The sequence below is a fragment of the Enhydra lutris genome, unplaced genomic scaffold (assembly GCF_002288905.1).
Source record: "Enhydra lutris kenyoni isolate GAN:26980312 unplaced genomic scaffold, ASM228890v2 scaffoldscaffold11, whole genome shotgun sequence".
NCBI classification, from domain to species: Eukaryota; Metazoa; Chordata; class Mammalia; order Carnivora; family Mustelidae; genus Enhydra; species Enhydra lutris.
The window spans coordinates 38,222,197-38,351,511 of NW_019154095.1; the positions used below are offsets into that span (position 1 = coordinate 38,222,197).

General features: G+C 40.8%; 2 protein-coding genes across 9 annotated transcripts; both read left to right on the plus strand.

Annotated features, from left to right (window-relative positions):
- Positions 1–73,989: 73,989 nt before the first annotated feature.
- On the plus strand, positions 73,990–98,761 carry LOC111144588 (golgin A7). 8 transcript variants are annotated; one of them, XM_022498953.1, is made up of 6 exons: positions 73,990–74,062; positions 74,345–74,476; positions 80,013–80,165; positions 86,840–86,941; positions 88,011–88,073; positions 90,420–91,823. In XM_022498953.1, exons 2-5 carry the CDS (start codon positions 74,366–74,368, stop codon positions 88,056–88,058), a joined length of 414 nt encoding a protein of 137 aa, XP_022354661.1. In that variant the 5' UTR covers positions 73,990–74,062; positions 74,345–74,365; the 3' UTR covers positions 88,059–88,073; positions 90,420–91,823. The 8 variants fall into 8 exon arrangements, with proteins under 8 accessions (XP_022354661.1, XP_022354663.1, XP_022354662.1 ...); XM_022498955.1 differs by lacking the exon at positions 90,420–91,823 and adding an exon at positions 98,258–98,757 and having other exon boundaries at positions 74,051–74,113; XM_022498954.1 differs by having other exon boundaries at positions 74,051–74,113; positions 88,761–91,823.
- A 4,313-nt stretch (positions 98,762–103,074) lies between these two features.
- Positions 103,075–115,629, plus strand: LOC111144541 (GINS complex subunit 4). The gene is made up of 8 exons (XM_022498867.1): positions 103,075–103,207; positions 104,035–104,148; positions 108,031–108,117; positions 108,933–109,046; positions 111,538–111,635; positions 111,802–111,890; positions 114,033–114,123; positions 114,222–115,629. The coding sequence occupies exons 2-8, from the start codon at positions 104,053–104,055 to the stop codon at positions 114,316–114,318; spliced, it is 672 nt and encodes a 223-aa protein (XP_022354575.1). The 5' UTR covers positions 103,075–103,207; positions 104,035–104,052; the 3' UTR covers positions 114,319–115,629.
- Positions 115,630–129,315: the final 13,686 nt, after the last annotated feature.

Consider the following 129,315-nt stretch of genomic DNA (forward strand, 5'->3'; position numbering starts at 1 on the left):
TCCTTTCAGCCTGCTCCCTGAAAATAGATCTGGGCCTTTTAAGTTTGTTTTTTTTTTTTTTCCCCCATGACAGTTGGTAGAAAGCACTGGAGAGACATTACAGAAGAAGAGTTTTGCTCTCTGGTTCCAGCGTGCTTGTTGGGCAAGTTCTTGTCCTGAGGGCAGCTTGTCTAGCACCAGGCTCCTAAAACACACATGGCTACTCTAGCACCTTTCTCCAGTGGTGACAGTGGCCAAGCCTCCCCCAGTAACCAGAAGCTTCCTCTACAACATCACTGTCACTCCTCTTCCGACAGCTTGGTAGCAAAATGACTCTAGGGCTGTGTTCACTCACCACTTCTCCAGAACACTTGGCAGTTTGTAGTGAGTAGTGAGAAGTCAATGAGATGCCTTCTAGTGAACAGCTTTCCTGGCTCCCTCAGAGTGGACTTCCAGCATGTTCTACCAACATTGCACTCAGCACATTCTCTGCCATCCAGTGAGCTGAAGATGTGGCCTATCTGGCAAGTTCTGGATCTCTGCCCCAAAGAGGGAGAGGGTCTCTTCTCTGGGTGCTCTGTATCAGGGCATGGAGGCTGCTGCTTGGAACTCTTATTCTTGCGTACTTTAGAATTTTTTTTATCTCTTACTAGCCAATCCCTCATTGTTGTAATCCCTCGTTATAGTTAATAATTCTTTATATTAAACTTTTCCTGTTCAAATTACTGTGCAGTTACTTTCTCCTGATTGGACCCAGACTTATATACTCTGGATATACTTATATACTGTTGACTAACAATTGTATTTTTATATACTAGCATCAATCAATATGAAAATTCTTTAATCTTAAATGTCATTTATAATCACACCAAGAAACACAAAATACTTGGGAATGAGGTTAACAAAAGATGGGCAAGACCTCTTCATCGAAAACTGCACGTTTCTGAGGGAAATTACAGAAGACTTAAGTAAATAAAGAGATATGCGACATTTATACATTAGAAAACCAAATGCTTTGATATTGCAATTCTCCCCTAAATTTATCTATATATTTAATGCAATTCTAAGAACAATTCTAGGAGGCTTTTTTTTTTTTTAAGAAATCAACAAACTAATTCTTAACTTATATGGAAATGTAGCGGCCTAGAATAGCCAAAAAGACCTTACTTAAAAAAAAAAAAAAGTCTTACACAACTTGACTTCAAGACTTATTATAGTTACAGTAATCAAAACAGAGAAGTACTAGCTAAGAATTGACAAATAAATCAATGGGAAGGAATAAAGTTGCCAGAAATAGAACCACGTTTATATAGTAATTTGATTTTCAGCAAAGGTTCCAAAGTAATGAGGAAAGGAAACTCTATTCAATAAATTGTCCTGGGATCACTGGGTATTCATATGAGGAAAAAACAATAAATCTCAGTTCCTACCTCACATTATACCCAGAAATTAATTCCAGATGGATAAGACACCTAAATATAAAAGTTAAAACCATAAAGTTTTTAGAAAAAAGAGAGACAGAATATCTCCAAGACTAGGAAAGAGGCAAAAATTCCTTAAGACACTGAAAGCACTACTTATAAAAGGAAATCCTGTTACGTTGACTTTATCAGAATTTAAAATTTCTACTCGTCAAAGATCAAGTTAAGGAGATAAATAGGCAAGTCACAGACAGGGGAAAAAAAATATTTACAAAATAAACTTCTGAAAGAGGACTGGTATCCAGGCTTATTATTCAACTTGGGTTGCCATAACAAAATACCACCAACTGAGTGGCTTAAGCAGTAGAAATATATTACTCATGATTCTGGAGGCTCCGAAGTCCAAGATCACAGTATTTTCTCATTCAGTTCCCAAGGGAGGGCTCTCCTCCTGGCTTCCTCGCTGTGTCCTCTCAGAGAGCTTTCCGGTGTCTCTTCTATAGGCACTAATCTCACTATGAAGGCCCTGCTTTCATGACTTTATCTAAACCCAATTACCTTCCAAAGGCCCCATCTACAACTATTATCACACTGGGGGACTAGGGGGTTCAATGTATCAGTTTTGAGAGGATACAAGTGAGTCCATAACACCAGGATATATAAAGAGCTATAACTCAACTAAAGACAAACAACCCATCCTAAAACATGGGTAAAAGATCTTAACAGATTTTTTTTATCTGTATGTGAACACATATATGAATGTCAATAAGCCCATGAGAAAAGGCTCAATACCACTAGTCATCAGGGAAAAACAAGTTAAAACCACAGTGAGATATCAATACATGCTAAAATTAAATAGCTAAAATTGAAAAGACTGACAACACTATATGTTGGAGTGGATGTGGAGCAACCGGAACTCTCACATCATTGGTGTGTGTAAAAAGGTAAAACCACTTTGGAAAAATGGCTGGTAGTTTCTTATAAAACTAAACATATGCCTTACCCATGAACCAGCAATGAGAAATGAAAATATGTTCATGCAAATGCTTATATAAGAATGTTCACAACAGCTTTGTTCTTAATAGCCAAACCCTGGAAATAGCCCAGGTATCCATTAATAGAAGAATCTGGAATAAATGACTGATACATGCAACACCATGAATGGATCTCAAAATTGTTATGCTAACAGGAAGAAACCTTGCACAAAAGAGCACATACTGTATGAGTCCATCTGTATAAAATTCTAGAACAGGCCCAACTAACCACAGTGGAAAAAAAATCAAAGCAGTTGTTGCCTCTGAGAGCATAACTAGGGAGGAGCATAGATTTCCCAAGGAACTGAGAATGTTCCATACCCTGGAAGGGTCTGCATTACACAAGAGTATGCATTTGCCAACACGTATACATAAGACTGCACATTTCCTTGTATCTAAATTTTACACTAAAAAACTATAGCTCAATATTGAATCCAAATTACTAACAAGCATGTTGATGTACATAGAGGAATTGTAATGATGTCTCCAGTTAATTTTGAAATGGATGGATATAGAGGAATGGATAGTTGGAATTATATATATATATATATATATATATATATATAAAATTTATTTATTTGACAGAGAGAGAGAGATCACAAGTAGGCAGAGAGACAGACAGTAAGAGAGGAGGAAGCAGGCTCCCTGCTGAGAAGAGAGCCTGATGCAGGGCTTTATCCAAGGACCCTGAGATCATGACCTGAGCCAAAGGCAGAGGCTTAACCCACTGAGCCACACAGGCACCCCAGGAATGAGGTATATTAAAACAAGTGCAGTAAAGTAGTTACAGTGAGATACTGGCAGTGAGTGCATAAGTTCTTGCTGCAAAATTCTTTTAATTTTTCTGCATGCTTAAAAAATTTCATGATAAAATACCAAGGAGAAAAAAAAATACTCTGAAAAGCAAAGTATAAGAAAAAAAGACCTTGAGATGGTGAAAATTTTCTTAAGAGAAAAATATGCAAAAGATAGGTGCATTGGGGCGCCTGGGTGGCTCAGTGGGTTAAGCCGCTGCCTTCGGCTCAGGTCATGATCCCAGGTCCTGGGTTCGAGCCCCGCATCGGGCTTTCTGCTCAGCAGGGAGCCTGCTTCCTCCTCTCTCTCTGCCTACTTGTGATTTCTCTCTGTCAAATAAATAAATAAAATCTTTAAAAAAAAAAAAAAAAAAAAAAAAAAAAAGGTGCATTGACTGAATTCAAAAAAAAAAAAGAAAGAAAGAAAGAAAAGAAAGAAAGAAATGCTGGTCTACAAAAAACTTCGTGAAGAAAGTAAAGAGTGAAAATACATGTTAAAACTGAGGGAGGGTATCTGCCACATATGAAACCCACAAAAGGTTTGCCCAGAATACATAAGAAACAAAAGTTTTGTCCAGAAACATAAGAAACACATATAAGCAAAAGACATAAACAGGGATTTCAAATAGTAGGAAATGCAGGGACCAAAAAATATTAGTATTGGGGAAGGCGTAAATTAAAACAAGAACTAGATAACCACTGGTTTGGTTTAAAAAAAAAAAAACCTTAAAATTGTAATAACACCAAGAGTTGGAGAGAACAGTAGACCTAATAATGGTTCCTCAAGATGTCCACATTCCAATCCTCAGACCTTGTGACTATGTTACTTCATGTGGAAAAAGAGACTGCATATGGATGTGACTCAATTAAGGATCTTCAAGTGGAGAGACGGCCTTGGGTTATCAGATGAAGCCAGAATACATTTAATATAAAATTCTGAAAAAAAATAAAAAGAATAAGCTATAGACCAATCTTATTTGTGAATACGGATGCAAAACATAGTTAGATTAGAAAATAAAATTCTAGGGGCACCTGGATGGCTCAGTTGGTTGAGCGTCTGACTCTTGATTTAGGCTCGCTCAGGTCATGATCTCAGGGCACAGGGTGTGGTGGAGCCTACTTAGGATTCTCTCTCCCTTGACCTCTGCCCCTCCCCGCTTCTTCTCTAAAATAAATGAATAAATAAATAGAATTCTAGCAAGTTATCAAAAGAATACCACACTTTAACCAAACCAAACCAAACAAACCAAAGTTTGTTTTAAGAATATATGGAGCACTTAGGAAGTATGGATCCAAATAATCCATGACAGCAGGATTGGAAAACTTTCTTAAAGGGCCAGCCAGGACAAATTCTAGGCTTTGGGCCACATGGTCTCTGTTGCAACTGTTCAAAACCAGCTTCAGACATTAGTGAAGAACTGGGTGTGGCTGTGCTGCAATAAAATTTTATGGACAAAACAGGCAGCTGGCCCTCAAACTGTGATTTATCCACCTGCATTACATCAAGAAACTAATGGAGAAAATCATATGCATATATCAGTTATCTCTGGTGAGGTTTTACCCTGAGATAAAGATTCAAACAAAAGTCATTTATTAGGGACAAGGTCCAGAAAACACCAATAATGGAATGAGTGCATGAGACAGAAAAGAGAGGAAACAATAATGGGATGCATTACCAGACCAGTTACCACCGCATGAAACATCGGAGAGAAATGACAAAACATGGTTGAGAGTGTTCTCTCTCAAGAGGCAAAGAAACTAGGGAACGATCCACCATCGCCCCCGCCCCCCCGCCATCTGTCATTGGTAGAGAGCTGCTTCAGGGGTGTTCATTCTCAGGCCCTTCAGGCTTGTCCTCTGCTTTCATGATCCAGAAGGAAAACCCTCAGCCAGAGGGTTGTTCGGAGCAAACAATCTTTGGCGTGGAGAGGTGAGCACTGAGGGGTCATGGGCAGATACTGATAAATTTGTTTATTAATAGAGCCTGAAAAAGTAGTTGGTAAAATTCAGCTGCAAATCCTAATAAAGACTGCATATGATAGAAATGGAAGAAAGTTGCTTAAATATAATAAAGACAGTTTGTTAAAACCCACCAGAAAATATTGTCCTAAATGACGAAAGACTAAAACCACCTAGACAGAAATGCCTGCTATCGCCATTAATTTTCTTAAGGTCTCAGAGGTTGCAGATAATATATTAAGATACATAGAAAATAATGCATATAATATTGGAAAAGAAAGATATTTGGATTTTTTTTCTCCCTGGAGATGTTATTGTAAACCTAGATAACCCAAGGATCTTTAACAAAGGAAAAAAATACAGTGAATGGAGCCTGGGTGGCTCAGTCAATTAAGTATCCAACTCTTGATCTCAGTTCAAGTCTTGATCTCAGGGTCGTGAGTTCAAGCCCCTCATTGGGCTCCACACTGGGTGTGGAGCCTATTTTTTAAAAAAAGGTTTTGTTTTGGTTTTTTTTTTTAAGTGATAAGATTTAATATAATTTGGGAAAAAGGATATTAAGGGGCATCTGGGTGGCTCAGTTGGTTAAGCCTCTGCCTTCGGCTCAGGTCATGATCTCAGGGTCCTGGGATCAAGCCCCACATCGGCTCTGCTCAGCAGGGAACCTGCTTCCCCCTCTCTCTCTGCCTCTCTGCCTACTTGTGGTCTCTGTCTGTCAAATAAATAAATAAAATCTTAAAAAAAAAAAGGGGGATATTAAGGACTGAATTGTGTTCACCCAAAATTCATTGGAGCCCTAACCTCCAATGTGATTGCTTTTAGAGATTGGGCTTTTAGGGGGGTAATTAAGGTTAAATAAGGTCAGGAGGGTGGGCCCTAATTTGGTCTTTTTACAAGAAGAAGAAAAAGAAACAGCAGAGATCTCTCTCTCTCCTCTCAAGCATAGAAAGGCCATGTGAAGACATAGCAAAAGGTGCAAGCCAGAAATAGAGGCCTCATCAAAAACTGACTTTGCAGTCACCTTGATCATGGACTTCCAGGCTCCAGAACCGTAAGAAAATAAATATCTATTGTTTACACTGCTCAGCCTGTGGTATTTCTTTATGGCAGCCCACACAGACTAATACAGGGGCAGAATACAAAAGAAATACATTTTTTATAGTTTTCCTGTACTCCAGAAATAAGCACCTAAAAGGAGAAACAGAATGAAATATTCTATTTATAATAGCAACAAAAATTATAAAAATCATTTCTAAGTATACTCAGGAATGAAAAAATACTTAGAGATAATCTTATCAATAAAGATAAAGGATTTACATTTAAAAACTATAAAACTTTATTATAGAACCATAAAAAGATCAAAACAAATACAAAAGTCAACCATATATTTTCATGGGAAGACATAATTATATAAAAATGTCAATTTTCTCTAAATAATATGGAAATTTAATGTAATTCCCAGCAGAACTCAATGGGAAATTAATGTTGGGTTTTCTTTGGTTATTTTTCAGAAACAGATTACCTAACCCACAAAAAAATATTAGAAGAATAAATGCCTGGGGCACATGGGTGGCTCAGTCAGTTGAGCGTCTGACTCTTGGTTTCAGCTTGGGTCATGATCTCAGGGTTGTGAGATGGAGTCCTGCATCGATTCTCCCTCTCCCTTCTGCCCCTGATAAATGCTTGATAGAATCTCAGAAATAAAAAAGAAGGCAGGGTTGTGGGGAGGAGAGCCAAAGTATTAAGAGACTTACCTTACCAGGCATACATAACCACTGTGTTCAAATCAATAAGATCTTGGTATAGGAAGAAAAAGTGTATTGATAAAAACGAATAGAGGGATTCAGAAACAAATCTCAGGAGATTGAAATGTATTTAATTACAACATTGAAAACCTGTAGAAAAGTGTGAATTATTTGATCATTGTGTTGGCACAACTGGATATTCATTTAAGAGGAAAAGTAGCATCCCGTCCCAAACCCATCTCAAAGTCAAAAATTCAAAAAGGATTAAAATTTTACATTTTAAAATAAATAAATGACTTTCATGTAAAATTATTCCAATGTGTTAGGAATCAGCATAAAGGTTACCGTCAGGGGAAGGTAGTGACCAGAAGGGGACATGAGGCGGACTTCAGGGTCACATCTTGGTCTGGGTTATATGGATGTGCTTCCTTTGGGAGCAGTCATCTAGCTGTCCACTTACATAACTGGTACTTTATATGTATGTGGGTACAGGGATGTTATAATTCAAAAAATATTTATTTAAAGTGAAAAAATTAAAAATCTTGCAAGAACATCTAGAATGCAAGTGGACAAAGTAAGAGAACACCTTCCTAACCTGTAAACTGCAAAATAAGAATAAATGAGCCAACTTTGACTATATAAAACTGTAAAGCATTTGTGTTGCAACTGATACTACAGGTAGTCAATAGACAAATGGTAGGTCAGCCAAAAATTTGTAGAGTATAAATGACAGATAAAGTTTAAATATTTTTCTTATATAAAGAACTCTTAGCAATTGGTAAGAATAAGACAACTCAATTTTTAGATTTGGCCAAGGACTTGGAAAAGAGCAAGTCCAAGTGACCGGTGAACATATTAAAAGATGCTTGAATTTACCAGCAGTCAGGGAAGGACAAATTCAAATGACAATGAGATATATGTTAAAGTCATCAAACTGGGAAATTTAAAAGCACTGTAGCACCTACTGCTAGTGGGGACATCAGGAAAAGGATGTTTTGAAGTGTGAAGAGTTATAGCTTTTTTGGAAAGTAACCTGACAATTAAAAATTTTAATTTAAAAATAACCTTTTAAAAGATTTTATTTATTTATTTGACAGAGAGAGACACAGCGAGAGAGGGTACAGAAGCAGGGGGAGTGGGAGAGAGAAGCAGGCCTCCTGCTGAGCAGGGAGTACGATGTGGGGCTCAATCCCAGGATCCCAGGATCGTGACCTGAGCCGAAGGCAGATGCTTATTGAAAGAGCCACCCAAGCGCCCCTAAAAACAATTTTGAATACCTATCTCTCAGTCCAACAGTCCTGCTCATGAGGGTCGAGTCTATCACCAGTGTGAAGGACCTGCACCAACATTTTCAGGCAGAAAATCATTATGCAGAAAAAGTTTGGAAACAAAGTGACTTCCCTTCAGTAAAGGATGGCACAACCTCACCAGAGAACAATACCCAACCACAAGAATAAATGCAAAAGTGTTTCCAACCTCTTTTTCATTATTATCCCCCCAGCCTTTGGAGACATTGGGATATTTTTCCCTAAATGCTCTTTCATGAAATTTTAATAACGCAGATATACAGTGTATCTGGTTATTTACTGTGTTTGTGCTTTGTACATGAAAAGGGTATGATTTTCTCACTACCCTTCAAGAAACAATTTTCAGCCCCTTGGGGCCACTGTCACCTCCAATGAGAATGAGAATGCATGAACTACACTCATTGACTTAGAGAGATTTGCACAAGATGTATTTTTAAAGATATATTGATTTTAGAGAAAGAGAGCATGAGCAGAAGGGGCAGAGGGAGAGGGAGAGAGACTCAAGAAGACTCCCGCTGAGTGCAGAGCTCACACAGGGCTCTATCTCACCATCCTGAGAGCACAACCTGAGCTGAAACCAAGAGTCAGAAATTTAACCGCTGTGTCACCCAGGTGCCCCTCACGAGACATTTTTAAGTGAGACAAGTTAAATGCAGAAAAGTTGCATATGATTCCTGTATTTGCATGTATGTACATGTATGGTGTGATTATATGAGTAAAGAGAAAAAGATGGAAGGATGTTGTCATGTATAGTTGAGGAGACCTGATGTGATTGGGTCAGGGGTAGGAAGAAAAGAGTCAAGCAAAAGAAAAAGTAGGGGAGACACTTCACTAAAAATGAAAAGTATACTAATATTCACACTTATGTAAATTTATACATGTAGAAAAGCTTTGTTTTGCTTTTAAGACAGAGGTTCCAGGCCTCTAGCCTCATGGGAGTGGAAGGGAAAGAGGGCTCTTTCCCTGCTCAGAAGCAGGGAGCTCAGGGCAGTCTGTCAAGTTTTCAATGAACAGAAAACAACAGAATGCTCTTTCAACACTTTCTTCACTCACCCAAATCTTTCTGATGTATCAAATTCAGCTATGAACGTGAAAATGCTCATCTGAGAGAGGCTTTCCCCGGATCAAGGAGAAAGGGAGGAAGGTCACATTAGCACTTCTTGGACACCCCCGCCCCAAATGATTTGTGGTTCCAGATGGTCAAAATCCAGACAACCATGCAGTCACTACTTCCCTGTGCAGCTCGGGTGAGACATTCGTCCTCATTAGCCTGTTGAGGAGGGCGGAAGTCTACCACACTCTCCTCTGGGGAAGATGCAGCTCAGTCTGCCCCCTCGCACTGCCAACCTCAAGGCTTGGCATGACCTTTTTCCCTGGTGAGAGTCCTTCTGTTTCACACTTACTGTCATCTAACTTCGAAAATAGTCATATTGTGGGTGGCATCAGTTTAATGTCCCAAATATTGTTGACTTCTCAGCACTTGCTAGGGACCCTTAGGAATAAGATGCTTCCTGCATACAGATGACAGTTGAGACAATAGCCTCAGAGCTCCAAGGAGGCAGCAGAGGATAGGATGGGTGTGGGACGGAGCTGAAGGAGAGAATTAACCAGGAGACAAGGTCTGGCCCTTGCCAAGATGGGGTCTGAGTCAGAAGCACCAAGTCCCCGGAGTGTTGTCGACTCTGGTTAGATCTGAGTTGAGCTGATGCCCAAAGTCTGGCTCCCAGAGAGCAGGGCAGATGTTGTGGCAACAGAGCTTCTTGGCATCGGGCAGGAACGTGGAAGCAAAGGCCTGTGGAGTCAAGGCAAAGGGCCAGAATGAGGACCAGGAGCAGCAAGGATCTGGCAGGAAGAAGGTGGTAGGGTGGTGACTTGGATGAGGGGCAGGTAAGACCAGCCTCTACCCCAGGAGGAGAAAAGCAGGAACCAGACAGACCCAGGCAGCCAGTCTGGCCATGACCCTGGAGTTCACATGGGTTCCCAAGGCCCCCAGTGCTCCCCAGACACCAGCTGGAAGGCCACAGACCAGGGTTCTCCTGGGATCTGGGGCAGGATTTCATAAAGATCCCTTCAGTGACAACACTGAAGCAGGGAGGAACTGACACCGGGTCATTTGGGCAGGCAAGACAACTGAGCATGAACCAACTGGAGAATACTCTGAAACACTGGAATTGGGCGCCAGACTCTGGTGCGACCCCTGCTGCCTGCCGTGGGGACGGGAAGGGACCAGTAGATGCCCATTCGTCTGAGAAGGCTGCAAATCGCCCCCCTCTCTCACGGTTTCCATTTCTTGCCTTAGGGAAGAGATATGATTATGGAATTTCTGGGGTCACTGGTGAATAACATTCTTGAAACTACATTTTTGAGGGTTGGCTGTGTTTTTTCAAGACCCGTGTTTTGTTTCTGAGCTCTGCCTCGCCAGGCCCTTGTGGCTGGGGGTTCTTTTGCACCAGTTCCATGGCTTCCTCCCAAAGGAATTCCTTTTCCCTATCCTAGAGAGCAGACGCGGTTGATTTGATGGGCTCCCAGCCAGCTGTCCGAGGAGAAGGAAGGACTCGCTTCCCGAGGTCCTGTCCCCAGCCCCGTAGAGGTCTGCTCAGTGCCCCAGGTGGGCCAGCGCCCCCAGACGAACGCATAAGACAAACCACCTGAGGTTTACTCAACTGAAGCCAGGCGAGCAGTTCTAAAGTGTCTTCTAACCCCGACAACATGAATTAGAAGCCAGGTTTCAAAATCAGTACATACATCTATTGCAAATGCCTTTGAGATCAATAGCTTCTATAAGGGAATGTCCTTCCCTCTCACTTTTATCACCATTTTCTTTTTTTTTTCTTTTATTAAATTTTTTTATTTTTTTATAAACATATAATGTATTTTTATCCCCAGGGGTATCACCATTTTCTTTTAAAACAATTTGGGAATGCACTGTAAATTTAGTAGTCCCTTTTCTCAGAAAGAAGAAGACTGATGAGAAAATGGGAAGCAGACATTGAGGCAGTCCAAAGAGTACCCCTAAATCAGTGGAAAAACTAGCATCTTTCATTCAGGGCTTCATCAGTTCAGCATTTTCTGGAATGCAATGAAATGATTTCTGAGTATGCATGTACAAATAGGCATGACCAGTTTGAATCTTGAATGTGTTCATTTTATACATGTAGTATATATCAATACAGAAATATACATGTGAAAACAGATGGTCAGATAGTCATACACATGTCTGTTTCTTCCACTCACAAGAGTCCTGAGCACCATTGGGCTCAGCCTCCAGACAGTGAAGCCACGGGAGCTCTAGGCAGTAGAAGCTCAAGCTTCTGGGCAGTAGGGTGGCCTTCCGCTCCTAATGGTGTCCGTCATTCCCTCCTCCCCTCCTTCTAACCACCTCTGTCCACTGCTTGGAGGCCCAACAAAGATTTTTCCAAGTGATTACACTTCTTGCAGCCTGCTGTGAAAAAGCCAGGCTTCCGGGACTTCAGAAAATGCCCCAGGGATTGGGCTCACACCACCCTGTCCTCTCTATGGCCGGCAAGTGTCTGCCATGCTTTCAGCCCTCTCTAAAGGTGACAGGCATTCCAAGACTTCCCAATAATCTCTTTCCTGTCCACTTTCTCCCTGCTAAAGCCAGGAAGACCATAGTTTCTCTTGTTTGCTTGGAAGTTCTTAAGCCTAATAGCTCTTGGCTGTCTCCCAGGGGCTTTGTGCACCCCCAAGAAAGTCAAGCCTTTGGGAGCCTGAGTTGACATCCCAGATTTCCTGAGAGGGTATGCAGACCTTCTCTGTGACCAGCACAACACACATGTTTTACACATAAATACATAAGTGGCATATACATGTGCGGGTATATCCATTCATCAAAGATGCATTAAGGGCTTACTAGTAGTGCAGGGTACACAGTTAAAATAAGAATGCTCACACACCCATTTAACAGAAATAGAGGAGAGAGATCTTAACCAAGGCACCAGAAAGGAAACAAAAATTAACCTTCCCACACCACCATAGTGTAGCCGGCTCCTTGGGCTCTGAATTCAGAGAATCCTGATTAGTGCCCTTCCACCTCCCAGGTAGGCCCATTCTACCTCCACCACCTGCCCAAGAAGACTACTTCTTTATCCCCTTCCCCAGAGCTATGCCCAGTTAGCCCCTGTCTGTCCACCCTAAAAGATAAGCTATTCCCCATCCCAGCACAGTTTTCATGAGACTTCAGAGGGACCCAGGGGTCTCTGGCATAAGGGAATCTAAGGAGCTTCTCTGTTCTCTCTTCTCCCCTTCTGGAGAAGCCAGTTCTGTGCCTGTACTCTTCCCCCCTACAGCCCTCCCACCCACATCATCAGATGAAGCTGTCCTTCCCACCACGTGCTTTTGGATGCTTTCTCCCCATCCTTGCCATCCCTAAATGTGAACATGTAAGGACCACATGCTAATCATTCCTAGGAAACAGAACAGCAAAAGTTACAATAGGGGGACAGAACTGTGTTCTCATTCTCAGCACACAGTTCTCATTCAGAACTGTGTGCTGCTTTCGTGCCTCTAGTCCCTGATCTTCATTTTTCCATCACGGAGTGAAGACTCACAGGCTGTCCCTGCCCTTAGTTTGGCTTTACTGCTCTATACTAAGGATTTAGAAAGTGAGCAATTTCATATTAAAAATCTGAATTTTGATCTCCTCTAGAAAAATTGCAATCATTTCCACGCAACAACAATTGGCAGGAGAAATGGCTCTCCCTTTTGTAAATGGAGCATGTCGCTCTCATGTCTTGCCAGAGCTTAGTCTGTAACGGGTCACTTACCATCCAACCAGTTTCCTCCACCCAGTTAGCTCTTGTCCCAGGCCTTTGGGAACATTTCAGCTCACAGTTTCTGGGCCGGAGTCTTGGATCAGCATCTCCTCTCTTCTTAACAGGAGAGTGATTTAGATTCAGTGGAGTTCTCTGGCAATCAGGGCAGAGACCAAGGCATGGGAGCAAAACAGACCTCGATCAGTTATGAGGAGGAATATCTCATCCGTGAGTGAGGCCTGCAGTGGGGTGGGCTGTCTGGGGGGAAAAGTGAATTCTTTTCTCAGCAGAGCTTTCTAGGTCCAGGTGAGGTAGTAGGTCCCTTCTGACCTTAAAGTGCCCATTGCTATGAGACTAATGCTCCAGGAGACCACAGGACACACCACTGTAGACCCCACAGAATGAGGGAACCCCTCTGAGTCTACAACAGTAGATCACAGTTTCTATTTGATCATAGAATCAATTAAGGAAGAATTTGATTGAACTTAATTTTCACAGCTGATGTGCTCCTCTAACTCATTCTGCTTAAACCCAGGTCAGAGCTGCCCAGTGAGGAGGGGCCTGGCCCGCTCAGGTGATGGAAGCCATCAAGTGCTCTCCCCCACCCTCGATGTGGGGCAGCAGATCTAGAGTGAACTCCCTTCCTCCCCCAGAGAGCAACTCCCTGCTACAACTGGAGAATTGGAGGTGCCCTTGGCAAACAGCAGAATCAAAGTGGAAAAAATTACAAGGCAACTTTTCTGGTTTCAACTTGTTCCCTACAGAAAGGAAATAGATTTTAATATAAGATCTAAGAGGCAACATGTTTCATAAACTGCAAAAAAATGTACTTTTGGCTGGATGCTAGCATGATGAGCTTTAGGATAAAAGAAGATTTCTTTTCTTTCTTTCTTTTTTTTTTTTTTCAAAGAAAGTTAGACAGGGATCCAAAAGGGAGTTGGAATCCACCTCCCACCATCCCACTAAAATGCTCTCTAAGCAGTTGGGAGCAATCACCCTAACCCCATCACAGATAACATGCAAAAGGCAAGATTAAAGGCTTTTCCTGCTCCCTTTTCACCCAAATTGAAAAGTTTATTACAGAAATTCTTTGTGCAAGCCAAGCAATATATAGCCTTCTTGTGATGGGACATCACTTAGACACTGACAAATCCCATTCCCCACGTTGTGGGGCCTCTAGCTGACTGTGCAGGGAGTCAGCCCCCAAGGTCAGGAATGAGAATATTTCATTGTGTCCACCCCTACCCCCAAGAAAAGAAATATTTCATTCTCTTTCTCTTTACCCCAGCTGGAATCTACAGTCTAGACAGTTGTCAGATAACAACCATTAGAAACAGCGAAGGAGAATGCATATGCTTCCCAGAGATAAGCGGACGCTGGACTGCTCTCGTGAGTTTTCTGGAAAGCTCTCAGAAGGCCCTAGTGATGAGCAACTGAGGGAAATGTGTCTGGCAATACATTCCTAGATGCTGGGATACATTCTGCTCATCCCTTGAACTTTTGCCTAGTTCTTAGAGACATGTCAGAAAGAGGTCATCTTCTCCCCAAAGCTTGTTCAGGAATCAGCACAAAGACAGTCCATGGGAAAGTAGTACGGTGTACACTGGTGTCCATTTCAATCTCTTATCAATTCTCTCACTTAACAAATATTTATCAAAGGTGTACCTCTCCTCAGGCATTTCAATGGACCCAGAAGACATAACTGAACAAAGCCAATAAAATCCCTGTTCTCATAAAACTGAAATTCCTACTAGAAAGTCTGGCAAACCTTTGTTCAGAGATGGGACAATGTCTAGAATGTGTCAACTTAGAATAAAACGTAGAGATATTGTGAATCCCACGATGTACTGCTTGTACCTTCAAGTAACCAAATCCTCTACCCCCTTTCCCATATCCATTGTGGTCTGGGGGTTCACAATACCACAGTGTCTCCATTCCAGATAGCAAAGACATTCCACTCCAGCAAACCCTGGGGTGTTCAGAGAGCAGAAACCACACCCTCCATTTTCCTCCAGACTTCTTTAGGACCAGGCTTCCTTCCACTAGGCACAAAATGGGTGCCCAGTAAATATTTGCATAGTTACTGATTAAGCAAAGAAACTTACAAGCAATAAAAAGGGTGCCCTTGCCTGTCAGTTCAAGGGCTGTTATAAATGCAAACCTTATCTTTCTGCCTTTGGGGAGAGGAGCGTTTGTGCTCGTCTATCTCTGATCCCTTTAAGACTGACCAGTTGGTTTGGGCTAAGCCATTCACCATTTTTGTGTAACATCAACTCCTAAAAAATCAACCACCAGTTTGACCAGGTTAGATCAGACCCCAAGGCAGCTTTTAAGATGGTTACATTGATGCCACTTTCGTCACAAGCAGAGCTGGAAATTCTATCAACCCTCTAATCTGATACCAGAGTCTAGTTCTAAAAATTCCCTGGGTCAGCAGCCGGGGTATACATAAGCCCTGGGAAAAGGAAAGAATGGCTTATTATTGCATCGTTCTTCCCTGAAGCTGGAAAGAATTATGTGCCTTGATCCCAGTGCTTCTGTGCCTCTGATGAAAAGACTCAACCCTGAATCCCGGAGTGATCGCCTGGAGCAAAGACTTGAGTACGTTTTCACCCCTTCTCTTGCCAAGATGCGGCTTTTAGAGCCTGGGCTGCTGATGAAAATGTCAACAATGCTCACATCAAGAGGAAAATGCTCATTCCACTGGCAAAGAGCATCAGCATTCCATAGATCAGCGGTGGTCTGAGGCACCCTTCACTGGGCAGAGAGAAAGAACACACTTCCCTTCTCAGATCCAGTGTAGGTAGTAAGTGTGCCTGCTCCAAAGAGGTGAACAAGGAGCAAAAGTCAGCGAGGGCTCGCTCTCCCCTTCACTCACCTCCCACAGGGCCCCTTACAGGAGGCAGCTGGTCTTATCCCATATCAGAGTCTCTCCTCTAATAATAGAAATGTGGGATCCAGGGTTGGAAGTGGACCCCCTTCCAAGATCTCACCAACCACTTGCAAACCCAAAGATCCAGACTGTAGCAGTTAACCAGAAGGAGGTTAATGTCCCCGTGGGTCTAGCTAACCCTAAGCCCAAAACTCACAAGTTAAAACAGAAGTGACTCATTTAGGGCCAATGGACCTGATTGCCAAATCTTGATTAAGAATGAGCTCACAAGACTGGGATCCTGAATGTGCTGGAAAATCTGAGGGAAGACTGGGCTTGTTTGTCTCAACCAAGGTGGCCGCCCATTATTAACATTACTAACAAAGGAGAAGACAGTGTTGAAAGGTAGCAATGATACAATAATTGGTTTTACAGTGATTCTAGGAAAGGAGCAGACATTTGGTACAGAATTCGCTGTGTTCTTCCACAGACTCATAGAATCATCTGGTTGAGTGGCTTCCAGACTGTACTGTGAAGAGAACAAGGAGGAGATCTTGAGTTCCATCTCCCAGTTCTGCTTTTAGTATCTCCACTTCCACGTATGAGACACAATTGGGATTCTGAGTAAGATTCTGTTAGAAGAAATGGTTTTGCTTCTTGAATTGATAGGACTCTTTTTAGCCGTAAAAGACAGAGACCCCCATTTACACAACAATACATTTAAACCAAAATAGTGACACACATAACTGAAAAGGCAAAGGCTAAAGGCCTTGAGCACAACCAGAATCAATGGTTTCAACAGTGACAGCAGGTCCGAGGAACTCTGTTTCTTACCCCGCTTCCTTCTAGGTTGGCTTCATTTAGGAAACCCTTTCCATGCAGTAGCGAGTTTCAAACTTCCATTCTATCATCTCGAAGCCCAGTGGCTCTCTTCCCCTTTTGTTCTTTCTGTTAGAATCAGGTTAATCTGCCAAGTAAAAGAAAACTTGAAATGGCAATTGTTTAACCGAAAAGTTCATTCGCTCTTATAAAAAGAAATTCCAGAGATAAGCAATCCAGGACTGAATAGTGCTCCATAATATCAGGAATCCAAGCTTCTTTTTTGTTATTGTATTATTTGCCACAGCTGGATTTCAATTCATAGTCTAAAATGGCTGCTTGAGCTCCAGCCATCTAGTCTATAACTCTACCCAGCATGAAAGAGAAAAAGAAGAGAAAGGGGAAAAAAGGGCTTGCCCCCCTTCCTTTAAGGTCACTTGGAAGAAGTAATACATAATACATCCTCTTATATCCCCTTGGCCAAATTTAATTATATGCCCACACCCAGCTCCAAGGAAGTCTGGAAATGTAATCTTTATTGATTGCACTTTAGAGACTAGCTAAGAATTGTGAGTTCTATTACCAAAAAAGATGGACAAAACTGGTACTGGAAGACTAATAATGTCTGCCTTGTTGGGACTACTAATTCAACTAGTCCAACAAAAGTATATGAGTCTTATAGGTCGGATTTTAGTCATGTGCCCATCCCTGAAAGAAGGGTTGGCCCTGGAGAAGCCAACCAAGCAGGAAAGGGCTCAGAGACAAGAGAAACAAATACGCATCAGCCTACAGGACACCACGTGAAGTCCCTTGTGGCTGGAGCTTGACTGTGAAGACCCCGGAGGGAGATAAGGCAAGGAAAGTGACAGAGTGTTAGATCTGGAAGGTCCTCGTCCACCTGGGAAGGAGACAGCCGGACAGCATCAATACTTACCTAAACCCGAGGAGGGAGAATGGTTTCAGTTATTCATCAACTCAAAATTAAAATTAAAATTGAAGGAAATAAGTACTAAGTCACTGGCCAAGTTCCAAAGAGAAAGAATCCCGTCTATTCTGTGACTCTCTTTCTTAAAATGCTATAAAAAGCATTTGTGTAGAGGTGAAGTGGGAGGACAAGAAAAGTACAGCTGATCCTCCTAATTTACAGATCCCACATTTGCAGATTTGCCTACTCTAGAATTTACTCACAACCCCCAGATCAACAGCGTGGTGCCTACCTGATCCTTTGCAGACACAGGTTTGGGGTGAAAACTGTGAGGCGCCCTGCAGGTACATTCCTAGATGAGGTCAAACAAGGCGACACTCTGCCTTCTGGTTTCATGCGGTAAATCAACGTTTTTTGTGTGATCTATTTAGCGCTGTATTTTTGTGCTTTTTGTTGGTGATTCCCCAGTGGCCTGAAGGTGCTGCCAAAGTTCCAACTAGTGCTCCTAAGCCCAAAAAGGCTATGCTGTGACTTATGAAGAAAAGTAGCCATGTTAGATAACCTCTTTCAGGTATGAATCACAGTGCTTTTAGGTCAGGAGTTCAGCATTAATGAATCAACAATATATATTAAATAAGGTGTCTTTAAATAAAAACACATAAAACTGGGTTATCTATGGATCAATATATCGTTACCAGAGTTTCATGGGAACTGACCCTATATTTCTCCATTGCCATCCCATGCAGGTCAAATCCTAGCCTCTCCCCACCACTGCCTCACCCAGGTCACGTAGATTCTGGTCACAAAGAGATATCCTAAGTGAGGCCACATCCCTCTTCATGGCTGACAGTGGCCCCAGTTTGTCTCCATAGCTGACCACTACAGTTTCCCTTCATTGTACCTCAGAAGGACACACAGCAGCAGAGACTGATGCTGTCCCCTGAGCTCTCATGTTCCCCACTGCAGACCTTGCCTAGAGGTCCCCGTCTGGCCTTGCAGACAAAAGAGATGAGCAGAAAGCCTCGCCAATGGGTCACTCCTATTTCGGGCACCAGGTAGCATCAGACTGGTAAAACAGACAGCAGAAACAAGATTAGCCAAAACAGAAAGGAAGGACAGTCCTGCATTATGCCAGGCATTGGGCAGGCCCTTCCTTGGTGTATCAGATGTCATTTAATACCCACCTGGGGATAATCCTCACTGTACAGATAAGGAAAATGAGACTTAGAAGGGTTCATAACTTATGCAAGATCACAGCTATCAAAGCTAGAAGGAAGATTCAGACCCACATTCACTGAGTGCCAACCCTGGGTTATTTCAACCCTCATCATGTTGCCTCTTCTGTGCTTCCAAAGACAAGTCAGGGCCAATGACTCTGAGTACTTGGTGACAAGGTCTGTGAAAGTGCTCTCTGAATTAAGTTCAGCACAAACATTAGAGGATATTATTGTAAGAAATCCCAAAGAACTGTTCCCATTTTCTCAGTGTCCTAGAATTCTCTGTGTCCTAGATTTGACCTTGGTTTTGGTGGCCAAGGATCCAACTCCTAGGTGTAACATTATTTGGAAGCAGAAAGTGTGAAAAGCCCTGGAGATGAGCATCTTCGCTCTCCATCCTTGCTCAGGACAGGTTCACGGGACCTTCAAAGCGGAGGCTCAGCATTAGCCAGTCCCAATTTCATTCTGACCGAGACTTCCATGGGCCCCAGACTGCAGAGACTGCACAAGTCTTGGTAACTGGTTCCTGGTCCTGCTGTGAGCACCAGGTACCTGTGCACCTTTGGAACAGGAATCTTTTCCTAACGCCAGCATGCATCCAGAGCCTCCAACAGAGGTCTGGCCTGCATGTCGCACTTTGGGCCGCCTAAGTCCTATCTTGAATTCCTTTGTTAAAGAAGCTTAGAAGGCAGCCAGGTATACAGAACAGATTTGTGGATCCACACGTCCAACCTCCAAGAGCAACAGGCCCCCTTGTGGCATTTCCCAAAGATAAACACAGAAGCCTTGTTTGGAATGAAGAGTTACCATCAGAGGGACCAGCAACATCTGAAAACCAAGACCATGTCTTCACCTTCAGAATGCACTAATTTGGGTTAGGATTTGCCACTCACTATGTGACCAGGTGGCACTGTGTCAGCATCTCGCCAACACTTCTGGCTTGTATAGAATTATGTAACAGTGAACTATCACTTGTTGAACTCCTATATTTTATATACACACACTACCTTTCATTGTCTAATACTTTGTTGAGGATGCAGATCAGAGAAATTAATTCTTAAGTAACTTGCTCTAAGACACAAAGCTCAGAAGTGGTAGAATTTGACTCAGAACTCAAGGATTCTGATTCCAAAGACTGTGGTTTTTCCCTAGCTGTGCTGTGTCTTTCCTTTCCATTTGGAATGTGAGTTCTTTAAGGACTGGGAGTGTGTACCCCATTTAGTGACTCAAAGCCAGTGGAAGCCTTTGAAGGAGACGAGGAAGGAAGGTAGGGAGGCCTTCCTAGGAAGCCCATACTTCCTGGGCACGCCTGGGCCTCTGTTTGGCCCTTCTTACTAAGGGCTTTCAAAGAAAAATGCACCCAGACAACGGCTTGCGGTTAAGAGACAGGGGAAAGGAACCACAAGTACCCCTCCTTTCACCAAGCTGCACCTGCCTCCTTCTATTTTTCCTGACATCCTCCCTCATGGTATCTCTGAGCATGATGCAAACATTGGCTGTTTGGAGTTGGGGGGACAGCTCTGAGGCTAAAGTAGGTTTCCTGTAGGTGTTTTGACTGATTTGTTGGGGGTGTCCTAGATAACACAGAGTAGATTTTCATGACTATTAGATTCCCTCACTCCCTCTCTCCTTCTGCCTACCACCTAGGTCTTCCCTTGTGATTAATTCCCAGCTGGTTCTTACCATGTGGCACTGCGGAAACAGTGCCCCAGCTCGTCTCTGTCTTTGGGAGTAAGGTAAGATGAATCTCAGAGTTCAGATGTTTGGGTTAGCGAAAGCAGCACTGAAGGAGATGAACGGCCTCACCATGGAATGTGTCCAGAGCCCTGGATGCCGTCCAGGTGCTTGGGGAGCTAAGCCATTAGTCCCACTGTCTGATTCCCATCTCTCTGCCTGGCCCTGGTGTCAGAAGAGCTTGAATGAACCCATGTCCTCAAGATGGACCAGTGGCATGCAAGCAGGGAGGGAAGGATGTGTCAGACAAACAGGGTGTTGTAAGACTGGCTGACTTGTCTTCACCAAAACAGAATTTGGGAGCCTCTGCTGTATGGCCCTTTCCACAGCAATTACTAGAGAGGTCATGATCCCTCTGATTCCTACATAATTAAACAGATATGCTCGTGGCCAGCACGCCAGACCATTTTCTTCTGCTGGGGCATTAATCCTAAGTGGATCCCAGAATCTCAAGCTGCCAAAGGGAGGTGTCTGCCAGCATCTCAAGCTGTCTCAAGAGAAAGAAAGGAGAATGAAGAATAGGGACACTTTGGGGAGCTCTCCATTTTTCTGATGCAAAATAGAAAGTAAAAACCAAAGATCACGACCAGAAAGTTATCCAAGAAAGCCTTAAGGCACACACACTGCAAAATAATGCAAGTACAGTGTTGAAATACTGGTAATCTGTTAATCAATGGCAACCTTACTGAGCTTTTCCTTTGGGTCTAGAGGAGAGCTAGATTAGTGGTTCTCAACCAGGAGAGTGAGATATATATATATTATTTTTTTTTAATTATGGAAAGTAGTAAGTAGCTTGAAAACACTCTGTTCTTCCTCCCATACTTAACTGTAATAGACAACTACTGTTAGGCATTGAGAAGGAGAACCCCTTTAAAACACATGTAGCATCTCTAGTCTGAAGGAGCTCACATGCTTACTAAAGAGTCCAGACTTTCTCATCCTAAGTCATGTCTGTGGGAGATATCCATGGAGAAAAACCTGAGACTAAGCCCCTGTGTTGGAAAGACAAGAAACCTGTAGTCCAGAAAAGGGAAGAGACTTGCTGAAAAACCCAAATCCAGCCTTGCTTATGTGAAAAAATGCAAGTTTGATAGAAGACAGAAGAGAACATATATACCTGAACTGCTCACCTCTACGGGTGTGCACTTGTGTGTGTCTTTTGAGCAACAGAGTGGTTCTGGATCAGTGTACTGTAACACAGTGGTATGTGGCCAACCATCAAGCTATGGCAAGCAATATTGAATCAACACATAAGATGTATTTTTTTGACAGCAACGTCTGTTAGATGGATCATTGAGCTGAGAGGATCCCCCATGTGGCATGGAACCGAGTACAGCTTGCAGTTGGCAAAGAGTCTGAAAGTATTACCTGTTGACTGGGCCTTGCAAGAGCTTTATCTGATGAACAATTCCAAGGGTACAGTGGAGCCAGGAAACAGTTCTGTTTAAAGAGCAGCATGGGCATGGGGGACGCCTGGGTGCCTCAGTCAGTTAATCAGCTGCCTTCAGCTCAGATCATGATCCCAGAGTCCTGGGATCGAGTCCCACATTGGGCTCCCTGCTCAGCGAGGAGACAGATTCTCCCTTTGCCTGCCTCTCCCCCTGCTTGTGTGCTCTCTCCCCCTCTCTCTCTCTCTGACAAATAAATAAGATCTTAAAAATAAATAAACAAACAAACAACAACATGGTACCAAAGGGTGGCTAAAAGGATAAGGGCAGTAAGAATAAGTGCAATTTAATCCATCCAGCAGGCTGCAAAACTTCCGAATTCTAAAGTAAGCCACAGACATGAAAAACTTGAGGCCCGCTGATAACTGATAGGGATGCTCAAGACAGACCGAACCATAAGACTTCACTCCAAAGGCTATGAGTTATGGCTAGAGCAGAGGCAGGAAAATGGAAATTACCCCCAGGAGCCACCTTGGTGAAACCATGGAGCCCTCTTCCGGCCTCTCTTTCCAGGTGCCCTCCCCCACACCCCTGAAACACATTCAGGCTGTCACTGTCCCAGGAGGCTCTCTCCCAGGTTGTTCTTCTCTCCATCTACACCTGTTCTCCCCAGCTGTCAGTCAGAAAGGGTTCACATATGGGCTTACACTAAGATGTTTATTGGATAACCTGCATTTCAAGCTTGTAATCTAAAGAAACAAATTTCTAATAGACACATAATAATGTCATTTCAGGCCTAAATACTAAGCCTTCCCAACTGCCCTTCAAATCCCAAAGGAGGTCACTCTCTCCTCCCCACTTGTAAAAACAGACCCTCAGCACTAGAGTCATGAAGATGCCATGTGTTTCCGTAACGACCTCCCACACTCACTGTATTGTTCACTTCACTTCTGGCCTGAGTTTCTGCTCTTACAGTCTGTCTAAACTGGAGCCATGTTCCAAGATCTGGCTCTTGTCTTCTTTTCTTAAATAACAGCTTTATTGAGATACAATTCCTACAATTCACTCATTTCAAAATGCACAATTCAATTCAATTCACTCATTTAAAATACACAATTCAATGGCTTTTAATATGTTTACAGAGTTGTGCAATCATCACCATGATTAATTTGGGGCCATTTTCATTTCTCTGAAAAGAAACTCCACAAGCACTAGCAGTTATTCCCCTTTTCTCCCCAACCTCCTCAGTCCTGGGCAATCAACGATCTTCATTCTGTCTCTATGTATTGGCCTATTGTAGACATTTTATATAATGAAATCATACCATATGTGAGGTTTTTTGTGACTGGCTTCTTTCACTTAGCATAATGATTTCAACATTTGTCCATGTCCATGTACATGTCCATGCAGGTATTGGTGCCTCATCTCTTTTGTAGTTCCACTGTTCCATTATAACACTATGACATATTTTATTTATTCATCCATCAATTGATGGACAGTTAGATTGTTTCCACTTTGGGGCTCTTATGAATAATGCTGCTATGAATATTCTTGTTTAAGTTTCGTGTGGACATATGTTCCCCTTTCTCTTGGGTATATACCTACAAGTGGAATTGCTGGGTCATGTGAGGACTCTATGTGAGGAACTACCAGACTGTTTCCCAAAGTAGCTGCACCACTTTGTTTCCCTGCCAACAGTGTGTAAGATCTCAGCTCCCCATTCTTATCTGTCTTTTTTTGACCCTGGCTGTCCTAATGGGTATGAAGTGGCATCTCACTGTGGATTTAATATGCACTTCCCTAATGATGTTGAGCATCTTTTCATGTGCTTATTTTCCATTTATGTATCTTGGGAGAAAAGTCTAGTCAAATCCTTTGGATATGGCTTTCTTCTTAAGGAAATTTTAGAAGGAGCAGGCCGTATGTTTCTGGACTGAATACATTTTACATGGCATGAAAATCAAGAGATGTTTCTGGGGATTGATAATAAACTTATTGGCTTATGCAGTTGCATTCATAAACCCCTGTTGAGTTCCCATAATGTATAGCCTTTTAGACCCTGTGGAGACAAAGAAGGTAAGTCATAGATCTTCACTGAGGAAGCTTAGACTTTCATGAGACAACCATTTGTTTTCCTGGTTTGAATTAAAATTTAACTACTTTCAGTATATACATATCAGATTTGTCACTAGTTCAGATGAGCCATCTCTGAATTAATGTAAGTAGTAGAGCTTCTTTCTATTTGATATTGTTTTAATTTTCTCAAAGCCCTTCTTTTTCCCCTCTAGTCATTTTTTAATTTTTTACTGAAGTATCATTTAAGTGGCTAATGAGTTAATGATTAAGTGGGTAATGACTCAAGTAGAAATACATCTCCTTTAGATACTTCCCTAACATGATAAAGAATATATCAAACCAAGAGTTAATATCATAACAGCAAAACACCAGAAACATTCTAATTGAATTAGAATCAGACCCTACCCCCTTCAGTATGGCTATACTTAGGGACTGATTCCCAAGAATAAAATATGAAAGGGAATAAAAATAACTTTATTGAATAGAAAATCCTTCCTTGGCCAACTGTCCCTTGGCCAGGTGACCAAGATGCACACTCCCAGTGATGTCATGTTGATAGCATGATAGTATGTTAATAGCACAAAACAAAAAATAAAAACAGAGCTCTGCCTATAACTTATCCAAAACTCCAGGTATATTTTTTTAAAATGACTGGAAGAAAATGGTTTTACATAGTCTATTATGAAATAATACATTGATATTATAAAATAGAGATATATGGTATTAACATCAAGGAAATTTTTCTAAGCTTACCACAAAAAGCCAAAAGCACAAAGGAGAAGACCAATAGATAACAGCTAAATTAAATGTTTGCAATTCCTTAAAAAAAAGAAGAGGTAAAATTGAAAAATATATGCAAATAATATTTTCAATCTGTGTAATGATAAAGAGAACTTAGAAATGAGAAAATGAGGACAGGATGTAAGCTGACAATTCACAAAACATTTTCAAGGGTCAATAAACCATATGATTAAATTTTTATCTTCCATAGTAAGAATAAAATGCAAATCAGAACTCTAGTAGGACAGTATTTTATATCTGTCCTGTTGTAGAAAGAATTTAAAGGTATACCCAGTGTTGGCAAGAATGGAAGAAAAGGGGCACTTGTGTATTTTAGGTGGGCCCTTTGATAATTTACATGAAAGCCTTTAAATATGCTTAATCATTGACTCAAGAAGACAATTCCTAGAAATGTATAATAAGAAAAATGTGCATAAGCATTTATGTATAAAATATTTTTCAAAACATGATTCACAATAGTGAAATATTGAGGAAAATGTCCAAAAATGGGTATTAGCCTTAAAAATCATAGGACAATTTTATTCCATAGTTTATATGGAGATAAAAGGGCCTAGAATAGTCAAGGAAATCCTAAAGAAGAGCAGCTGTATTAGCTATGCTTAGAATTCTTTCTTTTTTATTGAAGCATAATTAACATAAAGTGTTATATTAGTTTCAGATGTACAGTAAGATGATTCAACATTTCTATACATAATTCAGTGCTCATCATTGAATACTTTTTTAAGAGGTCTCTAGAACAAATACAACAGAATATTAGTACTGAGTAAATATGTGTGGTAAGACTGTGGGTGTCACATTACTTTCTGCATTTTTGTATGTTTGGAATATTTCATAATTTTTCTAAATTGCAATGAAAAGCAGACTTGCTCTCAGTGTTGCCACATGAATAACCAAAAATGCCACCAGCTGCCTCAGCAGGTGATGGGCATCAGCCATTTGACCATAACCGGTTGCTGCAGAAGGATTGATGGGCCTGATGACATCTGAGGTCCCTTTCAACACTAAAAGTCATAATCTCTGTGACAACAAGACTGGAATTCTTGATGTTGGAAAAATATCGAAGATAACTCACATCTAATAATTGAGGAATAATGGTGAACCTGTGTTTATATGTCTTAGAAATATTTTGAGATCCAAGCTAGACCTAGATGGATAAGAAGGTTTGATTGAGGAGGGGCAGGGCAAGGGGGAAAGTAGACCCAGAAAAACCTGAGCAAAGCCACCTTAGACCCTCAAAACCCAAGGTAGATGTGGGGAAGAAATGAGTTAACAAAGGGGGAATGGATGGATCCAATGAAGAGCTCCATTGTGAAATACTTCATTTCATTTTTCTGTTTTGATTTTTAAAAATTCTCTAACCAAAGTCCTGCAGATCAACTGGCCTTCCTTAATTGAAATGTTTTCCCCCAGGAAAATGTCATACTCTGCTGATGAGAATTTACATCTGTTCAATCAGACTGAAGGGCAATTCAGCACTATGTATAAGAAACTTTAAAATTGTACACAGCCTTTGACCCAGTGATTTCATCTATAATTTTTTTTCTTAGATGATAAAAAACATCCTCAGAGATTTATGTAGAAGGATATTCGTTGGAGAGAACAATGAACATTTAGAAAACTCAGGGGAAAAAGATATCCAGTAACACAAGATTGACTAACTGGACTATTACATCTCCAAATAACAGAATATTAAGCAGTCGTTTTTTTAACAATCCCATTCTTGAAGAATATTTAAGACTGTGAATAAAACGCTGAGAATTGTGTTACATGAATAAAGTAGGTTATAAAATTGTATATAGACTCCAATTCCATTTTGTAAAAAAAAAAAAAAAAGAAAAGTGGGGGAAAAAAAGGAAGAAGGAAGAGAATGGGGGTGCGGAGAAAGAGAAGGAGGGAGAGATGGAGGGAAGGGCAGAAGGAGAGAAAGACGGACTCCCCGCTCACGCGGACCCTGGACCAGGAGCAGAACTTCTCTAAAACTAAGTTCTCTCTTCTGTGAACAGTGATTTAACCTTACACCTTGTAAAAATTAAATGAATGATATGCAGGTGAGGTCCCTTTGTAAACTTCGGTGATAGTACCGATTAAAGGTGGTGGAAGATGGTGAAGAAAGCGAAAAGATTAAAGAACAAACTTGGAAGACACAAGCGCTCTGCCCTGGAGGAGTTTTCATGGGAAAGAGGGAACATAAAGCCTTTGGAAGATGTTTATGCATTTACAAACCAGCAACACCCAGTCCTCGCCTGGCCTCTGAGGACCCTGTCCCCCGCGTGCTCGAGTGGCTGGCTCTCTCCTTCCCCCTGCATTGCAGCCCGCCCCCCCTCAGTTCCTTCAATCCCTGGTGCTCCTCCTTTTTCCAGGCTTCAGCACATGCTGCTCTCCTGAGGCAGGACACTCTCTGCCCCCCACTCCTCGCACCCCATTTTCTTGTACTAAATAATTCCTACTTGTCCTCCAGAACTCTGATCAAATGTCACCTCTTCAGGGATGCCTTCTCAGACTGGGTTGCTTCCCATAATATGTTCTTATAGTGTCCTGTACCTCACCTTGATAGTTCTTGATCACAACTGAAACTGCCTTTCAGGCTAGAATAGAAACCGTCTTGCTTTCTGTCACATCCCCTGTACTGAGCACAGTGCCTTACATATAGAAAAAAACTATTAAAAATGAGCCCAATAAATTGGGCAGTCTCCTAGTATCTGGCTCTCTAGGGAAGCTAGGAAGTACCTCTGGTACAAAACGAAATCATCTGAAGAGATTTAAGACATACATTTGCCCAACCCTCACCCCCAGAAAACCTAGTCTTAATTGGCCTGGTGTGAGCATGGTGGTGTGACCTGGTGAGGTGTGGGCATGGATGGCACCCGGATTTCCCCCAGGTGATTCTAATATGCTACCACAGGTGAGAATCACTGCTGGGAACCCAGACCCAATCTCAGCACAGGTGAGCGTGTCTCAGATCTGGTCAGGTGGACTTAGTGCAGAGCAGAAAGCCTTGGACCAGGAGCTCGCCTCTCCCCCCATCCCCACCTGCCCTGTGTGACATGTGTAAACACTTACATAGCATTACTTAAATTTGACACAGCCCAGGCCCTAAAGCCAGGCTACAGAGAGGTTTGTTTTTACTGTACCAACATTTGACAGATTAAAATCTAAAGTTGGAGACTATTTACATCCTTTCCACTGCTTTTCTGGCATTCGGTTTGTTGAAAAGGGCACTATCCCTTTTCAGAGGTCTTAGGGAGGCTGTATCAGCATTGATTATACTAAACAGGAGCCCTCGGGACCCAGGATGGATCACACACGGGGTTAGCTGCTTACCTTCACTTAGTTAAACTGTTTCTAAATAATGTCATTAAATGCCGAGTCCATTTATCTGTAGCATATGGGCTTTCCCAATATATAAACCACCTCCAAACTAAACTCTCTCTCAGCAAAGGCTATTTCCTGTTACAGATGTTGTCTTCCACCTCACTCCACAGCAGGAGAGCTGATTCGGTAATGGAAGCTTCTGGGGAGGGTGTTGGGAGGTCATGCAGGGCCTTAATACACGGTTCAATCCTTGGAGCGGCAGCATTAACATCACCAGGGAACTCGTTAGAAATGCAGAGTCTCAGGCCCTGCCCCAGACCAACTGATTCCACATTTTCACAAAATCCTCCCTGGTGTCATTCCTCCCAGGCACATTTACAGCTGAAAAGCACTGGTCTCAAACATACTGTGCATTGGAATCACCTAAAGAGTTTTTTCATTTTTGTTTTTTTTTAAACTAATGCCTAAAGCTCACCCCTAAGAGAATCTGTCTAATATGGGTTGTGGCCCAAACAGCAGGATTTGAAAATTCTAATGTAAAGCAAAAGGTGAGTATCAAGGCTGACCACTTCTTCTCTTCTGAACAAATTAAGGCAGGTCAAGTTAAGTGAGTCGCCCAAGGCCTAGCAGTCAAGATTCAGACGGGGTGGGAGTGTGTGGCAACCAGAGATCTTAGATCCATGGTAAAGACACAAGTGCTAAATTGTGCAGTACTTTTTGTTAGTGCCTGTAGCGGGTTGAATAACGTCCGCCCAAAAGAAATGTCCAAGTCCTGACCTGCTGATACAAGTAAATGTAACCTTATTTTGCAGATCTCGAAAGGAAATTATCCTGGATTTCGGGTGAGTTCAAAATCCAGTGACAAATGTTCTTATGAGAAGAGGAGAGGGCACAGAGAGGAAGGCAAGGTGAAGTTGGAGGCAGAGAATGGAGTATTATGTCTACAGGCCAAGGACCACCAAGAACTGTCAACAACCGTCGGAAGGTAGGGGAAAGGCAGGGTTTGGTTTCTTCCTCAGGGCCTCCAGAAGACACCTTGAATTCAGGCCCCTGAACTGTGAGGAAATAAAGTTCTGTTGTTTTAAGCCACTCAGTTAGTGGTGGTTCGTTCCAGCAGCCCTAGGAAACCAATATAGCCCACCTTAAGCTTGCCAATTCATCTGATAGTCTTCTAGGCACTCTAAAAAGTTATATCTGCATCCAGCCCTGAACCAAACAGTTCTTGCCAAGCGTGGCAACCCAGAGAACACCCACTGCTCAAAAATACTCACGGGCTCCCGTGTATTCTTTTTCTTCGAGTGAGACCTCCAAATTCCATGAGCTTCGAAAACCACAAAACCTATATCTGCCTCTGCCTTTAGAGTAAAATGTAACGTTCTTAGCTGGAGAGTCAAGCACTCTGCCAGCCAGCCTCAGCTCGCCTTTCAAAACTCATCCTCCATGTGTTGCCTACCCAAGCCTCCCCCCGGCTCAGCCAGACCTTCTCCACCCTCCATGGGCATGCTGCATGCCTCCCATCTTCCAACTACTACAGCTCAGGCCAGCCCTCTGCTTCTCTAGGTTAGTGCTATCCACAAGACCTAGTTCAAGTCCCATTCTGTTTGGATAGCATTTCTAGACCTTTCTAGCCATTGGAATTCAGCTGTCTCTCACAGTTATTCTCTACCTTGTATTGCTATAACCTTTTTAACATATTCATTTCCCTCATAATTGGCCAGTTTGCTTCTCTAAACCTCTTAGCATTTGAGGAAAGGAAGAGGCCAGAGAAACAGACTTCATAGGCATGTCCTACTCTGCACCTCCCTTTCCTTCTTTTTGTTGCTTCTCCAAGATCTACAGATTCCAGATTCCAAAAGCTCATCCCGAATGCAATCCTAAACTCATCCCGAATGCAATCCTAAATCAGGCCAGTCACTTTCTTATTCTCTCTACTATTCCTCTCTTGGTGAAATTTACATCCCAGGTTGTAAGGAACCTCAGTATTTATCTATATGACCCAGGACTACCTAGAACTTAGGGTGAGCTCTGGGCAATCCAGTTGGGAGCTCACACAGAATCTAAATCTATCCCACATATGGGGGAGGAAGGTGGCCTCACCATAGCCAGCTCTGTAACTAAACCAGGTTGAGGATACCCAGATCCTGTAATGGACACACCATCTCTGAATCACTACAAAAGGAAAGACAGCCCAGAAAACCTCTCAAAAGACATTTGCTTAATTTTTGGTTTTTGCAAGAGCCTATGAACTTCTTATTAGCCACATCACTTTATTTAAATAGTAAAGGAAAATATGACCCTGGAAATCTAGAATAATTGGGGACATTTGGAAAGACTCAGGCGAAGATTCATTTGTCATCTTCTGTAAGCTAGACAAGGAATAAGAGGAATATAAAGGAATAAAAAATAGGATGGAGATGGCTAGCTTACATTTTGCATTTCCTGTGGTTCTACAGTATTCCCTTAATGATTTGGATTAGAATGCTTTCTTTGGCACATATTTATCAAGATGACAGTTTGCTTTTTTCCCCCACATCAATTTCCTCACAGATATCCAAACTGGATTCCAGCTGAGTGTCCCCTTCTCTATTGGAGGGGTCCTGAAATGTTACAGATCACCTCAGTGGACGAGCATGAATGCCACAGGAGGAATAAGTGTAAGGTATTATCAGTCATTCATTTGTGCCCCATACCATGACAGCATAAATATGCAGACTTTAGTCTCCGAGCACCCCCAAAGAGCTCACAGCCTAATGGGGGAATCTCACATTGTATTGCCATCATTTTGTGTCCACATGTCTAAGTTCTGTAAAAGAGAAATGAATCAATCATAAGTACAAAACACTATGGAAGAACAGAGGAGACAGCAACTCACTTGTTCCCCATGGATGAATCAATCACATTCCTCCCTAAACCAAGTGTTCACAGAGCGAAGGGAAGTGGCAGATACAAAAAAACAAACAAACAAACAAACAAAAACAAAAAACCTATGCGAGAATTATATGATTTAGAAATTGTATCAGGAATATGGTATCATGTTAAAGTTTATTTCAAAATGCAAGTGTTGTGGGGCGCCTGGGTGGCTCAGTGGGTTAAAGCCTCTGCCTTCGGCTCAGGTCATGATCCCAGGGTCCTGGGATCGAGCCCCACATCGGGCTCTCTGCTCGGCAGGGAGCCTGCTTCCCTTCCTCTCTCTGCCTGCCTCTCTGCCTACCTGTGATCTCTGTCTGTCAAATAAATAAATAAAATCTTTTTAAAAAAAAATGCAAGTGTTGTGTGATATTTCAATGGTTTCTAACCTTGGTCTCAGTTAAGGTAACGAATGTTATTGATATACGAGAGTAAAGGGATTATTGATATACGAGAGTAAAGGAATATTTAGGCAGAGGGGTTTTAATTACCAAGAGGTCAAAAAGTTAGCATGAGTATATGATTGAATGCTGGAGCAATGACCCTGGATGATAAAGGAGTTGCCCAAGTTAGTAAAAATTTATCTTTGTTCAGTGGAACTATGCTTGCCTGAAGTATTAGCACTATGAGTAAAACTTTAGAAAAAAATAATAAAATCCAGTTTCTATGATGTGGTCAGAATTTATGAACACAGAATTGCAAAAACCCGAACACTGGGGTAGGACAGGAGCCAAAAAAGAGGACATGATTTGAAATACCAGTGGACCAAAATTCCTACCTGTAGTTCAATGCCCAAGATAATTTTAAGTACAAACTATAAGGTCTACAAATGATTGTTCGGGATAGTGTGTGTTCTTGTGCAAGTTTTAAGACTAAAAATTCTTTGTTTAGTTACTGTGTTTCCTGATAATTATCTCAAACCCTCATCCTTCTATCCCATATGCATTTTTGCTTTGATTTTGATACACTAAGCACTTAAAGAAAAGTCAGGCCTCCTAGGAATCTATCCTGAAAATACAGCTTAATAAGTACATAAATGGTATCTATATACATTTATGCATTATGAGACTATGTGTAAGAGCAGGAGATTGGAAAAAGTCCAAATGTCCATCAAAAGAAGACTGGTTAAATAAACTATGGTACATCTACTCAGTGTGGCTTTACATAACTTTAAAGAAATAAATATTTCTTTTTTTAATTATTTTATTAACATATAATGTATTATTTGCCCCAGGGGTACAGGTCTGTGAATCATCAGGCTTACACATTTCACATCACTCACCATAGCACATACCCTCCCCAATGTCCATAACCCAGTCACCCTATCCCTACCCGCCAGCCCCCAGCAACCCTCAGTTTGTTTTGTAAGATTAAGAATCTCTTATGGTTTGTCTCCCTCCTGATCCCATCTTGTTTCATTTTTTCCTTCCCTACCCTTCACAACTCCCCGCCCTGCCTCTCAAATTCCTCATATCAGACAGTTCACATATGATAATTGTCTTTCTCTGATTGACTTATTTCACTCAGCATAATATCCTCTAATTCCATCCACATCATTGCAAATGGCAAGATTTCAGGAAATGAAGATTTCTAATTGATGTATGTGGAATGATTTCTAAGATCTTTATTAATGAAAAAGTCAATAATAATGTAAACGGTATATTTAGTACCTAAAGTACTTCTTTATGAAAGAAAAACACGAAGGAAAGTATTCACTTTTTTTGTGTGAAAGGAAGGGGAAAATATATACATTTTTGTTCTTATTGTTGTTTCAAAAATAAATTTCTCCAAAGAAAACATACAAATGGCTAACAGACACGTGAAAAAGTGCTCAACATCACTCGGCATCAGAGAAATACAAATCAAAACCATAATGAGATACTACCTTACATCAGCCAGCACAGCTAAAATTAACCAGTCAGGAAAAAACAAATGTTGGTGAGGATATGGAGAAAGCAGAAGCCTCTTAACACTGCACTGTTGGGGGGAATGCAAACTGTTGCAGCCTCTGTGGAAAACAGTATGGAGTTTCCTCAAAAAGTTAAAAATAGAACTATCCTATAACCTGGCAATTGCACTATTAGGTATTTGTCCAGATATAAACTTGGTCATTCGAAGGGGCATCTGCACTCCAGTGTTTATAGCACCAATATCCACAATAACCAAACTATGGAAAGACCTCAGATGTCCATAGACAGATGAATGGATAAAAAGATGTGGTATATATACACAAATGAATACTATGCATCCATCAAAAAGAATGAAATCTTACATTTGCAACAATGTGGATGGAACTAGACGGTATTATGGTAAGTGAAATAAGTCAGAGAAAGACAAATACCATATGATTTCACTCGTATGTGGAATTGAAGAAACAAAACAGATGAACAAAGGAGAAGGGAATGAAAAGCAAAGTAAGATGAAAACTAGGAGGCAAACCATAAGACTCTTAACTATAGGAAACAAACTGAGGGTTGATGGAGGGGAGATGGGTGGGGGGATGGGGTGACTGGGTGATGGGCATTAAGGAGGGCACTTGCTGTTATGAGCACTGGGTGTTATATGCAACTGTTGAATCATCAAATTCTACCCCTGAAACTGTATGTTAACTAAACTGAATTTAAATAAAAAGTAAAAATAATAAAAGATAAAAATAACTTAAAAATTAAAAAACTAAAGAAAAGAAATACAGGAAATATAAACTGAAACAAATTAAAAGGCTGTCTTAGGGCAGTGGGTGAGGTGCAGAATAGGGGGTAGAGACAGAATCAAAGATTTTCTGAACATAATTTTGATATTCTTTTGTCCTTAAAACTTTACAAATATTTTGCATATTCAAAAACTAAAATTAAATTTTAAAATGGGGGCAAAAATCTAAAACCTTAAATGGAACAGAAACAGAAACAGAAACAAATTAACTTAACTGGTTATCAAATGAACAATGTGACAATATTATGTTGAGTAATTTTTGAATACTATGCTCTGTACATCTTCAATGGCTCTATTCTCTCTATATGATTATATCTTTTTTTACTATTTTTTAAAGATTTTATTTATTTATTTGACAGAGGGAGTAAGAAAGCACAAGCAGCAGGAGTGGCAGAGAGAGAGGGAGAAACAGGCCCTCCGCTGAGCAGGGAGCCCGATGCAGGCCTCCAATCCAGGACCCGGGGATCATGACCTGAGTCAAAGGCAGATGCCCAACCAACTGAGCCCCATTATATGACTATATTCTAAAGACAAAAGGCCCTACAAAGAAATATTAAACTTTATTAGGTAAATTTATTGTTAATAGCAACATAGTGATTATAATCATGAAATTATTGTATGTATATAACAAGATAAAGAGAATAAGTTAAAATAAGCTATTCTGTAAACCAAGATTTTCAGAACAAAAGACCAGAGATACGTATATAAAATAAGTGCTGAAAAACCTACACTATTAGATTAGATTTGGAAATACCAACTTAAACTCATTTTTTAAAACACTATTTCCTAGCCCCATTCATTGAAAGAATGTAGACACTATGACAGTAAGTTTATAAATATACCCACCTGGCATGGAATCTTGGTTGGTTTTTTTTTTTTTCTTTTTTTTGGTTGTGGTGAAGTTCACAATGTAATATTCACCATCAACCATTTTTAAGTGTACAGTGCAATATTGTTAGGTCAGATCTTGGTTTTTAATGCTCTTCCCCATTGAAAAATCAGGGCTTTTTGAGAAATGGCTAATTTCAGGCCCAAGGTGAGAAAAGAGTAAAGGAGACTAGGATATCATGATGTGTCCAAAAGTAAGGACAGCACTCTAAGACCACTAAGATTAGATCAGAAGGACACAGGAGCCAACTGGAAGGCACTCCCACTATCTAAATTTAGGGAAATATAAGCATCAAAAGTGACTGTAGGGGCAGTGCATGGCTCAGATGGTTAAGCATCCAACTCCTGATTTTGGCTCAGGTCATGATCTCAGGGTTGTGAGACTGGGCTCCACACTGGGTGTGGATCCTCCTTAAGATTCTCTTGGAAGAGAGAAAGAAAGAAAGAAAGAAAGAAAGAAAGAAAGAAAGAAAGAAAGAAAGAAAGGAAGGAAGGAAGGAAGGAAGGAAGGGAGAAAGAAAGAAAGAAAGAAAGAAAGAAAGAAAGAAAGAAAGAAAGAAAGAAAGAAAGAAAGAAAGAGGAATTCCCCACTTTGTAACCTCTAATGTCCTTAGCGAGTCAAGGTGAGGAGCACTGGAAGGTGCTGAAACCATTCCATGAGACACTGGAAGCAGGAGATTCCCAGGGTGTCAAAGTATCGCCTCTCAGATTGCAAGGGTGGAAATGGACCCCACGACTTCAAGATGTCAGTTATCACCTTTAACCAAGTGATCACACACATCACTGATTGGGGACAACCTATTACTGTGTGCTTCCTGATATGGGTTAGGGACACAGAATCACCTAAGATTTATTATTGCAAAAACGTTTAACTTGAATCTAATCAAGCCTGGGTCCTAATTTTCACTTTACAGGAAATACAGGGGATAGAGGAAGAGGTTTAAAATACTGTGAAAAGACAGACAAATCTGGAATGTTAAGTATTCTATAAAACGCCTGTACTGAAATCCTGAAAAAGTCAGTAGGTGATAGGACTGCTTTAGATAAGCCACAACTAAAAACCAAAAGCAATTTATAAATCTCAATTAAATCTTGACTGAAAAATAATCAACAAAAGATGTCATTAGGACAAGTGAGGTGAAATGTATGTTTGTATAAAAATTTTATTTATGGGGCACCTGGGTGGTTCCGTTGGTCAAGCATCCAACTCTTGATTTCAGCTCAGGCCAGGATCTCAGGGTGATGGGTTAAAGCCCCACATCAGGCTCTGGACTCAGCATAGGGTCTCCTAACCCTTCTCGTTCTGCTCCTCTCCCCATTCTCTCTCTCTTCTTCTCTCTCTCTCTCAAATAAATAAAATCTTTTTTTAAAAAGAAAAATTTTATATATGTATAAAATTTTTATTTTAAATATTATTTAAATATTTAAAATATATATTTATATTATATACTATATTAAATTATATTAAGATTTATATTACAATTATATATAATATATTATGTATAAACATATATAAATATATATTTTATATGATTTATATAAATTAAATATATTATATATATATACATACACATACACACACATAAAGAAAGAATAAAATAAAATAGGTGAACCACCTACTTCAGCTGATCACTCCAACTGATCCAAAGCCACTTGAGAAGTAACTAAAGGACTACGTGATATGTCAGGTAAGTTTGTATAGTCTGGTCTAGAATGATTAGTTTCTAGACTTGAGCCTTCCTACTAATAGGAGTTTGGAGAAAGTCCATTGTTTCCCAGATGCCTTTTCATAAAACTGAAGTGAGAACTGCCAGCTCCACAGAGGGACTCTCTAAGGACTCACTAGTTAACATCGTAAATACTGTAAGGTTGAAAACCATTATGAAAATCATATGTGCAAATATCAACGTTCCTGAGATGTGTAGAGAAACCAGAATGGTTCTTCCACAAATAAGCGTGTGACTGTGAAGGGGATTTAATAAAAGAGGCAGCTCTTGCCAGATTCTCTTTGGAACTTGCACGTCTTAGGGTATGATTGTGGAGTCAGACCCCTACCAGTGGCACACTATTTACACTCAAGAAGAGGCGATGTGACATGAGGAAGGAAGACCTGGATAGATATTCTAGATCTGCGGCCAGATATTTCCGGCCAGTATGTGATGGAAAACCATTTTCCTTGTGTTGGATTCAGAGCCATCTTATTTTATTACAAGCCATGGCTAGGCATTAGCCAAAGATACATATTTTAATTAGATCTGTATCAGAAAGTGTATATCAGAAACTAACCAGTTCCTCTTACTCACTTCCCAAAGACCTGTGCTGTGGCCCAGCCACACTGTTGGTTTTGGCCACATCCAGCCATGGCTCATGATTACTCTATCCCAACAACAGAATTGGAGATTGGTGGAAAGGATTTCTATTTTCAAGGCACTTCTATAACCATCATCTCTGTTGATCCTCCCAATAGTCTCACAAGACAGGCAGAGCAGAAAATGAATGAATTTTGCAAGTGAGTAAACTTGCAAAGATTATCTTGACTGAGGGCACAGTCAGTACATTACAACTAGTACATTACAAAGCTGGGAACAGAATTCAACCTATCCATCCAAGTAGCACCACAGCCCTGAGCTTCACAGGTCCTTCTTTCCACACCATGCCTAGAGCTGATCCCTTTTCATGAACCCCAAACCAACCCCATTCTGCAGGCCAGCAATTCAACAGCCAGACCCTGGGGCCAAAGCTCCCCTTCCCAGGGGATCCCCTCACAACACACGCTGTCCTATGACACTTCAAAAAATGTGCAAGGCAGTAAAAAAGGATCATAATCAGGGTGGGATAGAGACAAGATTCCACTCCCCATTTTCTTCCAGGTCCTGGCCTCTTTGTTGGAGGTCAGGAATCAAAACCTTTTACCCATAGGCACAGAATGCTACATGAAGCAGAGAAAACTTGAGAAGATCTAGTTTGGGAAGTGATTCACAAACTAGGCCTCCTGTCAGAATCTGCTGGAGAGTTTGTTAAAAATATATATGGGGTGGGGTGTGGGGGGAGGGGTGGAGAATCATGGCAGAGGAGTAGGAGACCTAAATACCATCAGGTCCCAGGAGTTCACCTAGATAATTATCAAACCATTCTGAACACCTACAAACTCAACAGGAAATCAAAGAGAAGAAGAACAACAATTCTAGGAACAGAAAAACAACCACCTTCTGGAAGGTAGGATGTGTGGAGAAGTGAATCCAAGGCAATATACAGGAAGAGAGACAATGGGGGGATGGGCCAGCTCCCTGCAAGCAGTAGAGCAGCAGAGCACAAAATTGGAACTTTTAGAAGTCTGCTCCACTGAGGGACCTCACTCCAGAGGTTAAGCAGGGAGTGGACAATGTGGTCTCAGGATCCATGGGGTCACAAAAAGACCAGGAATGTCTGGGTGTAGCAGACCTCCCAGGTATCTGAGCGGGGAATCTGGCTGCAGAGATGTAGACAAGGAGGGGGCTCTCAGCTCAGATTACCTTAAACCATGATCTGAGGCACAGTCAGACCACTGCTCTTCAAGCAGTGACCCCTCAACTGGCAGATCTGGGGAGACCCCCCCCTCCTTCTCCTCTGTGGGAGTGCACTGCAGGAATTGGCTGGGTTTGGAGACTCCAAATGGGGCCATGGGCTAGAGATAGAAATGCTCAGTCACAGGCCAGATGAGCAAGCATTGCGGCCAGAAACCAGGGAGACAGGAGGGATTGACTGCTTTTCTCTGAGGGCCCACTGAGGAGTGGGGCCCCGAGCTCTCAGCTCTTACAGGCTGCAGATTGCAAGGTTCTATCTTCATTCCCATCCTCAAAAGCTGTACAGAAAGCATTCAGGGAACAAAAGCTCCCAAGAGTGAACCCGAGAAGATGACTTAGCCTGGCCCCTGGCAAGAGCAGTGCAATTCCACCTCAAGCAAAGACATTTGAGAATCACTGCAACAGGCTTCTCCCCCAGAAGATCAGCAAGAACATCCAGCCAAGACCAAGTTCACTAATCAATGAGAACTGCAGAACTCAAGAGCTAGGGGAATGCAACACATATAATTCATGCCTTTTTCCACATGATTCTTTAGTATTTAAAAGTTAAAATTTTTAAATGTTATTTTTTCTATTTTTTTTAATTTTTCCCCTTCCTATTTTAACCTATTTTAACTATTTTATCTTATCAAAATCTTCTTTAAAAATCTTTTTAAATTTTCATTGTTATATTCTATCCCTTCATTGTATTTAACCTTTTTTTTTTTTTGTATACATATAGGTTTACCTTTCTTTAAAATTTTGGGGTACAGTTTCTTCTAACAGATCAAAATATACCCTAAAGCTAGCACATGGATTTGTTCTAGTCTCCAGCCTGATCACATTCTTTCTGCTTTTTTTTCTTTTTCAACCAACTTCTTATCAACTCCTCTTTTAGAATCTTCTTTAATTTTCATCTTTACAGTCATATTCCATCCTTTCATCATGTTTACCCTTATTTTTGTATATATGTAAGTTTTTCTTTAAAATTTTGGGAGGCAGTTTCTTCTAACAGACCAAAATACACACAAAATCAAGTGTGTGGCTCTGTTCTATTCACCAGTCAAATATATATATTTATATGTGTGTGTGGAGATATATATATATATATATATATATATATATATATACCTCCCTCCTTTCTTCTCCCCCTGGTTTCAGGTTTCTTCCAATTTGTTTAGTGTATATTTTTCTGGGGTCATTGCTACCATTTTAGTATTTGTTCTCTCATTCATCTATTCTTTTTTTTTTAACATTTTATTTATTTATTTGAGAGAAGAGAGAGACAGTGAGAGAGAGCATGAGCAAGGAGAAGGTCAGAGGGAGAAGCAGACTCCCCGTGGAGCTGGGAGCCTGATGCGGGACTTGATCCCGAGACTCCAGGATCATGACCTGAGCTGAAGGCAGTCGCTTAACCAACTGAGCCACCCAGGCACCCTCATTCATCTATTCTTATCTGGATAAAATAACAAGGATTAAAAAAAACTCACCTCAAAAAAAAAAAAAAAAGAACTAAAGACAGTACTGAAGGCTAGGGACCTAATCAATAAAGACATTAGTAAGATGTCAGAACTAGAGTTCAGAATGACGATTATCAAGGTGCTAGCTGGGCTCGAAAAAAGCATAGAAGATACCAGAGAATCCCTTTTCGGAGAAATAAAAGAAGTAAAATCAAACCAAGTTGAAATCAAAAAGCTATTAATGTGGTGCAATAAAAAATGGAGGTTCTTACTGCTAGGATAAATGAGGCAGAAGAGAGAATTAGTGATTTAGAAGACCAAATGATGGAGAATAAAGAAGCTGAGAAAAAGAGAGATAAACAATGGCTGGGCGATGAGGGGAGAATTCAAGAGATAAGTGATACCATAAGATGAAACAATATTAGAATAATTGGGATTCCAGAAGAAGAAGAAAGATAGAGGGGGAAAAAGTATATTAGATCTAATTATAGCAGAGAATTTCCCTAACTTAGCATAAGAAATGAGCATAGAAATCCAGGAGGCAAAGAGAACCCCCCCCCCCTCAAAATCAATAAAAATAAGTCAACACTCTGTCATCTAATAGTAAAACTTACAAGTCTCAGAGACAAAGAGAAAATCCTGAAAGCAGCTCGGGACAAGAGGTCCATAACATACAATAGTAGAAATATTAGATTGACAGTAGACCTATCCAGAGACCTGGCAGGCCAGAAAGGACTGGCATGATAAATTCAGAGCACTAAACAAGAAAAATATGCAGCCAAGCATACTATATGCAGCTAGGCTGTCATTGAAAATATGACGAGAGATAAAAAGCTTCCAGGAACAACAAAAATCAAAAGAATTTGCAAACACCAAATGAACCCTACAGGAAATATTGAAAGGGGTTCTTTAAACAAAAAGAGATCCTAAAAGTAACATACAAGAAAGGAACAGAGACAATATACAGTAACAATCATCTTACAGGCAATACAATGGCACTAAATTCATATTCTTCAATAGTTACTCTGAATGTAAATGGGCTAAATGCCCCCAATCAAATGACACAGAATTATCAGAATGCATAAAAAGAAAAATAAGACCCACTGATATGCTGTCTGCAAGAAATTCATTTCACACCCAAAGACACCTCCATATTTAAAGTGAGGGGTTGGAAAACAATTTGTCATGCTAATGGATATCAAAAGAAAGCTAGGGTAGCAATCCTTATATCAGATAAATTAGACTTTAAGCCAAAGACTATAATAAGAAATGAGGAGAACACTGTATCACTGACAGACTCATTAAAGAGTCTGTCCAACAAGAAGATCTAGCAATTTTTAAAATCTATGCCCCTAACATGGGATCAGCCAATTATATAAACTAATCAATAACAAAATCAAAGAAACACATGGACAATAATACAATAATAGTAGGGAACTTTAACATCCCCCTCACTGAAATGGACAGATCATCTAAGTCAAAGATGAACAAGGAAATAAAGTCTTTAAATGACACACTGGACCAGAAGGACATCACAGATATATTCAAAACATTCCATTCCAAAGCAACAGAATATACATTCTTCTCTAATGCACATGGAACATTCTCCAGAATAGATCACATCCTGGGTCACAAATCAGGTCTCAACCAGTATCAAAAGTTTGGGATCATTCCTGCTTTGAAATTAGAACTCAATCACAAGAGGAAAGCTGGAAAGAACCCAAATACATGAAAGCTAAAGAGCATCCTACTAAAGAATGAATGGGTCAACCAGGAAATTAAAGAAGAATTTTTAAAAAATTCATGGAAACAAGTGAAAATGAAAATACAACTGTTCAAAATCTTTGGGACACAGCAAAGGTGGTTCTGAGAGGAAAGTATATAGCAATACAAGCCTTTCTCAAGAAACTAGAAAGGTCTCAAGTACATAACATAACCCTACACCTAAAGGATCTGGAAAAAGAACAACAAAGAAAGCATAAACCCAGCAGGAGAAGAGAAATAATGAAGATCAGAGCAGAAATCAATGAAATAAAAACCAAAAGAACAGTAGAACAAATCAACGAAACTAGGGTGACATATCAGATAAAGGGCTAGTATCCAAAATCTACAAAGAACTTATCAAACTCAACACCCAAAGAACAAATAATCCAATCAAGAAATGGCAGAAGACATGAACAGACATTTCTTCAAAGAAGACATCCAAATGGCCAATAGACACATGCAAAAGTGCTCAACATCACTCAGCATCAGGGAAATACAAATCAAAACCACAGTGAGATACCACCTCACACCAGTCAGAATGGCTAAAATTAACAAGTCAGGAAATGACAGATGTTGGTGAGGATGTGGAGAAAGGGGAACCCTCCTACACTGTTGGTGGGAATGCAATGTGGTGTAGCCACTCCGGAAAACAGTATGAAGTTTCCTCAGAAAGTTGAAAATAGAGCTACCCTATGACCAGCAATCGCACTACTGGGTATTTACCCTAAAGATTCAAATGTAGTGATCCAAAGGGGCATGTGCACCCGAATGTTTATAGCAACAATGTCAATAGCCAAACTATGGAAAGAACCTAGATGTTCACCAACAGATGAATGGATAAAGAAGATGTGATATATACATACAGTGGAATACTATGCAGCCATCAAAAATGAAATCTTGCTATTTGCAATGATGTGGATAGAACTAGAGGATATTATGCTGTGCAAAATAAGTCAATCAGAGAAAGACAATTATCATATGATCTCTCTGAACTGAGGAATTTGAGAGGCAGGGTGGGGGCTCATGGTGAGAAGGGAGGGGAAAAAATAAAACAAGATGGGACCAGGGAAGGAGACAAACCATAACAGACTCTGAATCTCGGGAAACAAACTGAGGGTTGCTGGGGGGTGTTGGGGAGGGATAGGGTGGCTGAGTTATGGATTTGGGGAAGGGTATGTGCTATGGTGAGTGCTGTGAATTGTGTAAGACTGATGATTCACAGACCTGTACCCCTGAAACAAATAATACGTTATATGTCAATAAAATAAAAAAATCTTTTTAAACTACACATTTTAAAAAATAAATAAATAAAAATAAAGATTCCTGGAGCACCTCGGTGGCTCAGCTGTTAAGCATCTGCCTTCAGCTCAGGTCATGATCCCAGAGTCCTGGGATCGAGTCCCTCATCAGGCTCCCTGACCAGTGGGGAGTCTGCATCTCCCTCTGTCCCTCCCCCCTGCTTATGCTCACCCCAATAAATAAATAAAAGCTTTTTTAAGAAAAGAAAAATAAAGATTCCTGTGCACCACTTGCAGAGATTTTGATTCAGTAGGTCTGTAGCTGGGCCTGAGAATTTGTATTTTTACCAAACTCCCTTAGGGGCCCAGCTGGAGCAGGTGGCACAGTGAGCAGCAAGGCATATGGAGAGACTCTCCAGGATAGGAGACTGATTCCCAGGAGCAGAGGAGACTCGCCCAGGGTCACAGAGTTAGACAGGGATTTACAGTTTTCTAACCGTATTCACACGCATTATCACGCTGGGGCAGTTATCAGCCCTACAAGGAAAGTGAGAGGCACTACTCTTTGTAGGGGAGAACAAAGGGCTTCTTCTGCTTCTGAGCACCCTATAGCTTCCAAGCATTCCTAGACATATTGGATTAGGGCTTACAGATGAGGTCTTCTCCTTGAGTCTTCACATGGTCTCCCATGTATATGTGTTCAAATTTCCTTCTCTTGTAAGGACACCACCCCATCTAATGACCTCATTTTAACTTAATTACCTCTTTAAAGACCCGGTCTCTAAATACAGTCACAGCTAAGGTACTGGAGGTTAGGACTTACCTCTTTAAAGACCCGGTCTCTAAATACAGTCACAGCTAAGGTACTGGAGGTTAGGACTTCAACATATGAATTTGGATGGGGCAGGGGAAGGGGCACACAATTCATCCTGTAACACTCTCTCTACCCCAAAGTACTAAAATTGTTACTCGATTTAGACCTAAATCAAGGTAATCAGGAAACAAAAACTAAGCTTTCTGATTAAGCATTAATTAAGCATTTTTAATGTTTTTTAAGATCCAAAATATCTTTTGGGTTATAAATGCAGAAAGGTTTCTAAGAAATGCTGTCTGTAAGCCCTTAAAATGTGTGTTCAAATTTATTACCAAAGAATGCTATAATTAACAAGTAATTAATATTGCCTCTCTTTATAAAAATCTGATGAGTTTTGGTTTTAAAAAGGAAACCTCTAAAAATAGATGTAAGGGGAATGAAACACATTTTGGAACAGCTGAGTTGGTGGAATAACAACCCATCTTAATGTTCCATTGAACAAAATAACCTTTCATCTTGCTCTTGTCTTGTGAAGGCAGGATTCTGGAGGTCAAAGGTTAATTGGTCTGGAAATGATAATATGTTTATAAGCAAAATAAACTGAGAAATAATGTGTGAGTAAAAGCCAATCTGTTCTCGCTGTCTCAAATTCCTAGAAAAACACAATGAAATTGACAATCCATGCAGTCTTTGCACAAAAAAAGGACATTTTTCCTTTTTCATGCACTGATGAGGACTGTGCCAATACAAACTTCTGCTTTTCATCTTCTGAGCAGTCCAGTTCAACAGTGCTATCTCTGACCCAGGGACATGTTTTTAGAAGCATTGGCTCCTCTTCACACAAAATTAATTAATGGGGTATTTTCAAATCTTTCCTAAATGCCTCCTCCCTGTTGCTTCCAACCCTCCTTCCACCCATCCTTGTTAAAAAAAAGAAAAAGGAAAAAAAAGACTTCTGCAATATTAGGCTGCTCTAGGGCATTGTATACATGCACTCCATCAGAAGTTTGTGACACTGCGTTCTAATTTCTGATTTCCCATCTTTTGCATGAGCTGAGGCAAGTTAACTCAACTCTCTGGGCCTCCATTTTCTCATCTGTAAAATTAATGGGCTAAGACTCAAAGACCTTTATAATCTTATTTTTTTAAGGCAAAAGATGTGAGGTCTTGAAAAATGCATTTAAGAGGTTCCTGGGTGGCTCAGTCATTTAAGCATCTGACTCTTGATTTCAGCTCACATCATGATCTCAGGGTGGTGAGATCGAGACCCACATGGGGCTCTCTACTCAGCAGAGAGTCTGCTTGAGATTCTCTCTCCCTCTCCCTCTCCCTCTCCCTCTTTTCCTCCCCTAGCTCTCTCTCATTTACTCTCTCTCAAACAAATTAATAAAATCTTAAAAAAAAAAAAAACAGAAAAAAGAATTTAAGTCTTATTTGTCTGACAAAAGAAGAAGAGATGAAGGAAGATAAAGAAGGAGAGAGCCAGCAGGAAATGCTTGAAATTTTTTGCATGTAAGTGTTGCTGCCCCACGTTTGGCTGGAGCACCCTACAAAGGAGCATTTGATTGGGGGGTGGGGAGGGGCGGCAGTCCCTGCAAACACACATCACAAGTGGAAAGCAGCCTCTGCTGATAGAAACTGGGACTGGAGCTCGGGTCTCCTGACTCAAGACACAGTGTTGTCACTATCTAGCTGTGTGACCATTAGAAAGTCATGTGAACATCTCTGGTCTCTAGTTTCTTCATCTATAAAAAGAGGGAGTTATATTAGATGGTTTCTCTCTTTTCTAGGATTGCATTAGTGAGACAGTTGGTATTGTTAATTGATAAGGAAGCCATTCAAAGAGGATCCATATGTTTTTAATTAAATTCCATTTGTGACATCTTTGTAAATGTTCTGGGTCTAGGAGATAACATTTTAGGAGATACTGATAACATACATATTGAAGCCATATGGCAATGTATAAAGGACAGACCCAATTAAGTAGAATTAAACCAGTGAATGGTGAGACTGGAAAGCCTAATGCTTTGAGAGATTTGGGGAGGGAGTTAAAGTTTATTGGGCATGAGAAAAGTAAGAGGGTATTTTCAATGTAAATTGGATGCTAGCAGAAACATCACAATGGGAAATTGACATTCCATGGACTCTGGCAGAGTAAACAGAAGTAAGAAAATAGGAAAACAGAAGCCAGAGGTAAAAGGGGGAAAATGGTTGGAAATGCCATCCCTGGGAATGTGGAGGGAGAAAAAGAGGTACAAAATCTGGAGCAGATGAAAATTTCTAGCCACAACTCACATTTACCCATGGATTTTGGTTTTGGTTTTTTAAAATCAGTCAACTTTGTTAAAGCAATTTTAGGTTCACAGAAAATACAGAGTTCCCATGTGCCCCCATCCTCACACATACACAACCTCCCCCACTATCAATGTCCTATTCTGGACTGGTGCATTTGCTACAACTGGTGACCCTACACAGACACATCCTTATCACCCACACTTCATAGTTTGCAGTAGGGTTTACTCCCGGTGCTCAACATTCTATGGGTTTTTGACGAATGTATAATGATGCGTATCCACTATGAGAGCATCATGAAGAATCATCTCACTACCTTAAAATTCCTCTATGTTCTGCCTATTCAGTCCTCCCTGCCCCCCCTCAACTCCTGGCAACCACTCTATCTTTTTACTGTCTCCATAGTTTTGCCTTTTCCAGAATGTCATGTAGTTGAAATCATACAGAATCTAGTCTTTTCAGATTGGCTTCTTTCACTTAACAATATGCATTTTGGGTTTCTCCATGCTGTCGCCTAATGGCTTGAGAGTTCATTTCTTTTTAGCTTGGACTAAAATTCCACCACCTGGATGCACCACAGTTTATATAATAATTCACCTACCAAAGGACATCTTACTTGCTTCCAAGTTTTAGCAATTATGAATAAAGCTGCTATAAATACCTATGTGCAGGGTTTTGTAAGGACAGAAATTCTCAATTCATTTGGGTAAATAAATACCAAGGAGTATGATTGCTGGGACAGTAAGAATATGATCAGTTTTGTGAGAAATTTCCAAATTCTCTTCCAAAGTGGCTTTACCGTTTTGCATTCCCACTAGCAATGAATGAGAGTTCTTGCTCCTTCAAACCTCACTGGCATTTGGTGCTGTCGGTATTTTGGATTATGGCCATTACAGTAGGTATACAGTGGCATCTAGTTGTTTTGTTTTGCAATTCCCTAATAACATATGATGTTAAACATCTTTTCATACGCTTACTTACCACCTGTATATCTTCTTTGGTAAGATGTCTGTTCAGGTATTTTGCCCATTTTTGAATTGGGTTGTTTGTTTTCTTATTAAGTTTTAAGAATTCTTTGTATATTTTGGATGACAGTCTTTTATCAAATGTGTCTTTTCCAAATATTTTCTCTCATTCTGTGGCTTATCTTTTCATTTTCTTGATCATGTTTTTGAAATGGTTAAAATGAACATGGTCAACTTTGAAGAGGAAAATAAATCACAAATCAAATCATATCCCTTGAAGGGAGCATAATGGAAGGGTGGCCAGTAGAGGAGAAGGGGAGGGTAGTGTATGGCACAGTTCTGTCTCAGTATATATGTTCTAGTATATATACCCAAGGCGTGGATAAAAGTACTAAAACAAATTGCCCACACATATGGGAAAACTCATTTCAGAGAGGATATGAAAGTCTTAGAGGGATGGCTGGGATGGTTAATACCATTTGCCTTGGTTTCCTCTCTTCTTCCATTTCTTTCCATAGTTCATCTCACATAGGGTATGTGACTGGCTCAGTTGGTAGAGCCACCTTGATCTTGAGATCATGAGCTCAAGCCCCAAGTTGGGTGTAGAGCTTTTTCTTTTCTTTTCTTTTCTTTTTAATCTATAGTTATTGTTTACCTCAAGCATTCTGTAGAAGAAATGGAGTTACTACACCACACTTGGATGTTGCTTCTTCCAGAAAGCTTTCTGTAACCCTCCAAATACTGATTTAATGCCCTGCTTCTGTGCATGCCATACTATACTGGAGACTTCTCACACTTCATTCTGATGCCCTGGGCACTTGTCATAGACCTCACTTGAGCATAAGTTCCACGAGGCAGGAGCCACCTGCCTTATTTCCAACTGTATCCCAACATCTAGCTCAGTACCTGGAATATTACCACCTCTCAACAAATCTTTGTTTCATGAATAAATGAAGTAAGTACTGGAAGATGAGACAGAAACTCATCATATTAGTTTGCTTGGGATGATGTAACAAGGGACCACAAAGTGGGTGTGACTTGAACAACAGAATTGTATTGTCTTACAGTTCTGGAGGCTAGAGATCAGGGTGTTAGTGGGACCACGCTCCCTCTGAAGGTGCTAGGGAAGGAGGTTCCAGGCCCCTCTTCTAACTTCTGGTAGTACCTTGGCCTGTGGCAGCCTAACTCTGATCTTTCTGGGTGCCTCTCTGTCTCTGCATCCAATTTCTCCTTTTATAAAGACACCAGTCATATTGGATTAGGTCTTACCCTAATGACTTCATTTTAACTTGATTACCTCTATAAAACTCCATCTCCAAACAATGTCACATTCTAAGGTACTGGGGGTTAGGACTCTAACATTTTGGGCGGAGAGGGGGGTCCAGTTCAACCCACAACACTCATCTAGTGGCTTTGAAACTTATCCTATAGACAGGCCCTTTAAATAAGAGCATGACACAATCAAACCGGCATTTTAGAGATATCATTCTGGTAGAAGTGTGAAAGGTAGAATGGAAGCATGTATGACTGATGAAGGAAGCTGAGGTGGGTCCAGGTAAGAAGTCAAGAGCCCCAAACTAAGGCAGTAACAGTGGGAATGAAGAGAGAATAGTGATGTTTTGGAGGTAGTCAGGCAAAGACACAATAACTAATTGATGTTGACTAATTTGAGAGGGGATGCCAGTTAGTAATTTAGGGAATTACAGAAAGGGGAACAGATAAAAGAAGATGATTAACTCAGTTTGGGACTTGCATAGGTCAAATTGTCTTGTGGCCTAATATCTCCCTCTGGATCTCTGTATTTGCAGTATCCTCATCTAGCACCACCTAATGATAAAGAGGTAAGTACATGTTCATTTTTACTTCCCAGGGATCCTAGTATTTCTTAGAATATTTTACCTTTGCATTTTGAAATAATTACATAAAATGTTGTAAAAAAAATCTTAATATATCTTTCACCAGCTCCTGCAAATATCACCTTCTTACAGAACTATAGTGTAATTATCAATAGTACTATTAAAAGGATAATTATAAATTGTGTTACTAATTAACATGATTAATAATTGTTGTTAATAATTTTTATTAATTGGATGTATGATTAATATTGATATATAATATCAGTTAATCTACAACTAATCTAGTACTTTAGATTTTTTAAAGCAATAATTATTTAAAGGAATTCAAAATAGTACCTGACACATATAGCATCCAACAAATACTTGTGAAAGAATGAATGAAAGGTAATGTTAGGAGAACCAAACTAACATCTAGTGATTTACCAGAGTTAGGAACTTTACCTTAATTATCTCATTTCATCCTCATTACAACCCATGAAGCCAGTAATAAATGGTCTCTGGTTTCATATAAGAAAATTAAGGATATCGAGGTTTTGGCCATTAAAACATGCTGGATGGATTGGAAGGGAGGAAGGAAGGGAGGGAGGGAGGGAGGAAGGGAGGGATGAAAGTGGACAAATCTGAAGGAATAGATATTGCTTAGAGATGGACCATGAAGGAGGACTCTCCTTATCTTCAGAAGCAGGGAATGAAGAGCCCATTTTCCTCCAGGACAGGATAAATGTATGTTTCACCTGGCTAGTTATACAACATATCAGAAAACACCTGGTTTTTAACATCAACAAACTTGGTCACGTCTTCTTAATTCCAAAAAATCCTGAAGCAGTTGATTCTGATGTCTGCTCACCTTTGAAAGGAAACTATCACTTACAGCACAACAACTCCAGTAAAAGTAGGAAAAATTTATCTTGAGGGCTCCCATCCCCCATTTTCCCTTCCTAAGTCCTTCTCCTACCTACTGTTAGGGACCATCACACAGAAGCCCACCTTCAAACCTCTCCCTCTTTCCTCTGCCTAGTCCTAGTTCCTCTGCCTAGATCTTTGTCCTATTCTCCGTGGACCTGCCTGGTCACTGACTAATCTGACAGCTGGCAAGGCACAGTGGATAAAGGTAACTTCTCTGCCAATTCAACATGTTACAGGGTAAATGCCTTGTCCTGGACTAGCTTTTAGCAAAATTGTGACTGGGTGCTGACATCCTAGATGTTCATGCCTTTTCTCATGCACCCTACCTTAAGCAGTCTTGGGCCGCTCAGGAAACCTTCTGGGAGCTCCTCTGGGCTACTCTCTGTGCCCCAAATATTCCCCTTCACCCTTCTCCACAGAAAGAAAACTCACTCACAACCTTTATACCTTCCAGACTCTCCAGGCTTCCAGGAAAAAGAGAAATCAGGGGTGTCTGGCGGCTCAGTCAGAAGAGCATGAGACTCTTGATCTCGGTGTTGTGAGTTTGTGCCCTATGCTGGCTGTAGCAAATACTTGAAAATTAAAAAATCTTAAAAAAAAAAAAAGAAAGAAAGAAAAATCAATCTAAGTTAACACATTCATGAATGTAAATGTGCCTGGGGATGAAATATTTGCATTCATTAATTGTGTGCTCCTGGCTAAAAGGTTTAAGATCAAAGAAGTAAATCTAACAGTATTTTGTTTAGGAGGGGCCTTGGGCAATTTCTTGAGTTACACAGTGATTTTTTTAAGCCTCTATTACTCAGTAACCCTGCCTATCAGTGACTTATATGATGGAGTAGAAACCCTGCTGATTAAACACAGAGAATTCACTAAATTAGGCAAGGCACAAATGAGACTGATTATCAAGGGTAAAATGGAGTTTAATAGGGACATGATGCAAGTCCTATACTAAAGAACTAAAAACATACCATGAACAATAGGAAGATCACATGGTTCAATATCACCCAGCAGGAAAAGGTGTGAGGGGCTCAAAGGGTGAGCTGGGCACAAAGTGCACCCTACAGAGAAGGGTTCGATAATGTATGGATGGATGGATTAGAAAGTAGAAAGGATTCTCACACATACTAATCAGAACCCTGAGTCTGTGGCCACTGATGTAGCTTCACAAAGCAACCTCTTCAAGGCCTTCCATCCTCTCTCTTCTTTTTGGGGGCTTCTTCACATATTCATTCTTCTTGATTCTTTTCCAGCCATGAGTTGTCCAACTCCTTCCCTCTATAAATACGTCTCCATGGCTAAATGTTAAGAGGAGAGTACTTTTACTTCTCCAAAAGCCAAGATCTAAATATGCACCTCTTCTTCAACAAGCTAGTTCTCAGGGGAAAAATAATTTCTTAAATTTACAGACAGTCTAAAGTCCCATTTTGCCAATGCCCTGGCATACCCATTACTATAAATATACCTTTGTGATGAAAAGTTCCTCCATGCTTTATAGATGTCTGTCCTTTATAAGACAACCAGTGAACTTGAAAGGGCCTCCTAGGGAACTGCACCATCCTTATCCCTGGAAACCACAAAGACAGTTTAAACAGTGCCTGAGTCTAAGAGGGATGCCTGAACCACATGCCTGATGGGCCCTTCCAACTCTAGGAAGATGCAATTCTAAGAGAGACTTGTTTTCCTTTTTTACTTTGTCAAAATTCACATTGAATTAGGTTCCACAGAGATATACAGAAGCTGAATCATCTATCCCAGGTAGTGATGGTATGTTCCTACAAGATGCCTCCTTGTTCTTCCCACCCATAATCTGTGACATCCAGCACAAAGTGAAAATCAGACCCCACATTCAAAAATTAAGAATCTCAAGAGGATGACAGCAGAACATTAAGCCCAGTGTGGGGTCCCTGTAGGTGTGGAACTCTGTGAGACCATGCAGGCTACAGGCCCACAAAGCTGGACTTGCTTCCAACTCTGCGACTCTGCACTGTGCTGGTGAAGAGAATCAAACCTCCAAACCCTCTGCTGGGGCCAGCCACTGCAGACACAAGTAGGCTACAATATCAGCCCAAACAGTAAAGGCAAAGGATTCCTGTGAATGACATTGCTCCATCCACTTTTCTACCTCATAGTGGAAGAAATAAAAATGCAAGCAAGAGAGCTCTTTCACGAGGAAAGTGTTCATTACAACAGTTAGGCATCTGTTCAGCCTGTTTCCTGGAATGAGGACACTTGTTGCTCTGGATGGTGGCATTTAAATAGGAAGGAGCAGATGTTCTCAACTCCGGTATACTAACAGCATTATCTCAAAATGCAGTGGAGACATACAAGCTTCTGGAACAGAAGGTGACTAGAAATTACCAACAACAGTCCTTGGAGTTCTCTCCGTTGTGTAAGCACACCCTAGAAACAAGAAAGGTCATCCCCAGCTCTTATGAGCAAGCACTCAATAAATGTTTGTTGAATGAATTCATTTTCAAATCATTCCTTGGAAATCTATCAGGAACAGAGTAATATAATAAATATGTAGGGCTCCAAGAAACTAAACACAAAGGATGCAAGTTTTAAAAAGGAGGAAAGAATGCATTTTTAAGACAATAGATCAAGAGCTTTGTAACCAAACCAGCAGGAGGTGGCTCCTTGGTAAGTCAAAAGCTGCACCAGGCAGAGTTGGCATACAAGGAAATCTTGATTTGCAGCAAATACAGAGATCACAGGGAATAAATCCCAAAGCTGTGGCTCTCTGAGTAAGGGGGAATGTGTTCCTTCAATTTAGGATGAATATTCAGGTAGGAAAGTGCTCCCATGGTAGGTAGAGGCGGGCAGCATGTCACTCACATGGGCTTTACGGAAACTCTCCTACACACACATTGCGTGTTATGTAAATGAGGCTGAGGTTTCTCCTTAGGTGCAGATTTTAGTATTATAATGAGGTAAAGGTAGTGACTGGTCACTTTAGAAGTCACTCCATGGTTCATCCGAGTAGGTATGAGTTAGGGGTTAAGCTCAAACTGGTCGGGGTGGTCTCAACCAGCTGGAAGTCTTGTCTGGGCAGTTGCTATCCCCAGGGGCAGTTTTGCTTTCCATTTACCTGAGTTAAGAGACAAGCTGGGAAGGGGTGCCTGGGTAGTGCAGTTGGTTAAGCATCCAACTCTTAGTTTTATCTCAGGTCATCTCAGATCATGATCTCAGGGTCATGGGATGGAACCCCACATGGGGCTCTACTCTCGGTTTGGAGTTTGATTGAGATTCTCTCTCCCTCTCCTTCTGTCCTTATCCCCTGTGTGCGCTCTCTCTCTCTCTAAAATAAATAAATCTTTAAGAAGAGGGAGAGAGAGAGATCGAGAGAGAAGCTGGGAAGAATAGCTTAAGGAAAAATGTAGAACAAATGTAGGAGAGTGAAAGCAGGTGAGCAGTAAAGCTCAGGTCTTGGCATCTAGCTGGTGACAGCTTGACTTCAGCACCTTAAAATATTAAAAAGATTTTTAAAACACATAAAAGAATAAGATGATCATTTACAGCTAGCATACATTCCTGGATCACAGATAGTGTCTGATTCGTATTATTACCATTATTTGACCAGGGTAACTACATTCACAGAGTTAATTATTATATGAGATAATGAATATAGACACTCAGCCTAGTTCTTGACACTAATAACTCAGTAAGTCATAACTATTAGTATTATTATGTTGACTTTAACAAGATATTTGATTCTCTCTAGTGATATAATAGTAATAATAATGAAAACAATGACTACTATTTATTGTTTATTATGTGACAAACACATCCTAAGTGCTTTACATACAATATCACATTGAGACCCTGCAATTAGGCATAGTGAGTTGAAAAGTGTCCCTAAATATTCACGTCCATCAGGAACCTCAGAATATGACCTTATGTGGGAATAGGACCTTTGCAAATGTAACCAAGTTTAGAAGAGGTCACGGTGGATTAAGTTAGGCCCTAAATCCAATGGTTGGTGTCCTAGCAGGAGAAAGATTTGAAGACAGAGGAGACACAGATTGTATAAAGAGATTGGAGTTTTGTTCCCACTAGCCAAGGAATGCCATGAATTCTAAGCAGAAGGAGTTAGGGGTCCCAAAACCTAGCCTTTTTTTTTTTTTTTTATTTTGAGAGAGAGAATGAGCACACACATATGGGGGCGGTGTTGGGGGGCACAGGGAGAGAGAGAAACTTGAGCAGGCTTCATGCCCAGTGTGAGCCCAACAAAGGGCTCAATCTCATGATCCTGAGATAATGATCAGAGCCAAAACCAAGAGCCAGATGCTTAACCAAGAGTTGCTCGCTTAACCAAGAGTTGCTCAGTTAACCAATGGAGCCACCCAGGTGCCCTGAGACATAGCTTTCTTGACACAAGTAAAGTCATTTTAGGCCTCCAGTCATTTTGTAATCTATACCTTACCAGCACTACTTGCCCAAAGCACAGATCTTGCAGAACTTTCCAAGACTGCAGAAAAATAGACAGCATCAGCTAATTATTTTTAAGGGAACAAAAGAATGTAGACCAAACTGCCACTCTCAAGCCAGGCAATAGTCTAATCATATCAGGACAATTTATCAGTAGTCGAACTCCCAGCACTGATTCAAAAGCAAAGATTGACCTGAGTACATTCTTGAGTTACCTCTGCAAGATCTGAACTCATTTGAGCACTCAGATACCAGACCAACTGAAACAGAGAATTGATGATACTGACACTTGCAGGACTCTGACCAACTAAGACCTTGACTCTGTCACCTTAAGATGGCTTTTGTGATGCCTGGATGACTCAAATGGTTGAGCAGCCAACTCTTGATTTTGGCTCAGGTCATGATCTCAGGATCATGAGATCGAACCCCACATGGGGCTCCATGCTCAGCAGGAATCTGCTTGAGATTCTTTCCCTCTGGCTCCCTCTCTGTCCTCTCTATCTCAAATAAATAATCTTTATTTTTAAAAAAGTGGGGGCACCTGGATGGCTCAGTCAGTTAAGCATCTATCTGCCTTCGGCTCAGGTCATGATCCCGGGGTCCTGAGATCAAGCCCTCCAGCAGGCTTCCTGCTCAGCAGGGAATTTGCTTCTCCCTCTTCCTCTGCCTCTCTCCCCTACCCCCACTCTTTTTTTAAAAAAGATTTTATTTATTTGAGAGATAGAGAGCACAAGCTGGGGAAGTAGCAGAGAGAGAGGGAGGGAGAAGCAGACTCCCCACTGAACAAGGAACTCAGCACAGGGCTCGATCCAGAAGCCTGGGATCATGACCTAGGCTGAAGGCAGCCACTTAACCAGCTGAGCCACCCAAGCGCTCCAGTAAAAAAAAAAAAAAAAAAAAAAAAAATGACTTTTACTGCAATTCCCTTCATGAATATATATACACCCTTAGCTTAAGACTTCCCCATTTTTGTTGTTCAAGGAGATAATTGTTTTAGGAAGTATACCCAGTGTTCTCCTTTTCTTGTTACAAGTAGAATTCTCCCTTTCCTATTCTTTGACTTGGTCATGTCTTTTGGCTTAACATCCACTAAGAGGTGCACCCAGTTTCACTTAATAGGATTGTCAGCAATCATCAGAAGCTAGAAGAGGCAAGGGATAATCCTTCCCTAGAGCCTTCAAATAAAGCAAGTTCCTTCTAATACCTTGATTTTGGATGCCTAACTTCCAGACTGTAAGAGAATAAGTTTTTATTTTTTAAGCCACCCAACTTGTGGTAGTGTTGTCATGACCTTAGGAAACTAATACAGGGATTCAATATTATAGTCACTTACAGTAAGGAAACTGAGATGTAGAGAGGTAATACATCTAGTCCAAGGACACAAAGCTAGGAAAGTATAGAACTCACATCCCAGCACAGGTCTGACTCCAAAGCCCATGCTCTTAAACATGTAAACTGGTCCATAGATTTACAGCTGGCTAAGCAGGGGTGGAGACCTCATAGGGATAGCATGGTCTCAGATCCTGCAGGGGTCACAGAAGGATCAGAGGTGTCTGAGTGTAGCAGAGCTCACAGGTATTAGAGTAGGGAAGCCAGCTAAAGAGACAGACCCAAGGAGTGAGCTCTCAGCTCAGGGTCACCTTAAACTGTGATCTGTGGCACAGTCACACCACTGCTCTTTGAGCAGGGACCCCACAAGTGGCAGATCCGGGGAGACCCATGTTCCTCCTTTGGAGGCAGGAATATGCTGGGTTTGGAGACTCCAAACAGAAGTCTCTGTGCCAGAGACAGAAACGCTCGGTCACAGGCCGGGTGAGCCCGAGTGCAGCTGGAGATGAGAGGGATTGAGTGTTTTTCTCTAAGGGCACACTGAGGAGTGGGGACCTGAGCTCTCAGTTCCTCTGTGCCACCATTTTCATTCCCATCCTCCAGAGCTCTATAGAAAGCATTCAGGGAACAAAAGCTCTGATATCGAACCCGAGCAGATTACTTAGCCCGGGCCCTGGCAAGGGTGGTGCAATTCCACCTCGGGCAAAGACACTTGAGAATCATGGCAACAGGTCCCTCCCCCAGAAGACCAGCAAGAACATCCAGCCAAGACCAAGCTCACTGATCAAGGAGAACAGTAGAATTCCAGAAGAGGAGAAAGCAAAGCATGGAATTCATGGCTTTCTCCCCATGATTCTTTAGTCCTGCAAAATTAATTAAATTTTTTTTAATTTTATTTTTTTCTTATTCTAATTTTTGTAACTTTTGCTCTTTCCTCTTTTAACATTTTTAAACTAGTTTATCTTAACAATACTTTTCTTTAAAAAAATCTGTTTGAACCTTCATTATTATAGTCATATTTTATCCTTCATTGTATCTAACTTTATATTTTGTATACATATAGGGTTTTGTCTTCTAAAAAATTTTGGGATACAACTTCTTCTAATAGATCAAAATACACCCTAAATCTAGCACAGGGCTTTGTTCTAGTCTCCAGCCTGAACAATTCTCTCCACTTCCTTTTTCTTTCTTTTCCTAACCAACTTATCAACTCCTTTTTTAGAATTTTTTAAAATTTTCATCTTTATAGTCATATTCCATTCCTTCGTCATGTTTACCCTTATTTTGTGTATGTGTTTGTTTGTGTGTGTGTGTGTGTGTGTGTGTGTGTATTTTTTCTCTTTCTATACAATTTTGGGAGGTAGTTTCTTCTAAGAGACCAAAATACACCCAAAATCAAGTAGGTGGCCCTGTTCTATTCACCAGTCTTATATATATATATATATATATATATATATATATATATATAAACTTTTAAAAAATTTTTTTTAATTTTTAAAAAATTTTTTAACTTCTTTTTACCCCCTTTCTTCTCCCCAGGATTTTGGATCTCTTCTGATTTGGTTAATGCACATTTCTCTGGGGTCTCTGCCACCCTTTTAGTATTTTATTCTCTCGTTCATGTATTCTTATCTGGATAAAATGACATGGCAGAAAAACTCACCACAAAAAAAGAACAAGAGGCAGTACCTAAGGCTAGGGACCAAATCAATACAGACATTGGTAATATGTCAGATCTAGGGTTCAGAATGATGATTCTCAAGGTGTTAGCTGGGCTCAAAAAAGGCAGGGAAGATATTAGAGAAACCTTGTCTGGAGAAATAAAAGCCCTTTCTGGAGAAATAAAAGAACTAAAATCTAATCAAGCTGAAATCAAAAAAGCTATTAATGAGATGCAATAAAAAATGGAGGCTCCTTCTGAGAGCAGAAGAGAGAATTAGTGATATAAAAGACCAAATGACAGAGCATAAAGAAGCTGAGCAAAAGAGGGACAAACAACTACTGGACCACAAGGGGAGAACTCAAGAGGTAAGTGATACCATAAGATGAAAGAATATTAGAATAATTGGGATTCCAGAAGAAGAAGGGGGGGGCAGAAGTTATATTGGAGTGAATTATTATAGAGAATTTCCCAATATGGCAAAGGGAATAAGCATCAAAATCCAAGAGGTGCAGAGAACCCCCCTCAAAATCAATAAGAATAGGTCCACACCCTGTCATCTAATAGTAAAACTTACAAGTCTTAGTGACAAAGAGAAAATCCTGAAAGCCACCCGGGACAATGGCAAAAATATTAGATTGGCAGCAGACTTATCCACAGAGACCTGGCCAGAAAGAACTGCCATAATATATTCAGAGCACTAAATGAGAAAAATATGCAGCCAAGAATACTATATCCAGCTAGGTTATCACTGAAAATAGAAGGAGAGATAAAAAAAACTTCCAGGACAAACAAAACTAAAAGAATTTATAAACACCAAACCAGCTCTACAGGAAATATTGAAAGGGGTCCTCTAAGCAAAGAGAGAGCCTAAATGTAGTAGACCAGAAAGGAACAGAGACAATATACAGTAACAGTCACCTTACAGGCAACACAATGGCACTAAATACATATCTCTCAATAGTTACCCTGAATGTAAATGGGCTAAATGCCCCAATCAAAAGACACAGGGTATCAGAATGGATTAAAAAAAAAATCAATATGCTGTCTACAAGAAACTCATTTTAGACCCAAAGACACCTCCAGATTTAAAGTGGGGGAGGGGTGGAAAACAACTTACCTTGCTAATGGACATCAAAAGAAAGCTGGGGTGGCAATCCTTATATCAGATCAATTAGATTTTAAGCCAAAGACTGTAATAAGAGATGAGGAAGGACACTATATCATACTCAAAGGGTCTGTCCAAAAGAAGATTTTAACAATTTTAAATACCTATGCCCCTAACATGGGAGCAGCCAAATATATAAACCAATTAATAACAAAATCAAAGAAACACATCGACAATAATATAATAATAGTAGGGGAGTTTAACACCCCCCTCACTGAAATGGACAGATCATCCAAGCAAAAGATCAAAAAGGAAATAAAGGCTTTAAATGACACACTGGACCAGATGGACATCACAGATATATTCAGAACATTCCATCTCAAAGCAACAGAATACACATTCTTCCCTAGTGCACATGGAACATTCTCCAGAATAGATCACATCCTGGATCACAAATCAGGTCTTAACTGGTACCAAAAGATTGGGATCATTCCCTGCATATTTTCAGACCACAATGCTCTGAAGCTAGAACTCACTCACAAGAGGAAATTTGGAAAGAACCCAAAAACATGAAGGCTAAAGAGCATCCTACTAAAGAATGAATGGCTCTACCAGGAAATTAAAAAAGAATTGAAAAAATTCATGGAAACAAATGATAATGAAAACACAACTGTTCAAAATCTGTGGGACACAGCAAAGGCAGTCCTGAGAGAAAAATATACAGCAATACAAGCCTTTCTCAAGAAACAAGAAAGGTTTCAAATACAGAACCTAACCCTACACCTAAAGGAGCTGGAGAAAGAACAACAAAGAAAGCCTAAACCCAGAGGGGGAGAGATATAATAAAGATCAGAGCAGAAATCAATGAAATAGAAACCAAAAAAAAAAAAAAAAAAGTACAAATCAACAAAACTAGGAGCTGGTTCTTTGAAAAAATTAATAAGATTGATAAACCCCTGGCCAGACTTATCAAAAAGAAAAGATAAATGATTTAATGATTTTAATAAAATCATGAATGAAAGAGGAGAGATCAAAACCAACACCAAAGAATTACAACTATAAGAACATATTATGAGCAACTATACACCAGCAAATTTGACAATCTGGAAGAAATAGATGCATTCCTAAAGATGTATAAACCACCAAAACTGAACCAGGAAGAAATAGAAAACCTGAACAGACCCATAACCAGTAAGGAGATTGAAGTGGTCATCAAAAATCTCCCAACAAACCAGAGCCCAAGGCCAGACGGCTTCCCAGGGGAATTCTACCAAACATTTAAAGAAGAATTAATTCCTATTCTCCTGAAACTGTTCCAAAAAATAGAAATGGAAGGAAAACTTCCAAACTCATTTTATAAGGCCAGCATTACCTTGATCCCAAAACCAGACAAAGACCCCATCAAAAAAGAGAATTACAAACCAATATCCTTGATGAAGACAGATGCGAAAATCCTCACCAAAATACTAGCCAATAGAATCCAACAGTACATTAAAAGGATTATTCACCATGACCAAGTGGGATTTATTCCTGGGCTGCAAGGTCAGTTCAACATCCGCAAATCAATCAATGTGATACAATACATTAATAAAAGAAAGAACAAGAACCATATGATACTATCAATAGATGCTGAAAAAACATTTGACAAAGTACAGCATCCTTTCTTTTTTTTAAATTTTTTATTTTTTTAATTTCTTTTCAGTGTACCACAATTCATTATTTATGCACAACACCCAGTGCTCCATGCAATACATGCCCTCCATAATACCCACCACCAGGCTCACTCAATCTCCCACCCCCTGCCCCTTCAAAACCCTCAAATTGTTTTTCAGAGTGCATAGTCTCTCATGGTTCATCTCCCCCTCCAATTTCCCTCAACTCCCTTCTCCTCTCCATCTCCCCATGTCCTCTGTGTTATTTCTTATGCTCCGCAAATAAGTGAAACCATATGATAATTGACTCTCTCTGCTTGACTTATTTCACTCAGCGTAATCTCTTCCAGTCATGTCCATGTTAATACAAAAGTTGGGTATTCATCCTTTCTGATGGAGGCATAATACTCCATAATGTATATGGATCACATCTTCCTTATCCATTCATCTGTGGAAGGGCATCTTGGTTCTTTCTACAGTTTGGCAACTGTGGCCATTGCTGCTATTAACATTGGGGTACAATGGCCCTTCTTTTCACTACATCTGTATCTTTGGGGTAAATACCCAGTACTGCAATTGCAGGGTCATAGGGAAGCTCTAATTTTAATTTCTTAAGGAATCTCCACACTGTTTTCCAAAGTGGCTGTACCAACTTGCATTCCCACCAACAGTTTAAGAGGGTTCCCCTTTCTCCACATCCTCTCCAACACACGTTGTTTACTGTCTTGTTAATCTTAGCCATTCTAACTGGTGTAAGCTGGTATCTCAATGTGGTTTTGATTTTAATCTCCCTTATGGCTAGTGATGATGAACATTTTATCATGGGTCTGATAGCCATTTGTATGTCTTCATTGGAGAAGTATCTGTTCATGTCTTCTGCCCATTTTTTGACATGATTATCTGTTTTGTGTGTGTTGAGTTTGAGAAGTTCTTCATAGGTCCTGGATATCATCCTTTTGTCTGTACTGTCATTTGTGAATATCTTCTCCCATTCCATGGGTTGCCTCTTTGTTTTGCTGACTGTTTCCTTTGCAGCATCCTTTCTTGATCAAAACTCTTCAAAATGTAGGGATAGAGGATACATACCTCAATATCATCAAAGCCATCTATGAAAAACCCACAGCAAATATCATTGTCAATGGAGAAAAACTGAGAGCTTTTCCACCAAGGTCAGGAACAGCAGGGATGTCCATTATCACCACTGCTATTCAACATGGTACTAGAACTCCTAGCCTCAGCAATCAGACAACAAAAAGAAATAAAAGGCATCCAAATCGGCAAAGAAGTCAAACTCTCACTCTTTGCAGATGATATGATACTTTATGTGGTAAACCCAAGACTCCATTCCAAAATCTGCTAGAACTTGTACAGGAATTCAGTAAAGTGTCAGGATATAAAATCAATGCACAGAAATCAGTTGCATTTCTCTACACAAACAACAAGACAGAAGAAAGAGAAATTAAGCAGTCAATCCCATTTACAAGTGCACCCAAAACCATAAGATACCTAGGAATAAACCTAACCAAAGAGGCAAAGAGTCTGTACTCAGAAAACTATAAAGTACTCATGAAAGAAATTGAGGAAGACACAAAGAAATGGAAAAACGTCCCATGCTCATAGATTGGAAGAACAAATATTGTGAAAATGTCTCTGCTACCTAAAGCAAGCTATATGTTTAATGCATTCCCTAACAAAATACCATCCATTTTTCTTTTCAAAGAAATGGAAAAAAATAATCCTAAAATTTACATGGAACCAGAAGATACCTCAAATAGCCAGAGGAATGTTGAAAAAGAAAGCCAAAGTTGGTGGCATCACAATTCCAGACTTCAAGCTCTATTACAAAGCTGTCATCATCAAGACAGTATGGCACTGGCACAAAAAGACATATAGATCAATGGAACAGAATGGAGAGCCCAGAAATACACCCTCAACTTTATGGTCAACTAATCTTTGACAAATCAAGAAAGAATGTCCAATGGAAAAAAGACAGTCTCTTCAATAAATGGTGTTGGGAAAATTGGACAGCCACATACAGAAAAATGAAATTGGACCATTTGCTTACACCACACACAAAAACAGACTCAAAATGAATGAAAGACCTCAATGTGAGAAAGGAATCCATCAAAATCCTTGAGGAGAACACAGGCAGCAACCTCTTCGACTTCAGCCACAGCAACTTCTTCCTAGGAACATTGCTAAAGGCAAGGGAAGCAAGGGCAAAAATGAACTATTGGGACTTTATCAAGATCAAAAGCTTTCACACAGCAAACAGTCAACGAAACCAAAAGACAACTGACAGAATGGGAGAAGATATTTGCAAATGACATACCAGATAAAGTGCTAATATCCAAAATCTATGAAGAACTTATCAAACTCAACACCCAAAGAACAAATAATCCAATCAAGAAATGGGCAGAAGACATGAACAGACATTGCTGCAAAGAAGACATCCAAGTGGCCAACAGACACATGAAAAAGTGCTCAACATCACTCGGCATCAGGGAAATACAAATCAAAACCACAATGAGATATCACCTCACACCAGTCAGAATGGCTAAAATTAACTAGTCAGCAAACGATAGACACTGGCGAGGATGCGGAGAAAGGGGAACCCTCCTACACTGTTGGTGGGAATGCAAGCTGGTGCAACCATTCTGGAAAACAGCATGGAGGTTCCTCAAAAAGTTGTAAATAGAGCTACCCTATGACCCAGCAATTGCACTACTGAGTATTTACCCTAAAGACACAAATGTAGTGATCCAAAGGGTCACGTGCACCCGAATGTTTATAGCAGCAATGTCCACAATAGCCAAACTATGGAAAGAACTTGGATGTCCATTGACAGATGAATGGATAAAGAAGAGGTGGTATATATATATATATATATATATATATATATATATATACACACACACACAGTGGACTACTATGCAGCCATCAAAAGAAATAAAATCTTGCCATTTGCAATGATGTGGATGGAACTAGAGGGTATTATGCTGAGCAAAATAAGTCAATCAGAGAAAGACAATTATCATATGATCTCTCTGATATGAAGAATTTGAGAGGCAATGTGGGGGGGTTGGAGGGTAGGGAAGGAAAAAATGAAACAAGATGGGATCGGGAGGGAGACAAACCATAAGAGACTCTTATTCTCACAAAACAAACTTAGGGTTGCTGGGGAGAGGGTGGTTGGGTTATGGACATTGGGGAGGGTATGTGCTATGGTGAGTGCTGGGAAGTTTATAAACCTGGCGATTCACAGACCTGTTCCCCTGGGGCTAATAATACATTATATGTTAATAAAAAATAAAATTTAAAAAAAGAGTACAGTTATCAGGAGGTCATCTGGATGGCTCAGTCTGATAAGTGTCCAACTCAAGTTCAGCTCAGATCTTGATCTTGGGGTGGTAAGATTGAGCCCCACGTGAGACTCAGGACTGGTCATGGAGCCTGCTTAACATTCTCCCTCTCAAAAAAAAAAAAAAAAAAAGATTCTCCCTCTCCTTCTGCCCCCACCCAGCTTGCATCCACATGTGTATGCATGCTCACTTTCTCTGTCTCTAAAAAAAAAAAAAAAAAAAAAAAAAAGGAATACATGTATCATGATGAGCCCTGAGAGGTGCTCCTGGGTGGCTCAGTTGGTTAAGCTCCTGCCTTTGGCTCAGGTTATGATCCCAGAATCCTGGGATCAGTCCTGCATTGGGTTTCCTGCTCAGTGGAGAGTCTGCTTCTCTTTCTCTCTCTCCTTCTGTGGGTATGCCCTCTCTCTCTCTAGCTGTCACTCTCTCTCAAATAAACTCTAAAAAAAAAAAGAGTAATGAGCACTGAGAAATGTGTAGAATTGTTGAATCACTATATTGCACACCTGAAACCAATATAACACTGTATTTAAAAGAAAGAAAGAAAGAGAAAAGGAATTTATTTGTAACTACCCCCCCCAAAATGCCCCAAATCCTTACTTCTCCCTGTACCCATGCCCCTGCAATGTGTCTCTGCAGCCCCTCCCATGAAGAAGTGATGGAACACCTTTCCCCACCCCTAAATCTGGCCTGGCTCAGTGACTTGCTTTGGCCAATAGAGTAGTAGAAGTAACTGTGTCAGATGCAAGGCTCAGCCTCAAGAGGCCCTGCATGATTTCCCACTCCACGCCATGAAAATAAGCCCAAGCTGGCCTGCTGGTGAATGAGCTGAAGCATTTCGGCTAATGGCTAGCCCACCTTCAAAAACAGAGCTGCCTGCTTAACCTGCAGCTGACCACAGACAAATGAAGGCTCCTACCCTCAGACCCAGCTATACTGCAAACCTGAGAATTATAAACTAAATAAATGTTATCATAAGCCACTAAGTTTCAAGGTAGTTTGTTAACTAAAGGATATCGTAGGTACAATAATAATGGTAAATTATTATTCGTTTCCTATTTTATATAGGAAGAAACTGAGGTCCAGAGGGCTTTAGTAATGTGCCAAGATTATATAGCTAAAAGAGCCAGGAGTTCAACTCAAGGAATCTGGTTCCAGAGTCCATTCTCATGACCATGACAATATCCTGCCTGTCAATCATTTCCATGAAGTCGCGGAAGGATTGCTTATAAGATTGGCCAATGACACCAAGCTAGGAAGGATGACTTCTTGTCACAGATGAGAGAATTAAGATTTAGAATACTCAGTTTTGGCATCACTCAAAATCTATCTTTAAAATAAAACTTCACATGGGACACCTGAGTGGCTCAGTGGGTTAAGCCTCTGTCTTCCGCTAGGGTCATGATCTCAGGGTCCTGGGATTGAGCCCTGCATCGGGCTCTCTGCTCAGTGGGAAGCCTCCTTCCCCATCCCCCCCGCCTGCCTCTCTGCCTCCTTGTGATCTGTCAGTCTAATTAATTAATTTAATTAAAATAAAACTTCACAGGGAAAAAATTATATATATATATATATACATATATATATGTATATATATATATCCTGCTTCTGAGTCTTTAAAAATACACAAGTAAACAATAGCAGAGGTTTGACTTAAAGCAGCTCTTATGAAGAGCGCCTGGGTGGCGCAGTCGGTTAAGAGCCTGACTCTTGATTTCTGGTCAGGTCTTGGTCTCAGGGTTGTGCGATAGGGACCCACCTTGGGCTCCATGCTCAGCACAGAGTCTGCTTGAGATTCCCTTTCTCCCTCTGTTCCTGACCCCTGCCCATGACTCTCTAAAATAAATAAAATCTTTGAGGGAAAAACAGCTGATAGGAAAAATTACAAGGGGTTTAAAGAAACAAAACTGAGTAAGAATCAACCACGTGATACCCTGCATTGATGAGGGTCTGGTGCCCAAACCCCAGGCAGCAAGGGTGTCACTGCACATGTAACTGGAGGATAACAATGTCGCACCAAAACTCTGTCACATGAGATGGTAAGCATATTTAATCTTACTGGGAGGGGAGGGGCCTGAGTCTGTGAGCTCTTAAAACCCCTAAGATTTGTAAAAATGCTGAAAAGGGAGTTGAGGGAAATTGGAAGGGGAGGTGAACCATGAGAGACTATGGACTCTGAAAAACAACCTGAGGGTCTTGAAGGGGTGGGGTGTGGGAGGTTGGGGGAACAAGGTGGTGGGTATTAGGGAAGGCACGTATTGCATGGAGCACTGGGTGTGGTTCAAAAACAATGAATATTGTTATGCTGAAAAGAAATAAAAATAAATAAATTTAAATTTAAAAAGTGCTGAAAGGAAGAGGATTGATTCTCTGACAGTTTGGGGAAAAGACAGAGATGAGTGATTAGAAATATAACAGATTTATTGGGTGCAAAAAGGAATACTTGTGTTCTTTCTCCCATTGCCCCTCCTAGTTTAATGCTTTGACTTGTTCTCTCCTACCCCTCAGTGAAATCTCCAGCAGGTCCCTTCCTTAATTTGGGGGCCCTTTCAATCAACTGAACAATTTTGTTTCAGTAACTAAAATATCCCTCCAGTGTAACATCAACTCTCCAAACTCGTCGGAACTTACGACTTCTCTCTTCCCAGCATGGAAGCTAAATTCCAGAGGGGAAGTTTGGGGAAGGATTCATGGTTGACTTAGTCTCTCTTCCCAGCATGGAAGCTAAATTCCAGAGGGGAAGTTTGGGGAAGGATTCATGGTTGACTTAGTCTCTCTTCTTTGCTCCGTCTCCTTCCCCAGATTGCCAGTTGCTGTGATTGCTTCTTTCAGGGCAAACCCCAGGGGAGAGGAGATTAGAGACAAAGGGCAAAGTGGTAGATATGGCTGTGATCTGGCAGTAGCACCTTGTTGGGGAAAGAAGGACAATTATGTTTCTTTCACAGGCATTTGGGGGTTTCTCCCAGGCATCAGGCTGGGTTCCTTTGACTGAGTCAATTTCTCTCCTTCCATGAGTGGCTTCCAGCTTCTCCCTGGCTGCCCACTGTCTATTGGGATTCCTTTGCCTCTCTAGAAGTTCCTATTTTGTTGACTCTCTCTTAAGAAGACCCAGACCAGCTCCCTTCTATATGACCATTGGATCCCTGGAAAACATGTACCTTCGCTGCATGATGAGAGATAGTGTAGCTCCTTTCCAGTGCAGTCTCTTCAATAGGTCACCAGGAATGGGCAGCTACAGGCAAAGCCTCTAACCATTAAACATTTCAGGAATGAGGTCCTCAAACTCCAGGGAACACACTGGAAGCTCTCAGAATACCCTTGAATCCCCACTAACTTCATTTGCTAGGAAATGGCACAGCACTCTAGCAATCCTTTAATAAAGAAGATTCTCAAGGCTAACAGAGAGAGATGGTTGATGGGCTATTGCAAACAGGACAGGCTTTTCAATCTCCTAAATAGGTCCATTTAGGTATCAAGCACCCAGCTTAGCTACTGTTCTCAGCATCTGCTTTGTAGAATTCTAAAAAGTTTCATTCTAATATATTATTTCAGAAGGTACAGAAAAGTGGTTCTCCAGCCAGTAAAAGGTTATCTTTCCAATGAGGCAAAAGCACCCAGATCATACAGCTGTAGTCTACTAGTCTCTAAAATTAGTACTCAAGCAGAGGTTGTAGAAAGAATTTCCGCAAAGAATGAAAGATGGGCGGATAACATCTAACATCTTTCTCACTTTAGAATTCTATTATTTCTATAATAAATAAATAAATATTATATATATTTATATATATATATATATATATATATACACACACACACACATATATATATATAGTTATAAAGAAAGCAATCTCAAGGGGTCACAACAGGGAGTCCTTAATTACATAGCACATGTGGTATCAGAAGTGCTCAGGGGAATGTAAAGGAAGGGAAGCTCTTGGTAGGGTATACAGTTTAGTTAGAGAGGATTTGTCTGCTATTATATTACTTACCCCATACTTCTAGAGGAATTTGTTTCTGGTATTCTTCATTGCTAGTTTGTGAGCAGCTCAAGGGTATGTCTTATCCAAATTGTATCCCAAGCTTTGACATGTACCTGGTATGGCATAGGAGTCAGTATAGATCTAGAAAGTGAGATCAGCTGGACCACTGAAGGCTGAATTCTCTATTCCTGTATCAGAAATAGCAACTAAGGGCCACATGTACAGGCACTGACAACGTGTGGCATGAGACATGTGATTGCAAGATGCTACTGATTACAATCTGTGCCCCAGTTTCCAATAGGACATCATAATTTCCAGCTGAAAACTATCTTAGAGGAGAAAAAACAATCAACAATCCTTCTACACGTCCGTTTTTCTGACCAGAGAAAATTCCAACAAGACACGATCTCTTGTCATTTGAAGCCTCTCCAACCCTTCACTCTTGTAGAAGCCTTGGGTGGCTCCATGTGATGCTCCATGGTTGCCAAGCAGGATGATACTTCTAACCTTCACCCAACCCTCAGGAACTACAGAAATCTACTGTAAGATTTTAAATTTAGAGGTCACAGGGCCTAAGCAATAACCACACTGACACCTGGAACTGCTTTGCAGGTTGAAATTCAAGTCGTTCTAAAACACCTACAGGAAAGGAGTGACATCAGCAAAATAGAAAAATAGGAGTTTTCTACTATCTTTTCCCCAAAGAACACCAATTTTCACAATCACACATGGACAGCAGTATCTTTGGGTAAATCTGGGAGTCCAGTGGAGAAATTCCAGCACACCTTTAAAGAAAAAATAATCCAAGATCAGACATATTGAAGAGGATAAAAGGAACAGCTTCATTTCACCTGCATCACCTCTCCCCCAAAATGGCACAGCTAAGTGCCAAGAGAGATATTCTCAGCCTGTGATTTCTCCCACAGGGAAAGTGAGAGCCTGTGAATGAGTGCCCAGCTTCCCCAGCTGTATGGAATGCCGCCAAAGTTAGACCAGAAACCATAAAACTCTTAGAAGAAAACACTGGGGGAAAGCTGCTTGACATGGGTCTTGGCAATGATTTCTTGAATATGACAACAAAAGCACAGCAAGAAAAGCAAAAATAAACAAGTGGGACTACTTCAAACTAAAGGACTTCTGCATGGCAAAAGAAAACAATAAATTAAAAAAGCAATCTACACAGCAAGAGAAAATATTTGCAAACCATATATTTGATAAGGGTTTAATATTCAAAATATATAAAGAACTCATATGGCTCAATAGCAAAAAAATAAATAATCCAATTATAAAATGGGCAAAGGACCAAAATAGATATTTTCCCAAAAAAGCACATAACAGCCGACAGGTACATGGAAAAGTTGCTCAACATCATCAATCGCCCCAGATATGCAAATCAAAACCACAATGAGATACTATCTCACACCTGTTAGAATGGCTTTTATCAAAAGACAGCAGATAACAAGTGCTGACAAGGATGTGGACAAAAGAACAATGTTCTTCCACACTGTTGATGAGAATGTAAGTTGGTACAACCACTATGAAAAACAGGATGGAGTTTCCACAAAAAATTAAAAATAGAATTACTGTATGATCTAGCAATCCTTCTTCTGTAAATATATCCAAAGGAAACGAAATCAGTATCTCAAAGAGATAATTGTGCTCCTATGTTAATTGCAGCATTGGTCACAATACTCATGATGTAGGAAAAACCTACATGTCCCTAGTTAGGTAAATGGATAAAGAAAATGTTTTTTTATATATTATTATGATGTGAATATTATTCAGTCATGAGAAAATCCTGCCATTTGCAACAACCTAAATGAATTTAAGGGACATCATGGTAAATGACATCAGCCAAATACAGAGACAAATACTTGATGATTTCACTGTTATGTGGAATCTTAAAAAAATAAAAATAAAAAGTCTAACTCACAGAAACAGAGAGTAAGTATGATGGTGATTACCGGGGTTAGAGGTCAAGGAGATGAGGAGAAGTTGTTCGAAGGGTACAACGAAGGGTTACAAGAGGAATAAGCTCTGGGAATCTAATATGCATCATGGTGACTATAGTTAATAATTACGTGTTGCATAATTAGAATTTGCTTAAGAGAATAGACCTTAAGCATTCTCACCACACATTCACACACACAAACACACCAGGTTGCTATGTGAGGAGATAGATATATTAATTAACCCAGTTGTGGTAATCATTTCACAAATTATACACATGTCAAATCATCACATTGTATACTTTATATATATGCAAATGAATATGTACAAAGTATATACAATTGCAACTCACCAAAGCTCCAAAAAAAGGTGGGAAATCTGGTAAATGAATGTGTTAGTGAATGAATGAACAACACAATGAATGTGAAGTGAGTATGGAAAGAATAAGATTTAATTTAGGCTAAGAAAATGTCAGGGTTCACTCCAGGAGGCAGAACGGAGAAGCGAAAATACAGTAGAGGGAATAGGAGAGGATCCCAGAAAGTCAGTAAACAAGTAGCCTAACTAAAAATGAAGGGTCGTGTAAGAGAAAAAAAAGAGCCGTGTGATTAAATTATGTAAAATCAGTTGATTTAACACCAGAGTTCGATCCAGTAGATGTTAGGAAGATGTTCTATTCTTCCAAGCAGGGAAGCAAGGCTATGACTGGAACACAGAAAAACTAATCTTCAGAAATAAACAGACAACTGAAGCTCCTAGCTAAATATGGGCCAAGGGAAATGGTTTAAACCAGAGAAGGAAACTAGATTAGGCATTAAAAGGTCAGTATGTGAAAAATTTATGAAATATTTCCTAGAGTCCTTAGAAATCTATCGGTGAAGTTTCTGCTATAAGGCAAGGGAATTATTTGGATCCCTTTTTCAAGGGCAGCTTCTCACCACAGTTATTGTTTTCTCTGATAACAAAAACCAAATATGCTAACTAAATATGAATTAGTAGTATGGAATTCCAAAATGTGTTCAACGCCTAGAATAGGTTGAAACCATTACAGACCATTCAATACCACTAACAGTAAATCGACTGAAGGAGAAGAGACAGAGGAAAGGAAGGAGAAGAAGGAAGAGGAAAATGAAGACTGATAGAAACTGAAATGTTTTATCTATACCATGTCCTTCATCTAAGCATAACTAAGAACGTGTTTCTTCAAAGTGATTGGCAGTTATCAGGCACTCCTAATATCTGATTTTCTGGCAGAAAAGCAGTTTGGGAGCCACTGGGTAAAAGTATATCAGTGATCAGTCTTAACTAATTTTGCCTGGAGAAAAACAGTTTCATAGTCACACTTCTACCTCCCTCAGTAATTTGGTAGAACAAAATCTCAGCCGCAATCACCAGGCCCAAAAGAAACATAAGTCAGTAGAGAGCCCACCTCACCCAGCTAAAGCCTATTTGTATGGAAGATCAAATTTCACATCTTTGGGGAACAGCTTTCCAGATGTGGGTTGTAAGAGGTGAAATTTATAGGCTGGGATAGGTGTGCTAAAGAAATAGAACTTTATTTTCTCTTTATTCTCTTTCCTCCTATTTTGTAGCAAGAGCAGGAGGGAGAACCTTAAATTTGAACCTTAAATTCAAGAAAACTTCCCTTCCAAGCATTTTTAAAATATGGGTTAGGTTTTGAGATCAGTCAATTTCGAGTTCCTCTTTCCCCTGGAGGAAATCCAAGTCCTAGAGGAGTTTGTATATCATTCTGATTTGTGGGAAAGAGAACTGGGTTACTGTCCTGGCAACATCTCGAGTCTGGCTTGCACTGCCTAGTCTCCGGGAATCTTGTGCTGCTATTCAGTGAAGCATGGCAAAAGCCACCTGGTCCTTTTGAACACCCTGCTGCCCGCAGTGTGGAAGTCTGCATGGCCAGCCATAGGTCCTTCCATTCTTCAGCCTCCTTATTCCCATCCCAGGCTTCTTCCATGTCACTAGATCTCTTGGCACTTCCACATAGGGTGCTCTGATTTTCCCAGACTACAGAACAGGATATTTGGAGGCACTACCTCTGGCCCACCAGCCTTAGCTCTCATCTGCTACCGGCATGGCACCTGTGTTGCTCTGGTTCCCCTATTCTATGCCAAAAGAGGGACTTTTGGCCTAAATCTTGAGAAGCATTGAGCAAAGTACCCTGCCCTAGCATCCTCAATGTGTTCACTATCCCTCACTCCCACATTCTTCCTGAAAGAGTATAGACATATGAATGTATGGGAAGGAGAGTAGACACAACTCTAATACGACTTATTGCCTTTCTATTCCTATTTCACCCAGGTTCTTCTCAAGTATCAACAGTTGGATTGTACTTTCCCTCCTGTTTCCTGGGGGCAAAAATGAATGAATGTTTCACCACCTAGGCTTAGTGGTCAGGGGCTACAGGGAAAAACCTCAAGTTAAAGACAAAATATACAGAAAAATATTTCAGAAATACTATCCTTTTACACAATGTATAAAAGCTGTTTCTTTTTTTTTTTAAGATTTTATTTATTATTTATTTGACAGGCAGAGATCACAAGTAGGCAGAGAGGCCGGCAGAGAGAGAGGGGGAAGCAGGCTCCCTGCTGAGCAGAGAGCCCGATGTGGGGCTTGATCCCAGGACCCTGGGATCATGACCTGAGCCGAAGGCAGAGGCTTTAACCCACTGAGCCACCCAGGTGCCCTATGAAAGCTGTTTCTTCGTCTACTCCCCTAGACTGCTAGTTCAAGAGTTGAAACTGTTCTACCTGTTTGAGGATGTTCCCAAATGGAAATATTGAGTATGTAGGAAAACAACTTCTACTGAATCAGTAAAGAAGCATCAACTTTAGAGACAAACACTAGTAGACATTTAATGTAAAACAGGGTCAGACAATGGAATGGAATAGAAAATCCAGAAATAGCCACACACACACAAACAACTGATTTTTTTGACAAAGCTACAAAGGCAACAAAGTAGAGAAAGAGGAGTCTTTTCAACAAATGGTGCTGGAATAACTGGATAATTATATAAGGGGAAAAAATGGACTTAAATCCATACCTGTGATAGGGAGAATATTGCCCTCCCCAAGATATGTCTACACCCTAATGCCCGCAAACCCAAGGATATGTTAAGAGAATGAAAACACAAGCCACGGGGGGTGGGGGGGGGGAGATTGCAAATCATATAGCTGATACAGGACTTTTCTCTAGATTACATTAAAAACTCTCAAAACTCAATAATAGGAAAACAAACACAAAGAAATTGCAAAAAGACTTGAACAGATACTTCATCAAAGAAGATATAGGGATGGCAAATAAGTACATGAAAAGATGTTTGAAATCATTAGTCATGAAAAATGAAATTTATAAGCACAAGAAGATCCCTCTACACACGAGCTGGCAAAGATGTGGAGCAACACTCATCCCCTGGGGTGGAGATGTAAGATGGTACAACCACTTTGGAAAACAGTTCGGCAGTTTCCTAAAACGTTAAACTCTAGATATTTACCCAAGAGAAATGAAATCATATGTCCATATAAAGACTTGTAGGGACGCCTGGGTGGCTCAGTTGGTTAAGCAGCTGCCTTCGGCTCAGGTCATGATCCCGGCGTCCTGGGATCGAGTCCCACATTGGGCTCCTTGCTCATCAGGGAGCCTGCTTCTCCCTCTGCCTCTGCCTGCCATTCTGTCTGCCTGTGCTTGCTCTCTCTCCCTCTCTCTCTCTCTGACAAATAAATAAATAAAATCTTTAAAAAAAAAAAAAAAAAGACTTGTAGATGAATGTCCAATAGCAACTTATCTGTAATAGCCCCAAAGCAGAAGCAACTTAAACGTCCATCAACAGATGAATGAATAAGCAAACTATAGAATACCGGTACAGTGGAATACTATCCAACAACAAAAATGAATGAATTCTTGATAACACAACAGATGAATCTCTGAATAACGTCTATGTGAAAGAAGTCAAACAAACTAACCAAAAAAAAAGTACATTCTGTGTGGTTCATTTTATGTAACATTCAAGGAAATGCAAACTGATAAATAGTAACAGAAAGCAGATCAGTGCCTCTGGAAAAGGAGCTGGGTAAGGTCAGGACAGAGGAATTACAAAGGAGCAAAAGGAACGTTTTGAGGATGATAAACGTTCACAACCTTAAGATGATTTCATGGTTGTATACATATATCAGAACTTACTACATCGTTCACTTCAAATATGTTCCGTTTATTGTATGCTATTTATACTTCCATAAAACTTTTTAAAATACAGTAAGAGAATTTAAAAAAAAAATACACACACACACACACACACACACACACACACACACACACACACACGGCAGGATGAAACAGTGGTGCAAACAAGTTCTGTCACCCAAGCACCAGCAGACAAGGGGAACGGGGGTTTCTTTGCCTTGCAAAAGGATGCTAAGTGAGAGCCCCAGGGGTCAAGGAAAGGAGAACCGCTTGCCCTCTCAGGCCACCTGAGGGATGTAGACTGGAGCGCGGGATGAAAATCTTTGGGGTAGGAGGAACGGTTACACCTCAGAGATTTTGGAGGAGGGATCTTGATAATAAAGCCCAAGCAGGTTCTTTGTCCTCTCTTTCCCCCGCCACCTTGCCAAAAGGGCCCCGAGAGGTCTGCTTTCCATCTCCAAATTTGTGTTTTGGAGCAGTTTGTTTTGTATAAAGTCGGGTGGTGTCCCACGTGTAAGCTAGGACATCCAATCAAGAGGGATTGATGACGCATTACATCAGTGATCAAAAACTACCTCGACCATTACGAGGGAAATGACACAACACGGATATGACACCACGGGGAAGTCCTGAGTCTTAGACCTCCGCAACCACCAGGAGAGTCCAGCCTCCACAGTCCTTCCCAACGCCGCGGCCCTCCCGGCCCAGCCTTTTCCTTCCGCGTTGACTCCTCCGGGAGGGACGGGAGGAAGAATCGGCCCGGGCCCCGCCCCCTGGGCGTGCCTCTACTCAGCACCGCGCACCCTCACCAGAGTCGCTTTACGGCCGGGGAGAGGGTGGGCCCTGGCCTTGAGGCAGGAGGCCGAATTGAGGGGCGGGGAAAGAGGCCTTTTGCGGCAGGCCGTAAGTGACGACGTGGGCGGTGCGAGTGCAGCTGGAGGGCAGAGGAGGCGGGTTCGTGTTTCCCGGGCCGAACCGGGCTGTGGGGGGCGCGGGGCCTGGGCAGGGGCTGTAGCTAAAGGCCTGCGGTGACAGTATGGGTGAAGGGAAGTGGGGCGGGGGAGGCCTTGGGCCGCTTTGGCCTGTGGGGACGGCTGGGGGGCTGGCGGGCTGGAGTCCTGGGTCCAGGCCGGGGATCTGACCCTGGTTGGTGTTCCACTACCCTCCCCCACCCCGAACCCGCAGCGCGCCGGTCCTGTCCTCGCCATGAGGCCGCAGCAGGCGCCGGTGTCCGGGAAGGTATTCATTCAGCGAGACTACAGCAGTGGCACACGGTGCCAGTTCCAGACCAAGTTCCCCGCGGAGCTGGAGAACCGGGTACGTAGACTGACTCCCCGCACCTGCTCTGGGGCGAGGGAGGGCTCTTCAGGGACGGGAGGGAGTATGGGTCGACACCGGGCCCGCTGAGTGTCTCGCGGCTCTGGGGAGGGGCAGGCAAAGGAGCCTTGGTCAGAAGGGGCCACTAAGCAAGACATGGTGCTTGGAGGAGGACGAATAAGGCCAAGCCCCCGGTGTGATGACCGTGTGGAACTCTGTGGTGCTCATGCCGGGAGTCTGTACCCAGCCCGCCGTCTTCTTCCCGCCTGTCCCCTCCCACCTCCATCCCGGGTTATTGACAGCAGTGATGAGAAACTAATTCCTGAGGTTCCAAGCCACCTAACTCAGCACGTTGTAAGCTGCATCCTCCTACCTAGCCAGGAAGAGTAATTATCATTCTCGTGACTGGCGTTTGTGACTATTGTGCTGGTCGCACTGCTCGGCACAAAGGGTTTATTTAAGTTGCTATGCCAGGCAGTGCAGACAGGCCTTCTCGGAACCTGAAAAACGCAGAGCATTAGATTGGCCTGGACATGGAAAGGTCTTAGAACAAGGCCTTAGAGCGGTCATTTCCAGTTGCGATCACTGGGAACTACCTGTGTTTTGTTGACTTGCATATCAAAATTGGCATCAGGATATAGGTCCCTTAGGCAACCCTGCATACAGAAATGGAAGAATGGGCTGGCTGTGTTTCCTCCTGCTTCAGACTAAAGGGGGGAGGGGAGGAATATCATTGTATTGTATTTGAAAAGTGCAATGAAGTGAGCATGTGTGTGTGTTTTCTTGTACCTGCATGTGTTTACCCACCTGAAGAAAGATCTTTTGGTCTTGATCCATGTTACTCTACATTCTGTTTCCTTTTTAGAGATCAGTTTCTGGTTAGATGGGAGCAGGTTTTGTGCTGTTTTCACCTTGGTGAGGAGGGTGAGGGACTGAGGTGATTAGGTGCACTGTGGGTGTGGGAGTAAGAAATACTGGTCATGGGATAAGTGGGTGTAGATGAGTCTGTACTAGAGAAATGTGTAGCAGTCCTTTAAAACCAGCTTGTAATAGGTAGGTGGTTTTACCTGATTGCCAACTTTGGAAAATCAGTGTATATCAATTGTAGTGTCCTTCAACATTAAGTTATTACTGTGGTCAGGTTAGTGACCTAAGTATGTTTCTTTAAGTGCAAATGAAAGATCAGGTATGCTTTATAACGATGGTTTTTAGAGTAACTTGTCTGTGAAATGCCGTATAAATGCTGTAGTTTATGTCTCCATGTTGGGTTAACTCAGCTGGACACTGGGTGACCATTTCCACAGTGGTTCGAAGAGGTAGAAATTGAGCAAGTTGCCTGTTGGCTAGAGCTACTGAATGTTATTTTTAAAATAATTTAACATCACAGTTAACATGTTTTACATGTTAGGGCTTGTGTGAAATGAAGCAAATGTTTTAGTTGTAAGCCTGTTATACTCTTACGCTATTTATGTACTTCTAAATCAGAGTGTAAACTATTTACCACACTAACTTGGATGTTACAAGACTCCTTTGTTTAAAGGTTTTAAAGTCAAACTTCTAGTGCATAACTGAGCCAAATACATGTAATCAGAATCAAACATTAGCCTTCCACTCTGTGTGTGGTAGAGCCTTTATTTTATAGTCAATACAGAAACACAATGTAGTCACAGATCCACTGATTCTTACAGGAAATTGATGTTTCTAAATTCTTTAGTCCTTTTATTTCTTTGACTTCAGATTATAGCCTAGAACTGCTTGTGACTCTGAGTACTATATGGAGTGTTATTTGGTGCTGTTCAATTGTGTCTTTGAGGGGTTTGGGTTTTTTTTTTTTTTCTTTTTTTAAATGTTTGGGTTAAAACACTAGTTTATACTTAAACTGCTTAGGAGAGCTTTGATTTTTCTTTTAATGCTTGAAATCAAATTTAAATTACAGATTTAAATTTTCCTTGCTTTGTTTGATGGAAAATTGAAAGGGTTCTGTCTTTGTTTCTACGACTTATCCTAGAAATTTACTGATTGCCCTGCCACTGGGGCTGATTTTCCTTTTGTGAGAACATCACACTTGGCAATTTAATAGAGGAAGAAACTAATATACAAATGTTTTGTGTTACTTTAAAGCATTAAACACACATACATTTGTACCCTTTAATCTGGGAGTAAGGACAAGTTCTGCCTGTAACAAGTTTACTTTTTTTTTTTTTTTTTAAGATTTTTATTTATTTGACAGAGAGAGATAGAGCGAGAGAGGGAACACAAGCAGGGGCAGTAGGAGGGAGAAGCAGACTTCTCACCAAGCAGGGAGCCAAATGTGGGGCTTGGTCCCAGCACCCTGGGATCATGACCTGGGCCGAAGGCAGAGGCCCAACAACTGAGCCACCCAGGCACCTCTAACAAGTTTACTTTTTCTGTTGCCTGTTAGAATGTAATGCTTGGATGCTTAAGTACTTTGTTGCCAGGACAGTTCCTGAAGAAAGCTTTATTCTCACTTTAGCCAAAATACAGACACATTAGGCACCCTTGGTAGGAGAGAAATGAGTGATCTATAATTGAAGCATTTTTTTCCCTTACATACCTTTAAAAATGTGTGTCTATACCTAGTTGGTGGAAATTACCTTTGACTTGTTACCTTTGACTTATGATCACTTTAAGCTTCAGCTCCATGCTTCCTACCACATAGTTCAGGAAACAAAAGTTCTGGGAAAATGAGTCTGATTCCTATTTTCTCCTGATTTTCAATGCTTATTGTTTCAAATTTATATTTGGCTCCCACTTCACAAATCTCCCAGTTTTGATGTAGCTTTGATATCAGTCTTCAAGTACCCAAAGGACAGCACTGACAAGTGTTCTTCATAGTGGAGTGAGAGAAAAATGCCCACATTTGTTCTGTTGAGTCCTTTGCCTTTACTGCTGCCTAGCATGCTTTTTACCCTCTTTTCTTTTTTAATAACCTTTCAAAGAAATTATTGACTTTTTAAATTTTTTATTAAACTTTTTAAAAAAAAATCCTTCACCTTGGATTTTTTTTTTAATGATCTATGATTTACCTCCATCCTATAAAGCACTATAATCTTGGAATAACTTTTTTAAGAATTCATGTTTCTGGTATGACTAGTAATTCTGATCTAAAAAGAAATAAAATGTCTCCTGGTTTTGAATCACACTGTATCCAAAGAAATGTAAATAACTCATAGAACTTTTCTTATCAGATCATAACATTTTAGGTAGATCAAATGTGCATTTTTTAAATTATTTAGACTTTTGTGGATTTGCCAATGTGACAAACTGAAGGTGTTAACTTGGCCATAACTAGTAAAGATAACAATTTGCTATAAATATTTGTTCATGAAGTGAACAAAGTCCATTTTCAGGGAATGAGAACTTTGACGTAGATTCCCCAGATGACCATTCTTCAAGTGGTGGCTCAGTGCAGGAATGCTACCCTGACTTTTAGCTCCATCTCCACCCACCCAACCCTTGTCAGAAACTCTGAATATTCTGGGAAATTAAAAGTAGCTCCTTTTGAAAAACAGGAGAGCTGCCACCACTTTAAAGTTCATATTAAAGTTTTTCATGCCATTGGCTCTTTGAGTCCTCAATAGTTTCTCCATACAAAGGACAAAACAGTAATTACAACTGCCTCTAACTCAAAGGATTTTAACTGCTTAAAGGTGATGATCATTAATTGTTTTACTTTTTTTTTAAGATTTTATGTATTTATTTGGCAGAGAGAGAGATCACAAGTAGGCGGGGGGGTGGGGGGTAGCAGGCTCCCCGCTGAGCAGAGAGCCTATGTGGAGATGTGGAGCTCAATTCCAGAACCCTGGGACCATGACCTGAGCCAAAGGCAGAGGCTTAACCCACTGAGCCACACAGGCGCCCCAATTGTTTTACATTTTTAAAAATTATATTCTTGGGTCTGTTTTGTCTCAAACTGTATATTGAAATTATTTGACTTTTTTCCCAGTCTGTTTCTATAGAAAGACTTAACAAAAGTGGGGCACCTGGGTAGCTCAGTTGGTTAAGCCTCTGACTCTTGATTTTGGCTCAGATCATGATTTCAGGGTTGTGAGATTGAGTCCCATGTCAGGCTCCACACTGAGCATGAGCCTGCTTTAAGAGTCTCAAAAAAAAAAAAAAGAAAAAAAAAAAAAGACTTCATAAAAGATAGAATTTATATGTAAGGAGTTACTCCTTTCAGGAGCAAAGCAAATGTGTGAGAGAAGGCCTAGATTAAGGACAGATAAATTGTCTTTTTTTGCCAAGAATGACAGTGTTACATGAAATACTCCGCTAATGTATAAAAGTTGTAAGGTACAAGCTTTGAGGTTTGAAATCTACAAAGTTAGGAGAAAAAAAGTGAAAGCAGGAGATTAAAGTGAAGATGGATGACAGTGTTAGTGTAAATGTGAGATAGTGGTGTCACTGAATAGAAAGGTAATAGGAATGACTTGGTGTGAAGACCTGTGTGGTAGTTTGAGATTTTGTCTCTGTGAACTTTCAGTAGATTCCATGTTTAGGGACTTAATTTAAGATTACTTGCTCTTAAGAGCGAGAGAGGCAAACCAAGAAACAGACTCTGAGCTATAGAGAACAAAACGGGTAGTTACCAGAAGGGAGGTAGGTGGGGGGATCAGAGAGATGGGTAATGGGGATTAGGAGTGCCCTTGTAATGAGCATCAGGTGTTGTATGAAAGTGTTAAATTACTCTTTTGTGTACCTGAAACTAATATTACACTAATTGGAATTTAGATAAAAACTTTTAATAAGATTACCTGCTCTTTTGAGATAAAGAGACCATCTCCTTCCTTTTGTGCCCCCACCATATGCCTCCACCATAGTACTTTGTCAGTTTATTATGTTTTTATGTTTACATACCTGTTCTGCTTTCATGACTGTCAACTCTTGGAGGACTAAGACAGTGTCTTACTCATCTTTCTCTAAGCTGTCTTAACACCTGTCTGATGGTAGGTGCTCAGAAAATGTTGATGTAAGTGAATGGAAAGTTGGAAGGATTATATAATTTTTTTTTTAAGATTGATTTATTTCAGAGAGAGAGCATACTCACGAGCGGGGGCCAGGGGGGAGGGCGGTGGCAGAGGGATAGAGAGAGAAAGAGAGAGAGAGAGACTCTCCAACAAACTCCCTACTGAGCACAAGAGCCCAACCTGGAGCTCGATCCCATAACCCATGAGATAATGACCTGAGCCAGAACCAAGAGTCGGACACACGGTCAGCTGAGCCACCCAGGTACCCCAGGGTTGTATCATTTTATGAAGTTACTTGATACTCAGTATAGAGAATAAAGAGATACTGTCTTGAGTCTTGAAGTTATCCAGTGTCCATAAGAGGGATAAGATTAAACAAAGACTAAGCAGTTTTAGTAACATAGGTCCCCATTTCATCACCTAAAATGTTTGCCAACTAGTGGATAAGAATGTTGACAAAATAGCAGAACAAATTAGTGATAGCAAGCATTAGTGAGTAGTGATCTTTTTTTTCCAAAACTTATTTTTAAATTCTTTTTTCCATACAGATTGATAGACAGCAGTTTGAAGAAACAGTTCGAACTCTGAATAACCTGTATGCAGAAGCAGAGAAGCTTGGAGGCCAATCCTATCTTGAAGGCTGTTTGGCTTGTTTAACAGCATACACCATCTTCTTATGCATGGAAACTCATTATGAGAAGGTAAGGCTACCTTTGTTTTCACAAAATCTCTTAAAATCATAAAAAAAGGTGAGTTGTTGACATGTTTACATGATGACAGTTGCCATTAAACTTAAAGGAGCATGTATAGTAATAATAATTCAAATTTTGTTGTTGCTCCTGTGTCTAGAGCACATAGTAAAGAATCCTGAGTCTTTCAGAAATTGGTCAAAATTGATCAGTCAACATGAAGTTGACATACCAGTGTTCAAATTGGCTTACGCTTAAGAAGACTGTGGAAAATCTATATTCTCATTCTGTATAGCTTTCTGAGAATCCTCTTGTTTTCCCCAAGTCTCTGTCTTATTTTATCCTGTGACCTGAGTTCTTTTTTTTTTTTTTTAATATTTTATTTATTTATTTGACATAGAGAAGCAAGAGCGAGCACAGGCAGACAGAGTGGCAGGTAGAGGCAGAGGGAGAAGCAGGCTCCCTGCCAAGCAAGGAGCCCGATGTGGGACTCGATCCCAGGATGCTGGGATCATGACCTGAGCTAAAGGCAGGCGTCCCGACCTGAGTTCTTATATTCTCTTTCCATCTGCCTGCTGGATCTGGTGTTGCCAGCTTCTCAGCTTCGGTGTCCAAAAGGCAAACCTCGCACCTCCCCATTTTGTGTAATAGCACCCTGCCTTTTTCAGTACCATCTTAAGGTGTGGAGGATGAAGAAATTATCAGTTGTCAAAGCTGAAATATCTTCCATTTTCTCATTCATTAACTTTTCATGATTTCCTGTGCCACTGTTCTAATATGTGCCCTTATTACCTGTCTCTCAGACTATTTGAAATAGTCTGACAAGTTTCATTTCTTCCATTCTCTTATTTTTCCAAACCATCTGCTGCTGCCTTCATAAATCACTATGTAAGTGGGGTAGCTCAGGCAGTTGAGCCTCCAGCTCTTGATTTCGGCTCAGGTCATGATCTCGGGGTCCTGGGATTGAGCCCTGTGTCGGGCTCTGCACTCAGCAGACAGTCTGCTTGAGATTCTCTCTCTCTCTCCTGCTACGCCCCTCTCTCCACTCGCATGCACTCAAAAAAAAGCAAAAATCACTGCATTACTTCCTCTAGTACTCTTACAAAGTCAGAGGCCTTCCCTGGCTTCTCATTTACTAACAATGAATAAAGTCCAAGCCCTTTCTCCAAGTGACCTCCAACTTATCTTTCCAGCTTTGTCTCCCACCCCTTCTTTACTTTTTCTTTCAGCCAGACTCATTCTCTTGCCAGGCAACCTCTGAGGTTTTCCTCCACCTATAGTGCCATTCTTCCCCCATTCAAATCTCCCCAGTCCATTAGATCCTCCTGTCATCTCACTTTTCCTTATTCTTCAAATCAGAATTCTTTCTCACGTTTTTATCCCCACAATATTTTGTTTATGTCTCTTTTCCTGGCACTTAACCTGTCTTGATTTTGGAATGTAACAGTTTACATTCTCATTTGCCCTTCAAGGATGTATTTTTCTTGGGTCAGGGACAGTGCTTTAACCATTTTGTGTCCCTCTTCATGCCCACCACCATGCCCTGAGATGTTTTAGGCACTCACTGAATGCGTTTTGAAGGAATTTAAGTTAATCACAGTAAACCCCTAATATATCATTTAACTTTGAGCATGTTTAGCAACTAAAATGCTATAAGGATATCTGTATTACAGATTATACCCCACCTAATAGAAGTGTCCCTGTGATTGTCATGGACTCTATATAGTGGAAAGCAAATACAGTTGCAGCTGAAGTATTTTTGAGAGTCACTGGCTAAAAATACTGCCATATGCTTCATTAGCATCCTGACATGAACTGTCTTAGTGTTACTAAAAGGGTATATTTAAATAACTAAGTTAGTAGTTAATATATATTTTCCATATCATACAGAGAAGCAGCTAACTTTCATTCCTGTTCAACATTCAAAAATCAGAAGTTTTAAAGGATCAGTATCAGCTTTCAGTCTGCAGCTTCTCTTTAATAGTACATTCGCTGAGTGAAGGGACAAGGGATTCATTCATTTGGTAAATATTTATTGAAGCCTACAATGTGCTAAACAGTGTGCCGGGGATGTAACAGAATAGGGCAAACATGATTGCTGACCTTGTGATATTTATAATTTAGCTGGTTTCATTTCCTTTGCATCAGTCATTACCACTAAATTATAAATGGTGATAAGCATCTTGAAGAAAACAAACTTTCCTGTGATAGAAAATATTAGGAGAGACCTAATTTAGATTGTGTGGTCAGAAAAGGCCTCTGAAGTGGTAACCTATAAGTGGCTACATGAAGAATGCAAATCCTGGGACCATTCAGGTAGAGAGATTAGTGTTTGCAAAGGTCCAGAGAGCGTGATGGTTCCTGGGAACTGTAAGAAGGCCAGTGCGGAAGGAGAGGAGAGAGGGGCCGTAGCGAATTTGGAGAGGTTAGGAGGAGCTGTAGCATGTAGGAGTGTGTAGTCCATAGAAAGATGTTCGGATTTTATTTTCAGTGCAGCAGGGAAACTACTCAAAGATTTTAAGTGGAAGAGTGATATGATCAGATATTCATTTTAAAGCAATCTCTTTAGGGGGGAAAAAAGTATGAAAGTGGAAGTAGGGAACCCAGGTAGGATGCTCCATGGAAATCCAGGCGAGAGATGATGAGTGCTTGGACAGGGAATGGAGCAGTAGAGATGGAAGGAGGTGAACAAATTCAAGGACTATGGTGATAGTGGAACCAAGATTTGATGAGGAACTGAATGTAGGAGGGGGTCGGGCTGAATTCATATGGCTGGAAACTAGTCCATGGGGGAATGTTCATTTAAAGAAGTGTAGGACATGACCAATTTAAGGTAGAATTACAACTTCTAGAGAATTTTGTTCATGCTTAGTGGAGTATTAGACAGTTGAGTTGTCATTTCACTATAGCTTTTACATTTGTTGATAAAATTTTAATTAACTTTTATTTATCCCTGTGCATTTGCTGAAATAGATACCTCCTTCTAATGTCAGTTGTAAAAAGAAATTGGTAATTGGGTGCTAGCCAAGTCAGTTACATTAATTATGGGATCATGGACAAATTAATCTCTCTAAGCCTGAGCTCTCAACTGTAAAATGGGTGTTAGAATTAATGTATTTCCTCACATATGGTAAATGTATAATAATGTTCTCTTAAGATGAATTTAAAAATTAAGTTAGTGTATATACATATATATGTGTATATATATACACGTGTGTGTGTGTGTATATGTGTGTGTGTGTTTTCCAGGTATAAGTAATCTTTTTTAGCAGTTGCTAACTTAATTTAGCTGCTTAAAACATTTAGCAGCTTTTAATTAAAATCCCTTTAACTATGGGGGCACCTGGCTGGCTCATTTGGTAGAGCATATGCAGCTTGTGATACCAGAGTTTTAAGTTCAAGCCCCACCTTGGGCGTGGAGCCTACAGCTCCACAAATAAATATCCCTTTGATTATTAATCTTGAAGTTCTCTGTATCAGGAATAGAGTGGAAATTGGTCCTAATATATGTTTTACCTTGGATTCACAGGCGATATAGAAGGTATTACTTTATAAGTCTAATCAAGGTTTCTTTCTTTATACGGAATATTATAAAGCAAGTAAAGACCAAATAAAATTAGGGACGCCTGGACGGCTCAGTTTGTTAAGCATCTGCCTTTGGTTCAGGTCATGATCTCGGGGTCCTGGGATCGAGCTCACGTTGGGCTCCTTGCTCAGTGGGGAGCCTGCTACTCCCTCTCCTCCCCAGCCTCACTCATGTACTCTTGCTCTGCTCTCTCTCAGATAATAAATAAAATCTTTTAAAAAAAAAAAAAAAAGGGGACCAAATAAAATTAGTCAAGAAACCAAAATTTAAGGTGTGGCCACATTTTTTGAAGTGGGTGATTTTATTTTAGAAACTGGACATAAGTAACTAGATGATGCCAAATGAATAACTGGAATGGTGCTAATTAAGACTTACACTTTTAAAAGAAAATAGTAAATGTATATTTGTAGTTTTGATACAGTGATACTAGAACACAGCTGCCCTCCTAATCTCCAGTTTGTCCCTTAGGAATTTCTGTACTATTATTTTCCACTTTATGAAAGGACAGGATTGGGTCAGTTAGTCTGTATTGTTCTAAACACTAAAATTTTTAATCTACAAATAGTAAGCCAAATATAATAGTGCTTACACTTTGTCATGTGGGTTAAATTTTTTGAAATTGTAAATAAGCCTTTTAAAACTCACTAGAACAATCATGCTTTTTTTTCCTATAATGTGCTGTTTATTGATTTAAAATGAAGATAAAGACTTCAGTGTTATTTCTCTATTGTTGCTGCCCATTATAATTAGGGAACAAATGGGTTGGTAGAAGCTTCTCCTCTCAGTAGCTGTCTGCCTTTTTCATAACATCCCTTCTGCTTGTGTGCTATAATCTGTAAAAGGAATAAATTGGAAGCAACCTAGTTATTTCTGAAAGTACTAAGATCCTGCTGTTCTCACTTAGCTTCACTTAGGATATTTTTTCTTGAGTGTATTTTTTCTTGAGGGTCTCTCCAGTTTAATATTCTCAAGGAGGATAATAGTCTTTACGGAGGTTTGATTGTATTTAGCTTTGTAAATATTATAGAGATTGAGGTTTTATTGAGGGTATAAGGATAACAGATAATTTTGTTGAGTATTATAGTTTGCTTTGACATTGATTTACCAAAAATAATAAACTATGGCTAAAATGTCAACATAAAGTTTCTTGGGAGTAAGAACGTTACTTTATCCTGCCTGGGATGCAGTATGAGTTTACTCATGTTAATGCTTTTTTGTTGCTAAAGAGACTAAGAGTTTAAGAGCATCTTGTTTAAGACAGTCCTGCCTTCACCAGAGTGGTTTAAGAGGATTTGGAGCTTATGCAAAAAGAAACATTGTTTTCTTTCTGAACTGATACCTAAGTGCACATGAATGTTATTAACATTTAAATAAAAACCTTGCACAACAGAGTTACCCTTGAATCAAATAAAGGCATGCTGTTTCTTTGCTGGTAACCTGTACCCAAGGAGAGAGGAGGAAAAGCTGTTCTGAAGGAATCCTTTCTTTGAAACCAGCCATGCAAGCACTTTTCTGACTGTACCCCGTAGTGGAAATGAATGGGAGTAAGGGTAGACCAACTCTCCAATTTCCAGTTCTGGCAGGTGAGCTGATGAAGAAATTGGAGAGAAGATTGAGGGTCCTGAGTTGGGCACCTTTATGGGCTGCTTCCTTCTATTCGTTATTTTAGCATGATTGACAAACTGATAGAAGGATAGTGCTTAAGATTTCTTTTTTTGCCCATAAAAGACCAAACATCACTCAAGTTCTTTGGGAGTTGAAAATAGGAGAATGATACTTGTATTATTACTTCAGATAATTAGATGAAAAAAAAAGTTTTCTTTAGAATTGGTATTCTTAATTCACTACCTGAAGAACCCTGCAGATTGCTCTTTTAATAACACCATGCTCTTTTAGAACATGAAATTTAGTATTCCCAAAGATGCAACTTGAATAAACTTACTTAAATTTTCTTTTCCTTCAATAAGAAGATTTGTTATGCAAACTTAGTGTTTTAAATTCTAAATCAGCTTATACTACAGCACCTAAATTGTAGCATCCTAATTTTGTTAGTTTGCCCTGGTACATTATAGACCCATACTTAATTTGTTTCTTAATCTCTAACTTTATCCTCATACAGTTCTTTTTTTCCCTTATGTCGTGATCACATTTATCCAAGATTTCAGCATATGCTGATAGTATGAATCTAAGAAAATGTATAGTAATTAAAGAACTGGATCAAAGCCTTTTTGAACATTAGAGCCAAAAAAGGGTTATGATGACTTTGAATCTGAAATAAAACATGTAACTCTTTGATTTTGTATATAGCTACTAAGATTTATTTTCTTCTACCTTATCTGTCTCAGAATTGCCCTTATTAAAGCTAGAGATTTGGCAATTTCCAGAAGTTCCTTTGTATCCTATCTGGCTTTTGTCTGCATTTGCTTTGACTTTTACAACCTTAATTCTAAACTTAAACCAAAGTTCCCATCAAGGACACAAGAGCAGACTACAGAGTAGCATTACATGCAGTGGTGGAAAGGATATAAGACGCTTGTCCTCAGAAACTCCATAGCAGCTGTCACATGCTTTACAAAGGAAATAAACTTCTAAGTTTTAAACTAATTGGGCTATCTCTTGTTAATGGGCCAACTTTATATCATTACTTAAAATTGATGAAAACATTCAAAGGAGAGAAGCAGCCGTTCTTAAGTGATAAAGGGAACGCCCAAGAAGTACCTTGGTGTCACATTAACAACACTTGATGAGTGGGAAAGAGAAAAGTACCACCAACTTTTCTGTATATAATCACCTACTTATTTCTCTATATCCAGGATTGAGATGACAGCAGGTAAGAAGGAGGGGCTGGCGCTCATGATTTTGTACACACTGGTACTTAACGCCGCATTGAAGATTGTGTGACTTGCAGAGTCCATCAGGCTGTGCCATATGTCGTACACAACTGGTGTGTGCCAAATACTCACAGCTGTGTCCCTTCATGCGAATATCCATTTCTTGTTTTAAAAGCTAATTCCACTGCCTGAGTATTTTGAGATCCAGCTAATACTTAATGGGAAGTCTGATGACATTTGTTAAAAGCTATGGTATTTCCTTCCATCAGGTTCTGAAGAAAGTGTCCAAATACATTCAAGAGCAGAATGAGAAGATATATGCTCCCCAAGGCCTCCTCCTGACAGATCCCATTGAGAGAGGACTTCGAGTTGTATCTTTTTTGTCCAGATCATAAAGTCTAAATATCTGTAAAAAGAAAATTTTGACAGTACTATTTGGGATCAACTAGAGAGAATTTAGGTCCCTTCTCTTGTATTTGCCCTAGGAACCTTCTCTGAATTGCTTACCTACCTTAATCCTCCCGTCTCCAACATTTTTCTTAAAGCACGTCTCCTTCCTTTGCATCATGCAGGTCTCTGGATTTTTTAATGTTCTGGTTACCTTCTTTCCTGGTGGTTCTGAGGGCATCTTGTAGTAATAATGGGGGTGGCATGAGTAATGCATTTCAGCTGCAGAATCTCTGAACCTAAAGCTTCTTTGAAATGCATAAACTCATAATGTGTGGTGAGACTTGTCATCCAAATGAATTGCAGTTCCATGGGTTCATTGGACTAGTTGAAATCAGTTACAGCTGCCAGATGTATAATTTCATTACCTTTGACATACTGTGCATATTTTTAGAGGCAGTAAGCTTTGAAACTCACTAAGTGAATTTGGTAAATAAAATTGCAAAAAAACTAATTTAGCTTGATAACTGGAATCATGAGTAAAATAAATTTTTTTAAAAACCGAGGTCAGATAATCCCAGGCCTTCCGGCTGATGATAATTTCAACAGTTTTATTATACTCTGTGGCAGTGGTTCTTAAACTCTTAAGAGGTCATGAACCCTCTCCCAAGAAAAAGTTTGCAGATAACTACAGGGCATTTTGAACCCCTGAATTCATTACCTTCTTCAGTTCTCAGCTAAGAACCCCCTAGTTCTACAATATAGCATCTTTTTTCAGAATTCTTTTTCCCAAAAAATAAACAACGTTTGGGGGCGGTGGGTGGGGGTGGGGAATTACATGTAGAGTACTACAGGCAATTAGATTTCTTAAAGTTTTTTGCAAGTTGGAGAAAGCATCACGTCTAACTTAAGTAGGAGAAATTACTAATAATTCAAAAATGAGCGAAGGAAATTGAAAGCAAAGTCTGCGCAGATCATTCACATCATCTTTCCACAGTCCCCTTTTATACATTCCGTTCTCCAGTGTGTTTTCTTAACAGCTATGCTGTTTAGATTGAAATCACCATTTATGAAGACAGAGGCATGAGCAGTGGAAGATAAACCATAGAATTAAAGGTAAAAAATTATATGATTTATGTGCAGTTTTTGTCATTTGTAGCATGCGTGAGTTTTCTTCCCTGCATGGCAAATAAATGATTAGATAATGACATATTCTGTGTATTGGCTTGAGATTTAAAATGTATATTTAACCCAAAGTTCTATTTGGTGATCTAGAATTTAATCCTGATTTTCCCCCTCTGTATTGTTTTCAGACTGGTTTTATTATTACTTTGGTTTGCTGGGTGTTTTTTTAGGGGAGGGGGTCTTGTTTTAATATTCGAAACAATCCTAGACATTTTGCATATAAAAATCATTTTCGCTATTGCCCTGCCTGTATGATGAATGGCTTTAATAACCAAAGAAACATTTCAGAGTGGAGGGGAGATTCTGACTATTTCTTTTATTTAAGTGGCTTCATTGCCCTATAGAAGAAAATTTACCCTGGTGGTTAAAACCATAAATTTAATTCTTTTGTTTAGAACATTTATGTTCTTCTGTATCCATATAATGACCTTGAAATGAGAAACAAATCAGTTAATACTGGTAGGAGTGTAGATGCAGAATCATGTGGAAGCCATAGTCCATTAGTACAGCCTTCTAAGTAACAGAAAATCATACTGCACCGTTTCTGCCAGTTCCAATCATTTATACTTTCTACAGAGAGTGTTCTGCTGCTGTACTTTCCTAATTGACTGTTTGCAGGTGTTTGTCACTAACAGGGAGCACAGAAACAGATCCAGACCTGCTCCTCCTTCCAAGGGCAACAGTAATAATAACTGCCGTTTCGAGGGCACCTGCTCTGTGCCAGGTGTTCTGCGAATGGTATGTCTCCTTACAAAAAGTGTGCCGAGTATTTCCTCCATTTTAGAGATGAGCAAACCGAGGTACAAATAGATGGAGCGGTGTTCTCAAAGTCATTCAGTTTAACACAGTTTGGTATATGAACCCAAATTTGGTGAACCATAAAACCCCTGTTTTTACACCATATCTCTTATAAGTACTTGCAGCAGAAGAAACATGGGGAGAGGGGAGAGTTCATCAGATTATTCTAGGTGTTTATCCTCCCCTTTTCTTTTTCAAGACTTTCTTAAAAGATACATTTTGTCTACCCCTGTACAATTTATCAGATCCTATAAACCAACCAACATTCCAAAGCTGCCGTCTTTTAGCACTAGTAAAAGTGGCACCTGAATTCTTTGACTTTGAAAGCCAAAATCTAAATAATGACATCCTCTGCCGTGTGTTTCCTTTCTTTAAAAAGGTCTTGTTTGGGAACACTTAGTGTTACTTGCTCATAGACTTTGTCGTGTACAGTTTCCAAACTGACACTTCTCAGTGGAGCAACCAGGAACCTTACTGTGTGGTTTTGGTATGTGCTGTTGGAATAAGTTTGTTTTATCGATTGCAGCTGCCTTGATTTGGCACAACCCATTTGTCATGACTCATTCTGCAGCTATTATTGCTAAATGTAATGTTTTTCTGGGGTGGTGTGGGGTTTTGAGCAATTACACACCAGAGACTAATCTATCAATAGCCAGGCAACTGTGAAATTTTGAAATGGGAAAGATTTACATTAGGAACTTCTGGATAGTTTCATGAATGCAGATATTTCTGTTCAGTTTAGAGCTGCATGTTCCTCAGGCCCAGGATCTAGTATGGGCGGAGGTCTTGGTGGAGGGGGAGATACTGTAAGAATAATTAATTCAGTTCTGTGGTTTTTCTTAAGTCTCTAAGGTTTCTGTGCAGGTTGAAGAATTACACGAGAGTTAATGATTTAGCCAAAAAACAAACAAATCATGGAGATGGCCTTTATTAAAGAGGTTTAAAATCACTCTATTAAAGACTGATAGAGTTTTCTCTTTGAATTGTCTTTATTTAAAAATTGGAACATAATCATTACTTGGTCACAATAAATGAGCACTGATAAAAATAGCTAACTTTTGTGGGTGCTCATTCTGCACCTGCACTGTTCTCAATGCCTAGTACTGATCATCACAGCGGCCCTACAAGGTACGTACTATTATTCCAGTTTTCTCAGATGAGGAGAGTCAGGCGCAGAGAACCCAAGTTACTTGTCTAAGACCGAAGACTAGTAGGTAGCAGCCAAGGTGGCCTGGCCCCAGACTCGCTGCTTCAGCCCGCGCTGTGCTGCCTGCCTCTTGTAACAGGATTGTTCAGAGACTGAAATATCCAGGGCTTGTGTTTCTAGACTGTTGAGCTATGTGGTTGCTTAGTCAATTAGTACAGATCCAAGTATTCTGTTAGAACTGAGGAGCCCCTGTGAGCTGGTGTAGGTGAGATGTTGTAGAGGTTATTTTAGCATCCCTTTCTAAAACTTCTACTTTTCGCATCTGACGGCAGATCCCACCTCCAGCTGGGACCCTCATCTATCCACTGGCCGATCGCAGAGTGTCCCCTACCTCCTCTCCAGAGCATCATTCCTTTGTATCTGCTGCCAGAGCCACGGTGCCATTTACTCCAAGGACTAACTTTCTAAGATTCCACACCTGGAGTGACCTCTAGTCGCTCAGCATCCACTTTGTGTCTCCAAATTGTGTAGGACTCTGTAATCTTTTGATTAGTTTCTGAGAAAACACAATGAAGCATTTCACTTTTTATTCAAAGCCATTAATAAAATAGGCCGTTGGTTAGCCCAACACAAAGTTTCTTTCTTATCTGCCACCAGTACCAGTGGTTCTCTTCATTCCAGGGGCCAGCTTCCCAGGTGGCTCTCGACTTCCAGTCACATCTCAGCCAGTGTTCAGTCTTATTTCCCTCAAATTCATAAAATGCTTTTCTCCAGGATTTTGGTGAAAGGTAGGCTGTGTCTGTGGTTTTGCTAATGCATCTCCCGGATTTCAAAGAACTACCAGTTTTGCCATGACTAAAATCTTAAAGATCTGTTTCTGCTGTTCAGTTTCTTAAACTGAAACTCATTGGAAAAATAATGTATGATGTTATTTGTTTTATGATAGTAATTATTCCTAATTAAAGCAGTATTTAATGCAATTTCCAGTTATTTTTCTTTGGAGAATTTTGTTATTATTGCATTACCTTGAATGTTGGGAAGATGTAGTATGTGTTGCGTGTTCCTTACAAAAATAAGTAAGCACAATAAAGTGGATGCTAAACCATCAAACATAAATGTCCCTGCTGTGTCCCTGAATGTGTAATAAGCAAGTATAATAAATATTTTAATTATAGTTTTGTTATAAATATAACTTATGAGAAAAGAAATTTGATAGGAATAATACTGTATATTGCTAATTTTTAACTGTCCCTACTGGCAAACCTTATGATTCATAGACTTTCCTCATATACAGTATTCAGTGCACAGAAATCTTATGATTGGTTCAAATACAGTAAGTCAAATGATTTCCAACTAAAACTCTCAAGTCTGAGTCAGTGTTTCAAGTTCTTTTGGCTGTATGTTCTTAGTATTGGGGTTTCTTATGCCCTTCCTTCATCTTTGGGGTTTGAGAGCACTGTTTTTGGGAGAAAGTTCAGAAATATATTAGGAGAGAATGAAACAGTTAAAAGTTTTACTTTCAGAGATACTGTAGGTGCTAATACTGGATTTAATCTTTCAGATTTAGTTTCTTTTATGGATCTGTTATTCAGTAAATCTCATCAGTCTGTGTAATATTTTAATTGTATAAAATTCCTTTGTTACGTTAGAGCCTGTAATAGTGTGTCTGTCTGCCTTTTAAACCTGTTGCAATAACTTTGCTGAAATAAGAACACATTAGTAAAACTTTTCTTAAACAAATTGTCTCTGTGTCATATCTGGTATGGTTTGGTAAAGTGATACGGCATTAAATTTCGCAGATAAACAATACTACTAGAATCGGTGCAGCTTAATGTTTTCCAGCAAACATCTTACAGTCATCACACTTTTCCACTTTTTACATGCTTTATCTCCTAAGAGACAGATATGTTAGCTAAGTAGATAAAAACAAAGAAGTCATCCCTTAGAGTCAAAAATGTATTCAATTAAAGAAATAAAAAGATGTTTCATTAAAAATAAACTATCAGTAATTGTTACTATCTTGGATCATCTGATGACTTTTTTAAGATGAAATGCATTAGTAGAGAATAACTGCTTATAAAATACAGTCCATATTCTGACTTTCATGAGATTATTTTTCTTTATAAAAGTCAACTTCTTTTTCCTACCCAATTACACTAGCAGGAAATGGTACTCATAAAGAAGGCCATAAGATCCTGCCTGGCTCCTACCATAAAGTCATGGTTTTGCAAGAGTAACATGCTTTATTTTTCACTTTGTTGTTTAAGTCCATATAAGGGAGGTCAGAGTATTAGTGCTATGTATGATTTATATACAATGATCTCCCCTTCCCCTTGCCATACGTCTCCTTCCCCATCCTAATCCTTCTAATTCCATGAGGGCAGAGGAGGTTTCTAGTTACCCTTGCATCTGTCCCTAACTCGCAAGCATCATCATGCAGGGGGATACACCTACTCAATACGCATATTTGCTAAGTGAATAAGATACAGGCTGCCGGGTAATTAGCCCAGTTACTTCACTACATCTTGAGGTGTTTGACTTGTATACTCCCTCTTGTAAAGTTACAAGATTGGAAAGAGATCTGTGGCTTAAACTCTATTAGAATAGGCTTTTTTGCACAGAGATAACTACTCTCAGTAGGAGAAAGTCACCTTTCTCCTGTAGACAGGAATTCCCAGGGAAAGGAAAAGAATTACATTCAAAAAAATTTGAAGTACACAGATCTGTAAATACAGATAACCCTCTGCGTAACCCTCCAACTTGTCCTTTGTCCTTTTTTTTTTATTCTGTAGATCCCTGACATTGCCCATAAGTGATCCCCATCCTCATCAGTGCTTGCTTGGAAGATAAACCAATAAATACAAGCATTACACAGTGACCCACCTTAATCTGCAAATGTGTAATTGTGAAGGATTTTCTTCTTCCACCAAAGCTGTTGCGAGTGGTTTTACAATAGTACACCACAGTACTCAAAACTTGGAAATGTGTACAAGATAGCAAATATGTCCAGTGAATTGTGAATGTCAAAATGTAGGTTCCATACCACCTAAGTTCTTGGATCAAGTTTGCTTCAAAATGAGTAAACACAGAATTACATGACTGTAACACAGGTTATAGCTCTTTGTCTTAAAGACTTAAGTTCTTCCCATATATCTCAAATGGTGCAGATATGAGGTTTTATGAAATTCTGCCTCCAAGCCTTGTAAGAATTGAATGCCTACTTTAAAAAAAAAAAAAAAAATTTAAACCTCCACTTCACAAAAAGAAATAATTTTATGACTCAGGCACAACCAAAGATTTTGGTTAAGGGTCATTGTCAGAACGAGTTTATGCCAACAGAATTTGCTGAGTTTTTAAAAAGAGCATCTGAGCAATGTGTTTATTGACCTTATAAGAACTTACTTAACTTTGTGCTGTCACTTTTTTTATGTGAAATCTTTAACCTCTAGAATCATAAATCACCTTGCCTTTGAAGAATTTATTTATTTGGTTGTGTCGGCTACAAAGATTTAAAAGAAGAAGAAGAAGTGGTAGGGCGCCTGGGTGGCACAGTCCGTTAAGCGTCTGACTCTTGGTTTTGGCTCAGGGTGTGATCTCAGGGTCATAAGATCGAGCTTCATGTCAGGCTTTGCAATGGGGGGAGTCTGCTTGAGACTCTCCTTCCTCTGCCCCTCCCACTCATGCTCACTCTCTCTAAAATAAAATAAATCTTTTAAAAAAGGGGGGAGTGCTAAAAATCAGCCCATCAACTGCCAAATCTGTTGCTCTTGATCTTAATGTTTCTCTTCTTGTATATTTTCTTACCTCATATTTTCACAGACCAATTTATTGCCAGGAAATGAACATAATTTGTATTCAAAATGTTTTGGCAATCAGTCTTCTGGGAGCAACCAAATGCCAAACAACATAACCGTAGCAGTTTCGATTCTGTGATATACAAGGACTCAGAAACGGATGTAATAGGACCTTTTCTTCCCAATTAAAGGATTGGTGGCCATATTTGCATATCTGTGTATCTCATACAATGCACAAATGTTTTGTTTAGTCCAATTCCTAATTTAGATGTTTGAAGGATTATGTGCTTGAAAAAGCAACATTATTATAGGTGTGACTGTCTACTTTTAAAATGAGTGATGCTTCAGTTAAACAATAAGGAAAGGCCTAACAGCATGCTGTGGGCATTTTTAATACTGCAGAAAAAGATCTTCACTTAACGTCTAATTATATGGAGGGACTACATCAGGATGGGAAAAATCACCTTTTCAAGTAACCAGAATTCCCAACAGAAACCATATTAACAGAAACTTTACCAACCCCTGCCGGCAAGAGCTACATATTAAAAATAATCAGATCCTTGATAGAGATTCTGTGAGAAAACTCTAAGGGGGGAAAAGGGTTGCTTATGTATATTGATTTCTATTCCCAAGTACTAGGTAGGTTTTGCAGGGACCACAATTTTTCTATTTGTCGAGGTAATGGGCAGCGTCAAGATAATACTGCAGCTGCGTATTAACTATATGTAACAGTTAAAGGCAGAAAGTAAAAATGCCTCTGGGACTGGAGAAAGCATTTAGGGTCAAATTTAGTCTACTCAATTCATTCTACAGACAGGCTTATTAAGAACTTAGAAAATTATTTGCCTAACAAAGTCCTTATAAGGTTTTTTATGGAACTTGACATGCTGATTCTAGAAAAAGTGAAGAGACCTGTCCTACAACTAGCAAGATATATTAAATTGTAGTCCTTAATATGGGGCATTGGTACGAGGACAAGCTCACCGAATAATGGAACAGAATAGAGACCTAGATGCACACGCAAGTTTGTCTGGTGGGCTGGATAGTCTCCTTTGGGCCCTCCAGATCCTTTCTCCTCCATGTGCTCCCTTAGGTTCTAGAAAACTGATCCCTGCAGACAGTATCAACCAAGTACCCTTGGCCTGTGGCTTCCAGTAGGGTTCAGCCAGTGGGAAAAATCAATGAGCAGGAATCTAAGCAAGGTACACTGATTCATAGGAGTGGCTGGCTGGCTAGCTGCTTAGGGACCAGGGAGGACAAAAGTAGAAGAGTACAGGAATGCTCTGTGGAAGAACCTCTAGGAACTGTCTCAGAGTGTGAAGAAATGTACATGCCATGTAAATGCCCACCCACTGCAGAGAGGGTCTCACTGTGGATGTGGAAAGTGCTCTGATGTCATTCAGACTCTTCCCAGCCCTCCGGTGCTTGCTCATTGGGACCATGTAAAATGGTCATGGCAGCAAGAATGGAGGCCACACGTGACTCAACAGCATTGACTTCCGCTCATTATGACTGATTCGGCTACTGCCACTGTCCAGGGCACAAATGGCCAACCAATGCTAAGCCCCCAAGCTGGTAGTATTCTCCAGAGGGGGTTTTGATTAGATCACACTGGACATTTTAATTACTGGGCACTGTGTTTTGTGACTTAGAAAGATCACGGGACTTACTTTTTTCAACAGAAGAGTATCAAGAGTAATCATGGACCTTCCCTAGTTTTCCTCCAGGATAGGGGAAGAGCTATACCCACCCAACAAATCAATGTAAAGGGACAAAAGTACTATTGGAAACAGAAAGTTGCTTCATTATTATAGTCCATGAGTTATCCTAATTGATATGCATATACATAATTTGTATATTATTACCACATTACTTTGGGATATATACAGCTGTGGTAAAATATGTCCCTCTGCCTGGGAACCATGAACACTAAGGTGACTGAAGCTGGGAGGAGAGAGAATGGGGTCGGAAAGAAGAGCACAGGGCTTAGATTGAATTTGTAATATTAAACAGCTTCTTATTTTCTATACATTTTTAAATTTAACAAATTTTATTACAACAGCATGTTGTAATTAAACAGCATGTTTACTGGGCTTTGCTAGTTTGGACACAATACCCACACCCCCTGGGATTTCACTCAGGTCTCTATTTCCAATTTCCTCTAAGCATTCAGGCCTGTTTGTCTCGTTGGCCTCATTGTCAAGAAGCACTAGCGTCTTGAGTTCTGCTACTTCTAAATACACCAAAAAAGTGAAAAATACTGACAAGGGGCTTTTTCCTGCTTACAGATATGTGAGTAGCCTTTCAAAATAAACGAATTGGGGGGACGCCTGGGTGGCTCAGTGGGTTAAGCCTCTGCCTTCAGCTCAGGTCATGATCTCAGGGTCCTGGGATCGAGCCTCGCATCGGGCTGTCTGCTCGGCAGGGAGCCTGCTTCCTCCTCTCTCTCTCTCTGCCTGCCTCTCTGCCTACTTCTGATCTCTCTCTGTCAAATAAATTAAAAATTTTTTTAAAAATTAAAAAAAAATAATAATAAATGAATTAGGGGCGCCTGGATGGCTCAGTAGGTTAAAGCCTCTGCCTTCGGCTCAGGTCATGATCTCAGGGTCCTGGGATAGAGCCTCGCATCGGGCTCTCTGCTCGGCGGGGAGCCTGCTTCTCTCTCTCTCTCTCTCTCTCTCTCTCTCTCTCGCTGACTGCCTCTCTGCCTACTTGTGATCTCTGTCAAATAAATAAATAAAATCTTTAAAAAAATAAAAATAAAAATAAAATAAATGAATTAAACTTACAGCCCAGAAGCAGCATATAGCCAAGGAGTAAAGTTCAGGGTCAAGCAGAATTTCTCATGTAAACATGTCGGAGATGAAAGAAAGAAGCTGACTAGGAAACTTACACTCTCACTTCCCCATAAACAGGGACAAATCCAAAGTCACTTCAGCCTTCCCCAGAGCTCCATGGCTCACATCCAAAGCTTACTGACCCTAACAAGTTGGCAAGGTGTGCAATGACAATACTCATGGCAAAATCTGTTACAACAGACCAAGTAGCCCAAAGCTTCCAGTTCTTGTCTCCAAACATATCAACAGTTAACACAATTTCTTGACCAGATTTCAGTATTTCCAGCTGAAAACATTTTCATAACTAAACTGGACATAACAGAAACTGACAGTTTCGTGGGTTTTATCACTGTGGGATACTCTAAAGGTGGAATTATTACATTATCTGCTCTAGCTAATTTAGTAGTAAAATACCCAGATAATGTTCTGGGACATGGAGCCCAGTTAAAAATTATCTACTCTCCAGCCTTCTGATAGAGGATGAATACTGAACTGAATTAAAATGTCTAGCTCACCAATGAGACACCTGTAAGAAGTGTTTAAATGAAAAAACCTAGATATAATGACAATATAATTCCATCTCTGTAACTTGAACTAGAAAGTTTAGAACTTAAAAAAGTGTTTTAAAATAAATCTTCATGCACCTTGTCAGCTCAGGGAAACCAAAGCCCAGATACAGAGGAGTGTCACTTGTATTCTAAGAGTTGTCCCTACACAGAAAAATTATTTCAACAAACTTTACTCTGAAGTAGAATGACCCACTTTGTTAGTTATAAGAAGTTCTCAACATGGTGCCATGTCTATGATCCCTTAACACCAAAAAAAGTAAGGCATTAAAATGAAAACCAATGAATGGAATTTTGACACAAGGTAGATTCAAGCAAGGCTACCCTCTAAGCCTCTTCCTATGACCATTATCAAACCTTTACCTGTGGCTACATGCTTTAAAAAAAAAAAAAAAAAAAAAAAAAAAAAAAAAAAAAAAAAGAGCATTGTCCTAACCTTTAAGTGTTTAGAAATGCTGAGTTTGGCCTGGTTTTCATTTAGACCTAAAGATAATCCCCTAAATTACATAGAACTTAATAAACATAAAGACTGCCAGCACTTAGACACTCCTGACCTAAAATCACAGGAATTTTCTGATGGAAAGACCACATTTCTCTTTGCTGACTCATCCAGAAAATCATTAAGAAAATAGTCTTCTGTAACTTGCTAAATGGCCATAGTTTTTCAGAAGTTGCATTTTTTTTTTTTTTTTAAAGGAAAAGGCTGGGCACCTGAGTGGCTCAGTGGGTTAAAGCCTCTACCTTGAGCTCAGGTCATGATCCCAGGGTCCTGGGATCGAGCCCGGCATCGGGCTCTCTGCTTAGCAGGGAGCCTGCTTCCTGCTCTCTCTCTCTCTGCCTGCCTCTCTGCCCACTTGTGATCTCTGTCTGTCAAATAAATAAATAAAATCTTAAAAAAAAAAAAAAGGAAAAGGCGCGGCCCTTGTATATTCTGCAATGACAAAATGACATACAGTTTTGTTTCTCTTCGCAGTGATTCCCACTCCTCTCTCCTGGAAGTCAGTCATGCTTTCTGCAAACTGTGTCACGTGTCCGCTCCTCAGGGAAGCTGCTGTAGGCTGAATGACTGGTCCCCTCCAAATTCATGTGTTAAAATCCTATTATTCAAGCCCATAATTCAGAGCCCTCATGAATGAGATCTGTGCCCTTATAAGAGCAGCCCACAAAGCTCCTTTGCCCCTTCCACCCTGTGACCTGACAATGAAAAGACAGCCTGCTAGGAAATGAGCGCTCACCAGACACCGACTCTTCCGGAACCATGATCTGGGACATCGCAGCCTCCATAACTGAAATGTAAGTTTCTGCTGTTTAGAAGCAGTATTTTATTATAGCAGTCCAAATGGACTGAGACAGATGCCGACTGCAACCTTCCAAAATGCCCCATCCGCAACATTCTGTTATCCAGCTTTATTTTGTACAACCTGGCAAATACTTATTTATTGTCTATCTCCCATCACAGAGTCTGAGTTTTCTAGTCCCTGCTTTTTCTTTAGCCCTTACACAGAGCCTGGCAGTAGACACTCAAACAAGTATCAGTGGATGCTCAAGAAATATTTGTTGAACAAAGAAATTAATGCATGCATAAATGATGGGCGCTGTGCTGGATTTGAGGGCTACCTGTTAAAAAACTCTTGAAACCTTGATCTCAAAACTTAGAAAAGAAGGACTCAAAAGAGATTTGAAAAGCATATATCTTTGTTGGAGACATTTCTGGGTTAATTTAATGTGCTTGAAATCAAGATGGGTAGGGGATGAGGAAAGAAATCTGAGGGGGGAAAAGGAATTCAGATGACTCTGAATTGCCCAGATCTTCCATTTGTCAGGGAGATCCAAAGCAGACCCTGGCCTCCGGAGTTTCCAGCATCTGCCTATACAAGCACGTATGGGGTTTTACCATTGGCCAGAAAAACCTCTGCATGTTCACCTGTCAATAGCTTTCCTTGAGCAGCCAAGGAAACATCCTAAGGGCACTTCTCTGTACTCTTCCTTAATAATGCAGGTTGCCTAAAAATGCTCACTTTCCTATCCTTAGTCCAAATTGTCATTCATTCAGAACAACTGGGAGTTCAACTTAGCTTAATACACTGCCCAAAACGTAAGGCTTTGCTTCTCAGGGCAATGAGACCAAGAATGCGATGGAATTTAGAGGAAAGAAACAGTGAGGAACAGCTGTTGACCAAATGAGCAAGAGCAGGGATGATATGAGAACAATAATAGTCACATGACCTTGTATTTCAAAAGCACCTTCCTGAAAAAAGCTCGCGGTCCTGTATCAACCATGCAGGTTTTGTCTCTTACCCTGGTGACTGAAATAAAATAGATTCATTCTTATTAACGTGTATTTCCATAGCTAACCACAAATATTTTGGCTGTTTCTATTTGCTGTGTCTATAAGTGCAATCAATTTCTTCATCGAGCAGGATCAGGAAATCGCATTAACTTCTCAGCTTCTTCAGTTGCATAGGGTGATGTCTTCTGAAACATTGGGCAGTAGCTTTTCCTTTCTTTTGCCATCTTTGTGGCTTCACCTTGTTCTTGTCTGAGTCCAGATTACCCTGTTTGTCTTGCCCTTTCCATCATCAGAACTTGCCTACAAACTCTGCCCCAGGGTTCCATTCTCTACCATCAAACTGCACTCTCCTGCTATCATAACTTCTATGATTATCTTTTATGTGTCTGTTTTAATGAGTGACATTCCATTTACACGGCTGCGTAGTCATTTTTTTTTTTTTTAATTTGGACCCGTAGGGACGTGTCCACTTGATTTTTCTCTTCATCCTCCATAATGTAACTTAAGACACGTCTTTTCTCCCACCTTCCTGAACTTGACAGTGCCAACAGCTTCATCACAGGTTTCTCCCCACGTAGTTCTATATCTTCTTTCTGGACATCTCCTTAAATCCTCCTTTTTTACGTAGCAGAAATCTTTCTCTAAAAATTCACTTTCTCTAATGTGGTTTTGTCGGATGCATATTAGTTGGAATCAAAGATTTAGAAGTGAAAGAGGGGCCCTCCATATTTTTTATCTATCCCTCTGCCTTTAGGAGGATACAAACCGCTCTCACAAACAGGGTGCACCACCGAAGGCCAGAGAAGGGACTTTTTACAGCCACACCTCTATTAAGGAAGCAGAAGCTGGACCCCGCTCCCCAGCTGAGGAACAGTGGGAGACTGGAAAAAGCAGTTGGCCCTGGAGAAGGGACGTCTCTGAGTCAGTAAAGTAATCAATTGGTACTTGGATGGAGAAATTAGCCGTTTTTGGACTCAAATCTGTAACACTTAAGGAATATTAATAACAACGGCCGAAAAGCTACGGAATGAAAATTACGGAAGAATGGGATTGCACTCAACAACTAATGTTCCAATCATCTAACGTTCCAATCATCTATGCTAAGCAACAAAGCACCCCAAAACTTAAGTTTAAAACAGTATTTTGCTCACAAATCTGCAATCCAGGGAGGGCTCTGCAGGGTCAGCTCATCTCCACGTTAGCTGGTACTGCTCACAGTCCGAGAGTTAGAATCATCTGAAGGCTCACTCAATTTAGACAGCTGGAGGACCGAACATGGGGCTGCTGGGGCTCTATCCAGAGACATCTCTCTCTCTACCTCCATGTGACTTCCCCATATGGACCTTATAGCTGGCAGTGGCAGGAAAGCCGAACTTCTTACATATCAGCTCATTTGCTCCCAAGGGGTGTAGCTCAAGCAAGAGGGTCACACAGAAGTTGACCACCTTTTATGTAGTCAGACCATCACTTCGGCAACATTCTCCCAGGCAAGGCGATTACAAAGTGCTCTTTTGTGAAAACCGACCTCTATACTCTAGAGCCAAAGTATGTAACAGGAAGACAGAGTTTGCACATAAAAAAAGGAAGATAGTTATCACTTTGCCAAGCCAAGGAGACTGCAGCAGGCTAATGTTTCCAGGACTGCAAACCCACCCACAGTAAAAAGCGGAGGGGTTTTATAGGAAAATACAGAACTGGGGTGCCTGGGTGGCTCAGATGGTTGAGCGTCTGCCTTCAGCTCAGGTCATGATCCCAGGCCTGGGATCAAGTGCCACACTGGGCTCCTTGCTCATTGGGGAGCCTGCTTCTCCCTATGCCTCTCTTTCTCTCTCTGTCTCTCATGAACAAATAAGATCTTTAAAGAAAAAGAAAATACAAGATCTGGGTAGTTTCAATAGGAAGCTAGTACTTGCCAACCGCATTCCTTAGTCTTTAAGCTGGTCTCATGACTAGGGCTGGCGCTGGCCATCCCCATCTTGTTACTAAGTATACATCGAGATCAGCAAGATGTCAATATTGACAAGAGCTCAGGAGTTCATGAACAAAGGATTCTACAGAAAAACAAGTGAAAGGGAGGAGGAAGCTTCAAGAATTAGGAAGAGAAAAATCTGTTTTGTTTGATGTCAAGCCTTGTTGAAGCATTAGTGAGTCCATCTTGATTTCCAGCCATCTTTACATTTCTATAAGGGTTTCAGAAGGTCTTCCCAGAGGCAAGGATATAGACACCGCCTCCCTCGATGGAGGAGTGTCATTATCATATTGCAAGAAGAGTACATGGGTTGAGATCTGTATGAGAGCAGCTGTCTTTGGAAAACACAGTCTGCCACAACGGAAAACCACAGGATTACCAAACCACTGAAACACAGAATTGAACGGCCCTGGAAAAGGCCATCCATTTGTCCCTAACAAAAGTCATTCTGCAAGACGAGCTCAAACGTATTTGTCCCATCCTTTTGGAATCCCTCTTCAATGTCCCCCCAGCTTCCATAGCCCTTTGTAAATATGCCCACTCTGCCATTCAGGATGTTCTATTTTCAAAACATGATTGTAATCAGGCAGGTACTATCAACCTGTCAATGAGCCAACCTTTTTCAAATCAATCAGTGTAGCACAGGAAACATCACAAGGAAAAGAGTCTTCGGACTGAGGCGGAGCCACAGGTGGTACTCGGCAGAGAAAACAGCAGAGAGAAAACATGAGCAATTCTGAGAAAAACTGACATCACAAAAAAGAAAATATATATAGATCTAAGTATATATGTATGTTTCTGTCCTGCGTTAAAGGAAGATAAGGTGCCGTAATTGTCAAAATAATAGTGGAACAGCTGGGACGGAAGCAGAGCCCAATGCGGCAGTGTTCTCCAGCCTCAGCTGCATCAGAACCCCCGGGAGAGCCTGTCGAAACATCCCAGAGCTTCCAACTCCGCAGAGCTGGGTCGGGCCTGGGACTCTGCATTTCTCACGAGTTCAGGGGCGGCGCTCTTGCTTGTGGCCTGACCCCATTCTTTAAGAACCACTAGCCTAAAGGTTTTCAGACCTGGAAGTAGTGGCCACACTGCAGCCCTGGCAACGACGAAGGGACCAGAAGAGCCACAAGAGCGGTGGGGGCGAAGAGGACCCCCGACACGGAAGTGGTCTGATTTTACCAGAGCCCATTTCTCCCGTTGGACCCCTGCCGGCCCGGGCACTCTCCGGCGACTGCACCCGGGCCCGTCCCCACCCTCCACCCCAAAACTGACTCCTCCCGGCCGCGGCAGCCGCGGTGGCGACGCGCCCCCTCCCGACGGTCCCGGGTCGTGTCACCCGAGAACTCACACTCGGGCGGCGGGCCCAAGTGGGCGGGGCTAAGCTCCCTCCTTGAGGCTGTTGCGTGAACAGACCTCGGAGCTCCGAGTCCCCGCCCCCGAGCCATGATTGGCCAACACCGCCCGAACGTGGTGACGTAAGTCCAGGGCGGAAAATTTGTGAGCGGAGCGCGGGAGCTGCGAGTCCGGCGTCCGCTCGGTCCCGGAAAGGCCTTAAGAAGTTGGTACGCTTCCAGGTGCTCCTTGGGAAACCAGGGCTGCTTCCTCACGACTTTCCGGTCCTAGCCGCCTGTTACCTCAGAGCGCCTCTCTGCCTCCCTGGTGCCCAGGTGAGCGTCCGAGTGGGACCTGTGGGAGTGTGTATGTGTCGGGGAAGGGGATTGCTGTGCTGGTGGCCCCCAGACCAGAGAGGAGCGGCAGGAGTGTGCTCAGTGTCCCCGACACTCCGAGGACATGCTTTCATCCCCACCACCCACCTCATTAGCATTTGGGATCGCTGGTCTGATGGCGCTGGGCCTTGTGGCTCTGGTTGGTTAGGGTTTTTGTTTGTTTGTTTGTTTTTGTTTTTTTAATTTGACAGACAGCGAGAGACGGAACACAAGCAGGAGTGGGAGAGGGGGAGGCAGGCTTCCACTGAGCAGGGAGCCCGATGCGGGACTCGATCCCAGGACCCTGAGACCATGACCTAAGCCAAAGGCAGACCCTTAACGACTGAGCCACCCAGGCGCCCCTCTGGCTGGTTAGTTCTTGCGACAAGTTTGAGTGCCTGCTGTGAGTTAGACACAGGTAGTTATGTCCCAGTAAGTACGCGAGCCGGAACACAGCAGATGCGTGATTCCTATTTGAACCCACGTGAACACAGCCCCTAAGGAGAGGACTCTACCAGGAAGGCAAACAATTGTTACGTGGCATGACAGATGCTCACTTCGAGGTGTATGGGGAAACAGTTTTAAGGGGTGGCCCCTTTGAGAAACTGATACCTGACCTAAGGTTCGAAGGAAGAGGTAAAGAATTGAAAAGAATCAAAGCCTGTGAGTTGCCTGGCGACTGGCCATCTGGTGAGCCTCTACAACACCAGGGGTAGATAAGCAGTTGCCTATTCTTGCAAATAAATGGAAACCACGCTGCAAGGTATTGATTCTTTTCTTTTCGTTAGGTACCTGTTTCAGAGAAGATGACGGAGGAACTGGACCTCACAGGACAGGACTCTGATGCGGGTAGTGAAGAGGTGGTCCTGACTCCTGCAGAGCTCATTGAAAGGCTGGAGCAGGTAAGCATGAGTAATAGTGGTTATTTCCCAGAGTTCTTGTGAGGATTAAAGGAGATAATATGCATAGAATGCTTAACATACTGTTTGACCCATGATAAGCACTCAGTGTTAGCTGTGAGTAATAATAATCTTTAAGTATACTGCCCAAAATGAACCAAGTCTCTTTGACTCCAATATCTGCTCTTAATGGACTACACCTGCTGCCTTATTCTTGTGTTCTCTCTTGAACAGCCCTTTCTGGAACGCTCTCATGTTTGTTACTCTAGCATTCTTCATTCTGTCCTACCAAGCAGGTCATCATGAGTGACAAAAGAAAGATGACTTCAAAATTATATCTTATATGATAATTCTTACTGTATGAGTAATTCTTCCTTTGTTTTTATATCACAGACCTTTTTGAAAATCTGGTGCAAACTGGCCCTTTCTCCCAGAATAATATATGTATACATACACATCCAGAAATTTTGCATATAATTTCAAGAGATTCAGACACCCTAAAAATTGCCCACCTAGTTTAAGAGCCCCTGCTTTATTAGGAAAGGATTCATGAAACAAAAATCCAAAAGGACAAAGCATAAAGAAAAAAATGGATACATTCAACTACATTAAAATTGAGAACTTTTGTTTTTACAACTTGATGCCAGTTAAAATACATGCTACAAAACTGGGAGAAAATATTTGCAATATTAGTCCACACTATAAACACTTTACAAACTACCCAGTTAAAAAAAATGAAATCTTAACAGGCATCTCCCAGAAATGGAAACCAGGATCGCCAGTAATCGTATAGACGAGATGTTCAATCTTTTTTGTAATCAGGAACATAAAAATTTAAATCCCAAGGAGTTACCACTTCATACCCATTGGATTGGCAGAAATGAAGAAGATGAGCGAGATAAAGCAACGTATAAATAAAGCAATATACAGGATTGTGGAGCCATTTACACACTTTTTTACAGTGGTGAATTGGTGCACTTTGCAAAGTAACTTGTCAAGTTGAAGACACACATATCTTGTGTCTCAATCTTCCTACTCCCAGGTACATGTCCTAGAGAAAAATTCCAGGAGACATGCGCAAAATGTTCCTAGTATTGCTTGCAGCGGTTAAAAAATGAAAGTAACCCAAATATCCATCAACAATAAAGTGAATAAAAATTACAATCTATATACACAATGAAGGGGGGAAGCAGCAATAAAATGAGTGAGCGAGAGCTCCTGCAACATGGATGACTCTCAAAAGCGTTATATAGAACATTAAAAAATAAGTTTTTGAAGAAACCATTTATGCTAAGCTCAAACACTGGCAGAACCATTGTTCGAGGCGGAGCTCGTGGCACACGCTGGTACGCTGCATTGCGTCACAATGTTGACCATTTGCCCCCTGGGACAGGCGGCTCCCCCAGGCTGGTTGCCTCCCGTGGCTGTGAGGGGCTTCTTGGAAGGCAGCATGGCCTCAGTTTGACAGCAGGTGAGCAGGAGTTCCGTCTCGGGCCTGCAGCTCTCTTGCAATGCCCTGAGTGCAACAAAGGAGTTGGTCCACCACCCAGATGGCTGCTGGGGCTGGACACACTTGTAGGCTGCAGACCATGGCCTAAGGAGCCACTTGACAGGGCCACTAATAAACACAGCTCCAGGAACAGATAGAGGATACTCATGAATGCCTGTTAAATGATTTAAGGGGCGCCTTGGTGGCTCAGTCATTAAGCATCTGACTTCAGCTCTGGTCATGATCCCAGAGTCCCGGGATCGAGCCCCACGTCAGGCTCCCTGCTCCATGGGAAGTCTGCTTCTCCCTTTCCCACTTTCCCTGACTGTGTTCCTCTTTCATTGCCTCTCTCTCTCTCTCTCTGTCAAATAATTAAATAAAATCTTTTTTAAAAATGATTTTAAAGTTATTACCTATAGTGCAAAGTTTCTCACTTTAATGATTATATTCATTTGCCAAGTCTATACAACAAATCATCACAGACTAGGTAGATTAAACAACAGACACGTATTTTCTCAACCCTGGAGGCTGGAAGCCTGAAATCAAGGTGCTGGCACCATAGGTTTCTTCTGAGGCTTCTCTCCTGGGATTGTAGGTGGCCATTTTCTCCCTGTGTCTTCACCTGGTCTTCCGTGTGTGTCTGTGTTCAAATTTCCTCCTCTTAGAAGAACACCGATCATTGGATTAGAGCTCACCTAATGACCTCATTTTAATTTAATTACCTCTTTAAAGACCCTGTTTCCAAATGCAGGCACATGTCGAGGTACTAGAAATTAGGACTTCAACATACAAATTGGAGAGGAACAGAGTTTAGCCCATAACAATGAACAGATTGTCATTAAAAATTTTGATCAGGAATCAGATGTAGCTATTTCAAACATAGAACCTGATTATTTTTAAAAAGACCATGGATTTAAATGCAAGTTTCTCACTAAATATTTCGGAAACATTTTGTTTGAAAGTTTTATACTAGTATAAAGTTTTCCCAATGTTTTAAATATTTTTACCAAAATAATCTCATAAAGTCAATAAGAAATCCCCCTCAAATCTACCCCATTTTGCCCCAGTGTATCCAGCGAGTGCTGTCATTTTCTTTGAAATCATTGAGAATCATTATGTGGAGATACAAACAAATGTAGTGAGACTATAGAAAATTAAATACTAAGGTCAAGCTAATGATTACCTTTGAAAAGGGAGGAAGACACCGGGACTTTTAAAATAATGATAACGTTATGTGTACACTAGATGTTTATATCTCTATTCATGTTATATATAATAAACATTTCTGAACCTATTCAGTATTTAATAAAATCAGTTAAAAAGAAAAACTCTGCTTTATAAGTCCTCTCTGACAGTTTGGTCTTTTCTCATTCGTAATTCTCCTTGAAAATACAGACTTACTTTCTAGTTAACTTTAACAGCACAATTACAGGAGCTTGAACCTATGGGAAAAAATTTATGATAGTAGCAGTACCTGCTATTTAATAATATGTCTTCGTGGTGGTAATTGGAGACGCAGAGACTCAAGGACGTTGAGAGGAATAAAGTGAGCCCAATTGGCACGTAATTCTGAGCTTTGCTTAAAACTAACTTTCCTGTAATTGAAAGACAAAATTGCTTTCCTCAGTCACCTGTGGATATTTCAGTTCCCTAAGCCTTGGTAATTTCTGAAATGTACTGAATATCTGGGCCTGAGTCATAAATTAAGGATTTAACCTGTTGTTCCAAAACTATTTAATAGTTGATCCTCTTATATTGTGATCCTTTATACACAATGCCTTTATCTGAGGCAGTTAGTAAATAATCTGGGTTTTCTCATTAGTAAGATAAGGATAACTATATCCATTCCTCTCCTGTATTATAATAATGAATGAAAAAGTCTTTGTAAAGTGCTCTAAGCTTCCCAAATGAGATGTGTAGACTGAGGGCACTTCATCTCCCAAATAGAAGGGTGCTTGCGCCCCCTGGTGGGAGATAGCGGGTGAAGTCGCAGGAACGTGCTGATGCTATTTGGTGAAAGGTACTGTTTGAACACCAGGTGGTGTTGCTCTCCCTAGTAGGCGTCATACTGACTTTTTTTTTTTCTTTAAATAAATGGTATTAGGGAACTGCAGAGGCAAACTGACAACATTTTTTACATGAACAGTGATTTTTTTTACAATTTTGGTTAAATATAAGATTGTAAGCACAGCCTCCCCACTCAAAGAAATAAAAAAGCCATCATAAACATAGCTTGTTTACAAAGCATTTCCAGTATTTCCAACTCATAGGCGAATAGTTTTCTTTGCCAAAAATAGCTATGATTTTCACGGGATATGTACGGACTCATAGGGTTATATGCTCTATTGTGACTGATACTCATAGATACATATTTGGTGGGGGGCATTGTTTTTTAGGCCTGGATGAATGAAAAGTTTGCCCCTGAGCTGCTGGAAAGCAAGTCTGAGATTGTAGAGTGTGTCATGGAACAGCTAGATCACATGGTAAGAGTTGCTTATCTCGGGATTACAAAGGAAGAGAACTTTAACAGTGTTTTGTCAGCATAGTGAGAGATTGAAGTCTGATACCAAATCTGTTTTGTTTGGCCCAGCCTAGTGAGTTTTTTTAATATTGAATTCGTTACATGCATTTATAAACCATGAGCGTTCCTATGAGTATCTGCATGTCCGCTTCCCCTGAAAAGTCTAAAACCCTATCAATACTGGGTCTATGTTTCTATATGAGAACAGCTGACCAGAGTAGAGGAAGGGCCACCCACTTTCTTGTGCTCTGTTCCCCACAGTCCTTACCTACCTACCTTTCTTAGATAGCTTGCCTGCCTGGTGCCCATAGACACTTGAGTTTGTGGCCCTTGGCTTAGATGGGCTGGGCCTAAGTCATTATTAGCCTTAGAGTAGCTTTACGACATTGGTATTTTGCAGTTTCTCAACTGGTGATTTAATACTCCCCTTAGACATGTCTTCTGTCTGCTGTATTATCTCCTTTACAGTTGGGCCTGAATTCTTCTAGGCCCTTCCCACTGACCATATTCAGATTCTATTCAGATGGTTGTTTTCTAAAAGTAAATGAGTATTGTTTGAACTTTCTATAATGAGGCTGTAGTCGTACATAATTTGTGTAAGAAATGAGAACTCTTAGGAATTTTTTGGTTCTCCATTGACCTAAATGTAGGTTTTGAGTCCTCAGCATTCCCAGTGATGATAGTCCCTGTGGAATCGTACAGACTGAACGAAAAGGTCTTTCATCTGAATATCATAATATCATGTTTTTTTATAGACTTCATTTTCTCTTTTAATAGGAAGAAAATCTCAGGAGAGCCAAGAAGGGGGATCTGAAGGTCAGCATTCATCGGATGGAGATGGAGAGGATCCGCTATGTCCTCAGCAGCTACTTGCGGTGTCGGCTCATGAAGGTTTGACATGGAGATATATGTAGTTAGATTTAGACAATGCAGTTTGTAATTATAGACTGAGCATCTTGGGGAGATGTTGGGCTGGGGCCTGGGAGAATCCAGGGCCTGAAGATGCCACGAAGCCCCAGTATCAAGGTAGCTAAAGAATAAGGAGGGCAAGAGATTATTCTGAAGAAGCTTAGATAGGACATGTGTTGTATACCTCCGGGGACACATTTGTAGTCTGTCTGCTGAGTGAAAGGTGCCCCTTGGAATTACAGCACAGCGGTGCCGAAGAGTCATTTGCCTTGATTGACTAGGGAATACTAACCAGAGGAAAACAGTTTCAGAAATTATTTTGCAGCCATCATATAGGCAATGTCAAACTGACCGTGATAACTTGACATTCAGCCATAGTTCTGAGGCCATCTAACTTATGAAAATGAAATTGCAAAACATTCTTATTTTATATGATGTCTATTTTAAATGAGTATCTTCTCATTTGGTTCCACTTATTCCCTTAGGTATTACAAAATGAATGCATCCTCTCCTCGTGAAAGTGCTCTCAGCTAAACATCTCAACCATTTATTTCCATTTGCTGTCCTGGTTCGGACAAAGGTGCTAGTCTATAGGTGTCCTTAAATCATACCACCTGCAACAGAGTACAATATAGTTGTAGTTGGGTCACTTTTGGGACGAACAGGACAAGCAATTCCCTTATTCTCGATATTTAACTGGTAATAATGCCACCTAGTATCACATTAGCATATTACACAGACACGTCACACTGTTCATTCTGCACTTGCCATGAGCTCTAACGTCTTTGAAGTTTCTCAGTTACCATTTTCCCATCTTGTCACTTAATTGTCACATAATTGAAAGGTTTGATTTTTCTACCCCAAAGTGTGGGGCTTGATACTTACCCCTCTTAGGCTTCACCTTATTACATTGGGCCACTTCCCTGTTCTCTGGACCTGATCTGGTCACTTAATATATTAGCTATCTCATAACATTTTATATCCTCAGTTTATGTCGAGTCTGATAAGTATGTCATCAAAGGCTGTATCTGATACATTAGTAGGACTGGGCCAACCACAGAATATTCCACCAGAGACTTCTTTCAAGTCAACATCTGTCTGTTAAACTGCTTCTGAGTCTATACTGATCTATACTGTCACAGCCCCGGCTTTCCACTTTGCCGCCAAGGAGGTCCTAACACTGGTGTCATATGTTTTGACAAAATGGAGATTTTTTAAAAATATGTCTCTCCACCCCACCCTCAACTACCAGAAAACTTTTTTCTCTTTCTCTCCTTAAGTTGGAGAAATCCTCTTTGTGTTAATCACTTTCTTTTCTTTGCAAACCATCTCTTAAAATATCCGTTCTCGTAATAACGCCACATACCACAGGGAAGGGCATTAACCTGTATCTGAAGCTTCCCGCACCATCTTTGTATTTTTGAAAATTGGGAAATCGCCCTGTCTCCAGCACTCCTCCACTCTTCTGAGCTCATTGATTCTGAGCTCACAACACTGCCTGTCGGTAGCACGCTCAGTGATGGAGGGAAGGCAGCTTACACTGATCTAGCACGGGCCACCTCGTGCGCCAGAACCCCGTACCAATGTGCACTTGTCCTGGAATTGTAACTGAGCCACGCCCAAAGACAGAAACTCCTTTAAGCAGAGAAGTGTTCCTTTGTCTTGGTGGGTCCTCCTTCCCATTGTCATTTCCCTACTTGCATCTCTTTCTGCAGAGAACCCACAGCACTCAGTGAGTTAGTTTGTGTAGCAGGGGACTAATCCCTATGCAGTTCCTGACCACTTATCTTTATGTAGCTTTTAGTTTAGTTTTGGTTTTTTTTTCTGTTTTGTTTGTGTTTTTTCCTGGTAGTTCTTACCATTTTGTCCTAGCCTTGCCTCGCTGCGGACTTCATCATTGCCGGTTATATTCTTATAATTAAGAGTCACTGTTCTCAGGCACCTGGGTGGCTCAGTCAGTTAAGCGTCTGCCTTCAACTCAGGTCATGAAACCAGGGTCCTGGGATTGAGCCCTACATCCCCTCCCCTGCTGTGCTGGGAGGAAGAGCTCTCTTTCTCTTTCAAATAAATAATTTTTTTAAAAAGTCCTCTTTGTCTCTGCTTGTGTGTTCTGTATGTGTCTTCCCAGCTTTTGTACACGCTTCATCTCATAGAACAACTTGTGCAGCTGCCTAGAAATGTTCAACAATATCCCCTTCTCTCCCTCATTAATATAATTTATTGTTGTACTTTCCTCTTTTCTTTTATAAAAGCCTCTCATCCTTTTTAAGTGGTTTTCCTTTTTAGAGGCCTCACCTTTGCTCTGAATTCTTTGAAACCTGCCTTGAAATCTTGGAAGTTGAGAAATGTCTTGACTGTGAGAACTTGCCATTTTAAAGTCAATTCTAGTTTAACCTCATCCTATATCAGAACATGAGTATATTTGACTCTGGAATCTGGACACATTTACATAGTGCTTTTTGTTTATCCTCAGATAGAGAAGTTTTTCCCTCATATCCTTGAAAAGGAGAAAACACCCCACGAGGGGGAGCTGTCTAGCCTTTCTCCAGAGGAGCTGGTCTTTGCCAAACAGTGAGTAGGAAGGACGCATGGGGACTGCTTTCTTTCTGTGGCTCGTGAGCATGAGTTTTGACGGTTGTCCCTGTGACGCGGATGGCGGGGCCACTGTTGTGTGTCTAATAGCCTGGAGGCTCCTGGCAGGCGGGTGGTCACAGCGGTTTGAATTCCTCTTTTTCAGGTACATGGCTAACACAGAGACCTACCTTAAGAATGTTGCCCTAAAGCATATGCCTCCTAACTTACAGACGGTGGACCTCCTGAGGTCAGGTGAGCAGAACACTCTCTTTTCAGGCTTATCTTCAGGTACCTTCGAATAAGATCTTCATCTTTACTCTCAAGCCTGGAAAAATAAGTACTTAGATAAGCAGAAAAGAGAAGAGAAGACGTCATCTGGTTAAAAAAATATATAAAATCATCAGGGTACCTTGGTGGCTCAGTCGATTAAGTGTCTGGCTTCTGCTCAGGTCATGATCTCAGGGTCCTGGGATCGAGCCCCAGGTCCGGCTCTACGCTCAATGGGGAGTCTGCTTGTCCCTCCACAGCCCCCACTGCCCACACTCATGCACTCTCTTTCTCTTTCCAGTAAGTAAAATCTTTAAAAAAAAAAAAAAAAAATCATTAAAAACAAGTATAAGAATAGCCTTTCAGCATTACTTTCGTGGTCTTTAGCTTACATTGAAATTCTTATGACTGCCATTAAAAATGCAGACTCATTCACATGTGCAGACCTTCATTATTTCAGCTGGTATCTACTGGGCATCCACACCGGGCTAGGCCTTGTGCACTAAGGAGGTAAAAGTCTTTGTTCTCGAGGGGCTAGCACACTTTTCTTCACAGGTTCCTGCCCATGCTTGGTCAGATGCTGCCTTGATTCAAGGAATCCAAATCCAGTTCAAGGAAATGTCTCCAAATACATTTCCATCCTGAAGTACTAGGGTCAAGGCATCAACATACACATTTGTGGGCAAGGGGGACGAGTGTAGGCCACAACAGGGGGACAAGTGCAGCCTACAACACTGGGAGCAAACCCATAGCAGATCTGTGGAACTCGGAACTGGTCATTGTGGTGAACCTGCCTGAGGGAAACAAAAGGGCCAGTCCCTGTCCAGTTCCACCACTTTTTGTCTGCCTCTTAGAAGAAGAGGAAGGAAGCAGGACCACATCCCTAATCATTGCCCAGTGCTGTCACACCTGGTTGACTAAAGCAGCCACGAGCGTGCATCTAAATTTCTGAAACTGAGTCTAATTGAATTCTACCTGATGCTGGCTGACACCTCCTAAAAAAACATGTCGCTTGTCCCAGATCCTTTCCAAGGACTAGAGCCAGGCCCCTGGAATTGGAAACTTGTGGAGGGGATCATCCTGTCCCAGTGAAATCAGTCTTGCTTAGTTAGCCCAGGTACCCTGAGTCCCCATCAGGCCTCTGGAGCATCGTAGATCCCTCCGGGCAGAGTGGGGAAGGCATGTTGAAATCTAAGCTGGGTTTCCTGGAATCAGTAGCTGCCCAGCCGGGTCAACGAGGTGCTCTGTGGCAGGCCCCAAACCCTGAAGCAGCCCAAGGGCTGCTTAGACCCCTTAGACCTTTGGAGCCAGTTATGCGGAACCCCCACCTGTGGATGAGGGAATCCAAGGCGATTTTTGTGCTGGGCTGGGCTCTTAGAACAGAGTTATCTAGTAAATTCTCAGAACCTGCAGTTGATGGAGTCCTCTGGGTATGTAGGGAGCTCTAAGAAATGAAGAACTCTCGAGCAGCCCAGCCCAGGGCCCCTCCTTCCACACAGTGTTGGCTGGTGGTAGAAGAGGCAGCAGCCTCTCACCCCAAAGTCAACAAGTGAAGGAAACAAGTGAAGGACAGCTCATGGTGGAAACCTGTGTTCTGTCATCTGACACTCAGGACTATCCCAATGTGACCCTATCTTTCTAATGCTCTCCTACTACTGCTATATATGAAGATATTTTCTGACTAGATTTATACACCTTTGTCCTCCCAACGCGTGTATATATCTCTGCCTTGGCCCTTGCTGTTAGCGCCCAGGTTCACTCTCCCTCACTGAGGGAGTTGACGTCTTCCTCCCCATTCCCTGAGCGACTGAGCCACCGCTGTGAGGTGTGATGAGAAGCTGCCGGTAGCCCTCTTCAGAGTGACCCCATGTCACGCTTGCTTGTATCTTCCGCGATGTGCACATTTCACATACTCGGTGGCTGTTGAATGAGTCATTGCTGTGCGAGACCCTGGATGGGAAGTGTACTGTTTCTGTAAGGAGCCAGAGCTGTCCTCAAGCCACCCTCCCCCAAAAATGCTATCACATCAGGGGTCCCTTAGGGCTCGGTACAGTGAATCCCAGCAACTTTCCCAGATTGGTCTTGTTGGCAGAGTATTTTCTGACTGCATTATCATTTCTCTGACAGTTCCCAAACCAGATCTAGATTCATACGTGTTTCTGAGAGTGAAAGAACGACAGGAAAACATCCTGGTAGAACCAGAAACAGATGAGCAAAGGTGAGCAGCATGTGACCTTGAAGGTGGGAAATCCGCCTCCCCTGGGGGCACCAGCTCAGCTCTGCATGCCTCTGCATGAGTTGTTTCCTCTTTTTCAGGGACTACGTGATTGACTTGGAGGAAGGCTCCCAGCACTTGATCCGCTATAAAACCATTGCGCCCCTGGTTGCTTCTGGAGCAGTTCAGCTGATATAAAATTGAAAGCAAATACAGAAGAAAGACAGCATGGAACCCTGAAGGAAATGTGTAAGATCTCTTCACTGCTTTGTGCCTAAGGACCACAGACTTTCCTGGCAGTGCTGCAGGTCTTTGGGCACTGAGAAGGCGCTCAAGGCACGATTCCTAACTTGCCACACGTCCTCACTGCCTGCCATCCCAGCCACCGTCAGCAGATGGAGCCACCGCTCCGTTGGTTCCACGTGCTGGCCGAGTCCTCCGAGATGCTCACTTTGTGGGCCTTTTTCCTTTGTGGTACTTCTTGAGCTAAAGAAAGTGAGACAACCGCAGTTCATAAAAAAGCATCGCTGCCTATGATTAGGAGACAGTAGTTAGCCCTGACCTGAGAGGGACCGGACAGTTCTTTCACGTCCCCGATAAGAAGAGGATAAATGCCATAGAAAAACCGAAGATGAAGTATCTTCTGGATTATCTCACTGGATTGTGTGAACTAACCTTCTGGAACCTCTAATATCAGACTTAAGACCAATGTCTGCCCTGGTTAACGGAGAATCATAACTAAACCAAGAAGCCATTTCTGAGTTTCAGTTTTGTGCCAGAAGGACCCTCTGGCTGGTTCTCGGTTCATAGCCTAAGGAAGTATGTTCTCCCTACTGCTAACCTGCAGCCTTCCTGAATCTCGGGCAGCTTTGCCAAGCCAACCTCCAGGCCATCTGGCCACTCTTGGCCGGGTATCTGCTCACGGCAACATTAACTGTCCTATCTTGTGACCTCATTAACAGCATTTCTGTTTTTAGCTCTACTTTCTCAAGGGAAGCAGATGAAATTAACATGAGCAGAGAGCATCATGGTGATACCTGAAGGAAGGATGTAGAGACAGTGAATGAATCGTCTTTCCCTGAAACATGATAAAAAGGAACCTGCATTCCAGTCTTTTGCTGACGAGAAGGCAGCAGATTTTCATTTATATAATATTGGCTGTTAGAGAAATCAATGTAATATGGCTATCATTTCCAAGAAAAATCACTAAGAAAAAGCAAGGAGGGTTTATTTGTTAATAAAAGCATTTTATATTTCAGGCAGTGCTTTGTCTTTTCCATGGTGTTTTTACCTTCTTCAGCTTTTTATAAAACAAATGAGCATGTAGGGTGTCAGGCACAGTTCAAGGCACTGAAGCTCCAACCCAGAATAAGACAGAGAATTGAAACAGGGCAACTCACTACAAAGTAAAGTGGGGGGGGGGGGGGGTGACAGGTTCTTACCTAACAGTGAATCTTACTAAATTGGGCCAAGATCTGAATACCAGGGAGCCAGACACACAGATCAAAAGGAAGATCATTCCAGACAGAGAAGATGGCTTATACGAAGTCCCTGAAGCAGAAACGAGCTCTCCTGCAGTCATTAAACACAGTGGGTGAAATGGAAAGTGGTGCCCAGTAAGGCCTGAGAGGCAATCTGGGCCCAGATCAGATAGGGCTTTGTTAGCAAGGATCCCATTTGGTCCTCACAACGGTCCTGAGAAGTAGACAGGGCTGGTAGCAATAGGTGGGAAATGGATGTTAAAGTGGATGTTTAGTGGTAGGTCTGAGCTTAGAACCCACGGCTCCCTCCTCATCGCGTGTATGCGAGTTCCCTCTCCAATGCCTCCCTTGTGCTGAGCAGCCTGGGGAGGGATGTGGGCTATTACACTGTTCTCTAGAACATGCCAACAGAACCTTGACAAGAACACCGATTGCCTAGAGGTCTTGCTAAGAAGCCGGTTCTGGTTCAGGAAGATGGGGATGGGGCCAAGGATTCTGCATTTCTGAGGAACTCCCAGGCTGCACCATTGCTACTGACCCAGGAAGCACACTTTGAGTGGAAGAGCTCTATGCCGTCACTGGTTCCTGCCGCCGACATGCCAGGCTGCATGGAAGATTTAAAGGTCTCAACAAAACCACAGAACGCGTTGTTCCGTTTCCTAGGCCACCTCTTTAAAGGAAGACTAGTTTAAATCAGTCGTTTTAAGATAAAGCGGAAGTCCAATTTCAAAACCAAGTAGGAAAGGAAGTGGCTTAGTGTAACATTGACTTCAGCTTTTCCAGCTTTGGTATTTTGCTCTACGGATAAGAGCTCATCATGGAAGCATGACAGATGGTTTTTCAAATAATTGCGTCATACTTCATCATAAGCTTGCTGCTAGCAAGATGGCTATTCCTGAGAAGTGCTGGCAGGTCCGTATCTGGGTTTTTCCAGCCACAGCAATCACAATTCAGCAGTGACCTTACAACAAGGTCAGCTGTATTTACTCTGGGCTCCGGCTCCGGCAGGCAACGTGACTTTAGTGCCATCCTCAAATGCATCAAACTTCTTTCTGTGATGTACACAAGTTACCCATAAGGCTTTCAGAGTAAACTGTTAAGCAAGCACATTTTTTTTTTGTAAAGATTTTATTTATTTATTTATTTGACAGACAGAGATCACAAGTAGGCAGAGAGGCAGGCAGAGAGAGAGAGAAGGGGAAGCAGGCTCCCCGCTGAGCAGAGAGCCCGACGCGGGGCTCGATCCCAGGACCCTGGGATCATGACCTGAGCGAAGGCAGAGGCTTTAACCCACTGAGCCACCCAGGCGCCCTACCTTCTTTTTTTTTTTTTTTCCATGTGAATATCCAGTTTTCCGCCCGCCCCTCCTCACACACACACACAATTTGTTGAAAAGACTGTCCTTTTCCTATTGAATGGTGTTGGCACCCTTTTCAAAAATCATTTGACCTTTTATGTGAGGGCTTATTTCTGGGTTCTGTACTTTGTTTCATTGGTCTATATGGCTTTATGCCAATACCACACCATTTTGATTACTGTAACTTCATAGTAAGTTTATCATTAAGAACGTGTGAATCGGGGGCGCCTGGGTGGCTGGCTCAGTGGGTTAAAGCCTCTGCCTTCGGCTCAGGTCATGATCTCAGAGTCCTGGGATCGAGCCCCACATCAGGCTCTCTGCTCAGCAGGGAGCCTGCTTCCTCCTCTCTCTCTGCCTGCCTCTCTGCCTACTTGTGATCTCTGTCTGTCAAATAAATAAAATCTTAAAAAAAAAAAAAAAAAAGAACGTGTGAATGCTTCAGTTTGTTCTGTTTCAAGACTATTTTTGGTTATTTGGGTTTTCTTGAGATTACATATAGGTTTTAGGATATATTTTTTCTATTTTTGCAAAAAATGTCATTGGGACTTTGATAGAGATTGCACGGAATCTGTCGATTACTTTAGGTAGTATTGACATTTTAACAGTATTAAGTTTTCTATTCCAAGAACATGGAGTATGTTTTCATTTACTTATATCTTTAATTTCTTACAGCAATACTGTGTAGTTTTCATTATACAAAGCTTTCACCTCCTTGATTAATTCCTAAGTATTTTATTCTTTTTAATGCTATTGTAAATGGAAATATTTTTATAACTTTTTATTGTTTGTGTATAAAAATGTAACTGATTTTTGTGTGTTTGACTTCATATCCTGCTACTTTGCTGAATTTATGTATTCTAACAGCTTTCTTGTGAAGTCTAAGGTTTTCTACTTTTAAGATCATATCTGCAAGCAGAGACAATTTGACTTCTTTTTCAAGTTGGCTACTTTTATTTCTCTTTCTTGCCTAATTGCTCTAACAAGAACTTCCAGTACTGTGTTAAATACAAGTGGTGGAAATGGACGTCCTTGTCTAGTTCCTGATCTTCGAGGAGAAGCTTTCACCATTTCACCGTTGAATATGGTGTTTGTTGTGTCTTTTATTATGCAGAGGTAGTTTACTTCTCTTCCTATTTTGTTGAGTATTTTTATTGTGAAAGGGTATTGAATTTTGTCAAGTTCTTTTTCTGCATCAACTGAGATGATCTTGTGGTTTTTTTCCTTCATTTTGTTGATGTGGCCTATTACATTGACCAAGTTTCATATATTGACCCATCCTTGCATCCCAGGAATAAATACCACTTGATCATTGTGTATAATCCTTTTTGCATCAGAACTCATAAATGATACTGCTCTATACCTTTCTTGTAGTGTTTTTGTCTGGCTCTGGGTTATATTGGCATTGAATGAGTGAGGAAGTGTTTTTTCCTCTTCCATATTTTGGAAAAATTTGAGAAGGATTGATAACACTTCTTTAATTGTTTGGTAAGATTCACCAGTAAAGCCATCAAGTTCAGGGCTTTTTTGGGTGGAATATTTTTTATTACATATTTGGTCACCTTACTAGTTATATAAGTCTGTTAATTCATAGCAGTTTAACTTCAGTAACAAAAACTTTGCTTATTTGCAGCCCTGTCCCACCCCTTTCAGTTGTTGCTATCACAGAGTTACATCTGTATTCATCTAAAATAGAAATTTATTCATCTAAATTCATTAGTCTCCTAAATTATGTAGAAAGCAAAATTTGTAGTTACAAATTAAAGTAATACTAGTTTGATACTATAAAATTGGGCATTTTTTCTTAAAATGCATGTCTCTAAATCATGTAGAAAACAAAAGGTACAGTTGCAATAATACTAGCTTTTATAATTGCCCATGTATTTACCAATATTAGATTTTTATCTCTCCATATGGTTTTGATTTACTGACTAGTGTCATTTCATTTCACCTTGCCAGTCTCCCTTGAGCATTTCTTGTAGGGCAGGTTTAGTGGGTCATGGACTCCCTTAGCTTTTATTTATCTGGAAGTGTTGTAATTTCTTCCTCATCTTTGAAGAACAGTTTTGTTCCATACTTTCTTTTGTTGACAGTATTTTTCTTTTAGCACTTTGAATGTATTGATCCACTGTCTTCTGGCCTCCAAAGTTTCTGATGAGAAATCTACTCATAATCTTATTGAAGATCCCTTGTTATGTGATGATTTGCTTCTCTCTTGCAGCTCTCAAGAGTCTCTGTCTTTGGCTTTTGAAAGTTTGATTATAACGAGTCTTAATGCGGGTCTCTTTGAATTCATCTTGTTTGAAGTTTTTGACCTTGGATATTTATATTCATATCTTTCATCAAATTTGGGATATTTTCAGCCATTATTACTTCAAATAATCTCTATCCCTTTCTGTCTCTCATTTCTTTCTGGGACTCCCATGATGCATATGTTGGTCCCCTCAATGGGGTTATGTCCCACAGGTCCCTTAAGTTTTGTTTGCTTTTCTTTTCCTTTCTTTTCTTTTCTTTTCTTTTCTTTTCTTTTTTTCTGTTCTTTGGCCTCAATAATTTCCATTGGCCTGTCTTCAGTTCACTGAATCTTTCTTCTGCTGTTCAAATATGCCTTTGAATCTGCCAGTGAATTTTTCATTTCAGTTACTAAATTTTTCAGCTCCAGAGTTTCCTTTTTGGATTCTTTTAAAGTTTTCTGTATCTTCGATATTTCCATTCTGTTCACACATCATTTTCTTGACTTTCTACAGATCTTCTTTTAGTTCTTCGAGGACCTTTAAGACAGTTTTTTAAAGTCTTTGTCTAGATTACTAGGTATTTCTCAGGGACAGTTTCTATTATTTTTTCCTTTGAATAGGTCATAATTCCTGGGGGGGTTTTGTATACGTTGTGATTTTTGCATTGAACTGGACTTTTGAAACTAATAATGCCGTAACTGTGTAAATCAGACACCCCTTTTCCCCAGAGTTTGCTGTTTTTTGTTATTGTTTGAGTTTATCGGTTTTGGTTTTTTGTTTGTTGTAGGCTGTCTCAGTGCCAAGGAGTGACCTGAGGTATAAACTTAATGTCTTCTCAGGTCTTTTCTGAGCCTTTCTCTGGGCATGCACAGTCACTTTCTAGTATTCCCAGCATATGAGATTATTTTTGAATGTGCTAGTTTTTAAGTCTGGCTCCCAAGTAGGGAAAAAATGAAAAATAAATGGGGAAAGAAAAGGTACCAGCCCTTTAGGTCCCTTGGAAGTCACCTCAAACAGAGGGAAAGAGGCTTGCAACAGTGAGGGGAGGTTCAATAATGGCTGCCTGCCTCTTTGCACCTCTGCGATCAGAAGAACGAATCAGCCGTCAGAGCACAGAACCCCCTGTATTTAGAGAATTTGGTCTTTTTTACCCACATATGGAGTGCAAGCTGCTCCAGGAACACTTGTACAACTACCTACCACATGGCTAGGAGTGAAGGATGGATAACTGCTACTGAGCTAAGAGCTGAAACTGACCAAAATTAACTGTGATTTACCATGCAAGGGTTCCCTAGAAGTTGTAAGCCTTCAACAGACTCCAGGGTTCCAAAATAGTTACAAAAGACAGATTCTGCCAGTGTAATTACTATCTAGGCAAAGAGACAGATTCCTGATGCTTCCTACTCTACCATCTTCCCAGAATCCTCTGAGAACTGTTTTTTTTTTAATCTATCTAATAAACCAGCTCTGAAAATACTCTCACTTGTCAAAACAACTTCATTTTTTAAAAAGCAAAATCAGTATCCTTTATTTACAACTTGGCTTCAAATAACATAGTTGTTTCTATGTTAGAACAGCCCTTTCATGGCTGAAAAGTAATTACTGAGTGCTGTGAAAATTAATAAAGGAAAATCACACTGAAGTGGAGTTGGGAAGCCAGAAGAGAGCAGCACCATGCAACATCAATTATCAACACCAATAGAAGAGTTCCTAATAGGAAAGAACCATCAATTCCAAGTCCCAATAGGAAAAGATGTACATTGCATCTCCCACAAGACCTCTCTTACCCCTGCAGCTCACCCAGTGGGAAACTGTCATCACCTTGGACTCTCACTTTTCTCCAATAGACTTTTGTTCAAACAACCCCTCCCAGCTTTCTCCTCCATAATATAACATTCCTCTCCTGCTTTGGGGGACATGCTTATGGTTTCACCTTAGCTTGGCATGTTCCTAAATTGCAGTTTTCTGTTATTCCTAAGTAAGCCCATTTTTGCTGGTAAAATAACTGTTTTAGTTTTTTTAAGATTAACAGGGTATTCAAAGGACTGTACTACAGATTCTGAAGGCAATAATGTTGATCAAGTATTTACTATGAGTCATACTATTCTATGCCTTCAGTAGGATAGACTTGTAAATCTTCACAGCAACTTTTTTTTTCCTCAGCAACTTTATTTGCTTACAAATTCTTCTAGCTTGTTAAGGAAAACTATTCAAAATAAATTCACACAGTTACCTAAGCCTTGTTTTTTGTCCCAGTTCTATTGGGTTCCATGAGAATAAAAGTAAATGACAATTTCTGCCCCCAAGGAATTTACAATGAATCCTGAGAGAACCCCCCACGTGTAAATCTGAAAATATGAGATTATTTAATTCAGGAAAAAGATTGTTTAAAGAGCCAGGACTATGACATTTGAAAGGAAATTATTTGCTTGGGTTCAAAGCTTTGTATATGAGAGGATTTTTAAGCCTTGTAAGTGGGGTATTCCTTGGGACCCATAGTTGTTCCCAGCTCCAATATAAATTTTTTTAAACTTCAAGTTCCTGCTTCTGTTATCTCTGAAGCTGCAATTTTCCTCAAGTATAATTCTGGCCATTTCATTGCCTCTCTTAAAAAGCTTTAGTGGCTACACACTGCCTACAGAAAAGGAAGGGAGTAAAGGAGGTTAATATTTTTTATGCACCTGTGTCCAGGACAACGTATGAACTGCCCTCCACAAATTGCCTCGTTTAATCTTCTTACTCACATTGTCTCCCAGTTGAATCACCCTTTCTGGTTGAATCACCCTTTCTCTTTCCCTAAATGGTTTCTAATCTTTTTATACTCACAGTTTTACTATTTTCTGTTCATTAAGATCCCACCAAAATTCTTTGGAGAATTAAGTAAGGTATAAATAATTTTATATTAGGAACACTGGAACAAACAAGATGATTTAAGCATGACTGCAATCTCATTTCCTGAATAGATCATGAAAACATGATGAGAAACGGCATATGGCTCATCTAATTTCATTTGTTAGCAAACGCGGCGTGTGTGCACCCACTTGGCTGTGTTTGCAGGCGTGGCCACCCTCAACCTCCGGACAAGGCAGCTGGCCTTCAGTCTCAGTGAGGCTGCAGTCCACCTCTGTCATTTTTATAATAGATCACCAACTTTGCCATCTCCTGGTATCTAAAGCTTTCTGATCTGCAGTCAACACTATCACATGTGTACACTTGCATGAACTCAGTCATGAGTAACAGGCTGCCAACCATGGGGTGTCAACAGTTTAATAAACAAAACAAGAGAGATACTGAGGGCCATATCAACAGTCTCTTTCTCTTGGTTCCACAACTTTTATTGCTGTATCAAACTTGGTCCAGAAAGCAGTTGCCCTGGGCTAAAGGGAATGTATTAGTTCCTTGATTTTAGCAAAGAAATAGCTGTGTGAATAACATCTCCATGTCTTCCAAAAATTAGAGTCAAAGACATTCTCAATTATATCAACTTTTGTCATATTTAGAAGAAGTTTTATAAGAAAAACAAGAAATTTTTCTCAAAATATAGTACAAGTAAAAATTTGTCTCTTCAGCCTTCTGTGATTCATTATATCAGACAGAGGAGTCCTACTGGTTCCCATTTTTAGCCTTCCTACCAGGGAGCTCAGAGCCAATTACTGTGTCCATTGCCTCCCCATGGCTTCCCATCACATTGCCCTGGGCCTTTCCTTAAATAGTTTCTGATCTTTTTATACCTACAATTTTACTATTTTGTCTTAATTTAAAAAGCTATGCCAAATCTTGAGGAGAATTAAGAATAAATAAGTACATCGTAGTAACTTGGACATATATTAGTAAACTGGTGTTCCCAGTTTTTAAAACATGTGGAATAATGAGCCATTTCACGGAATACAAATTCCTGGGTGAGGAACATAAACAAAAGTGGTACTGAAGACGAGACATAGTGTCCTATTACTCTAGAATTTTACGAAGAGTGACTAGATCATAAAAATAATAGTATGCCATATGCTTCATCTAAAATTCAATAGTAGGGGCACCTGGGTGGCTCAGTGGGTTAAACCTCTGCCTTTGGCTCAAGTCATAATCTCAGGGTCCTGGGATCAAGTCCCACATCAGGCTCTCTGCTCAGCAGGGAGCCTGCTTCCCTCCCCACCCCTGCCTACTTGTGATCTCTCTCTGTCAAATAAATAAATAAAATCTTTTAAAAAAATAAAATTCAATAGTAAAAAAAAAAGGTGTGAAGTTTAAAAAATTAATATTAAAAGAAAAGTAGTATGCCAAGTGCAACTCCTCTCAAGTTTGTGAACAAACAGAAGGTCAGACACTGTAATGTGCAACCTGTATGGAACCTGTGCCTCAGAGGAAGAAGGGGTATCACCCAGTGGGGGAAATCAACAAGAACACAATCACAGAATAATATGCTTTTGTAAAAGTAGGAAAGGGCAGGAAGTGGTGCAAAAGAACACAGGAAGGACTCCAAGAACAAGAAATCACAAAAGCTTCCTGGAAAGGGTAGCCTAAGCCAAGACCTGAAACATGAGAGCAGTTAGCCAGGCCACAGAGGGAAGAGGAGATGACTATTTGGGGTAGAAATACCAAGAGCAAGGCACAGAGCCATATGGCACATACAGCACAGCACGGAAGGTGCTCCAAGAAGCTGGGCATGGTAATACATTAGGATAAGAGTGGGTTGTGGGAGGAGGGCAGCTTCCCATCTTATACGGTCCCATAGGAGACACGTGGGAGTCTCTAAAGGACTTGAAGCTAAGATCTGAAAGGATTAGAATTATATTTTAAAATCTGATTTGCACTTAGAAAAATGCTTCTGGTGACGATGGAGAATGGAGGCCACACCACAGGTAGAAATCAGCGACTGTGCTGGCTGTCCAAGTGAGAAGAAATAAGGACCCTATAGCACATGAAGATGGGGATGGCAAGGCAATGGGCAGGCAGCTCTGCTTCCTATAGTGGCAGACTAGGTCATTTGGGTCAATTCACACTGAAGACAATTTAAAAACTGGTTAAAATATGGAAACATTTTTCTGAAGACATCAAATTGCTAACAAGCCAGTGAGAACCAGTTGCACCAAGATCTAGGAGAAAACAGAAGCCCAGAGAAGTGAGTTCAGCATTTGCCAAGGCCAGGTGTTAACCAAGAGACTGAATAGCACTGCCAACAACCAAATGCAGTGATCCTATATCTGAGGTTCACAGACCCTTCAATTCAGGGGGTCTATGACCTTGGTTAAGAAAAAAAATTACATCTTTCTCTTCCTTATCCAGTAAATGAAACTTAGACATTTCTTCTATTATTAATCTAGGCCACAAGCTGTAGTAATAGCCACAGTACTTGAGACATTTGTCATCAACAGAAATCAGATATTTTCATGCCACATTTACAGTTGTTGCAGATCCCTCCAAATGTCATTTACATTTATCACAATTCTAAATTACAGTTGGTATTCAACCTGCTGCTAGCACTTGCCATTTAATACATTAGCAGAGAAGCACATGTATTACCGTATCACAAATTTTAAATCAGTGTTTTTATAACTTTATTTCAATATAATAGGTTTCCTTTGTAATCCTATTTAATGATTTTAGGGGCACCTGGGGGGCTCAGTTGGTTAGGTGTCTGACTCTTGATCTCAGCTCAGGTCTTGATCTCAGGGTGATGAGCTCGGGCCCTGTGTTGGGCTCCACACCTCCTTAAAAAACTTAAAACAAAACATTGTTCCAAGAAGTCCATAGCTCCATTAGATTGTCAAAGGGCAAAAAAGGTTAACTACCTCTTGCCTGGTGGGAGTAGTGGCACAAAAATTAGAGTTCTGTGCCTGTGAAGGTTGAGACTTCTGGTAAACCAACCTCCTTTGGGATCAGAACTCAGAGAGCAAAAGAGAATCAGAAGCAAACTAAGCCCTCATACACAGATTCTAGATCAGCTTTGAATCATGTGGATGGTCCTGCAATTTTTAACCTCATAAATTTGATTAAAGCAATCCAGACTGCTGGGGAACAGAACTAAAATCATCTCTGAGGAAAGAGAACATCCTAGGCCTCAAATGATTTCTATAAATAATTTTTCAAATGTAACATCCGGCATAAAGTTAACGAGGCACATAAAGAGAAAAGATAATATGCGTGAGAACCAATAGAAGCAACAGATAACAGAAAGTCAGGTATTCCAAACAGTGGAATTAATTGGCACAGACTATAAAAAAAAATCCTCAATATTCATGGGGAAAAAAGATGACCTCAAAAATTTCATTGAGGAACTAGAAGCAATGAAAAACATTGGGGGAAAAAAGGGGGAGTGGGGTTAGCAATGATTAAGTCTAAAGAAGTAGATGAACTTTCAGGTTGGAGGTGCGTGGAAATTACAGTAGAGGAGAGAGAAGTCTAGAATGATATCCAATCTGGGAAACTGTGAAAATAAAGACTACATTAATTGGTATAGAAAAATATAGAAAAATTTTGTTAGTTGGAAGTAGAGTGAAGGAAATGATGATGTCATGCACATATGGACCTTAACGTAATCGTGGGACATGAAAGTGGAAATTCCTACAGAAATATGACTGGCTGGAGCTCAGAAAGGAGGTGTGGCATGGAATATAACATGGAAGTCATCAGTATTCAGGTGAAGTTGAAGTCCTAGGAGCAGATGAGATAACCAAAGGACAAGTGTAGACTAGAGGGTATGGAGAGAGTTCCATAGATCAAGGATTCTGGGTACAAGTGATGAAACTCAACCTGAGTTAACTTCAGGAAAAGGAATTTACTGGCTCTTGTCATCAAAAATGGCAGCTGGCCTCCAATGACCAACTAGGTCCACAGATCCCAGCACTACTTTGAGAGGGATATGTGTTCACACGTGTGCACGTGTATGTGTGTGTACGGTTTCTATCTTTTCTCCTGCATCTCCATGTCTTTGACCTTATTCTCTCCTGCAGATGGGGTTTCTCTTGAACAGGAAATAGAGCTGCAGGCAGCTTCATGGTTACTCCACTCCAGTTTAGCGAATTCTTGTGTTATAGTCCCACCCCTCTAAGGTGATGCTATTTGGAGGTGGGCTCTTTGAGAGGTAATAAAGTTAGAGGAGGTCATGAGGGTGAAGCTTGAATGATGGGATTAGTGCCCTTATAAGAAGAGAGGGAGATCAGAGATACCTCCCTTTCTACCATGGAAGGACACAGCAAGAAGGCAAGGAGGTAACCAACTACAAACCAGGAAGTGGGCTTTCACTAGAATCCATCTAATGCTGGCATCTTGATCTCAGACTTCCAGCCTCCACACCTATGAGAAATAACTATTTCTGTCTGTTTTTTAAGCCACCCAGATTATGGTACTTGCTTTGGCAGCCTGAACTAAGACAGCATGCGCAAATTCCATGTAACTTTTTTAAGCCACCCAGATTATGGTACTTGCTTTGGCAGCCTGAACTAAGACAGCATGCACAAGTTCCATGGAATTTCCATCCTGGGAGTCTCTGAGAAAGATGTAGATGTGTCCTCCACCATTGGGAAATTGGGAATTCCTTGCTGCTTGTGATTCACAGCCAACCAAGATGCTTTAGTCTCCAGTGACATTTAAAATGAAACTGCTTAAAAATAAACTATCAGGACTACATCAAAATAAAAAATTTCTGCGGAGTAAAGGAAACAATCAAAACCAAAAGACAACCCACTGAATGGGAGAAGATATTTGCAAATGGTATCTCCAGTAAGGGGTTAGTATCCAAAATGTGTAAAGAACTTGTACAACTCAACACCAAAAAACACCCAAATAATCCAATTTAAAAATTTTCAGAAGACCTGAACAGATATTTTTCTAACAAAGACATAAAGATGGGCCAAAGGTATATGAACAGATGATCCACATCACTCATCTTCAGGGAAATGCAAATCAAAAATGCAACGAGATAGGACCTCACACCTGTTAGAACAGCTAAAATCAAAACCACAAAAAACAACAATTGTTGGCAAGGATGTGGAGAAAAAAGGAACCCTCATGCACTGTTGGTGGGAATGCAAACTGCTGTAACCACTGTGGGAAACAGTGGGGAGGCTGAACTACCATATGATCCAATAATTCCACTACTGAGTATTTTCCCAAAGAATACCCAAATGCTAATTTGAAAAGATATATGCACCTTTATGTATATTGCTGCTTTATTTACAACAGCCAAGTTATGGAAGCAACCCAATCATCCATCTATGGAGGAATAGATCAAGAAGATGTGGTATAGGGGCCCCTGGGTGGCTCAGTCGGTTAAGCGTCTGCTTTTGGCTCAGGTCATGATCCAGGGTCCTGGGATAGAGCCCACCATTGGACTCCTTGCTCTGTGAGGAGCCTGCTTCTCCCTTTCGCTTTGCCCACCACTCCCCCTACTTGTTCTCACTCTCTCCCTTTCTGTCAAATAAAGAAGAAGAAGGAGGAGGAGGAAAAGTTGTATGTATACAACAGAATATGACTCAACCATAAAAAAGAATGAAATTTTGCCATTTGCAATAATGGATAGGATAGATCTACAGAGTATAATGCTAAGTGAAATGCCTGAGTCAGAGAAAGACAAATACCATATGCTTTCACTCATATGTGGAATTTCACTCAAATGAAGGAAACAAAAAGAGACAAACAAAAAAAGAGACTCTTGGGACGCCTGGGTGGCTCAGTTGGTTAAGCAGCTGCCTTTGGCTCAGGTCATGATCCCGGCGTCCTGGGATCGAGTCCCACATCGGGACAAGTTCCATGGAATTTCCATCCTGGGAGTCTCTGAGAAAGATGTAGATGTGTCCTCCACCATTGGGAAATTGGGAATTCCTTGCTGCTTGTGATTCACAGCCAACCAAGATGCTTTAGTCTCCAGTGACATTTAAAATGAAACTGCTTAAAAATAAACTATCAGGACTACATCAAAATAAAAAATTTCTGCGGAGTAAAGGAAACAATCAAAACCAAAAGACAACCCACTGAATGGGAGAAGATATTTGCAAATGGTATCTCCAGTAAGGGGTTAGTATCCAAAATGTGTAAAGAACTTGTACAACTCAACACCAAAAAACACCCAAATAATCCAATTTAAAAATTTTCAGAAGACCTGAACAGATATTTTTCTAACAAAGACATAAAGATGGGCCAAAGGTATATGAACAGATGATCCACATCACTCATCTTCAGGGAAATGCAAATCAAAAATGCAACGAGATAGGACCTCACACCTGTTAGAACAGCTAAAATCAAAACCACAAAAAACAACAATTGTTGGCAAGGATGTGGAGAAAAAAGGAACCCTCATGCACTGTTGGTGGGAATGCAAACTGCTGTAACCACTGTGGGAAACAGTGGGGAGGCTGAACTACCATATGATCCAATAATTCCACTACTGAGTATTTTCCCAAAGAATACCCAAATGCTAATTTGAAAAGATATATGCACCTTTATGTATATTGCTGCTTTATTTACAACAGCCAAGTTATGGAAGCAACCCAATCATCCATCTATGGAGGAATAGATCAAGAAGATGTGGTATAGGGGCCCCTGGGTGGCTCAGTCGGTTAAGCGTCTGCTTTTGGCTCAGGTCATGATCCAGGGTCCTGGGATAGAGCCCACCATTGGACTCCTTGCTCTGTGAGGAGCCTGCTTCTCCCTTTCGCTTTGCCCACCACTCCCCCTACTTGTTCTCACTCTCTCCCTTTCTGTCAAATAAAGAAGAAGAAGGAGGAGGAGGAAAAGTTGTATGTATACAACAGAATATGACTCAACCATAAAAAAGAATGAAATTTTGCCATTTGCAATAATGGATAGGATAGATCTACAGAGTATAATGCTAAGTGAAATGCCTGAGTCAGAGAAAGACAAATACCATATGCTTTCACTCATATGTGGAATTTCACTCAAATGAAGGAAACAAAAAGAGACAAACAAAAAAAGAGACTCTTGGGACGCCTGGGTGGCTCAGTTGGTTAAGCAGCTGCCTTTGGCTCAGGTCATGATCCCGGCGTCCTGGGATCGAGTCCCACATCGGGCTCCTTGCTCATTAGGGAGCCTGCTTCTCCCTCTGCCTCTGCCTGCCATTCTGTCTGCCTGTGCTTGCTCTCTCTCCCTCTCTCTCTCTGATAAAATAATTAAA

Excerpts from the sequence above, each read along its gene's own strand:
- LOC111144588 (XM_022498953.1), top strand. The coding sequence starts at position 74,366 with ATGAGGCCGCAGCAGGCGCCGGTGTCCGGGAAGGTATTCATTCAGCGA. Across the intron at positions 74,477-80,012 it reads CCGCGGAGCTGGAGAACCGG|ATTGATAGACAGCAGTTTGA; the intron begins GTACGTAGACTG and ends TTTTCCATACAG. Across the intron at positions 86,942-88,010 it reads TTGAGAGAGGACTTCGAGTT|ATTGAAATCACCATTTATGA; the intron begins GTATCTTTTTTG and ends TATGCTGTTTAG.
- LOC111144541 (XM_022498867.1), top strand. The coding sequence starts at position 104,053 with ATGACGGAGGAACTGGACCTCACAGGACAGGACTCTGATGCGGGTAGT. Across the intron at positions 108,118-108,932 it reads TGGAACAGCTAGATCACATG|GAAGAAAATCTCAGGAGAGC; the intron begins GTAAGAGTTGCT and ends CTCTTTTAATAG. Across the intron at positions 111,636-111,801 it reads GAGCTGGTCTTTGCCAAACA|GTACATGGCTAACACAGAGA; the intron begins GTGAGTAGGAAG and ends CCTCTTTTTCAG.